Source organism: Aquarana catesbeiana, linkage group LG01 (assembly GCF_042186555.1).
Source record: "Aquarana catesbeiana isolate 2022-GZ linkage group LG01, ASM4218655v1, whole genome shotgun sequence".
In the NCBI taxonomy this organism is placed as follows: Eukaryota; Metazoa; Chordata; class Amphibia; order Anura; family Ranidae; genus Aquarana; species Aquarana catesbeiana.
Genome location: NC_133324.1, coordinates 718,372,553 through 718,494,682, shown reverse-complemented (window position 1 = coordinate 718,494,682; position 122,130 = coordinate 718,372,553). Strand labels below are relative to the sequence as shown.

Genomic DNA, 122,130 nt, shown 5'->3' with positions numbered 1-122,130 from the left:
CCAGGAACAGCCCACTGGAATCTAGGACGCTACTCCAAGGCCTAGCACTACATGCCTATTGAGGGGGAGCACCGCAAGTCACTGGATATCAACTGTATTCTTTCACGAAAGTCACTAACCTTAAGAACATTGCTGGAACATTATACAATAACTTTTTGCTGGAACTCTATATATATATATATATATATATATATTTTATATGTGTTTTTTCTGATTTTTCAGAATGTATTCATTCCTAATAATTATTCACATTTTTATATGTTTACAATATAAGGTGCACTAATTTGAGATTTACTACCCCCCTCTCTGGTGTTTGAGGGGAGAGGGGTTCACATATAAGGTTAGGGTTTATGAGGTATTATTTTGTATGTAATGATTTTTTACCACACCACTTGCGGAGGGGATTTCTATTGGCTAGATTCCTTTTTATGCAACAGGTGGGGGTGGGTGATATATACTTACTTCTAATACATACTGCACTAACTTGGAAGGTACACATACCTTAGTTATATATATGAGCATTTCCTTGGCTTATATACACTAGCACGGTTTATTTATTGGTTTTATGAGCACTATTACCTATTGTAGGATTCCACTGCTGAGTGTTTTTTCTTATCTTGCACAGATTAGCACAATATAATAAATATTTTAATAGGTACCCCAATATAGGTAGTGCCACTTACCCCTACCCTTAATTTTTTACCAATTTAACTCACCCCCTCGGGGTGTGTCTAAGGGGAGGCTGCACACCTGAGTCCGTGAGCGCGGAAACCCTTTCTCATTTACTAAATGCACATGTACTTGGGGCTGGTACAGGTAAAATGGTGATCGTGAGGCCAGCCCCATTAGCCCCTTTTGAGCTCTGCTGCTGCCATGTCACCAAGGCCAGGGAGGTCTGCCACATGCTCCACCAAAATCAGAGTCAGGAAACAGTCTATAGCTGCAAGGCCAGAAAGCAACCCTATCTTCACCAATTACAGCAGGTTCACCCTAGAGGCCCTCAGCAACTCAACTACGCTGCAGGGGATCACTGCCCTGGACCTGTATAGCAACCTGCAAATGAGGTCAGATATACAGTACCCTAGAGATTACCGCTTGCAGGATCCAGCAGCAACATTTCAGAATGTTTCTGCTCTTGTCTGCGGGGGCAGTGTACAGTCCCTCTTAACCACCAGGTTGTCGCAGCTGTTTCTAATAAAGCCCCTCTCTACCTGAGCAGGGGTGTTAGGATGGGTCGGGTAACTGGGTACCAAGTCGTTACTACAAAGGAAATCTTTGGAGAGACATCTCTAGGCATATCCATCACGTACGTACATTACAGTACTGTAGCTAAAAATGGAGACTTAGCTGAGCTGGGAGGGGTTATGCCTGGGCAGGGATTCCTGCCTATTTTTGGTCTTTGTCCATTCACTTGAATTTTGCAGTGTAATGAAGATGAATTCCTGTGTCCTGTGATGTAAAATTTAGAAATGCTAGTAAGTTTTATAGGGGAAAACTAAAAACACAATTAAAACTCACATATACCAAATTAAGAAATTCCGCATGTGTTTTGGCAGGAAACAGCTCAAGAAACCCAGGTGTTATGGACTTTCTTCATGGCTTAGAGAGTTTTCTGCCCAGAATAGCTATAAAGCTCATGTGAGATCTTGTCCCGTAAAGCATTGCAAGCATCCTTGGTTTGTGCGTTTGATGCAATACAGTAAAAATCCTCCACAACTTCTTGCAATTGCTACTAAAACCAACACTGGACATGCCAGTATTACATGACAACCTCCTCTAGTGTACTGCCATTTTAATTATCTTTTCACAGAAAAATAATACATGCTATAGCAGCCTTGTCTCTAAGTTTAAGGAATCACAATATCTAGCTATTCACTGTGTGATAAATAAAACTGGTCACATATAAACTATTTGTAAAATCCCTATGAAAAGTGAGTAAACCTTAGCACACACAGCTTCACACTAGATAGGCAGTTCTGCTTGTTCTAGTTAGACCCAGGTCTAGTGCCACTCTTGCATGGTTTAAATAGCAAAAACTGACTGCATTTATGAATCCTGGACCAATGGTTATATTATACACCTATCAGCCATAAACACCCATCTAATATTAAGTAGGTCCCCCTTTTGCCACCAAAACAGCCCTGAACCATCAAGGCCTCTGAAGTTATGCTGTGGTATCTGGTACCAAGTTGTCAGTAGCAGATCTTTTAAATCCTAAAAGTTGGGAGACGGGGCCCTCCATGGATCAAACTTGTTTTTCCAGCACATTCCACACACTCGATTGGATTGAGATCTGGAGAATTTGGAGGCCAAGCCAACCTCTCTTCTCAAACTTGTTGTGTTCCTAAAACCATTCTTGAACCATTTTTGCAGAGTTCATTATCCTACTGAAAGAAGCCAAAGCCACCAGGAAAACACATTTTCATGAAGGGGTGTACTTGGTCAGCAACAATATTTAGGTAGGTGGTACGTGTCAAGTAACATCCACATGAATGGCAGGACCCAAGGTTTCTCAGCAGAATATCACCCAAAGCATAACTGTCTCCATCAGCATGCCTTCTTTCCATACTGCAACCTGGTGCCATCTCATCTCCGGGTATGCAATGTACACACACTCAACCATCCACATGATGTACAAGAAAACAGGATTTATCAACTTAGCCCGCCTTCTTCCATTGTTCTGTGGTCCAGTTCTGATGCTCAAGTGCCCATGGTAGGTGCTTTTGGCTGGGGACATGGGTCAGCCCCATATACAAACTGTGATGCCCATTTTATTTCTGCTTTTAACACATCATCAACTTGAGGGACAACATATTTACTTGCTGCCTACCAACTTTCAGATGCAATTTTAACAAGATAATCAATGTTAATCACTGAACCTGTCAGTGGTCAAAAATATGGCTAATCGGTGTATACAGATGTGATTAGCTGCTGTGGGCACAATACACTGCTCAAATGTTTACACATGACATCCATTATTAGGAGTAAGGATAAAAGCGGGACAAGTTCTTTATTTAAATGGGGAAGGGAGGAAAACAAGTCATAATAACAAAGTTCATAATCTTCTCTCTCATAAAGCTTGCAATGCACTGAATCAAGCCAATCTCTCTTGATACCCCTTCATGCAGTCACTCGTCAATTAAATGGAGCGATATGTAAACTTTGTGGCCTGTCTGCATGGTTCAGTACTATTTAGTCAGAGGCACCTGAAAGATGTGGTAAATGACAGTGTGAAGCACTTGTCCTTTCTCTCTTACACTCTGCTCAGTTTTAGGTGGAGCTAAATCCACGCACAGGGTATGTAAAGCATTGTCGAATGTACAATATATATTAAAATATGTTTCAACTTTTAAATGACCAGACCAAACTGATACAAATTTTGGCCAGTATTTCAACTCATCCACAGGCTTCCTACTTTATGCAAGGCCGTTGGTGACTAGAAGTTTGAATGCAAATTGTCAGGTCCCTGTTATAGCATTAAAAGGGAATATCACATTCCCTACTGGATTTTTCATTTCAATTACATTTTGGACAACAGCAGAGAAGGAGTGAGATGGCATGATTATAGATTTCAGTTCTGAGAACACATGCTGCACCTCCCATCAGGAATAAGACACCAATAGGTGGTTACGTTTTTTAGCATCTACCAAAGTTGGCGTTTGAGTTCTCTCAGAATGTGTCTGACTCTTGAGTATATACAGTAGCTGTAACCAAGGAATCACATGATTCGGTCAAATTGGCTCAAGTGTATGCAGTAGCGTTAACCGAGGAATCACATGATTCGGTTAGATTGGCTCAACTAGTAACATTTTTCAAAATGTTTTATTGCATTATATTTGGTACCTCATGTTTGACAACAAAAAAAGAAACAACATAGGTAACTGCAGAGAGAAGAAGCTGGTCTGTTATTGGAAGAGGGGAAAACAGTATCTGCCCCCCCCCATGCAAAGTGTAGAGCCACTCCGGTAACTGAGCAAGTAGTAGAGCTTTTAGAAATCAAGTGTTTCAAGTATAACAAATTTGTGACACTGTGGAAATAATCCAGAGGTATCTAAATTGCAGTATCTTTTTAATCTGCATAATATAAGCAAGGCCTGCTGAGGTTGTACTTGTCCCGAAAGACCACCAGCCTACTGTGAAGCCACGTCTCCAAAATGTGGGTGGATTACACTGCATTTCAATCCACCAAGAAAAAAAGAAAAAAAAAAAAAGGCAGATTTTTCTAAACCACTTCTGTTGATGCCACAACACAGTGCATGAATTTTTTTGGTTCTTGCAATAAAGTTTCAATGTTTGGCAAAAACAATAGTAATTAAAAAAAACAAAAAAGTGTCGGGCCTAGTTTTTCTTCCAAATTATATTAATGAAAGTTACTCAAGTTTGTTTCAAATAGATTATTCTAAAATCGATCAAAAAAAATAATAAAAAAAAAAAAAAAAAGAAGTGTAAGCACAAACACCTTTAAGTATCTCGAGAACTTTTCTTAAGATAATATACTGTATGTTGCAGAATGTCCGCTATTCTCCAGATACCCATTTTGTTATATGCCACTGAATATCACACTTCCTCCCTAGGTCTCTGCAAACTGTGGAGTACTTCAAATGACCTGGAAATTCCAGAACATCTCTTGTGCTCAATAAAAAAGAAAAAAAATCCAGTGCTAAAACAGCATTCTGACCCTGTGCAATGTCCGAGCTGTCTGTACACAGGCCCCTCTGACATTATTGGGAGTGTGCTGTCCGGGAGCATTCATCTCTAAAAAGACAAGATTGGAAGTAATATTTGTGCCGCACACCTGCTCTGACCACTGTAACACCCTTTTGGCATTTTCCATAAATTAGTTGCTTTAAAAACAGGTCAGCTTACTCAGATTTTATTCCCTCTTTAAATGTTAGCAGCAAAGGTTATTTAAAGAAACCGATCCACCCATATCCTCTAATACATCATTAATCTCATTTTTTTTTTTTTTTTTTTTTTAATCTTTAGCAGGATATAAAAAAAGTAAAACAATCTTTAAAGGCAATGATTCTTTTACTCCTTTCATTCTCCACATAAGTTACAGAGCAATACAGCAGGTGCGTGACAAAAATATTAGATAGTTGATATGGTCCAATGTCTGTTCGATATCAGCCGTTCACATTTCGTTCGCCAGTTCTTCGGGTTCTGCTGAACTATCTCCATTAATTGTGATACTCATGTCCTCGTCATAGCCAGGTGGCATGAAAGATAAAGCATAAGGGTAGAGCTTGTGGCAGCTGGCTCTGTAGGACTCAGCAGTTTCTTTGTTGTCTCCTAAGCTGCCATCACGCAAGGCTTCCAGCACCTCAGTGCAGATCTGCAAATAATGGGAAAAATAAAAAGTGAAACAAAATCACTATGGATGAACTATATATAGACAGCAATCAAACGAGTGGAAACATGCAGGCAGCTTCTGTGAACCAATGTTCAGTTTGCAGGAAGAATAATACATTTGTTGAATGTAGCATTTTTTTTTTCATTAATATGTAATACACTTCAGGGTCTATTAACCACTTAAACACTGGGCCACTATCACCCCCTTTCTGCCCAGCCAATTTTCAGCTTTCAGCGCTGTCGCACTTTGAATGAGAATTGCGCAGCCATGCAAGACTGTACCCATATGAAATTGTTATAACATTTTTACGTAGAGCTTTCTTTTGTTGTATGTAATCACCACTGGCTTTTTAAATTTTTATTTTTTTCTTGCTAAACAAAAACGAAAAGACCGAAAAGTTTTGGGGGAAAAAAAAAAAAAAAAAAGTATTTTGTTTCGGTTATGAAATTTTTTTTATTTCTCTCCTTCACTGATGTGTGCCGATGAGGCCGCACTGGACACAGACAGTGCTGCACTGATAATCAGTGCCCCGATTATCTGTGTACATGTCCCCTGTCAAACTTGCCGGCTACCAGCTCACTTTTCCTCACGCTGTGATAGCGCATGGAGAAAGTACTGCCGATAACCGGCAAGTCTGTTCACATTGTAATTAGCTGTGATTGGACACAGCTGATCACATGGTAAAGGGCCACTGTGATTGGCCCTTTACAGTGATCTGTGATCAGCTGTGTCAGAAGGACACCACGATCACAGAGTGCGTGGGGGGTATGGTTCCGGGAGGACGTCCATAGACGCCCTCCCGAAACAAGAGCCGCACTGTAGCCGTCTTTCGGCTATAGCCCCAGTCTAAAGTGGTTAATACATTTTTTCACACAACATTCACCCAAAATTCACGCAGGGATTGGGAAATGTAGGACTCTTGAGTGAAAGCTCTGAAAACATTTATAAAATAAGACCACTACTGTTTTAACACTAATACAATTCCCATTCCTTTTTCAGCAGTATTTTGTCTTTTATATAGCAAAACGTAGCAAGAACCCTTAGCCTCTTTTGCCCTTGTTTGTTGACGAGACCTCTGATTTTTTTTTTGGGTTATTAGAGTGCAGTTGAGACTTATTACATGACACAGAATAGAAACAAATACAAAACTGCAGTTCTTTTCCTTCTGCAAACAGCTTGGATTTGCTTCAATACAGAAGTTTGCAAAAAAGGAATTGTATATTACCAAGGCAATGTCACACTAGAGATCCTGTTATCTGGTAGTAACACAACAGCAACAGGATTGCCAAGAGAACACTCACCTGTTCCTACTGTATAGCTTCCATGCTGTTCGGACCAGTGAGGTATTGTTTCACCACTGCTCCCATGAATGAGGCTTACAGCATTTCCACAAGTGTGGGAGATCTGCCATAAGCGCACGCGCGTATTCTGTTTAGCGATCCTATTGCTGGCAACAAGTTCACTAATGTGACATGACCCTAAGAGCCCTTAAACACTGGGGCGGTGCAGGCGTTAGCGGTAAAGCGTCACTAGCGGAGAGCTTTTAACCCCCCAGAAGGAGTTAAAAGCTGCTTTCAAATCGCTTTGAAAGAGGCGCCCATTCATTTCAATGGACAGGGGTGGTGGAGGAGCTGTGTATACACCGCTCCCGCACCTCCCCAAAGATGCTGCTTGCAGGACTTTTCCTGTCCTGCAAGCGCACTGCCCCAGTGTGAAAGGTCTTGGGCTTTCACACTGGGGCTGCAGAAGAGACAATTTACAGGCGCTATTTTTAGAGCAAACAAAAGCGCCTCAGTGTGAAAGGGGTTTAATTAGGATTTTCACAAAGGGATATTTGACAGCTAGCAGCTAAATTTCAGCTTGTTCAAATTGAGATGGCATGGGCCACTTTAATCTATATTATGCCCCATTTAAAATATTAGAATGCGGTTTCTAGTACAAAGCATGACAGTTTTTTTTACACCAATACCTTGTATTCCACTTACAGACTATCTTGCAAGTGTCATTTTATGCAGGAGCAGCTGCATTTTGAAAGCCAGTATTTGTGGTAGGAGATCAGTGACAGGAGGGCTGAATGTAGGAGATATGCCCCAGAAAAGAACAAAAAAAAAAAGTTTTCAGGGTGTATTTTCCTACATTTAAAACTAAACTTCAACCAAAGTTTTTGTTTGTGGAGGGAGCAGGTACCTGATTTTAACATTTACCCACTTCCCTACAAGTCCTTCCCCTGCAGCCTTCTTGAACACATCACAGGTCCCAGAAGACTGCTGAACCAATCAAAAAATGCAGAGCGTCTCACGCATGCAAAGTTGGAAGCCAGCTGTGAAGCTGCAAGGCTTCACTGCCAGTTTACCTTGGTAAAGATGTCAGCACCTGCAGCCAATTGAAGAATCGGCTCGGTAAAGGACATTGCTGGAACCTTGGACAGGTAAGTGTCCTTATATTAAAAGTTGGTAGCCACAGTATTTGTAGCTACTGACTTAATTTTTTTTTTTTAGGGGGGGGGGAGTGGAGCTCCTCTTTAAAGATGGATAAATGCACATTTATTCTGGCAGCGCTCGAGCCCAATTTGCTTCTAGCTGTTCTAATGCTTGTAATGTGCACCAAAGCAGCACAAGTACCTGTATGTACACAAATGTACCAATTGCAATGCATATTGATGGGACTTGGCTGCCTTTACTAATTAGCTTGAATGTGATGTACATAAGAACTGTGCTGCTTAACAGCTTTCAGTTATGACAGTACAATCCACTGGAAACCATCAAGAGTACAAACAAATCACTTACTTGGAGACTTCGGTTAGCGAGGGATTCGTCCAATGCGGTTGCTAACTCTACTGCTCGCTTTAGACTTGAAGGGTCCAGATAGTACATCATTTTGGCAGCTGTAACATTAAACATTCTTATAAAATAAATGATGGTAACCATTACCTTCAAACCGGCCATTCTGCGGATGATATCAAAGGATATGCATCGGTTTGTCAATTTTATAATAGACTAAAGACGACAGGGAAACTAATGCGCAAAACCAAAGTAAACTGGATAAATAAATAAAAGGATATGAGAAGTGTTCCCACACAGAAAAAGTAAAAATATACAAGAAGTATGTGGCACATTCATAAGGAGTAATAAACAGTAGTATAAAGAAGCAAAAAAATATTCTAGATAAATTCAATATCTCAAAGTGCATAAAGTAAAGAAATAACGTGCAACTTGATGTAAACATAGACCAATCTCATAAGGCGATCAACGAGAGGCCAAAAAAATTGGGCAATAATGCAGCATAAATGTGTAACCAAACTTCTAGAAATGATAAAATTGGTGCTAAGGAGACACACTAAAGTGCAATAATCTTGAAAGTGCAAATGTGACAGCTCAGTGGATTCAATCTGTAAATGTCCAATATTCAAATAAAGACAACACAATATGAGCCAGCTCCAATGAGGTGAGAAAAATCAAATCTTCATGAAGCAGTTCATAAATATAGAAAAGTGCATGTACAAAGAAACAATCGATGACCACTTAATCCAAACACCATCTGAGAGTGTGCCACTCGTTTCCCCCAGCCTCTCACCTTTAATTCAGACCCCTACGGGTCAAGTCGAGCTCAGGTAAACAGAAGATGAAGATGACTTCCTTCAAGTGATCGACCTCCAGCGATCCTCTCAGCAAAACCGGGATGGCTTCGGTCTCAGTAAATAAGGTGAGGGCATGTGATTAGGAAGAAGGGTGGCTCCATTGTGTAGTATTTAAAATATTTACTTTGAAACACACATGTAGCAACTTGAAACTCGAAAGTTTTTCTATGTAAGTTGCTACATGTGTGTTTCAAAATAAATCTTTTTTGGCCTCACGTTGATAGCCTAATGAGATTGGTCTATGTTTACATCAAGTTGCACTTTATTTTTTTTTTTTACTTCATGCATTTTATGAGATATTGAATTTATCTAAAATATTTTTTTGCTTCTTTATACTACTGTTTATTACTCTTATGAATGTTTTTATCTTATATTGAAGAATTGTCACGAGTTACACGGTTTCTATTACTGGCCGCAATTAGCTATATAGATGATCAATTTTATATATTCTTTTCAAGAACAAACAGCTTCATGTCACAATTCAAATATAAGCGCTTTAATAAGCTTTCTAAAAATCAGTTCTACTTTCATTTTAAAAATGTTACCTTGTCACAATAGGTGCTGATTGGTATGACTTACCCGAAAATCTGTCTCGCTTAAAAAAAAAAAAAAAAAATTGAGCTAAGGAAAGCCCCCCATCACTCCAATGTGGGGCTTCAACAACTGAAGGAACCATTTACACTGATCCTGGAAGGGCTGGGGGCTTTTCACAGTGGGACCAGAAAGTTTTCAGGGCCTCTCAGGGCACCACTCATTGACAGATGTTCAAGTAAAATACAGTATACTGATCGGCACCCTAGAGGATCCTATTTTGCATTTAAAAGCTTATTGCTACCCATCACCTGTGCAGACAGGGTTATTTTTATAGTCCTAACACAAAAATGGTAAAATTCAGAGATTTAGGTGCAATTCCAGGCTATACCTAACAAATCTTAAAAATGCCCCCTCCCAGCACCTATGCTAACCTGTGTAAGAAAGATGTAAATACTTGCCTATTTTTAGGCTGCTCTGGTCCAGTCACATGACCTGGCTCCCCTGTGTCAGCCAGCGGCAGCTACAGAGGAAAGGAGGGAGTGCCAACAATGGATGGGCCATAGGTGTCTATGGGTGTCGTCACTGCTCCCAGGCATTACCAGCCATTGTTGATCACATGACTGGACTGGAGGTGGTGTGGCCTGAAAATAGGCAAGTGTATACATTTTTTATTACACAGGTTAAGGGGGGGATGGAACATTTTTAAGATTAGTTAGATATAGCCTGGAATTCCACTTGAACACCTTCACAATAGCCAACCTGCCTTTTGAGACCAGACCAATTCTATTCAAGCAACAATATTTTTCCTATCCAAAGAACACTGGTACATACTTCTCAACAGTTCAGGGTAGATAGTGAATTTTAGAATAAAAACAGGGTAACATTCTTATCAGGTGATAGTTAAAATACCTTCAAATGCCAACTGAGGTTTACCTTATTTAGCTCCACAGTTTTGCGCTCTGACTGAATTACAGCCTTCTCTCAGGCCTTTCCCCCGTGACTTAAATATAGCCTTCCCTCCAAAAGAAAAAACTAAATGACCTGCATGAAAGTGATATTGGATTTCTAAAATGTTTCCTAATCTATACACTGCATCATAACAGAAGATGCATAGAACAAAAGCAGGTCACAGAACACTACTGTTGCTTCTGATACCTTCACATTACATCTAGGCAGAGCATGTACCAAGTGCTCTCCACTTGTTCTGATCGGTGTCAGTTTTGTTTTCTTTGATGGAACAGTGTGCCAATGTACAAATGAAAAAACACCACATATGAATGGTGTTTGTGTTTAGAAAATTACCTGCTAATCGGTGGGGTATTGAATCCTTGTGCTCTTTTAGGAAAGCATTGTTAAAATTTGCAGGACTTGTTTCACCAAAAAGTCTGTTCATTTCTTGTTTTAACACTGTTCTAAGGGATACATTTAGTTCTTTGCTCTCAGACACTGTATTAGGGGGGAAAAAAAAGAATTTACAGTTTACTTTAAATTGAGGCGCATGCATATACAGAACACACGTGTACAATATTAAAAATTGTTTTGTTACACAAAATTGCAATAACGCACTCAAGTATTAATTACACACACAAATTTTCAAATTCCAATGGACACGTTGGAAATCTGATATTGCTTGCAGCAACGTGACAGTTCTCAGAATGATACATACAGTATAGCTCTTATATCTTATCTTGATCAAATCAACATTTTCAGTGAAAAAAATTCAAAAAGGACCACCTGCTCATGCCTGTACTCACTGAGCCAAACCAAATATTTAAAGGAGAAGTACAGCCAAGCATTTTTGGCTGTACTTCTCCAATGGATCCCAGGAGTGCAGTTCAGATCTTCACCACATGAGGCACACTCCCCAGAGATTAGTATAACACAAGCCTTAAAGATAATCCTTATGTCACTTTAGAGGAGAGTCATCAGCAATGCAGGCCGGATTAGAGAATGTGAATCGCTCCAGTCATACACAATCATGGAAAGAAAAATTCCAACACAGCGTAAATCCTGTTTCACACATTTATTGTAACCAAACCTAACCCCCATACAGAATACATACAAGCTGTTAAAAACAACAGAGCATGTAACCATAAAGCGTAGTCACCAGTCCGCCGCACAGGAGAGCATCAGTGTGCATTACACAGCCACGCTGTTTCTTCCTGATAGTCTCCAGCTGGCTTTGACACGCAAACGTCACTTCCGGTCCCCGTGGAGGTCACGCTCTGACGCATTTCGTCATATTCAACTTCAGCTTAGGGCATGATCTCACAGCGTGACATCCAGGCTTTTATTGGTCCATCGCTCGGCCAGTTTACCTTTCATGTGCCGCACGCTTCGACTTAAAGGTGCAAGCAAGTGGCATACCAGCACATAAAGGAAACAATACAATTATATTGATGAATTAGGCATCTTAGTCGTATAACATTAAACAAATACTATTAAAATCATATGTGTCAACACACTTTTTAAAACATTACTGGCTTAAATGTCACAGACTATTGCACATTGTAATTATACAATTATCTTATGGTGACTGTAATCAATACCATTAAATTAAATCAATATGATTACCTATACACAATTCATAAATTCTGAAACATTTACCGTATATAGTCGAGTAGAAGTCGAATTTTTCAGCCCTTTTTTTGGGGCTGAAAGGGCCCCCTCGACTTATACTCGAGTCACCGCCGTCTGTCTGCATGATCAGCATGTGATAATACTGTTCAGTGACTATTCCAGCTTTCAAAAGCTGCGCCTCCTGCTCGTCTGTGATAGGCTGAACACTCCATTTCCCAGCAGTCAGTGTATAGCCAATCATCCTCGTCCGTGGTATGAGAATGAGAGAATGTCCGTGATAGGCTGACCACTGACTGCTGAGTGTTCTGCCTATCACAAACGAGGAGGAGGCGAAGCTTTTGAAAAGTGGAATGGCCGCCGAAGTGTATTATCACACACTGATCGGAGGATGGAGATCGCCACAGGGAGGATGGAGATCGCCACAGGGAGGATGGAGATCGCCACAGGGAGGATGGAGATCGCCACAGGGAGGATGGAGATCGCCACAGGGAGGATGGAGATCGCCACAGGGAGGATGGAGATCGCCACAGGGAGGATGGAGATCGCCACAGGGAGGATGGAGATCGCCACAGGGAGGATGGAGATCGCCACAGGGAGGATGGAGATCGCCACAGGGAGGATGGAGATCGCCACAGGGAGGATGGAGATCGCCACAGGGAGGATGGAGATCGCCACAGGGAGGATGGAGATCGCCACAGGGAGGATGGAGATCGCCACAGGGAGGATGGAGATCGCCACAGGGAGGATGGAGATCGCCACAGGGAGGATGGAGATCGCCACAGGGAGGATGGAGATCGCCACAGGGAGGATGGAGATCGCCACAGGGAGGATGGAGATCGCCACAGGGAGGATGGAGATCGCCACAGGGAGGATGGAGATCGCCACAGGGAGGATGGAGATCGCCACAGGGAGGATGGAGATCGCCACAGGGAGGATGGAGATCGCCACAGGGAGGATGGAGATCGCCACAGGGAGGATGGAGATCGCCACAGGGAGGATGGAGATCGCCACAGGGAGGATGGAGATCGCCACAGGGAGGATGGAGATCGCCACAGGGAGGATGGAGATCGCCACAGGGAGGATGGAGATCGCCACAGGGAGGATGGAGATCGCCACAGGGAGGATGGAGATCGCCACAGGGAGGATGGAGATCGCCACAGGGAGGATGGAGATCGCCACAGGGAGGCTGCACAGGGACACATACACATGTACAGGACACATACACATGTACAGGACACATACACATGTACAGGACACATACACATGTACAGGACACAGGACCACATGCACAGGACTACATACACATGCACAGGATACAGATAGGCTGCACAGGACACAGGGAGGCATGCAGCTGCAGATGGGCATTGTTGACCCTCTTTTTCCACTTACAGTAGCTGCTGCATTTCTCACCCTCGTCTTATAGTCGGGTGAATAATTTTTTCCCAGTTTTTTGTGGTAAATTAGGGGCCTCAACTTATACTCGGATCGACTTATACTCGAGTATATACGGTAGCTCTAAAATAGATAGATATCTATTTATCAAAATATACCTCAGGTTAATAATACATCAGTTAATTATGGTCTCACTTATGGTGCAAGTGTAGCGTCGCGACAGTTCCCTGACTATATTGGAACCTCTCCACACCGGTTTTAAATGATCCACACCCCAAAATCTTAGGCCTGATGGATCCTAGTTATGGAACATTTTGAAGTGTAGAGACACATTATGGTCTTTAAACCCCATTTTATAATTCTGGATATGTTCAGCTATCCTAATTTTTAAACATCTTTGTGTGGCTTATATACATAAGCCCAAAAGGGCATTCCAGGGAGTACACCACATGTGTAGTATTACACGTGATGAAATCTCTGATGGAAAATTCTTTATTATTTGAGGTAGATATAAAAGGTCCCAGGCACCTTATGGTTCTGGTTACTTCTCTGCATGCCCTACACTTCCTGAATGCAAAGAACCATCCCTATCCCAAAAGAACCATCACTATCTCCAAAACTAGGTGCCTTCCTACAAATACATTTGGGATTGGGCGGGAGCACAGATTTAAGCGCCGTATCTAGAAGTAAAACATGCCAGTGGGCTGCAAATATTGTTTCCACTTCTTTATATTGTAAGTGAAACCCTGTAATAAAACCCCACTCCTGACTATTAATGTCCCTAAGTGGAGCTTCCTCTCTCAAGCAACTCTCTCTAGGTAGCGTTAATACCTCTTCTACTATATTATCCAAATATCGTGCATTATACCCCTTATCTACAAATTTACTCTTCACGATTTGAGCCTGGAAAAAAATAATCAGTAACAGTGGAAGTTTCTTTTTACTCTCATAATCTGTCCTTTAGGAATATTCCTAAGCCAAAGAGGGTGATGACCACTCTGAACTGGAAGGTAACCAGTCAGTGGGCTTGAAATACACTTTTGTTTTTAATTCATCCTTCCGCCTATACACGTTTACATCCAAAAAAATTTATCTCATCTTTACTGCATTAGCTTGTTAATCTAATATCTCCATTGGTGTTTAATTCCCGTATAAACTGCTGAAGGGATATTGCTGATCCTGCCCAAATAAAAAAAAGGTCATCAATATACCTTCTATAAAAAATAAATTCCTCTCTTTTTGCAGCAAAAATAGATTTGTTCTCCCATTCTCCTATAAAGAGGTTCACAATGCTGGGTGCAAATTTTGTGCCCATAGCTACTCCACTCTTTTGGGAGAAAAAAATTATCATACCAAAAATAGTTGTGGGCTAAACAAAAATCTAAGGCCTTATGTAAAAACACTTTCTGATTGTATCTGATGCCATCTCTTTGACACAAGGCCCAGTAAGGTCCAGTAGAGCATCGTCATGCTGTATTACTGTGTAAAGAGATGACATCTGCTGTCACTAAGTATACCTCATCTCTTCCCACTATATCCACTTCCTGTAAATGTTGTAAGAAATTTTTCGTATCCTTAAGGTAAGCCTTAGTTTGGACAACACTTTTTTGGAGGAATTGATCCAAGTATTGCCCCATCCTAGATGTGACCGTTAACTATTGGTCATGACTTCATCATGTGTAATACTACACATGTGGTGTACAACCTGGAATGCCCTTGTGGGCTCATGTATATAGGTCGCACAAAGATGTTTAAAAATTAGGACAGCTGAACACATCCAGAATATTAAAATAGGGTTTAAAGACCATAATGTGTCTCTACACTTCAAAATGTTCCATAACCAGGATCCATCAGGCCTAGAATTTTGGGGTGTGGAGAGGTTCCAATATAGCCAGGGAACTGTCAAAACGCAAGACACACTGGATATTTCTTACCGATACACTTGCACCAAAAGGGGTTAAAATGTAGATTAAGACATCAACTGTTTTATTAGCGATTATTGAATGTATTTATATATTTTAATTTTTATTAAATTTAAAGGATCAAAAGTGAGATCACATGTATTATTAACCTGAGGTATATATGTGTGTATATATATACACACACACATATATATATATATATATATATATATATATATATATATATATATATATATATGCTAAATGTTTCAGAATTTATGAATTGTGTATAGGTAATATTGATTTTATTTATTTAATGGTATTGGTTACAGTCACCATAACATAATTGTATAATTACAATGTGTAATAGTCTGTGACACTTAAGCCAGTAAGGTTTTAAAAAGTGTGTTGACACATACGATTTTAATAGTAATCATGTTTAATATTGTATGATTAAGAGGTCTAATGCATCAATATAATGTACAATTAAGGTAATGTTTTGTCCATTGTGTAATGATTCAGCTGGAGACAGTGACGTTGCACCTGGATTTGTTTATTATATTGAGCAGCGAGTGGGTAAATGATCAGATTGCCTGGCCTCGATATTGTTGCTTTTATGTGCTGGTATGCAGATTGCATGCACCTTTAAGTCGAAGCATGTGGCACTTGAAGGGTAAGCTGGCCGAGCGATAGACCAATAAAAGCCTGGATGTCACGCCGTGAGATCACGCCCTAAGTTGAAGTCGGATATGACAAAACGTGTCAGAGCGTGACCTCCACGGCGACCGGAAGTGACGTTTGTGTCAAAGCCAACTGGAGACTACCAGGTAGAAACAGCGCGGCTGTGCAATGGACACTGACCCTCTCCTGTGCAGTGGACTTGTGACTACGCTTTATGGTTACATGCTCTATTGTTTTTAATAGCTTGTACGTATTCTGTATGGGGATCAGAAATGTGTAAAACCGGATTATGCCATGCTGGATTTTTCTTTCCATGATTGGAGCGATTCACATTCTCTAACTCGGCCTGCATTGCTGATGACTCCCCTCTAAAGTGACATAAGGATTATCTTTAAGACTTGTGATATACTAATCTCTGGTGAGTGTAACCCCTTAAGGGAGTGTGCCTCACGTGGTGAAGATCTGGGTGTTTAGTGCACACTTTACCCACTTCAGCCCTGGAAGGATTTACCCCCTTCCTGACCAGAGTATTTTTTGTGATATGGCACTGCGTCGCTTTAACCGACAATTGCACGGTCGTACGACACTGCACACAAACAAAATTGACGTCCTTTTTTTTCCCCACAAATAGAGCTTTCTTTTGGTGGTATTTGATCACCTCTGCAGTTTTTATTTTTTGCGCTATAAACAAAAAGAAGAATGACAATTTTGAAAAAAAGCAATATTTTTTACTTTTTTCTATATAAATATCCCCCAAAAATATATTCAAAAAACAAAATTTCTTTCTCAGTTTAGGCAGATGTATATTCTACTACATATTTTTGGTAAAAAAAACAATACAATAAAAATCACTAAGTATATATCAATTGAATTGTACAAAAGTCATAGCATCTACAAAACAGGGGATAGATTTATGGCATTTTTTTTAAACATTTTTTTTAATTAGTACTGGTGGCGATCTGCGATTTTTTATCGGGACTGCAACATTATCCGACACATTGGACACTTTTGACACTATTTTGGGACCACTGTCATTTATACAGCAATCAGTGCTAAAAAAAAAAATGCACCGATTACTGTGTAAATGACACTGCCTGGGAAGGTGTTAAACACTAGGGGGCAATCAAGGGGTTAAGGGTGTCCTAGGGAGTGATTCTAACTGTGGGAGGATGGCCTCACTACAACATGACAGAGATCACTGCTCCTGATGAGAGGAAGAAGTAGATCTCTGTCACGTTGCTAGGCAGAACAGGGAAATGCCTTGTTTACAAAGGCATCTCCCCATTATGCTGCTCCGTGACATGATCGCAGGCACCCGGGGAACATGGCAGGCACGCGCACCCCGGCAGCACGCTCACAATGCTGCGATTTAAAGGGGACGTAGCTGTACGCCCATTTGCCCAGCCGTGCCATTGTGCCGATGTATATCGTTGTGCGTTAGTCGGCACGTGGTTAAACAACCATTAGGATCACCTGGTATCTTAAGAGTTATATTCACTAAATGTCATCTCATCATCACGTATATTGAGATTATATTATATATATATATATATATATATATATATACCAGAAATTTGATGGACTGACAAGCGCTGTTATAGCATGGGACTTGCACAGTGATTTGACCGGACTTTATGTTATTGTATTTTATAACAGCAGCTTTTTATCCTTTTAATCATATGCAGTGGTTAATGGGATAAGCAGTTTGCGTGAATACTGTCTATCTGTTGGTATTATAACTTATAAGTAACAGTGCTGAGCAGTGTGGATAGGCCGTGTTTTACACTCAGTTTAATATATATACACATATATATATATATATATACATATATATATATATACATATATATATATATATATATATATATATATATATATATATATATATATACACACACACACACACACACAATTATATATATATATATATATATATATATATATATATATATATATATACACATACACACACACACACACACACATATACACAATCCTTGTATTGAGGCAATTATACCAGGATCATGGCTGCAGCTACAGCCATGATCCTGGTACTACTATATTTTTCAGCAGCTAATTCCCTATAAAATAATAATAATTCTAGCACCTCCTGTGTAACTCCAAACTGGTAACCTGTAAAGGCTTTTAACCACTTCAGCCCCGGAAGGTTTAACCCCTTAATGGCCAGGCATTTTTTGCGATACGGCACTGCGTTACTTTAACTGACAATTGCGTGGTCATGCAACACTGCACCCAAATAAAAGTGTCCCTTTTCCCACAAATAGAGGTTTCTTTTGGTGGTATTTGATCACCTCTGCGGTTTTAATTGTTGCACTATAAAAAAAAAAAAGAAGAGCGACAATATATATCTATATTTTTTACTTTCTGCTATAAAACATATCCAATAAAAAAAAAAAAAAAAAAAAAAAAAATCTAATTTCTTCTTCAATTTAGGCCAATATGTATTCTGCTACATATTTTTGGTAAAAAAAAAAAAACCCCAATAAGCGTATATTGATTGGTTATCGCGTCTACAAACTATGGAATTTTTTTTTTTTTCTGGTAATGGTGATCAGCTTTTTTTTTTTTTTTTTTTTTTGAGGGACTGCGACATTGTGGTGGACAAAATCAGACACCTTACACTATTTTGGGGACCAGTGACATTATTACAGTGATCAGTGCTAAAAAAAAATGCACTGTTACTGTACTGGCAGGGAAGGGGTTAACATCAGGGGCAATCAAAGGGTTAAATGTGTCCCTAGGGGGTGCTTGCTAACTGTGTGGGGGTTGCTCTGACTGGGTGAAGACCGATATCAGTGTTCCTGCTTAGCAGGAACACAAGATCTCTCTATCTTCTCCCCTGTCAGAACAGTGATCTGCCTTGTTTACACAGGCAGACCGCTGTACTGCCTCTCTCGGAAACGATAGTGGGTGGCCGGCAGACTAGAGCCGACCTGCCGCAGTACAAGTACGTTAGGCAGTCTGCAAGTGGTTACAGTGTCGCCTATGAATAATTTAATATACCATAGTTTGTCACCATTCCATGGAAGCACGCAACTTTAAAGCGTGACATGTTTGGTATTGATTTACTTGTAACATCTTTTATATTTTACCAAAGAAATTGGGTATTATATGGTGTTTGTGTCAACTAAAATTCATTACCCACTTTAGGACTACCCACAGTACATTTACTGTCAAGTGGCATGGGCAGGCCCAGCAAAGTATATATACATTGCTTTGCACATATGCACTGTCACGTCCCACGGGGCATGAAGCATGCTGCTCCCATAACTCGACACAGCAGATTGTGGTTCCGGACACCTGGCTGCTTTGAGTGGCAACATGATCACAATGTGTACACTGTAATGCAAGTTTCATTCATAACAGCTGTGCTTTCTATAGTGATGCTGTGATTGGCCCACAGCTATCACATGGTACCTGGGACAATCACAGCACTCTGTACCATGTGATTAGCTGTAGCCAATCATAGCAGGTCAACAGAAAGCAAGCGGTCATGAATGGAGAACCATTCATGCCAGTTCAAACAATTGTGGTTTCAGGTGTTCATCACTAACTGCACACAGTGTAAAAAAAATCCCTGATCCCCAGAGTAGTACAGTTTTACTATGGTGACAAAACCCCAAATCTTATTTCATGCCTCCTTTTTCCAAAAAAATTACAACTTCGAAAAACTTCCCACGCCTCTAACTAAATACCTCAAACCATGCTTTCCAAAAAGGGGTAATTTGGGGAGTATTTGTATTGTCGTGGCATTTTAATGGCCTCACAAAATGATAGGCCATTAGTACATCAGGATCGATCAATTTTCAAATACTTAATTCAAACCGATATTGTATACACTTATTGGGATTTTTTTTTTTTAATTAACCAAAGACATGTAGCAGAATACATTTTGGCCTAAATTTATGAGGACATTGGATTTTTTTTGGATGTCTTATAGCAGAAAGTGGAAAATTTTTATCTTTTCAAAATTAGTTTTTTGTTGTTTATATATATATATATATATATATATATATATATATATATATATATATATATATATATATATATATATATATATGAAAAAAAACCCAGTGGTGATCAAATACAGGCGGTCCCCCTAGTTACAAACATCAGACTTACAAATGACTCCCACTTACAAACGGAGGGAGACAACAGGAAGTGAGAGGAAATCTACCCCATGGAAGTTAAATTCACTCCTGTAAGATTTATTATGGGAAAAAAGTACCTCCACTGATGCTTTATCACCAAGGCTTTTTTCCACAACAACCCAAAATTTGGGACAGAAAGTAAGGTGAAATCTACTGAACAGGGGCACAGACAGCAAAACAAACGTTACAGGGGTGTTAACCCTCCCCTATGCTATCCAAAAAGCTTAAAAATAGTATTCTGGCTGGAGCTACACTTTAAAAAAAAAAATGTACCTGTTCCGACTTACAAACAGATTCAACTTAACAAAACTACAGACCCCATCTTGTTTGTAACCTGGGGACCGCCTGTACCATCAAAAGAAAGCTTTATTTGTGCGGAAAAAAAAAATATATGTTGTAAAATTTAATTTGCAAAATTATAAAAAAAATTATAAAATCACCTATATTTCTACCTATAACCTTACACGTGTAGAGTTATTTTGGCCTGTGAAAACTGCTTTGAGGGGCGAATGAATTCCCCTCTCCTTCAGAAACGGAAGATTGAAATAATATCTGGACTATAGATGTTAATATTAACCTGCTTATATATTCTTCAAGAAACTTGCTGTGTACCCTTACAACTAATTGCCAAACCAGCTATTTAGCCAGCCAAATAACTTTAGGTATCTTCATCTCCTATTTGTAGTTCTATTTGTATACTTACCACCATCTATTTGTACACTTACCTCCATCTGTATACCTACCGCTTTATCCTCACGCATAACATTTATCCTAATGCGAACATTTAAATATGAAGCTCTTAGCTTGCATACAGATTCCACACAAACCAGGATATATACTTGTATATTTATCTGCATTTTTATCTGCACTGCTTTATTCTACCTGGGAATTCAACTTAACTGAAGTATTCATATTTAAATGTTCGCATGAGCTTATTTGTCCATTCTATTGGTTTATCCTTCCAGTATAGTTATCAGCATATATCTTTGCATAGAGTGTTGGTATATTTGTATCACTATCTGTAGACTTACTGGTATATTTTCCTCTGTGTAAACATTTGCCTAAATAGGCAAAAACGAATATTCGGGACAGTAAATACACAGGAGCAAAAATAATTTGGTTGGGAGGAAAAATGGGGAGAAAAGGAGAAAAAACCAACCAAGTAGAAAGTGGGAACTGTAATTCTATAAAAACATACATGGCGCAGGATAAAGTGGACCAAAAAGGGGAACAAACAGTTGAGAATGTTGAGGACTTAACTTCCCCACTAGAGGGGCAAACAAAAAAAAATGGTCCAGGAAAAGAGGGGGTCCTGCAGAGAGATCAACAACAGAGAATGGAAAAAAAAAAAACAGATAACCTACAAGCACTTCCCACAAAGCAAGATATGGTAAAGATGATGTCACATTTGGAATGCACGATTAAAGAAGAATTGAATGCTATGAGAATGGACATACAGAATGTGCTACAAATGGTAGAAGAATCTGAAGTTCACCTAGAGGAATATAAAAAAGTGATTATGGACCTGTGGGAGAGGTCTGAGCTGGACTGGCTGGAAATCAGGAATATTCAATATAGGCTTGAAGATCAAGAAAATCGGAACGGATGGAACAACTTAAGAATTCGAGGCCTGCCGGAGCCTGTGAAAGATAGCGATTTAGAAAAAATGGTCCGCAAGGCGTTTAATAAAATACTGAAAAAGGAAATTTAATCCCCTATAAGATTTCAGAGACTACATAGAACACAAAAAATTACTACGCTATCAACGGAAACCGTGAGAGACATAATAGCGAGATTCATATGGCATGCGAAGTGCAGCACCGATTGAATTCAGGGGAGCTGAGATATTAATTTTTACAGACTTATCACAAGAGACTCTGGCCAGCAGGAGGGTGCGGAAACCCCTGATAAATCAGCTACAAAGGAAAAATTTATCTTATAGATGGGGTTTTCCTGCTTGTCTAAGAGCAAAAAATCAAGGGATTTCGGCTACTCTGTGATTTCCAGAGGACTTGAAAGAATTTTGCAGTAAATTAGATTTGCCACTGGTTAATTTGGAAAACTGGAACAAAAAACCCCAGAATGGGGGAAGTTAAAGGATCAGTCATGGAATAAAGTATAGAGCCCTAATAACAGAAATAAAATGGGAGATAGATAAGTAGTGCTGCATGTGATAAGGGGAAGATGGGCCGATAAGGGAGGGAGATTCGCTCTGGGATACACTGGGGTTTGGCGATGCCAGCCTGTGCCCCCAGAACCATTTCCGAATTGGGAATTGGGTTTGGGGGCCCACGCTGGCATACAAAAAGCCCCAAGGGAGGCCTCGCCTGGATGGGCGCCTACAATTTAGGTGACAGTCCGGTGGGCAATATCATTGATATTCAATGTAGGGGTGGGGAGGGGGGACTTGCATAGGGAACTTTGTATGGGGTGGAATAGATGGGGTTGGGATGTGTTGTTGTGGTTTACTTTTATGATGTTAGTTGAATGGATCATCCTAAGAAAATTGGAAAAATTATATTTTTCTCTTATGGTTAAATGCTTTTGGTTGCTCATGCTCCATACATTTGGGAGATGATGCCATTAAAAATTTTTACCTATAATGTTATAATGCAGGAACTGAAAAGTTAGTCATCAAATATTGTTTTTCTGCAAGAGACTCATCTTAAGTGGTCATCTACGGTTGGATTGAGCTCAAGGGGTTTTCCAGTCTGGTTCTATGGATTCTCCTCTAATAAGAGATCCAAAGGAATAGCAATAGGTTTTTACAGGAATACACCATTTATTTTAAAAGCGATGGAGTGTTACTCCGAAGGAAGGTACCTATTTATTAAGGGATCCCTGTTTAATAAAGAGTATACACTTGTTAATATTTATTGTCCCAGTATTCAGCCCTGTCGTTTTTTGAGAAAGATATTGAACAAGTTAGAAAATTTTAAGAAGGGGGAAGTTATTATGGCGGGAGACTTTAATTTTGTGCTGGATCTGGCCCTGGATACTCAACCTATTTCTTTGCGCTCAGAGGGGAAAAAATCAAAATGCTGTCAAAAAAAAAAAAAAAATTATACCAGCTACAATTAATGGAGGCGTGGAGAATTATGCACCCTAGGGGGAGGGATTTCACATATTCTCAAGTACATTCTTCATACTCAAATTGATTAGGTCTTCCTAGACCACCAGCTTTTAGAAGGCTAATTAAAGGTGGAGGTGAAATCAATCACCCACCCGGATCACGCCCCGGTACTGGTAAGCATGGATTTAAAGGATATACTGGATAGGTAGAGGTCCTGGAGGGTGGGGATGAGTCACTTCTACACGATCACGGTATTTTGGAAGATTTGGAAAAGGATTTGAACTTGTTCTTTAAAAGGAGAATAACAGAGAATATTGCGCCAACTATACTGTGGGAGACTCAAAGTATTTATGAGAGGGAGATTAATAGCAGAGGGGGCCAAGAGAAAAAAAAATTTGGACTGCACAAAAAAAGTCCCTTATACAAGAGATCCAGGAGTTGGAACAGAAGCATAAAAGAACAAGTGATAATAAAGTAATTATAGAATTAACAGGAAAACGGGAGGCATTGAGGGATTTATTGGAACAGGGTACTAAAAGAGTGTTTATTAGATCAGCTAAAAGGCAGTACAAATCTGGTAATAGAGCAGGGCAATTACTGGCAGAGGTGATAAAATCTAGAAGAAATCTGAATTTTATTCAGAAAATGAAAGATAAAAAGGGAGAGATGAAACACTCTACTAGGGATATTAGCAAAATCTTTAAGGAATACTACCAAGCTAAAGTAAACAATATTCAAAATCCTGATGAGGCCCAAAACAGGAAAAATAAAATAGAAGGAATATAAAGCTACCTGTTTTATTGGAGGAGGACTCAAATGGGTTAGATAGGGAAATTGCTAAGGAAGAAATAGAGCAGGCAATCAAAAATAGTAGGGTTGAGAAAAGCCCAGGCCCAGACGGGTATACGGCATTGCATTTTTAAAGAATTTATTGGAATCCTGACTTCATAATTTCACTTATACATGATTTCAATTGCGGCGGGCTTAAAGATACGTGAAGAAGCCTTGGGGGCCTATATAACACTCTTGGTAAAGGAAGGGAAGGACCCAACACTTTATTCCAGCTTTAGGCCAATATCCCTTATTAATAGATATGAAAATTTACGCTAGGATATTGGCTGAGAGACTGAAGTTATATATGCCAGAATGTATAGGAAAAGATCAAGCAGGGTTTGTCCCTGGGAGAGAAAAAAGGGATAATATTCTAAAAACAATTCTTTTAATGCAAGAAAGCAAAAAAAGTAAGAAACCCGTTCTTTTACCATCAATAGAAAAGGCTTTTGATAGGCTCGATTGGGACTTTATGCTTGGGACACTGCATAAATTTGGCATAGGACCACGCATGCTTAGGTGGATATAGGCCTTGTATTCTAATCCCACGGCCCAAATCCAGGTGAATGGAAACTTATCAGAACCCTTTAGGCTTTATAAAAGGTACACGTCACGGCTGCCCATTTTTTTTAGCTTCTATAAGAGCCAACTATGAAATTAAAAAGGTATAGAAACTGTGGGACAAGAATATAAGATATCCACCTTTGCGGATGATGTTATATTCTATATAACGTATCCCACACAAACACTCCCAAAAATCTTGGGAGAATTGAGTAGCTATGTGGTTGCCTCGAATTTAAGGATAAACATGGAGAAAACAGAGATATTAAACATTTCTGTTTCCCAAACTGAGGGTAGGCTCCTGAGAGCTTTTTTTCCCCTTTGTGTGGAAAACAGAAGTGATTGAGATATATCTGGGAATATACATGGCAGTATCAACAGATCTACCCCAAGATAACTATATTCCCTTATTGAATAAAATTAAACAAGATTTGAAAGGGTACCCTGAACATAGACTATCATGGTTTGGTAGGATAAATGTGATTAAAATGATGATCCTTCCGAAAGCTCTGTAGATCTTCCAAAGCCTTCTGATTAATATCCCTGGAGCATATTTTAAAATCCTTAGATTTTGTTGAAATTTGTGAGGAATAATAGAGGCAATCGGATTGCCTATAAAATAATGAGTAGACCAAGAGAGAAGGGGTATTCTTTCCAGATTTTGGAAAATATCATGAAGCAGCAGTATTACGGAGGATCTTGGACTGGATCCATGGGTCACCATATAAAAAAAGTGGGTGTCCTTAGAGGAGAATATGAGTAAAGTTGTTTTGGGCCAGATTATTTGGATTCCAAAGTAATACAGAGGTCTCTCAGGAGAAACGGCTCCAATTACCCTAGAAACATTTAGAATATGGGATAAATTACTTAAAAGTATATTAGCAACATAACAGCCCTCTGATCCCCCTGAAGGGTAACAATTTTTCCCCGCCAGGGAACGAGAACAATCAATACCTAAAATGGACCCCATCGGATCAGTTGAGGCTTAAAAATGTCCTAAAGGGGGAATGCTTTGTGTTCACTATTGGAGCTGCAGGAAAGGTATGGTACGACCCCATGGGATGTATGGAGATACAGACAACTCCAACATTTTGTGGAGCCTCTCCCAAAACCTCTTTGCGCGGCTTACATCTTAAATTCGTGGGAAAAAATTTGTTGATCAAGGGGGAAAAAATAGACAGGGGATTTTGAATATTTATAGGATGTTATCTCCTTCGGATGATGGGTCCGTATGCCCATTCGGAAGTTGGGAAATGGAGTTGAATCAGACATTGCCTGAAGCAATGAAAAAAAAAAGTTAGATTATGTCCACCCTACTTTAATGGACACACAGACAAAAGAAATGATTTACAAATTATTGGTTAAGTGGTAATATGTTCCATTAAAAATACATAAAATGAACCCTCACATTTCTCCTCTATGTTGGAGGGAATGTGGGGACCCATGCCCATATAAGGTGACAGTGCCACCTGATTCAATCATACTGGGTGGAAATACTAGATCTAATTAAAAAAAAAAAAATCAGTGGAAATTAAATTGGGTTAGATCCATGGCAATGCTTGTTTCACGCGACAGACTCCACAAGGAAGAAATATAGAGCAGCTATTACTCCTTTTTTGCTGAATGCAGCGAAGGCATTAATCCCCAAACAATGGGGGTCAAAGAAGGTACCGACAATTAAGGAATGGCTTAGGGAGGTAGATAGGACCAGGCTTATGGAAGAAGTAATACACGTTAGAGCGGCACAATTACTCATTAAAAAATAGTGATCTCGATTCAACCCCCCTGACGATCTCTATTGCAGAGTTTGCCGATTCTTTAATTTAACAAGTGGAGAGACTTAGGCCCCATGTACACGGGACACTGAGGCAAAGTCCTCTGAAAGAATTTGACACCTGGAAACGCCTGTTTAGCGCTTATTAAAATCACCTCATTTAAGACCCCAAGCTCAAAAAACATTTCAAGTTAACCATTTCTGCCATTTTGACCAGAGTGTGTAGCAGCAGCAGAGAGAGCAGTTGCCTACTTGTATTTGCCTCTATTTCTGTGCTTTATTTTTGTAATGGATCCCATAATAAGCATATGTGAGGAAATGCTCCTGACATTGCTCTTGATGAGGCTAGAACGACGTAGAAAATTGCGTGAAAGGTCCAGTCACAGTTCATTGCTATTGGACCCATCATTTGATTGCGCAGCTAATGTCGGCAGGATATTTTGTAAACATGTACGTACAGCTGCATACCTACCCCGACAAATTTTTTTTAATTTCACACGCATGTCCATTGCCACATTTGACCTTCTACTTGAAAAAGTACGACCCAGTCTGACAGGCATGGACGCCAATATGAGGAAGAGTGTCACCAGAGGAACGTCTGTTGGTGACGATCAGGTATGTGCATAATATATATATATATATATATATATATATATATATATACATATATACATACATACACACACAATTATATATATATATATATATATATATATATATATATATATATATATATATATATATATATATATATAAAAAATATATATATGCGCGCACACACACAAACATACATATACATACACACACACACGTATTTTTGTTTTTCCTTTTTTTTTTTGTATAAAAAAATATTTTGTCTATTTTATGCACATTGAAACGTTAATTCAATTTTTTAGAATTTATAAGATTTTTTTGGGCAAATTTATTTAAAATTTATAATAATTAAATATTAATTGATTAATATATTTATTGGATTTTTCAGCTGTATATGGTATTATTTTTGTTTTTTAATTACTTTTTATAACATATAACTTTTTTTGGCAATTTTTAAAAATATTTATAATAATTAAATAGTTAAAATGGAATTAACATAAATTTGACCAGGGCAAAATGGAATTTTTAAGATCAAAAATTTCAATTTCATGAAACTATGTTTGATCAAGTCGGGGGTCAAGCTCAATGGTGGGGTCATCTTGGTCAAATCTGAACATATGGGTCAAATTCCAATTAAAATTTGGATACAGCAATGCCAGTGGTGTATTGCATTGCATCAAGGGCTATATATGGTCTATGAATCATCTCAAGTAATTAAAACATTTTTAACTATATTTTTGTTATGTTTTTCATTGTTTTCCATAATATTTTTGTCTTTTCAGGTCTAAAATATAGGGTACCTTTAAAACGCTTATAAACGAACATGCATCTAAATGCGGGTACCCGCGTTTAGCCGCGTTTGGCGTCTGAAATGTAAAAATCTTCGGCGTCTGAACCCATGTTTTTGATCCAAAGAAACGCTGTTAAAACGCAACTGCATAAAAACGGCAATAAACGAGACTGTGTACAACTGTACATGGTCACATTGAATAACATTGAATGAGTTCAGGGGCAGTTGAAAAAAAGCATCCAACTGCCTCTGAACGTAGGTTTAAGAGTGTCCCGTGTACATGGGGCCTTATCTGCTCACTCAGCTGTCAAAAGAAAACATCCAGGCAGTTTGCCAAGTTTTTAACATGAAACACTGTAACTAACTCTTCCTTCTTAGATCAAAGGGATAAACTTCTGTGTGAAATAAAAATCCAGGCAGTCTGCCAAGTTTTTAAACAATGTAAATGCAGGAAGTTTAACCACTTAGTGCCGGTTCACACAGGGGCGACTTGTCAGGCGACCTAGCCGCCTGACAAGTCGCCTCCCGTTCTGTACAATGGAACCGTTCTAATAGGAGTGACGCAAGTCGCTCTGACTTAGAAAAGGGTTCCTGTACTACTTTGGGGGTGACTTGGAGCGACTTGCATAGACTTCTATACAGAAGTCGTTTTGCAAGTCGCCGTGGAAGTCGTGTGCAGGTCGCCTCGGTGAGGCGACCTGCAAGTCGTGCCGCCCCTGTGTGAACCGGGGCTTAAAGTCTAAATCGTTTTTCTGACACTTGTTTCTTAAGTTAAAATCAATATTTTTTTTCTAGAAAATTACTTGGAACCCCCAAACATTATATATATTTTAGCAGCGACCCTAGGGAATAAAGTGTCAATTGCTGCAATATTTTATGTCACACTGTATTTGCCCAGCGGTCTTTCAAACGCAATTTTTGGGGGAAAAGTACACTTCAATGAATAAAAAAAAAATTAAAAAAATGAAAGTTAGCCTATTTTTTTTTTGTTTTAATGTGAAAGATGATGTTACGCCGCGAGAATCATCATCTATCTTCTAAGCAAAAAAATGATTCTTATTCTAGCCAGAATCGTGCAGCTCTAATACACGTGCAAAATGACTCTGCATTAAGATTCGCTAGTATTTGGAAAGGATGGTTGGAATTTAAACAATCTCCGATATATGTGAGTTACATGGAAACGAAGGTAGCATTTAGAGATTCTGCACACCTGGCCCCTTCCCTTTCCTCGGAGGGGGGGAAGGGGTTTCCTTTTTCCTCCCCCTCCCCCTTTTTTTCTCTCCTTATGAAGAGTGCACCAGGGGTATATAGTGGTGGTTGAGACAGAAGATTCTCCCCACCTCATAAATAAAAAGGATATGGGAGGATCAAAGTTATAATATATATAAAAAAATGTATTTAAGAACACTCAAATTTTGGAAGAAGTTGGGGAATGTATTTATTAAATTAATAATTTGATTAGCGTAAAATAGAGTGAGGAATAGGGACACATACTTCACGGTAAGGAATAATGAGTATGGGGGGGTGGGGGATGTGGAGGGAATATAAAAATATTAAAAATTAAAGGGGGGGGGGGACGAAGGGAGAGGGCAAGGGAGAGAGGGAAGAGTGAAGGGAAAGTGTTTTTTTTTTGTGTTTATTGGAGGGGGGGGGGGGGGGGGGGGGTCGCTAAAGCTGCAGTATCTCTAATTCTTCGTCAGGGAAAAAAAAAAAAAGAAGGAAAGCAGATTATCAATTGTTAGAAATATGGCTATTCGAGAGGCAAAGTTAAAGGATAGATCCATTTCTCTTTGTTTATGTATTTTTCCTGAATGTTCTGCATTTATGTGTTTGGAACGATATGTAAGAATTTGTATGTCTATAATAATTCAATAAAAGCAACTGAAACACACTGTATGGGCAACAGAGCATATGTGAATGAGCACTTAATTATGTTTTTATTGTTTTGTTTTTTTCAATGCTGGGGAAATGGGACTTTGGTGTAATATTGGGACTAAACAGACCCCTGATGTTTGACATTTGAGATGATGCGATGACAGTCTTCAATCTCTTCTTCTGCAGCTGCACTGAATGAACAGGAAGCACTCTGCACAGAGCTTTCCTGTTCATCCACAATCTGAAGACATAGTAAACAATTTACTATGCTCCAGTTTCAAACTCTGAAGTGATCTGTACCAATCACCCACTGTGTTCATTCAGGAAATGAACGGGGTCAGTAAACATGTCATGTTTACCGGCTACAACCCAAATTCCTCCCCCGGTTTCCCTGCAGGGTGGCAAGATTGAAGAAAATTCAGGAAGAAGGGGGGAAAGAGGGACACACAGTAAAAGAGGGAACAGTACGGGTGGCGATGCTGTGGTACCAGCAGGAGAGGGGGTTAGGGTGTCACAATTTTAAGAAATAGTTGTGATGAAAGTGGTTCTGAGCAGCTTAGTGTTAGGTTGCTGGCAGCTAAGGCCCCATTTGCATCTGGGTGATCTGGAAACCTTCACATGAATGCGGTAAAAGCAAGTGTTGTGCTTGTGGCGTCAGTACTGTTAATGGCACCACAAAAAAGGGAAGCAAAACGTGTTTTGTCGTACTCCAAAATGTGCAGAGCACAGCGCCGGAAAAGGTCCTTTAACTTCTTTTGGCACGTTTGTCAAGCCAAAAGCAGCTCAAATGAACTGACCATCTTATTTTTTCACAAGAAAAAAAACTTTCAAAAAATGCAACGCGGTGGTGTGAACGGGGTCTGAAGGGTTGAATAGCTTATCATGCCTATAAAAGGAGACACAGAAAATAATTTAGAATAAGACCTGTAAGAGCCCTTGCACACTGGGGCGGTTTGCAGGCGCTATTGCGCTAATAACTGCGTCTGCAAACCGCCCCGAAAGTGCCGCTGCTTTCATTCCAGTGTGCAAGCCCCGAGGGCTTGCACACTGGAGCGATGCGCTGGCAGGACGGTAAAAAAAGTCCTGCCAGCAGAATCTTCGGAGCGGTGTTTATACCGCTCCTTTACCGCTCCTGCCCATTGAAATCAATGGGACGGCGCGGCTATACCGCCGGCAAAGCGCCTCTGCAGAGGCGCTTTGCGGTGGTATTTAACCCTTTCTCGGCCGCTAGCGGGGGGTAAAACCACCCCGCTAGCGGCCGCATACCGACGGTAAAACGCCGCTAATAATAGCGGCGTTTTACTGCCGACGCCGCCCCCCGCCCCAGTGTGCAAGGGCTCTAAAAGCTGGCCAATATGCAGCACAAAGCACTGTAGGTAGAATATGTGATAAACCTGATTCTCCCTGAATAGAGAAAGTTACAATGAATGATCAATCAATAAACAATGAAGCTTTGATATGCTTTGCAAAAATCCTTTGTTTGCACTAGTTTTCTATGAATAAGGTCTTAGGACTTACCTGCACAAAAAAAACGGACCAAACACTGGTGGAGCCAAGGATGGTTAGGATCAATGGAAAATGCCCTCTTCACAGATTGCAACATCAAAAGAAATTTTTCTATGAAAACAGGAGGAAATATTTTAGGACATACACTTTGGCATAATTAAAGTGGGTCAAAATAGAGAATCGTACATTCATTTTCATTCTATTTCAATTATGTCCTAGTAATTGGAACGATCTTAAAAATTTTAATCTTACTTTATGATGCTCACACACGATTTACCTCCTTGGATTCCTCGACACGACTCCAAAGCAAAGCATTTAAAAAACAAACATATTTAAGAGCAGCCCCAATCTTCCTCTTCAGGGGTGCACAGCCGGCGGTCCTGGTTCCTCCCCCCCGCTGAGTGCCCCCAATAGCAAGCCATTTGTTATGGGGGGGAACTCAAGCAGGCTTACATTCACACAGAGGACAGCTTGATCCAGCCCTCTCATTGGCAGTGATGGACATCACTGCTGCATGAGCTAATAAGGATGGAGAGACCCGGGAGAGCAGCTGCTCTCGTGCACATCGCTGGATTGAAATGTAGCCCAGATTAAATATAAACTCAGGTGGTTTTCTACCTTAATGCATAGAATGCATTAAGGCAACATACCTCGAGCCTTTAGAACCACTAATTGCATGCCGACCGCATTACTTAGTTATGCGGCAGCAGAGCGGCTCTCCTACGGTAGGTGATCTGGCACTTCCAGGTAGGGAGCACGCCAACGTCGCAGCTGTGCTGTGATTTGACACAGCACAGGCCGATCAGTGGGTGCCAGCCAATAGATGCAGACACACAGAACAAAGCTCTGCCTTGTTTACATAAGCAGAGATTCATTCTGACAGGAGGAAAGTGATGTATTTTTTGTCCCTGCAAATCAGGGAATAAAATCCTTCAATTCCCTTAGTAAAAAACACCACACAGTGTACACAAACACTGGCTAGGTACATATTTAACCCTTTGATCGCTATAGATGTGTAACCCCTTCCCAGGCAGTGTCATTAGTACAGGGAGTCCATATTTTTTAGCACTGATTACTGTATTAGTGTCACTGGTTCCCACACCACCAAAAGAAATCTCTTTGTAGGGAAAAAAAAAAAAAGACAATTTTCATTTTGGTACAGCTTTGCATAGCCGCACAATTGTCAGTAAAAGTAACGCAGTGCTGTACCAAAAAAATTTCCTGGTCATAAAAGGGGGGAAAATCTTCCGGGAGTCAAGTGGTTAAGTATGCCCTGTAAGCAGGTGCTATTGTGTCACTGCCTTCTGAACTACAGAGATTTAGTTACATAGTATGTGAAGTTGAAAAAAGACACAAGCCCATCAAGTTCAACCTGTGTGTGATTATAAGTCAGTATTACCTTGTATATCCCTGTAGGTTTTGGTTGTGCAGGTGCTTATCCAATAGTTTTTTGAAACTATCGATGCTCCCCGCTGAGACCACTGCCTGTGAAGGCAGCCAGTTTGTCAGCACCATGGCAACGCATTACTGATCCAAAGCCCCCAGCATTCAGTTAGAGATTGAAGTCTGCTTCCTCCAGACCTCCTCCACCTCCCGCCCTCTGCTGAAGCAAAAGGTAGGGCTTTGATATGAAGAGGGGAATGTGTGATTGGGAGACTCCAATGAGGGAGATCTATGACTGGGAAGACTGATGTGATGGATTGGCTTAGGCTTCCCACTAATAAGTAACATTTATATATTTTAGACTGAGGTGGCTGCAGATTTTAGATACTTTTTAAAATGTGCCACAACTGAAAAAATAGTTGAGAAACACTGTTAGAGCCCTTTCACACTAGGGCGGGCGGCGGCTATTGTAAGCGGCGCTTTACAGTCGGTATGCAGCCGTTAGCGGGGTGGTTTTACCCCCCGCTAGCGACCGAGAAATGGTTAAAAACCACCGCAAAGCGCCTCTGCAGAGGCGCTTTGCCGGCAGTATAGCCGCACCGTCCCATTGATTTCAATGGGCAGGAGCGGTATACACTCCGCTCCTTCACCGCTCCGAAGATGCTGCTAGCAGGACTTTTTTTACTGTCCTGCCAGCGCATCGCTCGAGTGTGAAAGCCCTCTGGGCTTTCACACTTGAATGAAAGCAGCGGCACTTTCGGGTCGGTCTGCAGGCGCTATTAGCGCAATAGCGCCTGCAAACCGCCCCAGTGTGAAAGGACCCTTATAGGCCTTGTTCACACCATGTGCAGCGACATCAGTTTTTCTGCACCTGTCTCTGCAAGGACAACAATTATTCTCTATGTGCCCTGTTCACACCACAACACTGGCATTACATGCAGATTTTTTTTCTGCAAGAAAATCTGCAACATGTATGCAATTTTCTGTGAAGACGTATACGACATCCACATTGTGGTGTACTACCAAGATCTTTATAACCTTAATCCCACAAGAACCTCAGGAGACCATGTAAGGCCCCTGACCCGGACAGCTTTTCACTGGCTTATTATAGTACTTTCTCTGATAGGAATTGAGGAATCAATCTAACAGCGTACAAATGACTGGTGGAAGCGGGCTCCATGACACCCGATTCCCTACGGGCATACCTTTCCCTGATTCACAAAGACGGCAAAGATCCTTCCCTGAATGTAGATCTGAAATAATTTTCTAAAATCTTAGCTAATAGACTCCTCCCCTATATCCCTCAGCTGATTCATGTAGATCTTGCCAATTGTAGTCCCCATGTCATTTTTCAAACAAGTGCGTTCCCTTTTCAGGGAGTTTATCTGGTTCCACAAACCACCGAGATTGAGTTTATCAATACTCTCCCTCTCTAAAAGGAGTGTGGGTATAGGCCTTCCTGACGTCTTTAGATACTACAGAGCAGTGCACCTCTTGAGGGTGGTGGATTGGAATTGCAATGAGGACTCTAAGTAGTGGGTCTCCATGGAGAAGGACGACGCCTCCATTCCTTTCCAAACTTCTCCTTGGCTGATAATTTCTTGAGGATATGCGGAATCACCCGTTCATTGGTGCCTCTCTACGGATAGCGAGATCAGTTTTCCGTACAATGGATCTTTCTCCGCTGCCCTCGCCTGACGTCAATCCTTGGTAACCCTGACTTCACTCCGGGGTTCACCAATAGACGCCTGCGTAATTTAGGCCATCGGGGGAAGATCTGTCTTCTCAACTTTTGGCCTCAGGGAGGATTTCCTTCCCAGGCCGATCTCATCAAGATTTCGGAACCTCCCCTGGACTACTGCCCAACATAGACACTTTTTACAGACCTTTCAGAGATCCCATTATTCACCCAGAGCCCTTACACCATTTGAGCTGAATTGCAGGAACAGGGAGCCGACCAGACACACACTTTCCTTGCTCTATAGATACATGGCATCGCCTTCAGATGGCACATTCCTGTCATTCATACATCAATGGGAAAAGGATTTGGGGATTAAGTTTACCCTTGCTCAGTCAGATGAGATTTTTATCTTGGCCAACAAATCTTCCCTTGCTAACCAGTATCAAGAAGTGGGATACAAAATTCTCTCAAGATGGTACTGTGTACCGTTCTTGCTACACAAAACGGATAGCAATGTCTCGGAAATATGCTGGCCTTGCAATTAAGCGGTAGGTACGATGGCTCATATATTCTGGCAGTGCCCCCACCTGGGGTTATTCTGGGTGGATTTGACAGGTACCGTTAAACATCTGACATCTGTGGATTTAAGTGGCAACCCAAAGGTGTGTCTCTTACATTTGATGGAGATACCCTTCCGGAAATACAAAAAAAATCTCTCACTATCCATTTGGTGAATGCAGCTAGAGCTTGCATTCCTGCACTCTGGAGGCAGTCACAGCCCCCCGACTAAGGTCCTGTGGTACCCCAAAGTTTATGATATCCTACATTTGGAGGAATTAACTGCCACCCTGAATAATAATGAAGAGGTCTTCAGGGAGCGTTGGAGGCCAAGGAGATATTTCACCTGTACTGACGAATACCTGAAAACTATGGCCCAACCTATACCAGCGGATAGTCAAGCTACCAGTTAGTTGCTTCTTGGCTTGGGGATGGCTGGAGGTGCCTGCTCACTGGAGGGCAATTCCCTCCCCCCTAACCCATTCCTTCTATTTTTGTTTGCTTCTCTCCTTACTCCTGATTTCCCTCTCCTGCTTTTTCTTCTGGACTGGATAAGCCTTTTACTGGGAATTTCTCTGAGCCACAAATCGTTTTTGAATTAATAAAGCGTTACAGTCCTGCCTGTGCTTTGAACTGGGACCAGAAGATAGTGAGTTTCCCATTACCATACTTTCCAAATCTTTTAAGTACACACTCTAATTACAAGTCTAGATTAACCTCTAATCTTGGCAAGATTAAGTTTGGGTATTCAACATCATCAGTCTTACATTGCAGAATCACAGGCTAATAAGCCATAGCCGAAATCTGGATGTGTAAATTTTGATGCCTTTATTTTATGCTGTTTTATTGTAACCTTTTATTTTTCAGTTGTTATATTTCTTAGTCTATTTACATAAGGTGACCGGCTGTAACATTGACATATTTGTTATGACTTGACTATGAGTAATGTTATTGCCTATGGTCAACTAGAATTTTGTTCATAATTTTGTATTGTACTTTAGCCAATAAAAATGGAATAAAAAAAAAAAACACAAAAAACAAAACAAAACACATTGTGGTGTAAACAGGGCAAATAAAGAACATTTTTTTTTTTTTGTGCACTTGCAGAGAATTTGTTTTTTTTTTCTGTGAAGAAATATGTAAAACATGTGACAGCAGTGTTATGGTGTGAACAGAGCATATAGAAAACAAGAGATTTGTGCCCTTGCAGATCTACGCAATAAACACACACATCTCTGCACATTGCATGACTAAGCCTAAGCTGCGTGTTTTTCCCATCAGTTTTTATACACATATGGTGTGAACAAGGTCTTAGACTGATGTGGTTTGGAAACAAAATCCCTGCTATTAACACCCTTAGTCTTTGTACAGATGCTATATTTTGCAATAAAACAGTGACTATAAAAATTAAACATTTCAACATGTTTTTCTTACCTTTCCTGAAATAGATTTCAAATGCATATAGATGTGTTTCTATTTTGTTCTTAACCAGATTCTTTAGTGGTGTTAAAAATTTAATAGCTTCTTCTAATGGATTGTCCACCTGCGTGAACAAAAAAGAAAAAAGAATGCACGGTTAAACAAAAACATTGGCGCCAAAGCTAAAAGCAATGGCTACTGTTCTAGACAAGACAAATGCATATGATGCAATGCAAAAAATTGTTTACCATTTTCCTAGAACATCAACACATATTGTAATTCTTTACAGCACAAATAAGAATAAATTCATTCTAATGCTAAAGCACTTCTTAACATCTACTGTCCTGACCAGTTAAACTCTACGGTCAACCTTAGGTACTGTAGGCCAGAATGTTTGAATTGTGGGAGGATACCATTTCTAAACACAGGTACCCAGCTGCTGATCCATATTAGTCTCTCTACTCAGAATCCCACCATTTATGCCAAGAGCAGCTCTCAGGCTACCACTACTTGGCATGCTCTGGCAGTCTCTCTAATCAGAATTTCCACCATTCATGCTGAAGAACTGCCATCAGGCCACCACTAATTGGCATCTCTAATAAAACACACCCCAGCCTTGGAAATCTATTGTTTTTTCAACAGACTTCTAAAAATACCTTTGCTAGCTTTTCAGGAATGAGTTCTTCCTTTGGGCCTCCAATCTCTTCGTCGTCATCCTCTTTTTTCTTCTTCTGGTTCCTTTGCTGTTTCTCCTTCTCTGCATTCTTTTTCTCTTCTTCCAGCTGAGCTTTTTTCTGAGCTCTCCTTTGCTTATTGCGCAGTTTCTTCAGCTCTTTGTCTGACATATTGGCTACCAGGGAATTCAATGCATACAAGATTAAAGATCTAGTCCACCCAAAGCGGTATTTCAGTTCGGCAGGACTGGTGGTATGTCTTTTGGGGAATCCATCAACAAGATCTCCCCACTATATTTCCTGCCTCTACTCCCACCCATGTACTAAAAAAGGTGTTCCCACCCCTTTTCTGCATTCTCTATATATTGAAAGTTCAACTTGAAGAGAAGCAGAAGGCAGTTGCTGCAGCAGATGTGGGGACCCGACAATTCAAGCATAGGATTTCATCATCAGAATTTGACAAACAAGAATTTACAAAAAAATGCAAATATTTTGGGGTACACTATACCTTTAACAGGGTCACCCAAACAGGGATTGCATAAATTGAAAAAAAAAAAAAAAAAAGGGGACTTCACATAAAAATCACAAGTACATAATTCCGTCCCCTGTGTAGAGCAGCATGAATACAGCCCTATTGCTTGCAGCCCCTATTCCCACTGTTTACATTGCTTGGTAGAGTAAACCCCCCCCCCCAGAGAAAAAAAAAAGGGTATACAAGCAATAATATGATTCTTGACCCTCTTTACAGAGTACAAAAACATGGTCCTTTTGTACCTTACATTATGAGGCAAGAGCAAGAACAGACGATGGAAAAGCTAGTTCAGCCTGTTAATTTAAAGTGGTTGTAAACCCCTTGTTCAGCAATTATCAGACATGCATCCTTTGACAGTTTGTGCAATAAACATAAAAACAGCATTACATGTATCCTCATTAATTCCTCAGTATATCCTCTTGGTACAAAGGCTACACTCCCTCACAAGTTCTGACCAATCACACATACAGGAAGGCACCACCTGACCTCAAGTTCCCAATACTGAGCTGCTGAACATCTACTGCTGAGGGAACCAGAGAAGGTAGGTAGAGGGGTTTTTTGTGCCGTATGTGATGTGTGTTAGTTGCCCCACCTGGCAGCACCTCCGGTTTTGGTGCCAATGCAGTATATTCACAGCAGATAACTCAGCTGTCTGTGGTAGACCTTCAATCCCTTAACAGCTTGATTGGGACCAGCTGTCAAGAATGTGCCCAGAACTTTGAGACTGCGGGTAACTATGCTGGTCATGGTGCAGAGGAGCTGAGTGGGCAGAAAGTGACAGTACAGACACTCCCAGCTCCGAGCTCTGTCAGATTGATGCTGCAGGAGCCACGCACCCTTCATTTATGCTCAAGCATGAGTCTCACCTGCATTTACTGTCAAAGAGCTTAGCGACACCTTTTTTTTCAAGGTATCGGATTTTGCCAGTAGCAAAGCAAGGAGGATTACAGATGACAGGCTGCTTGTTTCCTTGTCAGATGTACACAAATGGGTTGAGCTGCTTTGCTAACTAAGCTACAATGTTCAGTTTAATTTTTGTTATCTGGGTTTACAACCATCTTAATAAAGGAAATTACACTGAGCTATTTTAGGTTTTAAAGACAAGGAAATCATTTTTCCACATACCTGTGTCTGCCTCATGCTCCTTATTCTCATCCGTTAAAGGGTTGTCATGAAGTTTTAGGTAAATTTCTATAGCGAGTCGGGCAGCTTTGAAGTAAAATGGGTGTTGTCGGAGTACATCCTCTAACTTCAGCAAGTCCACATATGACCTGAGTGTAATTTTTCTCATACAATAAGTGTGGAAGTCAAACTGGTCATCAGTGATCTCTACAAAATGCTGAAATAAAATTACAAAGCATAATGTATGTATTGTATGTATTAGTTATATGCACACTAAGCACAATTTTATTTACAGACATTGTCCCATGATTATGGTGGCGATAACAGTCCCCAGCCCTCCAAAAAATAAAATATAAGTGACAAGGCTAAGAAGTTTATACTGAAGATTGTAAGAAGCAATCCTCAGTATATAGGAAAAAAGTATGGCCAAACAGATCCTCTATGTCAGGGGTCGGCAACCTACAGCCCGCAGCCTGCACCACGGCTAAATGTCCAGCCCGTCAGTGCACATGATGAATTCACGTGCACCCAGCCCACGGACATTATAACCCCTTCACACCAACCCTACACATATATGTGGCCTCGGCTTAAAGAGGTTTTTAGGGCGGTTGGCTTTCTTGGGATAACAATTGATGCGGCTAAGAAGCCGCTCGGCTGTTATTCCAAGCAGTGGGAGAGGATGTCTGCCCTCCCCCAGCTCGCTCAGGCCTCCCAGTGGGACAGCTGGCCAGAGACCCGAACGAAGCCGAAGTCGGCTTCAATCAGGTCTCGGGATCTAGTAATCCTGAAGCGATGTCATGACATCCCTTCCCATTTACAGGGGACTTAAAGGTGCCAAATTTAATAAAAAATTTACAGTATTCAAAAGAGCCAAACTCTGCATCTTGAATGATTTTAAGCGCAAAAGAGGGATTTGGGGTCTTTATAGACCCCAGATCCCGCCATAAAGAGTACCTGTCACAAGCGAAAAAAAACAAAAAAAACACAGCTGGGGGAGGGGGGCTGTGTAATATGCAAGGGGGGGGGGGGGGGGGGGGGCTTGGTAACGTTAAGGGGTCTAGAGGTGCAGGGGACTGTGTAATGTTAACTTCATTTATTACCATGTGAATGCGGCCCTCCATGCATTCACATATATGAATGTGAGTTTGGGACCTTGGATTATGGGCTCCTTGAGGGTAGGGACTGATGTGGGTGTACGATGTATGTGCGGAGTCCTGCGTGAATTGGGGGCGCTATGTGGGTACCTTAAATATAAATAGGGATAATTGTAGACACGCACCCACACTCACTCAGGTTGAACTGGATGGACTAGTGTCTTTATTCAACCTTACCAACTATGTAACATACATTGAATCTGGCCCTTAAGTGGAAAAAGGTTGCTGACCCCTGTTCTGTCTAGCTCCTACAGATACCAAGGTTGAACTCAGGAGTGCCCAAAGGAGGAGCATAACCAATTGGTTGGAGGGGGGTGGGGGGTGGACACAGGAACCTCTTTTTAGTCTTTATGTTGGAGCTGGGTTTATAAGTAGTGAAATTTAACTGAATATTTTACTTTTCTAGGTTCATAAAATGAAAATGTGGAAAATCAAAGACAATATGATCACATAAAAAAAAAGTAGGAAGTAAAAAAAAAATAAAAAGTATTATCTGTACACTTACTCGCTCAATTTCATGGCATTTTTTAAGTGCTTCACCATACTTGTTCATAGATCTATATGCTTGTGCACACTCGGTTTGGAACCACATGCACTGCATTTCATTCAGGTTCTCCACAGCTGAAGTGCCTTCCTGTAATGAGAAAGGAGGGATGTGATCTTGCACAACTGTATGCTTTGAAGGTACTTTAAGTTTGTTTAGACTATTAAAACAGAAAACCTGTAATAATCAGCTGCTACCATGGTTTTGTCTTAGAAAATACATGGGGGGGGTACAATTTTCCCCACTCTCTCAATATATTACTTCTCCGATGGATCGCAGGAGTGTAGTTAGTTCTGCACTCCTGTTATCCTTTTCAGCCGACAGTGGGCTAAAGTCACAGAGCTGGTCCAAGCTCGGAAATGACCCTGACGATATGGACGAGAGCCGCCCAGAAGCCTGTACTCCCCCCTCCGCAGCCCAGTTCTCCTTCTCAGTGCTGGAGAGCCGATGACTAACAGTCATGGCTCTCTGCTCAGAGATGAGAGGAGAACTGAGTAATCAGTGGTGTTTATCACTCACTTCTCAGTGCAGAGACAGCAAGGGACAAATGCAGCATTGGACTAATGCTTCAGCCACCTAGGAGAGTATGAGGTTTTGTTGTTTTCTTTGCAAACCCCATACTTCTCGTTAAAAGGAGAAGTATAGCCAAAGCTATTCTGGCTTTAATATATTGCTCAAAACCACTACGGTATATATCACTCAAAATTAGTATAAGTAGTTCTCTTTAGAGTACTTTTACAAGTAGAAGCAGATAACAAAAATGTACCAGAATGCCATTTACAACATTTTTGAAAAATCGTGATACAAACCCTTGTAAACTTAGAGCACATCTCCTCAGCATCCTTTATCATGTTAGCTTTCAACATGTACTTTGCACACTTTGAGTTGATAAATCTATCTGCTGTGTCCAGGGCTTGAGCTTCATCCATCCACCGAACAGCCTCTTTGATGTTACCAGCATGCTAAAAGATAGAGAGAATACCACTTTGAAACATAACACATTGTATTGCCTGAGACAATACATCAAGACGAGGACTGGACCAACTGTGCCTATAATTTCTGAATCTCTCCTGTCTATTGTCAATGTAGTATGTTTCTTGGATCCCCAAAACTTCCTGTTTGCTCCTACACTAGCAGGGCTCCTGAATTTGACAAGATTATGTCCAAAACCCTGCCAAGTTTTTTTTTGTTTTTTTAAACTTCACTGATGGGGCTACCTAAAATTCAATACTGTTCTGTGGCATAGACTATTTCCCACTATACGGATAAAGTTTTTCTTATTAACTGTACCCCTCACAGGACCGTGCTCAGGCACCGGAAATGAAGCACAGTGCACTGTATTATGGGAGGCCAAGAGAAGACTTCATGTGTAACTCCACACCAGGAAGTTTTAGGTATTTCTCAAGGCCTCATTAATGTAGGAGCATGGCAGACATGGGTGGGCAATTTGTTAGGAATCTAAAAGGTAACAGGCAACACGCAACCTACATAATACATCAATGAGGGCTTAAAATGTAACTTTTAAAGCACTCTTTCCTAAGATTGAAAAAAAAGCAAAAAAAAAAAAAAGGAGGTTTTCCTCTGTGTTTAATGTACATTTTAATTCATTTACATGCACATTAGCAAGATTATAAAAGCCTTTCTGTGCAAAAAAACCACATACAATGCACACTCAAAGAGGAACTCCACCCAAAAAGGGAAGTTCCCCTTTGAATCCCCCTCTCCTCCCACATACGGCCTTTTTTCTCCCCTCCCCGCAGTCTTCTTAGACAGGTCACAGAAGACTGAGGGGCCATTCGCAAAGCACAGCAAGGCTTGCGCATGCACAGTGGGCAGCCGGCTGTAAAGCAGACTGCACAGTCATGACTCTGGGAACCCAAAGGCCAGTGAAGAACTAGTCTGGGTAAGGGCAGTGCTGGATCCCTGGACAATTCATGTCCTTTTTTTAAAGTCAGCAGCTACAAATCCTGTAACTGCTGACTAATTTTTTTTCCCCCAGATTGAACATCCTCTTTAAAGAGCCAACACGTGTGAATGGACGCAAACAGTTTCATAGGCACTAGGAAAACCTTTTTCAACAAGGATCTACTGTATGTTAATAATCTGTTTTTCTGATTAGAAAAAGACATTCTGAGAAAAATAATTCAAGCACTTTCAAAAACTCATAATGTGTGAAGGTGTATTTTTTTACTATGGTCACATAAGTTATAAAGCAAATATAATAATCTACCTTGTATATTTTAGCTTTCACAAGGAACAGTTCGATCAATGTTGGTGTGCTTTCAATAGCTGCATTAATGTAATCAAGAGCGAACGATGGTTGACCAATCTTGTCATAGTGCTGTGCCAAGTAGTACTGAACCCACAGTAATGTAGTTGGTGGCTCTTCTTTTCCATCATCTGTATAAAAAACAAGAGATAGGATTCTAGGTCAAGAGTAACTGTACCAATCAAAAAAAAAAATATCTACTATCAAAGAAATCTGGTGATTAAGGCTTAAACTCTGCATTATGAAAGGAATAGTAACCACACAATCCTCCATACCCAGAAGAATCAGGTATTTCACTGGACTCTGGAGGGCAAGAAGGGTAGCACATTAACAGGACCTGTTACTTTGCACTTAACATTAAAATTACAGGCTCACCTTAACACCGAATACAGAGAACAGGCTATTTTTTAAATTAAAGCAGAACTCGGGGCAATGTTTTTTTTTTTTTTTTTTTTACCATGCAATGGGGCTGTGCCTATACTTCACGAGTTAACTGCTCATTTTGGTCTAGGGCAGTGATGGCGAACGCATGGCACGCGTGCCGGCACGTCGAGCTGTCTCTGTTGGCATGCAGCACCCTGCAAGGATAAGGGGGGAATTCCCCAGCCAGGCAGTCATTTGTGCGGCATTTAGGGGGGTGTAAATGTATTCCTCCGCCGTACCGAGGGTGTGTGCTGCAGCTTACTGCCTCCCCCTGACCCTTTCACCTCCGGTGAGGCATTCCTCTCTGCGGCACCCTATTCCAGCTCCCCCTGCCCCAGGAGTACTTTGGTACAGCCCATCCCTCTGCTAAATGTACTGCGACCTGACAGCAGAGGGGGAGGGGTGGTGCTCGGAGCACAGCATGGCCATGGGAGAGGTGCAGTGGCTGCTAGCTGACTTCTCTGCGTCTGGGACACCAAGGAGTGGCTGGATGGTGGGGACTCCTGCAATACTGCCCAGTGCTAGGGAGAGCCCTGATGTGATGGACGATGAGGCCATGGAGAGATAAGGAGGAGGATGGATCCTCTTAACTACACTGCACTGTTTGTGGGGGGGGATGTGAGCAGTGCAGGAAGTATGTAGGTCACTGTATGTTGCAGAGTGCATTCTGAGCAAAACACATTCCTGATCCCTGTATTCTGAGCAAAACACATTCCTGAACCCTGCATTCTGAGCAAAACGCATTCCTGATCCCTGTATTCTGAACAAAACGCATTTCTGATCCCTGTATTTTGAGCAAAACGCATTCCTGATCCCTGTATTCTGAGCAAAACGCATTCCTGATCCCTGTATTCTGAGCAAAACGCATTCCTGCTCCCTATATTCTGAACAAAACGCATTCCTGCACCCTGCATTCTGAGCACAACACATTCCTGCACCCTGCATTCTGAGCACAACGCATTCCTGCACCCTGCATTCTGAGCACAACGCATTCCTGCACCCTGAGCACAACGCATTCCTGCACCCTGAGCACAAAGCATTCCTGCACCCTGCATTCTGAGCACAACTCATTCCTGCATTCTGAGCACAGAACATTCCTGAAACCTGCATTCTGAGGAAAAAGCATTCCTGCACCCTGCATTCTGAGCACAACGCATTCCTGCACCCTGAGCACAAAGCATTCCTGAACCCTGCATTCTGAGCAAAACGCATTCCTGAACACTATTCTGAGCAAAACGCATTCCTGCACCCTGCATTCTGAGCACAACGCATTCCTGAAACCTGCACTCTTGCACCCTGCATTCTGAGCACAACACATTCCTGCACCCTGAGCACAAAGCATTCCTGAACCTCGCATTCTGTGCAAAACGCATTACTGAACCCTGCATTCTGAGCAAAACGCATTCCTGCACCCTGCATTCTGAGCAGAACGCATTCCTAAACCCTGTATTCCAGCAGAATCATATGTTTTTGGTCCCTTAGAGCTTATTCAGAGGGATGATCAGTCCCATCCTCTGTACAGAGCCGCTGATAGGTTTAATTTTGTGTTGGCACTTTGAAAGAAATAAGTTGGTTTTGTGTCGCTGTTTGGGCACTTGGACTCAAAAAGGTTCGCCATCATTGGTCTAGGGGTTCTGAGAGCCGAGATATACTCACCTAATCCTCCGATTCTCCCTAGCGCAAGACTAGTCCCTTTGGCTGTTGCTCACCTGCGGTCCAGGTGTCCTGTGTGGTAGACTGTTCCTGACGTCATCACACCTATAGACCGGCTCTGCACGTGGAGACATCAGGAACAGTCTACCACTGGATGTGGGGGAGCAGAGTTTTCCCAAGAATCGAAGGAGGTGGTGAGTATAAGTGCTGTGTTCACCCCCTAGACAAAAAGAGCAGTTAACCCTTTGCATGCAGGCACAGCCCCACTGCAAGGGGAAAAAACAATTTTGCCAGGAGTTGGTCTTTAAGAAAAACACTGTTTAGCAATGACAATAAAAAATAAAACTTGGCTATAGAAGTTAAACTTACCATTAATGTTAAACAGTCGGCAACTTTTTAGTGATGTTTCATAACCTACGACAAGATCTTCAATAATCTCCACCTGGAAAATATCAAAAAAATTACTTTTAGAAAGACTACAGAACCAGTGAGCATTTCCAATCAATCAGAGACAATGCAAGCACATGGAATGAGCAATTGTATAAATAGACTAAAATTGAAGAACATAACTTGAAATATACACTGTCTCGTTCGTTTCTTTTTCATACATGCATTAACCTCCCTGGCGGTATTCCCGAGTGTGGCTCGGGGTTAAAATTCAGTACCATTAGCGGTAACCCTGAGCCACACTCGGGATCGCATTGCAGGATCCTGGGGCGGCTTTACTTACCTTGTCCCCGGGATCCTGCGATGTCCCCCGCAGTGTCCGAGGACTCAGTCCTCCTCCGAAGCCTCTCCGTGCCAGGCTCCGTTCCCTGCGAGCGGCGCGACGCACGGGGGCGGAGCCTGGCGGCAAATTAAAAAAAAAGTAAAAATCATAACACATACAGTACTGTAATCTTACAGATTACAGTACTGTATGAAATGATTTCACATCTCTTTTGTCCCCAGTGCTTGGGCCCATGCCCTGCATGCAGTTTTACATGATATACACTGTTCTTTCTGCCTGGAAACTGGAGATTGTCCATAGCAACCAAAAAGTGTCCCTTTACGTCAAAAGTGGCTTTAGACCAGCTAGAAAACAGCGATAGTAAATTAGAACACTTGCAGAATTGAGCGATAGTGAATTGTGGGGAAATTTATTTTACTACTATTTTTTTTTTTTTTTTAATTATTTATTTTTATTTATTATATTATAATTTATGTTTTTGTGTTTCAAACTTTATCATACCCGGGATATCTACTAGACTCTGGTTTGGACAGATTTAAGTGTGTTATTGTTAAGATTTACAGACCTACAATATAAAACGCCAAATTTCCATGCAAAATAATTGTACCGCTTTCAGCACCTAAAATCCGAAATAATCATACCGCCAGGTAGGTTAAGGAGAAGTTTCCTTTACTCTCTTTTTGAAAACTACATTATGGTGAACTATGTGCCATTGTTTGGCTAGAGAACATTGCATATGTTTTCAACTCACCTTGGAAAGCCCCTTCTTTTGACTGACCCATACGATGGGGCCACCCGAGACCCAGATCCCGATTTAAGCAGAATCTGAAGTGTATTTCGGCCTACTAATGATGGTTACTCTAAGTATTATCAGATTCAAACTTGCTTGCCCCCTATATGCCCCATGCTGTTCCCTAGATTGTTGCTTATATATTCTTTGTTATTTTTATACCATGTATAAATACATATATGACTTATTTGACAATCCTTTTCTGCCGTTGTGTTATTAGAGAATACAGCTTGCTTCAAACCAGCCACTGAAGAAGGAATCTAACTATTCAAACATTCCGAAACATGTTGGGATTTCTGAATTTATGTATACTGATCGGCTTCCCACTACGAGACCAACTTCATGATTCAGAATTTAGCTGTATATTGTTGTAGCATATCCATCGGCTTTTGGTTTTAATATTTTCACATGTAATTTGTACTTTTGTAAACTAATAGATTTTGTACTACTTTTTTACATATGTTTCACACTCTTATCTGGTATCATCCCTTGCCCATAAAATCCCTGGGGTACCTCTTTCTGTTTTTTTTTTTTAAAGAAGTACAGTCAAAGCTGCAAATGAACTGCACTCCCATGACCCGTTTTCAGCAGAGTGTCAGTCCAGGCTCGACGTCATCACGACCACAGAGTTGGGATCCGCCTAGATCCCTGGACAAACACCTGGCTGAGCCTCTCAGCAAGTTGCCAAGAGGCTATAACCGGCCACTTGCACCCCCTCCACAGCCATGCACTACCGTGAGCGAGGAGGGGGTAGAGAAGCGAGCTGTGACTGAGTCTCCAGCTCTCTGCTTGGGGAGCTGTGAAAACCGAGCGATCGGCGGTGTTCGATCGCTCAGTTCTCAGTGTAGAGGCACCAGGGATTGTAATGATGCTGCATCCACCTATGCAAGTATAAATGTGCAATAATCCTGAACCCCATACTTCTCTTGTAACAAAACAGAACATGGTGCACAGTACAGACTCCCAAATTTCCTATACTGGTAATTTGCATGAAGGGGTGTTGGCTAGGTTGAGTGTTAGGGTAGAATTATGCCACGAATCTCTGATATTTTGGAACTCAGGGGCTCGTTTCCATTTTTGCAAATAACCTTTTCATAAGTGAAAATTTTGGTTGACTAGATAACCAAGGAGCTATTGTATGCACTGAAGGCTGCATCCAATTCATAGCTATTGTTTTGCATACCATAAATCATGATTCGCCCTAAAAATTCTAGTGTAGTGCTAAAGAGTTCTATTTAACTGCAAGTAGCCACCATTACCCAAAAAACATTACTTTACCTTCTCCTTGTCACTGTACAACAACCGCAAAGTGTTGAAAACTGGAGGACATCCTTTGCTGAAGTTCATTCTTAAGTATTTATCCAAACACACTCTAAATTTTTCACCTAAAAACAAAGAGCTATGGGTGAACAAACGATGAATCAATTGTACATTCGTAGGAAAACTGATCTTTTTACACACCTGTCAAGAAGTTTAAAGGCAGTCTCCTTGGCACTAAACCTTTTGGAAACTTAGTCCAGCTGTCCTCATAAATCTTCAGTCTCTCTTCTACAGTGGCTGCAAATACAAAGTTTTTTTAACATAGGTCTGCTTAATAAATATGGCACAAAGAAAAAATAACTACTGTAATCTGTAGGATTCATGCCCAGAAATCATATATATTCAAAATGTGAGCAATTACATGTAATGATAAACTCAGTAGATTTCCTTTAAATTGCACATGCGATGACATTTCGACAAGTACACGCAGACCAATTAAAAGCGCAAATATTACAGTGACAAATTAAAAAGGAAAACATTTTTTAAATTTTCTTTCAAACTCATCTATTCACCCTCCATGCTTCTTAGGTATCTCATTGCTGGAATCCCTATCTAAAATCCAGGCTAAAGCCACCCATTACAATGTTCACAAGGGGGTTCTGGTCTCTGAATTTTTTAAGGCTCAATCTACTTGCAACTGGTATCTAAGTTTCTGGTGGACAATAGGGAATTCAACCACCTAATACTTTATGTCTCTTGAAAACTCCAGTGGCAAGTTCTCGGTTTTTCAGGGTCACGCATGCAGCAGCCATTATAATCAGGTCAACTGATTTTCATTTTTTTTTTCTTTCGCTTATATATTTGGAGGCAACATGAGGAAAAGGCCCAAAAGTGGGCAGAACAGAGCTAATGGAGAGCTTACCATCAGAGTCAGTCAAGAAGCCAGCAGGCAAGTCCATCACACTCACCATTTATGAGCAAACTAAGGCTGGCTATACATTATACAACTTTCTTGTACAATTTTCTTTTAGATTTACCAAAAACATATGAGGTCAAACCTAACACTTAATTTGTATGCAATCAAGCAGGCCCTTGCACTCCATAGTTGAAGGTAAATCTAAAGGAAATTGAATAGGAATATTGTAAAATGTATGACCAGCCTTAGAGTCCATGTAAGCAGGCTTTCATCCTTTTAAGGCAGGCTTTGCGTTCACAGTCTATAGAATGCAAAACCTATTTCATCCAGTTCAAATGCAGTTTAGAAGGAGGTCAAATGCAGGGCTTAATGAAATCTGGGCGATTTGAAAAGCACCTTAAACTGGAGCCCATTAACATACAAGGCTTGATTTACTAAAACCAGAGAGTGGAAAATCTGCTGAAACTGTGCATGGTAGCCAGAGTCTAACTTCAGCTTGTTCAAGTAAGCTTTGACAAAAATACCTGGAAGCTGATTGGTATCAATGCACAGCTGCACCCGATTTTGCACTCTCTGGTTTAGTAAATCAACTTCCACAATGTCAAATTAAAGCCTTAATGAGAGAATTACACAGTCTGCCACTTTTAATTTAATCTAAAAATGCTTTTTATCTAGCTGGCATAAAAAAGGCACGGCTTCCTTATTTTCTTCTATCTGACCTTAGCACCAATGAGCAGGACAAGGACCATGTTGAAAAAAAAAATCAGCAATCTCAAACACACCTGTTCTTTCTACTTGAAAATGTAAAGTATCTATAGCTAAAACACTTTCTTAGTTTTGGATGGAGTGGGAAAGGGTAAGAACATCTGGCAGGTTTTACTTCTATTCAGGGCTTCATTGGGGAGATTTCACCTTACTTCCTGTTTTGGGGACAGCATTTTTCAAGACAGGAAATGAGGGAAAATCTGCAACAGGGTAACTGACAAAAAGTTGATTGCAATTCTAACCTTTACAAAAAAAAAAAAAAAAAAAAAAAACCAAAAAAACCAAACCAAACAAAAACACATTTTTACATCTGTCTGTAATGTTGCTGGAGAGTTTCCCTCACTTCTGTCAGGTGAAAAGGTTGTGGACAGGAAGTGAGGGGTAAACCTTTCAATCTGAAGCTGGGATAAGCAGAAAAAAACAAACTAAAAAACAGGAGTTATAATCCACTTTAAAGCGGGAGTCCGGCGACCAATCTTTTTTTGTTTTTAGGCCATTGAGACACTTTGCTAATCCCAAAATAATACTCACAGTTTGGGTGTAATATTTCCGCCTCTGTCTGTTTTCGTACTGAAAAATAACTTAAAAAATGTGATGCTGGCTGTTTCCATCTTGCTTGTGGGCATGCAAAGCCGACAAGCATTGATTTCCTGGATGCGGTGAATGCTGTTCATTCACAGCTTGTTCACGCGCATGATCATTGTTTCCGCACTGAATCTTGGGAAGCCTGACACTAAGCTCCCAGGAGACAGTGCGGTGCCGGGGAAAGGTAATAAACATGCCTACTCCCATGGGAGGAGAGACAGGAAGTGCCACAATAAAGTACAATATAAAGGTAATTACAGCGATAAAAAGTTTTTTCGTGCGGCATTTCAACATCTATGCAATTAACTGAAGGGGGTAAGATTAAGTTAAAAATTTTAGTGGAACCCCGCTTTAATATATAGCAGTGTTGTAATTCCTTCTAAATTAAGGCAGAATTAAACGTCCGTAACAAAAAAAAAAAAAGAAAAGAAAAAGTGATTAAATTGGGCCCCAGGAAGTTTTAACCATAATGTACTTGTATAACCAGCATATATGGGCAAACGCTCCCTAGCTAGTGATCTCCTCCAGCGTGGCACTGTCAGTGCTCCAATCAGTCATGAACGTTGACATCTTCTCCAGGTCTTCTTTCCAGGTTCAGGCTCTTTCAGACATGATTATGTAATTCCCGTGCTTTGGAGTCCCATTGTCATGACATAGATCTGTGGCGCAAACGTACGATGAGTTGAGCAGCTCAGCGTACACCAATGCTTTCTGGTTAGAGGGATTTATGACAGAAGAGACCAATAGGGTCCCTTTGGTCCTAAGAAGCCTACCTGTCAGTATTTTTATTTTACATTTCATTCATTTCATTTCATTCCCCTTTAACACTGTTTATATATAAATATATATTATAATGATTATTTACCTGGCTTCATGGCCTTTTCTAAACCCTTATAATATGACCAGTTCTCAGGACTCCTCTCCTGCAAAGCCTGATACACGTCTGTTGCCTCCTCAAGTCGACCCAAATGCAGTAATAAATCTCCTAAAAAGCAAAAAAGAAAAGAGAATTAGATACTATATAAAAAGCACCATAATACTAATTAGAATTTAAAATATTGCCCTCACATTCATGACCTACATATTCTGGAGATATGACAGTTTAATAAACGTTTACTTTTTTCTTAGGCTACTTCCACACTGGGGCGTTGGTGGTAAAGCGCCGCTATTTTTAGCAGCGTTTTACCGTCGTTTTAGCAGCGCACTTTATAACTCCCCGCTACTGGCCGAAAAAGGGTTAAAACCGCTTGCAAAGCGCTTGGGGCAATCTAGAAATGGGCAGGGGCGATTTAGGAGCGGTGTATGCACAACTCCTACAGCGCTGCAAAGACGCTGCTTGCAGGACTTTTTAACGTCCTGCAAGCGCACGGCTCCAGTGTCAAAGCACTTGGGCTTTGACACTGGAGAGGCTCTTTACAGGCGCTAAAGCGCCTCAGTGTGAAAGCACTGAGGTGATATATATATATATATATATATATATATATATAGTACCTATATAGCAAATGATAGATATATATATATATATATATATATATATATATATATATATATATATATATATATATATATATATATATACACACACACACACACACACCTAGAGAGAGAGATCTATCTAAAAGGGTAAAAAAAAGGTTTCCCCGACTCACCGATGGAAGTGGTGAGTCGGTAGAGGCACCGGAGGGCGGCACCCGTAAGAACAATCAAGGGGCAGAACAGCCGCTATGATCGTGCTTATGGTGTAGGGAATTGACGGCTAAAAAATGCCAATATCTGAATGATGCCTGTAGCTGCAGGCATCATTCAGATATACCTGCTCAAAGTCAAGGACGTCCTGGGACATACCTTGGCAAGCAGTGGTTAAGTTTCTTTTGCACATCAAAATGAGAGACAGGCATGTATCCACAATTAAATTGTAAACTGCTACTCATGTTATCTTGGGATTCAACTAAAAGATATCATTCAGAAGCACTGGCGTCAGTAAATTCAAATTCGATACATTATTAAAGTCAATAACATACAACCTATTCTGGATACATATTAGCCACACAGTTTAAATAACAAATGCACATGAAACTTGTAAAATTTACCTTTTGTTTCTTCCACTGCTAGCTTATCACAAATCTGCTTTTCATACGTACAAAGATGATCCAATGCCTCCTTAAACAGCTCAGCTTCACGAAGAACCTGGTTCTGATAAAGCAGCAACTCACTATACTCATAATCCACTTTATCGGGAGAAGTCTGAGGGGAACAAAGTAAACAACTTTAACAATCGAGAACCCTTGTACAGAACACATTCAGAAATACAGAAATCTAAGAAATAAGCTTGGTTATTTTTAACAAATTGTTAGTTAACATTTCACTTGCTGACTGACTCAAAAAAGACCTCAACAGGGTGGCCACAGCAATAACTTCCCAACTTTCTCTCCATGCATGTGGCCAAGAACACCCTAGCCACCTTGCAAAGACAGCTGGTAGCAAAGGAAGGGGAGAGTTGCTACACCATATTTGGAGTTTTAAAGATCTTTAAAAACCTACTATTTGATTGGTTCACAGCTCTGCGTGTGCGGAAATCACAGTGATTCCCACACCTACAACCACCCGCAGCGAAAACACGCTGTTCTATGAAAACGTGCGGGGCTGCCACGCATTCTGAATGGCATCCCCATGTATGTAAAGTTACAGTGCGTGTGCAGGAATCGTGGGGAAAATCGCATGGTCAAAAAGACCATTTGATTTTCCTGCGGCCATGTTCTTAAAAAGGTGCATGCACCTTTTTTGCAGAAACTAGGGTTGTCCCGATACAGATACTAGTATCGGTACCGATACCGAGCATTTGCCCAAGTACTTGTACTCGGACAAATGCTCCCGATGCTTCCCCCGATACCTAGAGGACAGCTGTGATTGGCGCGTGGGGGAGTTACAAGATTCTCCCCCAGCGGCTTTCAGCAGCTTTAGTGACATACAGCGGTGATCGGTCACCGCTGTATGTCACTGCATCCTCCTCCATGCCCCCTCTGTTCCTCTGTGCCTCTCCGCTGTCCCCTGCATTCCTCTCTCCTTATCTGTCCCCCCTCCTTTCCTCTCTCCTTATCTGTCCCCTCCGTTCTCCCCCTCAGTTCCTCGTCCCCCTCCTCCTTCCTTTGTGTATGGATAGAGTCAGCTGACTCTGTCCATTCACATAACTGAAACATTGTAATCTCCTGTGATTACAATGTGTCAGTTTATGAATGGAGAGATGCTGTCTTCTCTCCATTCATTCTCAGTGCAGCTGACGCTGCAGAGAAAGGGACTGGGGAATCTCTATCCTCTGTCTCTGTCTCAAGGGGGGAGATATCAGAGGTCTGTTAAGACCCCTGATATCTCACCAAAGCCCCCCAACAGGGCTGATAAAAAAAAAAAAAAACAAAAAAAAACAAACAACAATAAGAATAAAAAAATATTATTGTAAAAAATAAAAATTGTAAAAAAAAAACAAAAAAAAAAACACACACACACACACATACAACGTTCACCCCCCCCCCCCCCCCAAATAAATAGCAAAAAAAAAAACTGTCACGTGACATTAAAAAAAAAAGTATCGGTATCGGCGAGTACTTGAAAAAAAGTATCGGTACTTGTACTCGGTCCTAAAAAAGTGGTATCGGGACAACCCTAGCAGAAACCCCCAAAAATTGGCTGCCATGCAAACGCGGCCCACGCGAGGCGCAAAAGTGTGAACCTAGGGTTATAGACGGCAGATGAAATATTTTATAAGTATTGATACATTTTTAAGCCAAACTTGAGCCCAAACTTTATATTTTGTTGGGATAGACTGGTACAGGCTACAAACCCTTTTCAGATTTCTGTCTATGTCACGTCTGAAACAGGTAAGCAGTAAGTCACACAACAATGTCAGAACAGATCCTGCATCACTAAACCTGAACAAAGCACACTGCAGCCCATTCCCTGTTATTTCACCCAATAGTGTGATCAAGCCTGTATTGGCTGAAACGTTAGGGGGTTCTAGATAGGGCTGCAGTGTGTTTTGTCTGGCTCTGATCAAGTTGGATTTGATCTGACATCAGTGTGCAACTTGCTGCTTTTCTGCTGAGTTTGTGAAGCATAGTTGAGCTCCTTTCAGTCAGCATCCAGAGGTGAAGGATTTATATGCAGGCTTGGAGCAGTGACATCTCTCTGTATGTCTACAACAGGGAACAGACAAAAACATTTTATTAGAATGGGGAAAGCATTAGAACTTTTGAAAATGTTTTTAGGCTATCTGTGCTTTCCTGTATCTGTCAACCCAGTTCTTTTAGGAGTGTCACACAGACTATAGTAAAAATTAAAGGAAAAATCTCCAATTGTGTAACAAAGATAAAAATCTGAAAGGAATCAACTCCTTGCCGCTGTACCCAAAGCTAGAAGAAATAGGATTTTACCTTTTATGGAGAGGGGTAGAATTTACTAAAAAAAAAAAAAAAGGTGCTCACAGAATCTGTGCAGCTGTGCATAAGTAACCAATCATCTTCTAATTTCAGCTTGTTCAATTAAGCTTTGACAATAAAACATAGAAGCTGGTTGGTTACTATGCAAAGCTGCACCAGATTCTGTGTGCATCAATTTTAGAAAAGCTCCCCTAGGAAGTATAACCTTCCCTGCCACCTACAGTAGGACTGGAGACTGACCAAATAAACAAGTTAATGTATGCCAGCCCAGTATAAACCCTCCTATTAGCAAGCATGCCTCAGAAAATGGACTACAAGAGAAGGATTTAACAGGGAGTACAATTTTTTTTTTTCTTGTCCATTGAGAGACATAGGAAGTGTCTCAATAAAAAGGTACGGTGGCAGCATTGCAAACTGTTGCGCGATGACAAAAAGCCCAAGACGCACTATTAGAAGGTGCCATGACAGGAAAGGGTGGAAACCGATCCCTAATACCATAGGTCTGAATGATGTTCCACCATCTGTAGGTTACTCAGACAGACCAAGAAGCTGGGGCACCCTTCTGAGGTCTTTCCAGGATGACATACAGGGAATCAGTCTTTATAAAAGAAGCAGTTGCTTTTTACAATCATACATATGATTGCGGGAAACTTCCTTTTGATGAGCCCGGGCAGCACAGAGGGACAGGAGAAGAATATTCTGGTTAAAGTGGAACTTTAGTCAGAAAATGAAGTCCTGCTAGAGCACTTCAGGCTAGCCACTTTTGCAGGTATAGCTATGTAAACATTAAGGCCTCATGCACGCTAGACGTTGAAATAACGTTATAAAAACACCAGTAGCTTTGCAGTGAGTTTTTCAACGTTTTTTGCAATGGCGTTTTTTAGCTCTTTTTTTTTTTTTTTTTTGTACTTCAATGGATCAAAAATGTTAAAAAAACGCTGGTGAGCCACGTTTGAGCATTTATCAGCGATTTTTGACGTTAGAGCGTTTTTACAGCTAAAGAACTCCTCTCAGAACCTACTAATTTTGTTTTTTTTTTAAAGCCAAAAAACTGCTGATAACAGCCTGTGTGCGCATGGACACTAACATAATGGGGAGTTTATTGACTGTAGAAAAAAAATGTCTAAAGCCGAAAACAGCTGCTGTAAAAACATCCAAAAACATCCAGTGTGCATGAGGCCTTAAAATAAGTGCCTTAAGTGCTAGTTCACACCCGATGCAGGTCCGTACGCTTTTTTCTGCGCTAAAAATGCATGCAGTGTTTTCCATGTATTCCAATGGCTCTAGTTCACACCAGTGAAGTCAGTTTCCGGTGCAAAAAAAAAAAAAAAAAAGTAGTGCGTGCTGCATTTTTTCAGCACACAACTGTACTGGAATCTAGCAAACTGTAGCAAAAGCGCATTGGAACTGCAAGCAAAAACTGATCCGAAACATATGAGTGCATTTTTGTGGTGTGAACTGGCCCTAAAAATGCATGCATGGTGTTTTCTATGTATTCCAGTGGCTCTAGTTCACACCAGTGCAGTCAGTTCCAGTCAGTTCCTGCATTGGTGTGAACTAGAGCCATTGGAATACATGGAAAACACAGTGCATGCATTTTTAGTGCAGCAAAATAGCGCACGGAACTGCATCTGGTGTGAACTGGCCCTTACTGTTTATAATCTAGTAATACACTGTCTCACCCTGCTCTGCACATGCTCAGTTGCTCTCCATTTTTAGGCACCATGCTGAATTTGTGGAGACTGATCTGCTGAGAGCTTTAAGTGGTAATGTATACACCATCAGCACTGCCTCCCATTGTAGTAATCCCCCCAATGTGATTTATAAAAATAAATGCTGTAAATACCCAATTTCAGAGCAGAGATCGTGATCACATGACCGGCCAAATCTCTCCTTTCCTCCTCTGACAGATGCAGCGGGCGGGGGCGAGATTCGCCTGCTGACCTCAGTCGGGAGGGTGGGAGGAGAGGGTCATGTGATTGCGATCTCGGCTTTGAAATTAGGTATTTGCAGCATTTACATTTATAAATTACTCACAGAGGGGGATACTATACATATTAGAGCATAGTTTGAATTTATACTCCACTTGAGATAATTTGTCCTCCCTGCCTGCCCATGACCTGCTGTGGTGCATGTAACAAGCTCTACTAGCAGGGGAAAAAAAAAAAAATAAATAAAAAAAATAAAAGGAAGGTATGCATGATAGGAGGGGTTTTGCCAAGCATAACCTACAGTTTTTCCCCCCATTTGCCAGTGTCCAATCCTCCCGATGACTGTATAACCTGAAAGCTAAAAGAGCCTCCTCTTTGGGATATATGTGCCTTGACTACTTTGATTACCATGCTGTCTTTATGGTGACTTACTCACATTGGGTCTGGATGGTTCTCCAATGGGAAGCTGGTCCTTTTATTTTAAGATTATGTGTACAAGACCATTGGCCGTTTACTGAATGTACCTGAATTTTCCACCTAAGAGGCAGTGGCTTTACCTTGGCTTAATCATTTGCACCTCTACGGGCAACATACACATACTATGAATTCCAGTGAACCCTACTGGCTAATACTACTCTATTAAAAATATTATGAGTGGCTTCCAGTATACCAATTGTCACATGTGCTCATAAAGGAGGATTCAGAAACATGTTGCGTCCACATGTGAACTGTAAGCAGAACCTTTGCATGTTATGAACCCCTATGTGGAGAGTAATTTTAATGATGTGTAATAGATTTTGCATGTTACATAATAAAGTTGTTCTTATGGTACTCAGTTTCTCTTCTATATGTCAGGACTACATATTCTGTTCATAGTACAAGCTATAAACCCTGTCATTAGAGAAATAAGCAGGCTGCCACAGCCAATTACTGAGACTGCTAGTTGCCCAACTGTTACTGTCCCACTGTCTTTAGTATTCGACCCCAAGCAAATATAGCAAGTTCAGGAAACTCAGTCAAAGTTGCAAGCCCTTGTTTTTTATACTTGTAATTAGTCACATCTGACAACTAGTCAACCAGTATTTTCAGGGGGGCTCAGCAACAAGCCTCCATATTTCTCAAACATTAAGTAAATATGAATTTTAAAAAATGGAACTGTGCCCTCCAATTTTAGTTCTACACAAAACAGTCATAAGTAATAATCATTTTCAAGGGCAAGTGTCTGACAAAACAGAGGTAAGAAGTCACATTTGTTGTTTACTTAGGAAACCACCAAAGCCTTGCACCATAATAATCAGTGGCAGATAATTGTGTAAATGCCAGTTACACAGCATAATCTCTCAGAGAAACTAATTTTTGCAGAAAAGCAATTATGCCTTTTGACACCATACAGTACATTAAAGCGGTTGTATACCTTTTTTTTTATTTTTACCTACAGGTAAGCCTATAATAATAAGTAAGCCTATACAGTTTAGGAGATATTCACTTTGCATGCAGCTGCTGATGTCAGCGGCGCATGCGCTGTGAAGGCCCGGCTGAAGGTCCAGCAGACGCTGCCTGACCTTGACAGGAAGACGACTCCCACGCGCATGCGCGAGAGTGACGTAATCACGGCTCCGGCCACTCTCAGCGCCGGAGCCGCGAACCTGGAAGAAACGCCAAGGACAAAATGTCAGCTCCCATGGCGTGGACCGGGATCAGATGCCGGCGCTTCGTTCTAAGGTGAGTATTTCGCGCTGCATACTAGCTCGTTATGCCTTTGCCTTACAGTTTTTTTTTTGTTTGTTTTTAATTTTTTTTTTATTTCTGTGCGGGTATACAACTGCTTTAAGACACAAAGCTTTTACACATCTGCAGATCCACACAGACGCATCATTCATTTACAGTTTCCTGTGAATGACTTGAACTACAAGTACTGTCAACCTTTTCGGCTGAGGACTTTTAGTTTGGAATGGACTGTGAGGTCGCTGATGAGTGGCCTTGTAGGTCATTCCCAAGCCCTGTAGCTTGTAAATGACCTGCACGTATGCAGGTAGGGGCGGAAAGCTGCAGGGCTTGTTTGCAGGAGATCCACTGATCATGGGTGCAATGCTTTCCAGGCTCCTTAGGGAACAAATAAATGCACATTTTTTTCCTGCAAAAATATGTGCATTTATTATTTTTTTCCCAAAAGGGGAACTTGTCCTTTAAAAAACCACAACTGCCAATTCTTACAACTTAACTTCGATAGTATAGTGCCACCCATATAGAATACACATTATTGCCAATATTGCTTGAATAATACACAGTATAACCTAATCACAAAAAGTTTCTTTGCACTCTACAGGGGGTCCCCGGGTTACAAACAAGATAGGGACTGTAGGTTTGTTCTTAAGTTGTATCTGTTTGTAAGTTGGAACAGGTACATTTTTTAAGTGTAGCTCCAGCCAAAAAACTATTTTTAAGCTTTTTGGATAGCATAAGGAAGGGTTAACACCCCTGTAACATTTGTTTTTCTGTGAGTGCCCCTGTTCAGAAGATTTCACCTCACTTTCTGTCCCAATGACAATTGGATTTTGAAAATTTTGGGTTGTTGTGGAAACAAGCCTTGGTGATAAAGCATCAGTGGAGGTACCTTTTCCCCATAATAGCTCTTACAGGAGTGAATTTCCCTTCCTAGGGGTAGATTTCCTCTCACTTCCTGTTGTCTCCCTCCGTTTGTAAGTAGGAGTCGTTTGTAAGTCAGATGTTTGTAACTAGGGGACCCCCTGTACTGCACAGCAATATAGCATGCAAACAACAAATCTTGTGTTTTTACAACATAATAAATTAAAAACAGAAGCCATAAGACTGCAGCCTTCATAGATCTAACAGCCACGTGACTTTGTCTCTGTACAGCATAACAAATAGCTGAGCTATAGCATGTGCAAACTCTGGAATTTGATGATAAAATAAATGGCTCATGGAGGGAAAAAAAAAAAAAAGAAGGGATGATTGCAAAGGGTATTTTATGCTCCACAGATCAGTAGCTTCTTTTTTATATATTCTATATATAAATGGAATGGAAGAAAAACAAATCAGTATCTATTAAGGCATCTTGAGAGAGTGTACTTATAAACTGGTTTGAAGAGGCGCTCCAGTCACTAATGTGTTTATTAAAAGTCAGCAGCTACAAAAAGCATATCTGCTGAGTTTAAGGGCCCTTTCACACTGGGGCGGTTTGCAGGCGCTATTTCGCTAATAATAGCGCCTGCAAACCGACCCAAAACAGCCGCTGCTGTCTCTCCAGTGTGAAAGCCCTGAAGGCTTTCACACTGGAGCGGTGCGCTAGCAGGACGTGAAAATAAGTCCTGCTAGCAGCATCTTTGGAGCGGTGAAGGAGCGGAGTGTATAGCACTCCTTCACCGCTCCTGCCCATTGAAATCAATGGACAGCGTGGCTATACCGCCGGCAAAGCGCCTCTGCAGAGGCGCTTTGTAACCCTTTCGCGGCCGCTAGCGGGGGGGTAAAACTGCCCCGCTAGCAGCCGAATACCGACGGCAAAGCGCCGCTTACAATAGCGGCGTTTTACCGCAGACGCCGCCCCCGCCCCAGTGTGAAAGGGCCCTTAGAGACAAATACTTTTATTGTACATAAATATAAAAGAACGATTGAGGTGGAGGTGTATCCTCAAAGCCATCAATACAAGTGGTATAGTACAAATTATGTATCCAAAGTCAGATAGAATACAATCAGAAATAGCATATGTATCTGAGTTTTAATAAACACACACTCACCTGTTCCAGGATCCAGAAAGTGCACACTCGAGAAAAACGCTTCTCTCCCTCTCCTCGACATTTCAACTGTGGGCACACGGCTATGATAACTTGCGGCTTCACAGGCAGGTGTGCCCTGGGCATGGGTGAGTCACGCTGCACCTCCTGAATGGTCTGACAGTCTTCTGGGACCTGACACGTCCCAAAAGACTGCAGGGAGGGGGAGAGGAGACCTCCCGCTCAGATTATCTAGGGCAGTTGTTCTTAACCTGGGGGTCGATTGCCAATTTGCCAGGGGGTCATGAATGCTGTTCCAATCTGGAAAGCTAGCCAAGACGGACCCGAAGTTACTGTGTGTACGCTGGAGTCTGGCGAGACGCCACTTCCGGGAGAGGAGAGACCGCGCAGAAGTGACATTCCGTCGCCATCTTGGTACTCTTGCCCGCAGTAAGGCTACAGTTAGAAGTGGCCAAGCGGATATCTTTTTACACCCATCGCGTTTTACACATATTTTTACCAGTAAACTGAGCTTATATACTATATAAGGCTTATATAATATAGAAGCTCAGATTACTGTTAAAAATACATGTAAAATGCAAGACTTCGAGGGGTGTAGAAAGATATCCGCTTGCCGACTTCTAACTGTAGCCTTACTGCGGACGAGAGTACCAAGATGGCGGCGATGAAACCTCACTTCCGGTTAACACATTAGCTGATTCTGACGGAACACCTGAGTGACTTTGGTAAGTCAGACACTAATAAAAGCATTTTTGTACATCAATTGCCCCCACCACTGTGCCCATCAATTGCCCCCACCACTGTGCCCATCAATTGCCCCCACCACTGTGCCCATCAATTGCCCCCACCACTGTGCCCATCAATTGCCCCCACCACTGTGCCCATCAATTGCCCCCACCACTGTGCCCATCAATTGCCCCCACCACTGTGCCCATCAATTGCCCCCACCACTGTGCCCATCAATTGCCCCCACCACTGTGCCCATCAATTGCCCCCACCACTGTGCCCATCAATTGCCCCCACCACTGTGCCCATCAATTGCCCCCACCACTGTGCCCATCAATTGCCCCCACCACTGTGCCCATCAATTGCCCCCACCACTGTGCCCATCAATTGCCCCCACCACTGTGCCCATCAACTGCCCCCACCACTGTGCCCATCAACTGCCCCCACCACTGTGCCCATCAACTGCCCCCACCACTGTGCCCATCAACTGCCCCCACCACTGTGCCCATCAACTGCCCCCACCACTGTGCCCATCAACTGCCCCCACCACTGTGCCCATCAATTGCTCCCACCACTGTGCCCATCAATTGCCCCCACCACTGTGCCCTCCCCGCCATCTGCCCGGCACTTACCCTGTCTCTCGGTGGAGCATTTTATTCATTTGTAACTTATATGTTAATTTTAAATAAATATTTTGCACTATATATTACAGATTGTTTTTGTGATTAATCGCTATGCTTTAAGATGTTAAAAATTTGTAAGAACGAAAATACATCCTGCATATCAGATATTTATATTTCGATTCATAATAGTCGCAAAATTACAGCAATGAAATGACCAACGAAAATAATTTTACTGTTGTTAGGGGTCCCCACAACTTGGGAAATTTTATCAAGGGGTCATGGCACTAGTAGGTTGAGAACCACTGATCTAGGGCAAGGCGATGCGAGCGGAAGTGGGAGCAGGTACCTAGTTTTGACAAAAAATTACATGCAAATGTGGCGGGGGGTGTAGGAGTGCTTAAAGTGAAAATTCCCCTTTTGGGTGGAGCTCTGCTTTAATTGCAATATGTTAAAAAGGACAACATTTTCAAAAATAGTTTTAAAATTCTACATTCAACATACTACACAGTGACTGTAAAATGAAGGTAGTGCTGCGCTGTAAAATAAATAATGTATAAAAAAAAAAAAAAAAAGACTCCCGCGCTGTCTGAAATTAAAACTAAGGGGGCACTGCTGCAAATACCTGTGACTCTGATCCAAAACAGAAACAAGGAAAATGAAATAGTAATGGTGTTTGCACTGTGAGGGAAGGTGAGAGAAGTGTTTGCCAACAAAGTGTGCTGGTAAAATATATATAATAAATAATAAGGTTATAATAGCAACTGGATGATGTGGTAATAGCAATTAAATATACGTCAAATCAAAATACATAAAATGATAACTAGTGCAGTGTACATAAAATAAACATATGAAATGAATGCCAGTCCAGTGTTAGCTGATATAAAGGCAAAAAATAGACAAAAAAGTCCATGTGGTAACGAAGAAAAATAAGAGAGTCCGTAACGGGCAAAAAAAAAAGAAGGACAATCCCACCACCAAAAAGTACACCTGTGCCAAGTGCAATCTTCAGTGATGACACCTCTGTGTCTGCAAGCAGATCACCTCACTGCTGTAAGGTGTACAGCATATACTGGTTACAGATCACAGGTGAAGATGGTTGATGAGAAGATTTCCTGTGTGTTGCTTGAATAATCTCAATAATGGATGTATGGGATCGTGCAGAGAAACAAAGAATATATAGCGTGATACCGCAACCAACGCAGTGGGACAGGGGCGGAACAGTGTTGCACTCACTTTAGAAAGAGGAGCATAGGCGTCAATCCAAAGAACGCTGAGTTCGTATTTCCTCAGTGTGGCAACTTTGGTCGACTCCAGTTCCCAGCGCTTGTCAGGTGGACTCAATGAATGTTGGTATAAAACATTAAGAGATGTGCATATAGCGTAATCCCGTATTGCAAAAAACAGTTTTATTAAAAAATTACAAAACACAAACTCACATTTGAAAGGTAATATGGGGTAAAATCATCCACGAGCGCCAAGCTCGTCTTCTGCCGTCAGGCTGTGTACCCAGTGCTCCAATCCCGACACGTATTGTCACATCACGTGACTTCATCTGATGTGACGATACGCGTCAGGATTGGAGCACTGGGTACACACACAGCCTGACGGCAGGAGATGAGCTCGGCGCTAGTGGATGATTTTACCCCATATTACCTTTCAAATGTGAGTTTGTTTTTTGTAATTTAATAAAACTGGTTTTTGCAATACGGGATTACGCTATATGCACATCTCTATGTTTTATACCAACATTCATTGAGTCCACCTGACAAGCGCTGGGAACTGGAGCCGACCAAAGTTGCCACACTGAGGACATACGGACTTGGCGTTCGTTGGATTGACGCCTATGCTCCTCTTTCTAAAGCGAGTGCATCACTGTTTGATCCGCCCCTGTCCCACTGCGTTGGTTGCGGTATCACGCTATATATTCTTTATGTTTCTCCGCATGATCCCATACATCCATTATTGAGATTATTCAAGCAACACACAGGAAATCTTCTCATCAACCATCTTCACCTGTGATCTGTGACCAGTATATGCTGTACACCTTACAGCAGTGAGGTGAGCTGCTTGCAGACACAAGAGGTGTCATCACTGAAGATTGCATTTGGAACAGGTATGCTTTTTGGTGGTGGGATTATCCTTTTTTGCCCGTTACGGACTCTTATTTTTCTTCATTACCACATGGACTTTTTTGTGTCTTTATATCAGCTAACACTGGACTGGCATTCATTTCAAATGTGCAAATAAAGTGCAAAAGTGCTCGGTAAAAGATGCACTTAAAAAAGGCAATATCCTATGGTCAATATATATCGAATCCTTAACATACAGAAGGCGTATCACATGCGCAATACTTTGTTAGTTAAAACGGTGATAAAATAAATCCATATGATGTGCAAATAAGGCGGAAAAAGTGCTCAGTTGAAGGTGCACTAAAAATGCAATTCCTATGACAAATGCATAAAAAGTCCTAAAAACTTATAAAAAACATATCACATGCTCACTTTTTGGAAATATGTTCATATAAATATATGCGACAAGACTTTTCATAGGTGAAAAAGTCAAGTAAAATAGATAGTGTCCCTTGTAAGATGGAGACTACTGATTGGATTGATTCCATGCGAAAAGAACAGATATTCAAAAATCAGCATGAGCCGTGAGGCCTGGGGAATAGAATCTTTCATAACGTCTACTGTAAAACACAACGCTTCTGATATCCCGGCCAACTCCTGGGATTGCTGATCAGGAATAACTTTGAGTACCATTATAAACTGGTCCTTTAAGGACGGAGATACTCCAATCGCTACCATTGCATGTTGAATGACTGAACCTGCCAGCGCAATAGTTTTTAAAAAGGAATTCCAACTTCTTATCCATTGGATCCTTTAGCATATGAGCACTGTCTACTGGACAAGTCAGATTTTTATTTACAGATGATATAGCAGCGTCAATTGCTGGAATTCCCCATTTCTTATAAAACTCTTCCTCCATAGGATAAAGTATAGAAACTTTTTCAGGGGAAAAAAATGTTTATCTGGCTGGGTGCTCCCACTCAGAATACATTAGCTTCCTTAGCCATGAATGGATAGGAAAAGAATGAACAGATTGGGGAGGCTTTACAGAACCCAAACCAGAAGTGGGCTCAACGACTGACTGCGTTATTGGCAGTAAAACCAACAATCTTTCCTGCGAGCCTGACATTTCCATATCAGGTTCTTCAGAAGAGGAGACTTCAGCCTCTTCCTGGTCTTTAGAAAGGAATTCATCATCTCTTGCTCCTTGTTCCTCAGCAAGAGGGTCCTGAGCAATGGACGGGGACCTGCTGTGCTTAGTCCCATTCTGGGATGCAATTAAAGCATCAAAGCATCAATTTTTTGATCCAAGCTTAAAATGGTTGAAGAAAAAAACCTCCTTAGTGATATACACAGGGGCTGCAGTGTTAAGAGCAGCTGTAACACTTGCCCCTCCTGATGGCTCATTCTGACCAGCCATATTACGCTCAGGAGAGGATGCCATCTTTTTTGCGATGGTTCTAGGCTTCCGTGTGACTGTAGCAGTCCTTTTAGAGTCCTTTTTTGAGGTGTTTTTCACCCCCCATCCGACCATAGCCCGATGCACAAAGCAGAAGTACTACCATAAGGAATTCATCTACTGCTTGAGCAATAGTCCAGCCCTGTCGCCGCTATTAATGCTCAGCCTGATGCAGTAGTAAATGTGTCAAAAGAAATGCCTGTGACACCAAACCTCTTATATGCCACCTTTGCTCTTGTGTCCTTCCTGCAGCATGTAACAGCACAAATGGTGCCTTTTAAAAACATACCTTCCCGCACTGGACGTTGGAGGATGCAAACGCTGCGCTAAGCCCCCCCTCTTTTTTTTTTTTTTTTTAAAAAAAAAAAAGAGCTTTTTTCCCGAGCGCGGGCTCCTGATCCTATGGGATCCACAGGGAGGAAGGAGAGATGGCGAGGGAGGGTCTGAAAGCCGCCAAGCAGCGTGCCGTTCGCAACGGTTTTTTGTTTTTAATTCCCGTGGCGCTCTTTCCCCGAGAAGAGGGGAAGAAAAGAAACAGAATAGGGGGGTGTCTGGTGGGGAGAGGGAACCCCCCCCCCCAGACTTACCGGAGGTCTGCTGCTTGGCTGGGGCAGGAAGAACTGCTGCTTCCTAGACACAACGTGAGCTTTCTAAAAAGCATGAGACAGGTAAGTGCTCAATACAGCCCTCAGTGGTGACACATAGGCATGACAACACTTACTAAATTTAAAGGAGACATTTCATAAGAAAAATTTAAAAATCTCTTAGAAAAAAAAAACTGATATACTCCCAGTAGTGGGAGGGGTTATATAGGAAGCGCACTTTTTTTGTCTTAGGGCGTCCCAGTGTCCATCACCTGAAGGTGGCCTATAACTCACATAGTAACTACTATGGCTCTGTGTCCCGTGATGTACGATAAGAAATATAAAAGATGTTACGCCAAGTAACTAAATATCCAACATGTCACACTTTAAAACTGCGCACACTCATGGATTGGCGACAACATAGGATACTAAAAATTCTCCATAGGCTACCAGTTCAGAGTTACAAAGGAAGTCCAGCGCTAGAATTATTGCTCTCACTATAACATTTACGGCAATATCTCACATATGTAGTGTGAACACAGTTTACATATGCGTGTGCAACCTACATATGCAATTGCCTCTGCGTGAGAGCACAGGGATGCTTTAAAAAAAAAAAAAAATTATGCAAATATCCCTTGTGACAGCAGTAGGCAGTGTTAATTTCGTTGACTAAAACATTTTCATCAACTAACTTTGTTGTATTTTAGTCGACTAAAATATAACAATTGAGATGACTAAAAAGGCATTTTAGTCAAAAGACTAATAATGCATTACAATTTAACTACGTTAGATTTTAGTTGACTAAAATGTATTGGAGATTTAGTCAACTAAATCTAAAACAAATGCAGAAGACCAAAAAGGGACCAAAACTAAAATGACATTTTAGTCAAAAGACTAAAATGAAATTTGCTGCCAAAATTAACACTGATGACAGGTACTCCTTATGGAGAGATATGGGGTTTATTAGATCACACAAAGATCAGTGTGTGATCAGTAGCTTTGATCTTGTTTTTTAAATAGCGCTGTGTACATCCGGGGAAACCAAAAGTAACAAAAATGATTGATGCTTCTGGGTCTCCTAGACCATAGAGGTGATCAGAAGTGTGCAAAAGCAGCTACAGCCAAACAGAAATCACATATGGACTCTGGGGGAGAGGGAATGGATGCAGTCTTGTGGCTCCTGCAATCTGAGTTAACAGGGCTGATATTTTTCAATAAAAACTTGGGCATTCCTCCCTGGATAAGGAGGCGGAAGCCACCCCTGAATGTAGGGTTTAAACAAGAATTTCATATAGCCTAACCCCCCCCCCCCCCAAAAAAAAAAAAACACACACAACATACTAGTTACTGTACATACCACATGGACTCCAACGTTGTCTTGCTTGATAAAAAAAAAGAAAAAAAAAAGAAAAAAAAAGAGAACCTTTGTAACGTCCCCACATTTTATGGAGATCCGGCACATGCGCAGATACACCACGAGACTCCCCTGGGTTGTATGCGCATGTATGACATCTTGTAAACAGCTCCTGGAATGGCTATGCCATACAACTCAAGAGGCAGTTTGCGAACTGTTGCATATGCGTACCCATGCTGTGGGGTCTTATCTGAGAACTGGTAGATAAGCTAGCTAGGCCCACACGACTGCTGCTCTTGCGCTTATTATCTGCCATAATAAATATGAGGGATTCCCATAAAAAGTACTCAAAATTACACTGAAGGAGCAGGAAAGGGTAATGCTGTTTTTTACCGAGTCACGGTAGGGTAGCAGGACGGAGGTATCCTGGACGTATAGTGGGGAGTCATCTGAAACCCAAGCAGAGGAAATACACGTTTCCTGGCATTGTGGAGGGCAGGGTTACAGACCAACAATGCGACACAGCCCTTGCAAGGCGCCAGCAACACTATCTGAAAAGCGTCATGGTGCCAAAGTGTTGTAATCTACGCAAGGCATGTGTGAAAAATTTTCAAAAAAGTGTCACAGCCCTCAAGAAGTGCAGTCGATCAATGGAGGGTCAGCAACAAAGCGTCACTTCACACAGCATAACCACCCAAACGGAAAGGAAATCTACTCATAAGAGTGCCAGCTCTGACAAAGGCAGGGACAAGCTCTGTAACTCAACAATGGTGGTCTGGATGGATTGCAAAGCCAGTGCAGGGCATCAGTTACCGGACTGACTTCACCTCTCTGGCATGCATATCCTCCAAAGGAGTCTTCAGGGAAAGGCTTCCACCAGTGGGTGCAGCATGGTCCTGGACCTATAGAGCACTTTGCGGCTAACTAGTGTTATGCCAAGGATATTTAGAAAAGTGCCTGACACAGGGTTCAGTGCACAACGACACATTAAAGGCTGACCTTGCGTCTTCCTCTCAGGAGGGTCAATGTATGGCCTTCCAAGGCGATGGAGACTACCGACTGATCTGGAAAAATGCAAACTAAGCTTGGCGGCTCTGCAACAACTGAAGAAACTAGCTATTAGAAAACATTATAAAAAAAATGAAAAGTGCTGCAGGGCTGCCACACTTAATTTTTTTTTACTGTGGGAGCACATTAGTGACAACTGCAGCAATTGTAGGTTTATTATTATTAGTTTATTATCCAATTATTCTGCATATTACCGTGCCACTACTTTATTGTAGGTTTATTATTATTAGTTTATTATCCAATTATTCTGCATAATACAGTGCCACTACTTTATTTCATATTAGAAAACATTATCTTAATAAAAAGTAGAAAAAGTAAGTAGCAGCTTGCTCCACTCAGGAGAGAAGATATCTTTTCTACAACATTAGCAAAAAACGGAGGCATGCTGGAATTGGAAGGGGTTATAGGCTATCCTTACAGCTTTGTTTTAGCAGTGTTAAATCTCCTGAAGGCAACAGCATACCAAATGTTCCTGAATCATTTCAACCTGTGCCAGGCGATTAAGAAATTAATAAAAAACTCAACCACATGGAATACCTGCTGGGTCTTCCGAAATTCCTCAAGGATCTTTGCAGCCATCTCATAGTCTTCAAGCAAATGGTATGCAATAGCATAACCAATCCAAGATGCCCTCTGTGCTGGCCTCAACTGCAGCAACTGGTACCTGGTTTCCTGCAAATCAAGAAAAATGTGCACTTAAAGCTGAAGATTAATCTACTCTGGTTCCTCCCCTCCCCACTTCATCAACACTATAATGACATTTTTAAATAAAATCTTTTTGTAGTCATTACATAGCTTATTTAGGCCCCAATTATGTCATCACTGGGGGGCAGTCAGGCTGGGGAGAAAAGAATCAGATCATGATAGACATCCTCCAGCCAGGAAATGAGGTGGGCTCTACCTGACTTGCTGCAGCTTCTATTGCACATTTGAAAAGCTCCCAGCGTGCAGTGAAATCAGTAATTTCTGTGGTGGAGCCTGTACAACAGTGCAAGATTGAATAGAAGGCTGGTGATGGCATTTAAAATATTATAAATATTATTATATAATAAATATAAATAAAATGTTTAAAAAAAAATTAAAGGATTCCAAAAGGGTTTTGTTTCTTAGCCTAATAACCCAAAGGCACTTTTTCACTGAGGTAGAGACTGTCAGATACATAATGCTGGTATTGGTGCACTAGAAAATTGTAAAAATTGTACATACCCGGTAACCCTCAAGGTCTCGCATTTGGATTTGAAGCAGAGAGAGATCCCTAAGGATCTGGAGATTGTCTTTGTCCCATTTCAATGCATTTCTATAACACTTGATGGCTTCATCATACTTTTTATCGGATCTTTGTAATAATCCATATACATGCCAGCCTTAACAGACTAGTTAAGAAAGATTCCAACTCAATATACACAAATAGTTATACACACACACAAACTTTTTATCACAGCTATGCCCGATACTAAAAATAGGAAAAGCACCTATGAAAATGGTGGACGGTTTAATTAAGGCAATTAGTGCATACCAAAAGCGGAAACTGAAGGCCACTTTGAAGAATTGTGTAAGCTTTGTTACCTAGAATACAACTTGGACAGGATTATATGGTGTACAAAGGATACAGACATGACTCTTTAGATCGTTTCTTAGTCCTCTTCGTACAAGATCATAAGCATCCTCTTTCTTCCCAAGACAGTTTAAAGTCAGTCCTTTCATTGCCAGAGTTTCTGTAGAGACAAACTGTAGATTTAGTGATCCCGCTGGTTGCATTTATTGCAATTAGATAATGAAATTGTGTTCTTATGCCGTGTACACACTGGCGGACTTTGACGGACTTTCCGAATGAACGGACTTGCCTACACACAATCAACTAAAGTCCGACGGATTCGTACGTGATGACGTACGACCGGACTAAAACAAGGAAGTTCATAGCCAGTAGCCAATAGCTGCCCTAGCGTCGGTTTTTGTCCGTCGGACTAGCATAGACGAGCAGACTTTTCGACCGGACTCAAGTCCGTCAGAAAGATTTGAAACATGTTTCATTTCTAGGTCCATCAAACTTTTGGGAAAAAACAGTCCGCTGGAGGCCACACACGATCGAATTATTCGATGGTCCGCCGGACCAAGTCTGCCGTAAAGTCCGGCCGTGTGTACGCGGCATTAGACCAGTAAAAACACAAATACACATACAGAAAACACTTCATCAATACTTACCCCCATGTTCAGCAAATTTGGGATTGGAAAGTATCTGCTTACAAAACTTCAACCCATTTCGATATTGCTTGTGTTCATAACATCGCTGAATAAAAGAGAATTGAAAACATTCAGCTACAGAATAAAGTTTCAAACAATCAATCTGTAATGGTCACACAACACAAACTAAGAACACACAAAACCCAAAACAGCATTGATGTTGCAGTGTATTTAAACCTCAACACTAAACTGATCTTATTTGTTCTCTTATGGTCTATTAAACTGCATGGCAAGGAAAAGCTGAGTTAGACTTACCGGTAACTCCTTTTCTGAGAGTCTTCCAGGACAGCCCATGAGACCTTGGGCTCCTCCTACCAGGACAGGAAACACGTCACCCCCACCAGATAAAAGGGCGGTCCTCCAGGCCCATGTCAGTCTTCTCAAGAACCGTAGGACCCTGCAAAACATATGCATAATACACAACTTCAGACAGAACCGGGTGGGAATCCGGCTGTCCTGGAAGACTCTCAGAAAAGGAGTTACCGGTAAGTCTAACTCAGCTTTTCTCCAAGCGTCTTCCAGGACAGCCCATGAGACGAAGATCCAGAACTTACCAGTCTAGGGAGGGACAACTGCCTGAAGGACCTTATGACCAAACGCCTGCTCCTGAGTTGATAGGAGATCCCGGCGATAATGTTTAATGAAGGTCAAGTAACTGGACCATGTGGCAGCCCTGCAAATTTGTTCCGGTGAGGCACCAGCCCTCTCAGCCCAAGACGTAGACAAGGCTCTTGTTGAGTGCGCAGTAACAAAAGGTGTAGGAACCTCCCTAATTTTGTAAGCTTCAGAGATGGCTTACTTTATCCATCTAGCCAATGTGGCTGTAGATGCACTATTCCCCTTGTGAACTACAGAAAAGGACAAATAAGGCATCGGTTTTCCTAAAGGTCTTGGTGACCTCAAGATAGACTAAGAGAATCCTTCTTACATCTAGAAAACTAAATTTCCTTTCTAGGTCGCCCTGTGGCGAACTACAAAAGGTTGGCAGTACAATGTCCTGAGATCGGTGGAATGTACTTGCCACCTTGGGCAAAAAACCTGGATCGGTTCCTAAAACAACTCGATCTTCAAAAATCGTGAGGAAGGGCTCCCTTACTGATAGGGCCTGCAACTCACTTACCCTACGAGCTGAGGTAACAGCTATAAGGAACACAGTCTTTAATGTAAGTAACTTAACTGAAATACTTCCCAGAGGCTCAAACGGAAATTCTATCAGAGTTTGAAGTACTAGGGACAGGTCCCAAGTTGGACAACTTCTCACCACTATTGGTCTGGCCCTAGAGATAGATTTGAAAAATAGTGGGATTTTCCAGGAGAGAAAACTGGAGGAACACACTAATAGCTGCCGCCTGTACCTTTAAAGGTACTAACTGAAAGACCTTTGTCGACACCCTCTTGGAAAAATTCCAAAATAGACGGAATATCATGGGTTAATCTTTCATTTTCAGATAACCATGAGTTAAACCTTTTCCAAACTTTGGAATATATGGCTCTAGTAACTGGCTTCCTGCAATTAACAAGAGTCTTGACTACCTTTTTAGAGAACCCCTGGGCGCTCAGTATCTTTTCTTCAGATACCAGGCCGTCAAGTTTAAGGAAACCACCTGAGGGTGTGATACTGGACCCTGCAATAATAAGTCTTCCCTTTTCGGAAGACTCCACAGAGGCTCTGAAACCAGAGACTGTAGCAGGGAAAACCATGGCCTCTTGGGCCAAAATGGGGCAATTAAAATGAGATCCGTCTCCTCTAGCAGAAACTTCCGGAAGACTTCTGGAATCATTCTGATTGGCGGGAAGGCATAGCATAGGCCTGAAGGCCACGTGTTTGCCAGAGCATCGATCCCCAAGGCTTGGTCTGCCGGGTTCATGGAAAAGAATATCTCCGTCTTGCGGTTGTTTCGGTTTGTGAACAAATCCGCTATGGGATAACCCCATCCCCTGGTGAGGTCTGCAAAGACTTCGGGATGAAGGGAACAGTTGTCTCGGTCTATCCTGTGACGGCTGAGATAATCTGCCAGGCAATTGTTTGTTCCCTTCAGGTGTACAGTTGAAATTGAAGCTAGATTCCCCTCTGCCCATGAAAGGATCTTGTGGGCAATGGACTGAAGCATCCGGCTTCTCGTGCCTCCCTGCTTGTTGATATACGCGACTGTCACGATATTGTCTGAGAATTTGGAGGTTGTGACCTTTGATCTCCATCTGAAAAGACTGCAGGGCTCTCTGGACTGCTAGCAGCTCTCTTTGATTGGATGAGGCCCTTGCCTCCCTCGAGGACCACTCTCCCTGTGCTACTGAATTGCTGAGGTGGGCCCCCCATCCCCAGGAACTCGCATCCGTGGTAATTCTTCGGGATATGGGAAAGGACCATGGGAGACCTCCTGCTAGGTGCTGGCCAGTTCTCCACCACCACAGGCTTCTTTTTATCCTGGCAGGAAGCCGGATCCTTGACACCAGGGACCTTAAGGCCCCATCCCAATTCCTTAACAGAAACATTTGTAACGGACGCTGACGGAGTCTCGCCCATGGTACCGCGGGAAAACATGAGGTCATAAGACCTACTGCCCTCGACACCCATCTCAGAGAGACCGACTGGTTGGTCTGCAATGCTGACAGTCTGGAAGACTTTGGTAATCTTCTCCTGAGGAAGAAAAACTCTTTGGTTCACTGAGAAAAAATCGTAACCCAGATAAGTTACTTTCTGGGCCGGGATCAAAGATGATTTTTGTTTATCAGCCAGCCTAGGGACTGTAAGAAGTCCTGTACAGCCTGGAGATCCTCCAACAGCCTCTGGTATGATTTTAATAATGAGTATAAAAACCAAGCGCTGATGTGGATAAATATTGATAAATGTGCTTAAAAAATTAATATAATAGTAAGAACCGTGGTATGATTAAATCAATAAATTAAAGCTGCTATCAATACAAGGTGATCAGACAACCAAAAGCAAATAATAATAAGTGTAAAAATTTATGCGCTTTAAATTGTGATATTAGTGCAAAAAAATCTCTGCTAGGAAATAACTTAAATAAATGAATAGATAATGCTTATATAAAAAATAAATAATTATGGTGCTGATACATGTATTATTATTCCCCAGAATTAATCCGCAAACTAGTGAAGTGACGGTGAATAAAAAGTTATAATAGCACTCTGAATATAAAAATGTCCAAGCGGAGATAAATATGTAGGAGAAATAAAAGTAATTAAACAATTCCTTCCCTTAATCCAATTGATTGATTCACTGGGTTAAACCGTTTGTTTCAGGATATTTCGTTTTTCTTGCATCCCACTTCAGCCTTAATACTGCTGGTAATTCGGTTCTCAGGGTAAAGATTTATGCAAGACAAGCAAAAAGATAGATCATTGTGCAGTAAACTTCTAAGATAGTACACAAGCAAAACAGGGACAAGAGATACACTCACATACTCCCGATATATAAAATTCAGATGTGCAGATTGCAGTCAGCCGCTGTGGACGAGGCTTCCCATAGAGAAACCGCCGCTGTTAAACTCAAGGTGTATTGCAGCACTGAACGTCCTAAGCTCCTCCCACGCGTTGCGTCACTGGCACGTGACTTTCTCAAGTCACTTTCTCTGGTATGATTTTGCCACTATCAGAAGGTCGTCCAAGTAAGGGATCACAGTTATCGCCTTTAACCTTAGTGGAGCCAGCGCTTCCCCCAACACCTTCGTAAAGATGCGTGGGGCTGAGGAAAGACCGAAAGGGAGGGCTTGAAATTGAAAATGTCGGGTTCCCATACTCGTCTTCACTGCCAATCTCAAAAACTTTTGGAAGGCTGGATGGATAGGGATATGAAGATAGGCATCCCTTAAGTCCAACGTGGCCATAAAGCAGTTTGGGTATAGTAGGTTTTTGATTGTAAAAACCGTCTCCATACGGAAATGCTTGTATCTGATGGACTTGTTTAAGGTCCGGAGATTCAGGATAAGTCGAAACTTTCCCAACGGCTTTTTGACCACAAATACATGGGAATAGAATCCCTTGTCCTGCTCTGACTGTGGAACAGGAATCAAGACTTTTTGATCCAATAAGTCTCCGATCTGGAGACCCAGAGCCCTCGCTTTCTCTCGATCTTGTGGAGGAAAGGTGACCAACAATTGTTCTGATGGTTGGTGAACAAACTCCAGGATGAAGGGGCTCGAAGTGACTATTGCCCACTGTGGGATGAAGGCCCTCAATCTTCCTCCCACCGGGGAACACAAGTCACTGTGGCTTGGCGGGCTGTTGAGGAGGGTTAAACAGCACTCCCCCTTTGCTTCTGCCTTTGTGCCCAGTCCAATGTTTTTTCGGCCTGCTGTCCTTCTCTCTAGGACTCTGTTGCCTGCCTTGGCCACGAAAAAATTTTCTGGCTGTCGGGATTCTCTTTTTCTCTGGAAACGCCTTTTTCTTATCAGCCGTGCGTTCCAGAGCCTCCTGCAGTCTGGGCCAAATAAATGATCGCCTGTTAAGGGAAGCCCACAAAGGCGTAATTTGGAGGCTGGGTCCCCTGACCAGGTTTTAAGCCAGATGCTTCTCCTGGCCGAGTTCACTAAAGCCGAAGTCCTGGCCGACATTCTTACAGACTCTGCGGAAGAATCTGCCAAAAAACCTACAGCCTGAAAGAGGAGCGGAAAGGACTTAAAAATCTGCTCTCTCGAGGTACCCGCTGACAGGTGTGACTGAATCTGAGTCAACCAAACCTCCAGATTCCTGGCCACACAAGTGGAGGCTAGAGCTGGTTTCAGGTTCCCAACCGCTGAGTCCCAGGCTCTGTGGAGAAGGATATCCCCCCTCTTGTCCATCGGATCCTTAAGCGTGCCCATATCATCAAACGCTAGGTCCGAATTTTTTTAAACCTTTGAAAGAGGTGCGTCCAGCTTCGTTTTTTTATTCCATGGCTGCGCAGTGTCCTCATCAAAAGGGAACCTTCCTTTTAGGTTACTAGAGAAGAATGGTTTTCTCTCCGGGTTATCCCATTCCAGTTTAACAATATCAACCAATGAACTATGGACTGGAAAAACTCTAGGTTTTTTCTTATGCAATCCCTTATACAAAAGATCGTGTTTGGATAACTGAACCTCCTCCTCTTTCAATTCAAGGGTGGTATAGATAGCCTTTAACAAGTCATCCACATCCTCTACAGATAACTTAAATCTCGAGCCTCGAGTGGATTCTCTGTCCCTGGGCTCTATATCTGACCCTGATTCTTCAGGGGAAGAACGGGTAGATCTGACCTCAGCCTCAGAGTCTTCACTCTCTGCCTGCTGCGGAGTGCTGACTGAAGCTCTCTGTGTGGACGGACCCTCTACTGGGGTCTGGAGCTTGTCAATAAGTATTCTAAAAGAACTAAAGGTGGACGCAAGCTTGTCCCTAACAGAGGTTAGCATTTTCTGCGGTTATCCTTTACAAGGCCATCTATATAGCTGCGACAAACGGCTTTGCTCCACGAGGAGCTCAATTTGTTTGCGCACACCGCACATTTCTTTTTAGGTGGCTGCGCTTGAGTCTTGTCTTGGTCTTTAAGACAAAAAGATAAGTGACCCCTAATGAGACTCTCAGCCACCCCACCACTCCAAACCACCATGTGCAGGAGGGAGGAAATGTAACCCCTTAACCCACTACTACAGAGAGGGGAGGGGGAGGGAACACTCACAGGGAGAGCAAGATAGTGACATAACACTTCAGGCTTACCTGTGAGGTGCTGGTGTTGGGTGCATCGACTGCCTGTGTAGGAACTGCAGATTGATCCATCTTGCCCCTTTCTGGCTTTCCACAGCCTGGCTGCTTTCACCAGAAGACACCAGCGGCCAGTGTCTCCTGTTCGCGCCGTTTAAGGAGACTGGAACTGGCATCTCCGGCGCCCGGCAATGATGTCATATGCCCCGGAAGTGACCTGCTCTCAGTACTTCCTGTGGGCCAGCTTGGAGCACAGAAGCCCTGCCCCCTACTTGAGCGCCGCAGCTTCCTGCTTCTCCTCACACAACTAGCCACGCTGCCTGTGAGGAGAGGATACCGCTGTTTTCCTAAGAACAGCGCTATGGGAGCTGACACCATGCCGGTCCTGGCCCTCTCCAGGCACTGAGACACAGGAGATCGCAGCACAGCCAACCTCTCCAGCGGAGTGCTGCTACTGGCAGAGGAGAGGTTAGTGAAATGCCCCAAATAGCCCTATAGAGCTCCTGCTCATGAGACCTAGGGACCAGGTTCCAGGAACATGTTACCCCCCCGTCCGGAGGAAACACAAATAACTGACATGGGCCTTGAGGACCGCCCTTTTATCTAGTGGGGGGTGACGCGTTTCCTGTCCTGGTAGGAGGAGCCCAAGGTCTCATGGGCTGTCCTGGAAGACGCTTGGAGAAAAATTCATAACATTTAGTATATTCCTGTAATACACACACACACTTCCTGTTTTATTTCCCCGTTTAACCCTTTCACTGCTAGAGTATTAATTCCCCACAAAAGTTGAAATATATCACACAATATTTGTGTAACGGTCTATCAAAGCTACATTTTCAATACACCACACAATTTTTCTTGCACAATTTTCCTTTAGATTTACCAAAACGAAGCGCCCTTTCAGGACATGTGTCCATTTACATCTAACTCTGAGATATGAAAACAAAAATGGAAAGGGTTTGCATCCTTTTCAATTTTTTTACACCTAAATGTGATGGATTGGAGGTAAAACTATGTAAACGGACTCACGCCCCTTTACATGTGCCTGCCCAAAGACCTAACATGGGTCTGCTCAGCCGAGGGAGGAAAAAGCTAAACAGACAAGCATATCACAAAAGCGATATTAGTTTTGTTTTGCTATGATACAGCTGGAGATCCATTTATCCATTCCCTGTTGATGGAACTGGGTGCCGTTTGTCTGAAAGTACCCTAAAGCGGAGCTCCACCCAAAAATGGGAAGTTGTGCTTGTTTGCAACCTTTCCCCCTCCACTGTCACATTTAGCACTTTGGGGGGGGGGGGTCAGGTTTTGACAGGTTCCTGCTCAGACTTGTGGCTCAGATCGCCGTAACTTGACCCCCCCCCTCCCCCCACCTTGCCTGCAGTCTTCTTGGACACATCACAGGTCCTAAAAGACTACGGGACCATTCACAAGATGCAGTGTAACTCATGCAGAATCGCCTCGGGTGAGGACATTGTTGGACAGGTTAGTGCCCTTATACTAAAAAAGTCAGCAGCTACAGTATTAGATAGATAGATAAAATACACACACACACACACAGGGCTTGGGACTGGAGCTCCTCTTTAAAAGTTTATTTGTGCACACAAACATCATTTTTTTTTTTCTAATATATACAACATAAAAAGGATTTTGTGTTGAGTAAATAGTTATGATATATGTCATACCTCAAAATGTTGTGCACCTGCAAAACCGATAAATACAGTGCCCAAAATTATGTCCTTACAACTTATCAGTGTAGAGTTGCCTGTAAATGAGGGACCTAGAATTACTGCTCTCACATGTGCAGCGGTGTTATGTAATTGTCGTTTACATGCACCCCCATGTGTGCGCACAGGGTGGTAGGGGTGCTTTAAATTTGTTATATTTTTATATTATTTTTTATCCACTTACATTTATTGCTATCACAAAGAACTAACAAACCCCCTCTGTAGTAACATTGGGCCGATGACTGGTACAGATTAAGAAGACACCAGGGGTCCCTCAGCTCCAGCCAATGGAGAACAGATTGTGCTTGATCTGCTGTTTACCCACTTTTCTATCCGGGATACACAAAAATGTGTATTTCAAAGGACAGAACAATTCTCACCGTTAAAATCAAAATAAATATTAATATCATGAAAATATACAATGTATTGCACTTAGATCAAAAGCGATAAGGCAATGTGAAAGCAATAAAAATAGAACTGGTCTTTCCACCCCAAGTAGTTGTATCCATTTAGAAACTTCAAGCTCTCTAGAAATAAAACTGGCTCAGCAAGTATAAATCGCTTCTGCAACTGACAATGCTAAACAAAACTCCTAAAAGAGCAACAATATTCAAACAGGTTTTGAAATCTATGGCTTAAACATAATTTCATTTTACTGGAACTTAAGGTCCAAGCTAAAATCGCCTGAAATTAATTGCTGATAAACAGAAACTGAGTGCTAGCAACTGCTCCCTATGGCACATGCCAGAAAGCAACAAGAAGCTGTAATTTATTGAACTCAATTGCACTATTGCATTATATGGTATTATTTGCGTCTACATGCTTTCACCATAGGAAGCAACAGAAGTCTCTATTTATACTCATCTTTCCCACCATCTGTTCCCAGAAGCTTCCCTGTCTGGAAGAGCTCCAGGCACCAGAAGAATTTCTTACATCCGACACTCTTCCAGGTGTGCCTGATGCCATTGGCTCCTGCTGCTGTCAGTCAAATCCTGTGAGGAGAGAGGAGGCGTGGGTGAGCTGCATTATGGATGCACACAGCCCAGCTTGGGAGTGTGCCCGCATATGTGCCCTCATAGCACACAGTTTGCTATGGGGGCACATGCAAGAAAGGAAGAACAGACACCGACAGGGGACTCCAGAAGAGGAGGCAAGAAACGACTCGGTGTAATAACCTTGCACAGAGCAGGTATATATAAGCCCTTTTTATTTTTGGAGAAACAAAAATCGAAGGACTCTAGTATCACTTTAAAGCCAAACCCCAGGAATTTAGCCACTTTTATAATAGGGCTGTTGAAATTAATCGTAACATCGATGCATCGCAATTCGACCATACACAATGTGGCATCGATGTTATGACTGGCGTAATCGATGTTTTCGTGACGTCATCCTCACGCCGCGTTAAGCCTCGCCTCGGCGACCGGACGGAGCCGAAAGCCGCCGAAGAGCCGCAGGAGTAAGCCGCGCCGGCTCTTCCCGCTTGCTGCCCCTAACTGACGTCATCCCCCTGCTGCCCTGCATCAAGGAGCGACGCTGTGTGCACGTTGGCGAGGAGATGGAGCTGCTGCTGTGGCCGGCTTGTGGAGCACGGAGCTCCGAGGAGGAGAGTGGACCTGCGTTACATCAAGCCAGGTATGACGGAGGCATAGCCAGGTGAGGGGGCCACGGGGAGGACACCGAGGGGGGTGGACGTGGTAAGGGAGGTGCCAGACCGTCCTATCCAAGATGATCAATACCCCACCGCCCTCACCACTAACCTGTCCCCATATAATACTATTAGCATAGCGCTCCCCTGCCCAGTGTCACCACGGACCAATTCCCATCCTTCTCGCACCCACACAGTCCTCTGTTCTTCCCCCCACCTCTACACTGAGCATGCAGATAGGGCAATCAAACAAAAAATGGTGTGCAGTGCTTTGTGGTGACAAATGCACGAAAGAGTCTTATTAAGTAGTGAATAAATAAAGTCCTGAAATATATAAATCTGTTATCTGATTAAAAGAAATCTTTTGTGTATTCAAAGTAATTCCAGTGCTGAGTGTGCTCTGCTGTGTTCAAATCATTCTCCAGAAATCAGGAATGAACACAGCAGAGCACACTATGCGCACCCCTATTTTATAACTGTGCAGACACACTGAGTTAAGTCCAAAGAGGTGCAAGCCACCTGTGGACTTTATTTTAGATCTTACATTTTATGGTTTATGGCTTCTGTTGGATACACTCCAAGGCTGAGGGGAGAGATGCAGTGTCTTCACACACAGCTTCTCTGCCCACCCACTCCTTTGCGGCCCATTCACAGAAGCAGCTATCCTAACATTTATAAAAGGTGTTTTTTGTGCCATCTTTGCTAGCAATAAAAACATCTTCTCTGTGCCCCTTGGAGAAGCTAGGACATAATGCACAGTTATGCCCTGTGGCCGAGCCACTGCCATACAAGCTCACACTCAAGCAATGCACTCTGCCAGGACCCAGCAAAGGGGACCTTTGCCAGCAGTCATGGCCTTCCCTGGGCACTGAAAACAACAATGGAGGGACCACACCGGGCCAGGAAAAGGCACAGCAGGTTAACGCATTTCCTGTCCCAAAGGAAGGAGCTCTGTCTCAGGGGCTGTCCTGGAAGACGATTTGAGAAAAAAATAATACACCACAGAGTGAGTAGGGTGAATAGGGGAAATGGACCAGAAGATTTGTTGCCCTGTCATATAGATAAGAGTAAACAACAAGTTGAAGATGAATAAAATTAGCTCTCCTTCAGACCCGCCTTGCCTTTGACAGCAATAGGCCAGTTTTTATAGCTGCTTTAAGTCTGAATAGCGGCTATGGAATCCACCCACTGCCATCCACTGTCGATCACAAGCAAGGCAGCCTTAATTGGAAACTAGTCTCAGACTTCCCCATCAGACTATCGATCCGAAAAAAACAAACTCCTCAGCTATGCATTTATCTGGGCAACAGGCACAGTGGCTGGGTAGGGGCCTCAGCATTACTAAGTTGCACTTATGAGGTAGTGTTTAGAAAGGACATGTTTACAACAATTGTAGTGTGAAGAAGTGACAGAATTCTTCAGTGTATTTACTAAAAAGAGTGACAGATTCCAGCCACTGTGTTGGATATTCTTCTGACCATAACCTTAAAAAAAAAAAAAAAAAAAAAAGAAAAAAAGGTGTTTAGTTGCCCATTACAGAATATCAGTGTAACTTCACTTTTCTGAAGGCTTTTCCTGTTCTGGGCCAGCTTCTATAACCCCTTAAGCCCCGGAGGATTTTACCCCCTTCCTGACCAGAGCACTTTGCGATTCTGCACAGCGTCACTTTAACTGACAATTGCGCGGTCGTGCGACGTGGCTCCCAAACAAAATTGACGTCCTTTTTTCCCCACAAATAGAGCTTTCTTTTGGTGGTATTTGATCACCTCTGTGGTTATTTTTTGCGCTATAAACAAAAAAATAGTGACAATTTTGAAAGAAACGCATTATTTTTTACTTATTGCTATAATAAATATCCCCCAAAAATATATAAAAAAACATTTTTTTCCTCAGTTTAGGCCGATACGTATTCTTCTACATATTTTTGGTAAAAAAAAAAAAAAAAAAAAAAAAAAAAAGCTTTTATTAATTGGTTTGCGCAAAAGTTATAGCATCTACAAAATAGGGGGTAGTTTTATGGCATTTTTATTGATAATTTTTTTTTTTTTTTATTAGTAATGGTGGCGATCAGCGATTTTTATCGTGACTGCGACATTATGGAGGACACATCGGACAATTTTGACACATTTTTGGGACCATTGGTATTAATACAGCGATCAATGCTAAAAAATTGCATTGATTACTGTAAAAATGTCACTGGCAGGTAAGGGGTTAACCACTAGGTCGCGCTGTAGGGGTAAAGTGTGTCCTAGGGAGTGATTCTAACTGTGGGGGGAGGGGCTGTATGTGACACGACACTGATCACCGCTCCCGATTACAGGTTCATTAGGCAGAGGTGGAGATGCTTGTTTACATTAGCATCTCCCCGTGAGACGATAGCGGGTATCCCCACGGACAGAGTCTGCGGGACCCGCGATCACGGAGCTCCCGGCGAGCGCAAGCCGCCTCTTAAGGGGCAACGTACAGGTACGTTAATCTGCCTGTACGTGCCCTTCTGCCGCAGTATATCTGCGTAAGGTGGTCAGGAAGCAGATAAATTGGTCCCTTCAAATTTTAATAACGCAATTATTACCAAAGACCATCACAGAAAATGAATGTAAGCTTCCAGTGTTTGTAGTTTTGGGCAGATACCAGCTTCCAAAACCTTTAGAGCAGTGGTCATCAACCCTATCCTCAGGGCCCACTAACAGGCCAGGTTTTATGTATTACCTTGGGGAGATGCAAACTAGAATACTGCAATCATTGAGCAGCAAATGATGCCACCTGTGATGTATTTTAGTTATCTTGCAAACCTGGCCCTGAGGACAGGGTTATTGACCACTGCTTTAGAGGATTTCAATAACAAGGTTTCTGCACTTACAGAAGTTTCCTTCTGCCACAGTCATAAGGGTGCAACATGCACTTTTATGTACTTTCAGTAACTTTACATTATGTAAAATACTGCAGGAAGAGAAAGAATCACTGTGACAGGTGTTAGAACACAATTCACTATATTCCCCAGGTAACCTGGCAATATTGGCTATGTTTAAAGGCATTAAAAGCACATATCACAATTTTACACACCTTTTAAGCTTCTTGCGCCCGTGCTATAGCCGAATGGTAGGTAGAGCGCGGACCTTAATTACCGGGAGGGCGTCAATAGATGTCCTCCTGTGCATGAGCTGCCTGTCTCAGTGAGACTTGACTGACCGCAGATCGGAGTAAGGGGCCGATCCCAGCCCCTTAATGTGATCAGCTGTCAGCCAATGACAGCTGATCAGGTGATGTAAACAAAAGTTCGGTAATCTGCTTTTTTTTTTTCTGCTCGCATTGACAGCATAAGCAGAGAAAAAAAGCCAATCACTGGCTTGTGTCAGAGGGACAGCAGTCTCAAAGAGGCTGAGACCCCACCCAAGTGACTGTGCCTACCAGTGCCACCTGCCAGTGCCTACCTGTGCCACCTATCAATGCCCAGTGCTGCCAGTGTCACCTAGCAGTGGCCACCAGTGCCGCCTCATCGGTGCCACCTCATCAGTGCCCATCAATGAAGGAGAAAAATTACCTGTTTGCAAAATTTTAAAAAACAAAACTATAATACTGTGTTTTTTCAAAATTTTCATATTTCTTTGCAAAAAATAAAAAAAAAACCCAGCAGTGATTAAATACCTACAAAAAAAAGCTCCGATTGTGGGGAAAAAATTTCATTAGGGTACAGTGTTGCATGATCGTGCAATTGTCAAAGTGTGACAGCGCCGAAAGCTGAAAATGGGTCTGGGCAGGAAGGAGGTTTAAGTGCCCAGTAAGCAAGTGGTTAAATAAACACATCCTAATGTAAGAGTGAGCGGATATAAAAGGATCCTGTTGAATCTTGAATAAAAATTACTGAAAGCGGTAGACAACACTGCTGGAACACCTGTACCTACAAGCTCTTAAAGTGATTGTAATGGCTCGTTTAAAAAAAATACTTACCTCCTCTGTGCAGTTGGTTTTGCACAGGGCATCCTGGATCCTCCTCTTCTTGGGTCCCTCTTCGCTGTTCTTGGCCCCTGCCTCCTGTTCAGTACTCCGACAGCAAGCAACTTGCTATGGGGGCACCCGAGCCGAGTCATAGGTCCGTGTGTCCATTCAGACACAGAACCCCAACCCTCTCCTCTTCTGATTGGCTAACTGACTTTGACAGCCGCGGGAGCCAATGGCGCCGCTGCTGTGTCTCAGCCAATCAGGAGGAGAGTCCCAGAGGGCTAAGACACTTGTGGACATTGCTGGATTAAGATGGGGGCTCAGGAGGCTGCTACACACAGAAGGTTTTTTTTTATCTTAAAAGTGTTACTAAACCCACAACAGTAAAATTTGTCTGTATATGTAGCATAGCATGCTTGTTATATACTCACTGTGGAACTTAAGGGGATTAATCCTCTGCATTGTGTAAAAAGGCTGTTTTAACCTGTATGCATAGATCCTTCCCTTCCTGCACTGTCTATCTTGGGAAGGCCAGCTAACACACAGGCCGTAGCCAACCTGCACATGCTCAGTTGTGTCTTTTATGTTGGAGAACACATTTACTTGTTCTCAGAGATAGCCAGGTCACATGAAATTGGCATCACACATGTGGGCGTGTATACAGGCTGTAGTTTATCACTAACCATGGTATACAGATCAGCCAAAAAGCTACATAGTGGTAATATTTTAATGTAAAAAGAAGATTTATAAGCTGTGGGGGGCAGATGAACCATTTTCATATTACTGGGTTTAGTAACACTTTAATGCATAGAATGCATTAAGCTAAAAAATCCTTCTGCCTTTAGAACTCCTTTAACCACATGCCGACCAGCAGCCGGCCGCAGTTGTACTGTGGCAGAATGGCACGGCTGGGCAAAACGACTTGGGCGAACGGGGCGCACACCCCCGAGCCGATGCAAGTGCCTGGCGGTCTCGATCACTGCTGAGATACAAAGAAATCTGTGTATGTAAGACAGAGTATGAACAGACGATCTGTTATCTTCCCTGCACAGTGCCATCCCCCTTCAGTTAGAACACAAACTAGGATGCACTTAACCCCTCCAATGCCCCCTAGTGTTAACCCCTTCACTGCCAGTGACATTTTTAATCGCACTAATTGCTGTATTAATGCCAATGGTCCCAAAAATGTGTCAAAATTGTCCGACGTGTCCGCCATAATGTCGCAGTCACAAAAAAAAAAAAAAACGCAGATCGCCACCATTACTAGTAAAATAAATAAATAAATAAATAAATAATAAAAATGGTGGTGAGGTGATCAAATACCACCAAAAGAAAGCTCTATTTGTGGGAAAAAAGGACGTCAATTTTGTTTGGGTGCAACGTCGCACGACCTCGCAATTGTCAGTGAAAGCGACAGTGCCGAATTGCAAAAAGTGCTCTGGTCAGGAAGGGGGTAAAATCTTCCGAGGCTGAAGTGGTTAACCTCTTCAGCCCCGGAAAATTTTACCCCCTTCCTGACCAGAGCACTTTTTACAATTTGGCACTCCATCACTTAAAACTGACAATTGCGCGGTCGTTCAACGTTCTACTCAAAGGAAATTTGTGTCCTTTTGTTCTCACAAATAGAGCTTTCTTTTGGTGGTATTTGATCACCTCTGCGGTTTTTATTGTTTGCGCTATAAACAAAAAAAGCGACAATTTTGGAGAAAAAAAAAAACAATATTTTTTACTTTTTGCTATAATAAATATCCCCAAAAAATGTTTTAAAAAACCAATAGGCCAATATATATATATATATATATATATTCATTCTTCTACGTATTTTTGGTAAAAATTGCAATAAGAGTATATTGATTGGTTTGTGCAAAAGTTATATCGTCTGCAAACTATGGGAAAGATTTATGGCATTTTTATATTTTTTTTTACTAGTAATTGCGGTGATCTGCGATTTTTAGCGGTACTGCGACATACAGATCGGAGACTTTTGACACTTTAAGACCATTGGCATTTATACAGCGATCAGTGCTATAAAAATGCACTGATTACTGTGTAAATGTCACTGGCAGGGAAGGGGTTAACACTAGGGGGCGAACAAGGGGTTGTGTTCTCCCTCAGTGTGTTCTAACTATATGGGGATAGGATTGACTAGGAGGGGAGACATATCGTTTTTCCTACTTAGTAGGAACAAATGATATGGCTCCTCTCCTCTGACAGCACGGGGATTTGTGTGTTTACACACACACAAATCCCCGTGCTGGTGCTCGTGCACGCTGGCCACGTGCATTGAGTCCCCCAACATGCAGTGAGAACATGCCCTCTGGTGGCCGAAAAAGGGTAGGACGTACCCATACAGGATTTCACCCAGGAGAGCCACTGTGCCACAGTATATCTGTGTGACATGTTCGGGAACCAGTTAATAAAGCTTACCTGTAGGTACAAGCAATATCTCCTAAACGTGCACGGTTTAAGAGATATTCAGTGTTTCTGTAGCCCGATGCATGCGCTCTGAATTGACGGCATACGCACGCTGTTCTTTCAAAACACTCCTGTGCATGCACAGGTGTGATGTCATCGCGGCTCGGCCATTCGAATGGCAGAGCCTGGAAACCTGGAAGGAAGACTGTGTGAAGATAGAAGCCCTGTCAGTGGTGCCAGAGTGCCACTGGAGGGGTTATGCCCTTATCTGGCAGGGGGAATGTTTTTTTTGTTTTTTTTTTTTGTTTTGTTTTTAAATGTCTGTATACACTGTATTTTTAAATAGCAATAGGATTATATTTTGGGAGAAGATAATGCAGTAAAATAAGACTCTCACAATTTAATGAATTGCATAGTTCTCTAAAGCTGGCCATAGGTCAGTTGTTTCATGTAACCAGCAGGTTGAAAAAAAAAAAAAAAAAAAAAAAAAAAAAAAAAAAGAGTGAACCGATTCCCCTATTCACACTTTCGAGGTGGATGAGGGAATCCTCCCCACTGTGTCATTGTATTCTGACAGTGGGGAAACTTCCCTGCCATCAGAACACACTGATCAGCGCTGATCAATACTTTCCGACAGACTGGTTGAACAAAAGTTCATTGATAGATCGACCTACATTCAACCACAGTGGCCAGCCTAATAAATGGAGCTTGTCGACTAAAGGACAGAGCCAAGAAAATGAGCTCAGTAGTGAACTGCTGTACCTTTACTAACCAGTGTCTTGACCAAGCTGTAGTGCTTGTTTGTAACAAAGAAACGTAAATGTTTAAGACCTTGTATAGTATCTGGTAGGGTTGTCTGGATTAGAAAATAATCTTAAAGTGGTAGTAAACTCATCCTGATGATTTTCCCCAATATAAAGCATTAATAAGCACCTAACTGATCGCTGTGGTAAATAATTTCAACCTTGTCATTATGCTTACGTCACCAGCGCATGCGTATATTTGCCTCTGTTTACAGCATGCTTATCGCATCGGTGCTTTGTCTACGGCACAGCTCTGAGATACCGCAAGACTTAATTTCCATTCATAAGCACACTTGCTCCGATTCGCATGACATGGTTGCCATAGTAATCCCCGCAATGAACACGAGGCATGGCTAAACAATTACTGCACTTGCGCGAGATTACATATTTGCAGAAGATGAAAGGGTGGAAGTACAGCGCACCTCAGACATCGAAGACAGTTATGATGGTGGCAGCTGCTCCCAAAAAGAACGACTTTAAAAACACTTAAAGTAAGAAACATGCGCAGGGGCTTAATATTAATGCTAAATGTTTTCAAAAGCTTTACTGTACTTACTTAAAAAGGAGCGTTGGAGTTTACTATCGCTTTAAGAGAATCACCTTTATTGTCAAATAAGATGATTTACAAATGTCAACGTTGACTATGTATTTAGCACTTTGCTAAAGTGATTCAAACAAATTATGAGGGTGGTGGAGAAAAAAGTGCTGAAACTGCATTCCTAAAAACACAGAAAAGCTTGTTTCTGCCTCCCATGGGAGGTGCATGAACAGAAGCATAATGTTCTTATACCAGCTTGCAGGAAGACACCATTTTGGAATTGATGCAGGTCATAGCCTGCAAGAATTCACAGCTAAAATGCTGAGCTAACACCACAACTGTACCAACCAGCTGAGGAACAAGCAGCTCTGGTTACCAATTTAGAAAACACACAACTTGTCAAAACATAGGAAAAAGGATTTCCTTTCACCATATTTGACTAGTTAAAACATAATCCTAGAGTGCTTTCACAACGGCCATGTCCGTTTTGCCTAGCAGGGGATCAGTGAATCGGAGCTAAATGGCAGGCAGATGTAAACAAATGTGCGTCAGTTTACATCAAACTACCTCGGGTCCATCACATTTATGTCAGGAAAAACGGGAAAGGAAGCAGACCTTTTGAATCTGATTGGAGACCACCTGTGTTGAATAAGCCATATGAACCATTATAAAGGTATCAACAAAAATCAATCTGAACAGCATACAATAAGGCTAGGCATGCACATATAAATTTCTTCAGCCAAGCTAAACAACGTGGATAAAAAATAAATCTCCCCTGCCAGCACCCACAGCCATCATAATACCAGAACAGCAACTTCATCTGACCTCTACTCTCAACTAGGGCTGGGAGATTTTCTTAAAAAAAAAAAAATCTTCGATTCTCTTTAAAAAAAACTCGATTCACGATTCGAGTTTTTTTTTTCTTTGGAAACCACGCCGGTCCTGAGGCGCTGCGGGCATGAGTTTTTAGGCGAGGCCCCGGCTTCGGCCTAGTCCGCTGCGTTCGGCCGTAGCCACGGACTAGGCCGAGGCCTCGCCTAAAACCTCATGCCCGCAGCGCCTCGGGACCGGCGCTGTGAAAAAAAAAAAAAAAAATCTAAAAAAATCGATTTGCTTACATTTTAAATCGATTTGACCTCTCAACTCCATTCAAGATTTAAATCGATTTTTTTCCCCAGCCCTACTCTCAACCCATTGAATCTTTTCCTGCAGCTTCCTTTTACAACAAAACATTAGATAAAAAATAAAGGAAAAAAGCCTAAAAAAAGGAAACTTAGAGGCACCACAGTTTACCTAGCTTAGCTCTTTGGACTTACATACAGCATCCAAAAGGTTAAGCACAAGCTGTCAGTTGCAGTAGCAGCCATCAGCTTTTACCCAGTTTCCTCAGCTGGAAAGTGAAAGTGGTCCAGTGGATTGTCAATTCCAGTTTCAGAGCCGTCTTCCCTGGATGATACAGCAAGAGAGGAATCTAAGACCTCTTTCACACTGGGGCGCTTTGCAGGCGCTACATCGCTAAAAATAGCGCTTGCAAAGCACCCTGAAAGAGCAGCTCCTGTCTCTTCAGTGTGAATGCCCGTGGGGTTTCACACTGGAGCAGTGCGCAGGCAGGACGGTAAAAAAAAAAAAAAAAAAGTCTTGCTAGCAGCATCTTTGGAGCAGTGAAGGAGCAGAGTGTATACCTCTCCTGCCCATTGAAATCAATGGGCAGCGCGGCTATACTGCTGGCAAAGCGCTGCTGAAGCAGTGATTTGCGGGTGGTTTTAACCCTTTTTCGGGCGTTAGCAGGGGTTAAACACACCCCGCTAGCGGCCGAATACCTCCACAAATACGACAGTAAAGCGCCGCTAAAAATAGTGGTGCTTTGTCGCTAACGCTGCCCCAGTGTGAAAGGGGCCTAACAGAGCAGATCTGTATTCGTTTGGATGCTTTGAAGGGCAGGGGAGAAATTTGGGTCTCCATAAAGAGTAACTGTCACCTGCCCAGTGGTATCATATAGGGGGTTGTTAACCCATTTTTATTGCAATAAAGTTAAACATATAATAACTTTTTTTTTTTTTTTAAAGCATAACCCCACCCACCATGACGAGCAAACACCCACAAATGCAAGTACACGCCCAGGGTGCTCACATGTACTGCACATTTCAGCATTCCTATCCAGTACAGTTATAAGGGTATGACATGTATATAGTAATGTTTATTCCAGCACCCCCTTATTGTACCTGGTTTTAGTAGAATGTCCTGTACACAGCAATACTTATATCCCAGAACTCGTTCAATTCTTAGTAAAAATGGCATGACATGTATATAGTAAATGTACCACCCCCCGGACCTGGTTAAAGTGATATGACATGTACACCAACCACCCACTTAATATTGAGTAGGTCCCTCTTTTGCTGCCAAAGCAGCCCTGACCCATTGAGGCGTGGATGCCACTAGACCTCTGAAGGTGGTATCTGGCATGAAATTGTCTGTAGCAGATCCTTTCAAGTGATTTAAAAGTTTTTTTTTTTAAATAAGCAGGTTTATATTTATACTTATGTGCTCTGGGCATTAGAATTGCATAGGGCGGCCCCGAACCTCCTTTTCTTGGGTCCCCCTGCCAGAGCTCCTGGCTCCTTCTCTCCGGTGAGTGCCACAGAAAGCCGCTTTCTATCGGGGCACTCAGGCGAGCTTGTTTCTGAGTCTCGTCTGCATCTATAAACACAGACAGCGGGACTCTGCCCATGCTACTAGCTTTCATAGACAGCAGCGGGCTCCCCCTGCCTCAGCAAAGCCTGTAGGACCAGGAAGTGAGGGGACAGAAGAGCCACACACAGGCACAACGATTAATCGAATGAGGACTCGGGTAAGTAAATGGAATGCATTTAGGTAAAAATGGGTTCACACTATTGCCACATGTGGCTCACAACAGGGGGTCTGGTGCGTCCCTGTTCACGGTTTCAGGTCTGATTTCAACTCAAATTTTTGGGCTGAATTCAGACCTGAAACGGACCAAAAGACGCACAGGACCCCTCCATAGAGAGACGGTCACACTCTCCTAATGTGTGAATTGGATGTGGAGAAACCCGTATCCAATTTGCATAGGTGTGAACCCAGCCTTCAGTCTTGTAAGTTGTGATGTGGGCCACCACAGATCAAGCTTGTTTTACCAGCACATCCAACAGATGTTTGAATGGATTCAGTGCTGGAGAATTTGTAGGCCAATTCAACACCGCAAACTCTTTGTGTTTGGCCCCTTTCATACTGATCTGTTGCACTATTCTCGCAGTGTGGGTTCAGCTCTGTATACCCACCAATTCCATGCAGGTTAGCAGCGTTTTGCCTTAGACTTCTATTATGTGCAGCTAACCCACATGAAAACTGGGGTACACTGAGCTGCACCCATGCGGTGGGGGAAGTGCACTGAATCAGTGTGAAGGGACCATCCTCAAACCATTTTTTGCAGAGTGGCAGACCACATTATCCTGCTAAAAGAGGCCACTGCCATCAGAAATAACTGTTTCTATGAAGGGGTGTACTTGGTCAGCAATAACGTTTAGGTAGGTGGTACATATCAAGTAACATCCAAATGAATGGCGGGACCCAAGGTTATCCAGCGAAACAATGCGCAAAGCATCACACTGCTTCCGCTGGCTTGTCTTCTTCCCATAGTGCATCATGGCGCCAGGTAAGTGACATACACAAGCCCAGCCATTCAAATGATATAAAAGAAACATGATTCATCAGATCAGGCCACCTTCTAACATTGCTCTGTGGTGTAGTTCTCACATGCCCATTGTAGGCACTTTTGGCTGCGGACATGAGTCGCAGCCCCATACACAACAAACTGTGATGCCCATTTTCTCTGCTTTCAGCAAATCAACTTCAAGAGCAACATGATTACTTGCTGCCTATTATATCCCACCAACTTTCAGATACCATTGTGAGGAGATAATCAATGTTATTCCCTTTACTTGTCATGGTTTATAAAGTTACAGCTGATCGGTGTATACATTAATGTATATCCCAGACTCACCCCCATACTCTGTTATATGATACATATATAGTAATGTGCACCTCAAAACCCCCTCCCTGTAATCAATGATGGGGTAGGCCATGTATACATTACTGTATATCATAGCACCCCCTCCCTGTACTCAGTGATAGGTATATGCCAGATATACATTAATGTATATATCCCAGCCCCCTCACTGTATTGATGTATACAGTATTATTGAAAGGCCCCCCTTCTATTCATAGTGGTATGCCAAGTATATATCCCAGCCTCCCTGTATACAGTATTATTGGAAGCCCCCCTCCATGTATTAATGTATACAGCATTATTGGAATCCCCCCCCCCCTCCATGTACAGATGTATACAGCATTATTGAAATCCCCCCTCCATGTACAGATGTATACAGTATTATTGGAATCCCTCCCATGTATTAATCTATACAGTACTATTGGAAGCCCCCCTCCATGTACAGATGTATACAGTATTATTGGAATCCCCCCTCCATGTACAGATGTATACAGTATTATTGGAATCCCCCCTCCATGTACAGATGTATACAGTATTATTGGAAGCCCCCCTCCATGTACAGATGTATACAGTACTATTGGAATCCCCCCTCCATGTACAGATGTATACAGTACTATTGGAATCCCCCCTCCATGTACAGATGTATACAGTACTATTGGAAGCCCCCCTCCATGTACAGATGTATACAGTATTAATGGAAGCCCCCCTCCATGTACAGATGTATACAGTATTAATGGAAGCCCCCCTCCATGTACAGATGTATACAGTACTATTGGAAGCCCCCCTCCATGTACAGATGTATACAGTACTATTGGAAGCCCCCCTCCATGTACAGATGTATACAGTACTATTGGAAGCCCCCCTCCATGTACAGATGTATACAGTACTATTGGAAGCCCCCCTCCATGTACAGATTTATACAGTACTATTGGAAGCCCCCCTCCATGTACAGATGTATACAGTACTATTGGAAGCCCCCCTCCATGTACAGATGTATACAGTACTATTGGAAGCCCCCCTCCATGTACAGATGTATACAGTATTAATGGAAGCCCCCCTCCATGTACAGATGTATACAGTATTAATGGAAGCCCCCCTCCATGTACAGATGTATACAGTACTATTGGAAGCCCCCCTCCATGTACAGATGTATACAGTACTATTGGAAGCCCCCCTCCATGTACAGATGTATACAGTACTATTGGAAGCCCCCCTCCATGTACAGATGTATACAGTACTATTGGAAGCCCCCCTCCATGTACAGATTTATACAGTACTATTGGAAGCCCCCCTCCATGTACAGATGTATACAGTACTATTGGAAGCCCCCCTCCATGTACAGATGTATACAGCATTATTGAAATCCCCCCTCCATGTACAGATGTATACAGTATTATTGGAATCCCTCCCATGTATTAATCTATACAGTACTATTGGAAGCCCCCCTCCATGTACAGATGTATACAGTATTATTGGAATCCCCCCTCCATGTACAGATGTATACAGTATTATTGGAATCCCCCCTCCATGTACAGATGTATACAGTATTATTGGAAGCCCCCCTCCATGTACAGATGTATACAGTACTATTGGAATCCCCCCTCCATGTACAGATGTATACAGTACTATTGGAATCCCCCCTCCATGTACAGATGTATACAGTATTATTGGAAGCCCCCCTCCATGTACAGATGTATACAGTACTATTGGAAGCCCCCCTCCATGTACAGATGTATACAGTACTATTGGAAGCCCCCCTCCATGTACAGATGTATACAGTATTAATGGAAGCCCCCCTCCATGTACAGATGTATACAGTATTAATGGAAGCCCCCCTCCATGTACAGATGTATACAGTACTATTGGAAGCCCCCCTCCATGTACAGATGTATACAGTACTATTGGAAGCCCCCCTCCATGTACAGATGTATACAGTACTATTGGAAGCCCCCCTCCATGTACAGATGTATACAGTACTATTGGAAGCCCCCCTCCATGTACAGATTTATACAGTACTATTGGAAGCCCCCCTCCATGTACAGATGTATACAGTACTATTGGAAGCCCCCCTCCATGTACAGATGTATACAGTACTATTGGAAGCCCCCCTCCATGTACAGATGTATACAGTATTAATGGAAGCCCCCCTCCATGTACAGATGTATACAGTATTAATGGAAGCCCCCCTCCATGTACAGATGTATACAGTACTATTGGAAGCCCCCCTCCATGTACAGATGTATACAGTACTATTGGAAGCCCCCCTCCATGTACAGATGTATACAGTACTATTGGAAGCCCCCCTCCATGTACAGATGTATACAGTACTATTGGAAGCCCCCCTCCATGTACAGATTTATACAGTACTATTGGAAGCCCCCCTCCATGTACAGATGTATACAGTACTATTGGAAGCCCCCCTCCATGTACAGATGTATACAGTACTATTGGAAGCCCCCCTCCATGTACAGATGTATACAGTACTATTGGAAGCCCCCCTCCATGTACAGATGTATACAGTATTATTGGAAGCCCCCCTCCATGTACAGATGTATACAGTATTATTGGAATCCCCCCCCCCCATTTATTAATGTATACAGTACTATTGGAAGCCCCCCTCCATGTACAGATGTATACAGTACTATTGGAAGCCCCCCTCCATGTACAGATGTATACAGTATTATTGGAAGCCCCCCTCCATGTACAGATGTATACAGTATTATTGGAATCCCCCCCCCCCCCCATTTATTAATGTATACAGTATTATTGGAATCCCTCCCATGTACAGATGTATACAGTATTATTGGAAGCCCCCCTCCATGTACAGATGTATACAGTATTATTGGAAGCCCCCTCCATGTACAGATGTATACAGTATTATTGGAAGCCCCCCTCCATGTACAGATGTATACAGTATTATTGGAAGCCCCCCTCCATGTACAGATGTATACAGTATTATTGGAAGCCCCCCTCCATGTACAGATGTATACAGTATTATTGGAAGCCCCCTCCATGTACAGATGTATACAGTATTATTGGAAGCCCCATATATTAATGTATACAGTATTATTGGAATCCCCCTCCATGTACAGATGTATACAGTACTATTGGAAGCCCCCCTCCATGTACAGATGTATACAGTATTATTGGAAGCCCCCTCCATGTACAGATGTATACAGTATTATTGGAAGCCCCATATATTAATGTATACAGTATTATTGGAATCCCCCTCCATGTACAGATGTATACAGTACTATTGGAAGCCCCCCTCCATGTACAGATGTATACAGTATTATTGGAAGCCCCCTCCATGTACAGATGTATACAGTATTATTGGAAGCCCCCCTCCATGTACAGATGTATACAGTATTATTGGAAGCCCCCTCCATGTACAGATGTATACAGTATTATTGGAAGCCCCATATATTAATGTATACAGTATTATTGGAATCCCCCTCCATGTACAGATGTATACAGTACTATTGGAAGCCCCCCTCCATGTACAGATGTATACAGTACTATTGGAATCCCCCCTCCATGTACAGATGTATACAGTATTATTGGAAGCCCCATATATTAATGTATACAGTATTATTGGAAGCCCCCCCCCCCATGTAGTTATGTATACAGTATTAAATAAATCCATTATTATTGGAAGGCCCCGTTGCTCCCCTCCGCCGCTCACCAGGATCCGTTTGAAGAGCGCGTTCTCCTTGGGCGGGAGGCTGACACTCGGCATGTCGCGGCCGTTGCTCGCCCCTCCAGTTGGACTCGCCGTTCTGCTCCTCCCGTTTCCCTCGCCCGGTTCCCCTCGTGCTGTGGCCTGGTTCGTCGCCGCCGCCTCCTCCTCCTCCCCGGTAGTCGGTGTGACTAGTCCTGTGTGCCAGCGATGTGCCTCTCCTCCTCCCTGGCCTGTCAGGGCCCCGGCCGGGCGCTTCACGTGGTAACTGAACAGACCCGACAAGAGGCAGAGGCCAAAATGGCGGAAGGAGGAGGGACGGCTTCCCGGGTCACAAGGAGAGCGGCGCCTGCGCCATGACCCGGTGTCCGGCTCTTTCCGCTGACAGCAGTGTACGCCCACAGAGCACTCAGGGGCCCCAGTGCTGGGAGTGGGGTCCCTTCACCTCTCTGTGTGCCATGAGGACTTGGTGACTAGGGTTGTCTGTACATGGCGTGTCTCATGTGTATGGCTTGTACTTTATTCATGTCTGGTAACTCTTCATGTCAGACTCTACCATTCCTGTGGGAGAAACCTCCATTTACCTCAGTGGAGAGTCTCTCTCGTTAGGCCCAAACATTGACCAATCTTGCTGAAGGAATCTTCCACAGCAGGTAATGTGTTCTGACATTTGGCATTGAATGCTGTCCGAATAACCGAGCAGCAACTATATCTGATTGGGTGCAGGAAATGTTCTGTCAACTATTTTTTCCTGGGTCCTTCTACTTATCAGTTAGGTCCCTGGCACATGGGTGTCATCATTTAAAGCCGTGTACACACGGACAGACTTTTCAACTGGACTGGTCCAACGGATTCAATCCGTTGGACAATCTGACCGTGTGTGGGCTTCAGCGGACTTTTTCTGTTGAAAATCAGACAGACTGTAGATTTGGAACATGTTTCAAATCTTTCCGACGGACTCGAGTCTGGTCGAAAAATCCGTTTGTCTGTATGCTAGTCCGACGGACAAAAAAGGACGCTAGGGCAGCTATTGGCTACTAGCTATGAACTTCCTTATTCTAGTCCCTTCGTACGTCATCATGTTCAGTCCAACGGACTTTATTCCGTTCGTATGTGGGCAAGTCCGGTTGTTCGAAAGACCGTCGGATCTTTGATGCTGAAAAGTCTGCTCGTGTGTACGCGGCATCACTGAGGTTTGCTCAGGGCCTTTGTGAAGCTCGTGGGCAAGGGCCAAAAACTGAACGTAAAGACCTGAGTAATGTTGGTCTAATGTTGGATTTTTTTTTACTTTTTACTTTCAACGATAATGGTAAACAGGACTAATAGAGAGGGTGAAACAGGGGCACAGACCGCAATAAAAACTGACAAACGTTGTAATCTCTCTCCACTTTATCCAAAAAGTGCCTTTACTACACGCTTCCCACCCAGGCCATTTCTGATATTTCTCTCCTACTTGTAAAAAGCTGTATTCATTGTTTTTCTAGAAAATTACTTAGAATCCCCAAAACATGATATAGCTATATATATATATATATATATATATATATATATATACACAAATACAGTGGATATAAAAAGTCTACACACCCCTGTTAAAATGTCAGGTTTCTGTGATGTAAAAAAATGACACAAAGATAAATCATTTCAGAACTTTTTCCACCTTTAGCCTAGGTTCACACTTCAGCTAATCTCTTCAAACCCGCGTGTCTGACTTCGGGAGTGATTTCAGAGACATTTGTGTGTGTTCCTGCACAGATGTCTATGGAACTCGCCCCCCAAAGTTGCCAAAAAGAGTGCAGGAACTACTTTTGGGAATCGGTGTGGCACCGCAAAGTCAGCCTTGCACTGATTGGGACGGTGCTGTTGCCGGTAATAGGCAGTGATTTGACATGTCAAATCGCATGTCAAAACAGACTGATGTGAATGTGATAAACTGTACAACTCAATTGAAAAACAAACTGAAATCTTTTTTGGGGGGGAGTAAAAAATGAAAAACTAATATAATGTCGTTGCATAAGTGTGCACACCCTCTTATAACTGGGGATGTAGCTGTGTTCAGAATTAAGCAATCACATTCAAACTCATGGTAAATAGGAGTCAGTATACACCTGCCATCATTTAAAGTGTCTCTGATTAACCCCAAATAAAGTTCAGCTGTTCTAGGTGGTCTTTCCTGACATTTATGCCTCGTACACACGAGCGGACTTTACGGTAGACTTTGCCCGGCGGACTGGATTTCGTCAGACAATTCGATCGTGTGTGGGCTCCAGCGGACTTTGTTTTCTCAAAAGTTGGACGGACTTAGATTTGAAACATGTTTTAAATCAATCCGTCGAAATCAAGTCCGGTCGAAAAGTCAGCTCGTCTGTATGCTAGTTCGACGGACAAAAAGCCACGCTAGGGCAGCTATTGGCTACTGGCTATGAACTTCCTTGTTTTAGTCCGGTCGTACGTCATCACGTACAAATTCGACGGACTTTGGTGGATTGTGTGTAGGCAAGTCCGTTCATTCAGAAAGTCCGTCGTAAAGTCTGTCGAAAAGTCCACCGAGCAAAGTCTGCCGTAAAGTCCACTCGTGTGTACGCGGCATTAGTCACATCCTATAGCAAAAGTCATGGTCCGCAGAGAGCTTCCAATGCATCAGAGGGATCTCATTGTTAAAAGTATCAATTAGGGGAAGGGTACAAAAGAATTTCCAAGGCATTAGATATTCCATGGAACACAGTGAAGACAGTCATCATCAAGTGAAGAAAATATGGCTCAACAGTGACTGGACACCCCTTTAAAATTGATGAAAAGACGAGAAGAAAACTGGTCAGGGGGGCTGCCAAGAGGCCTACAGCAATATTAAAGGAGCTGCAGGAATATCTGGCAAGTACTGGTTGTGTGGTACATGTGATAATCACCCATAATTCTTCATATGTCTGGGCTATGGGGTAGAGCAGGGATCTTCAAACTACGGCCCTCCAGTTGTTGTGGACACATCCCATGAGGCATTGTAAAACTCTAACATTCACAGACATGACTAGGCATGATGGGAATTGTAGTTCCTGAACAACTGGAGGGCCATGGTTTGAAGACCCCTGGGGTAGAGTGACAAGACGGAAGCCTTTTCTTACAAAGAAAAACATCCAAGCCCGGCTAAATTTTGCAAAAACACATCTGAAGTCTCCCAAAAGCATGTGTGTTATGGTCTGATGAAACCAAGGTTTAACTTTTTGGCCATAATTCCAAAAGATATATTTGGTGCAAAAACAACACTACACATCACCAAAAGAACACCATACCTACAGTGAAGCATGGTGGTGGCAGCATCATGCTTTGGGGCTGTTTTTCTTCAGCTGGAACAGGAGCCTTAGTCAAGGTAGAGGGAATTATGAACAGTTCCAAATACCAGTCAATATTGGCACAACACCTTCAGGCTTGTGCTAGAAAGCTGAACATGAAGAGGACCTTCAGCATGACAACATCCCAAAGCATACATCCAAATCAACAAAGGAAAGGCTTCACCAGAAGAAGATTCAAGTTTTGGAATGGTCCAGCCAGTGCCCAGACCTGAATCAGATTGAAAATCTGTGGGGTTATCTGAAGAGGGCTGTGCACAGGAAATGCCCTTGCAATCTGACAGATTTGGAGTGTTTTTGCAAAGAAGAGTAGGCAAATATTGCCAAGTCAAGATGTGCCATGCCGATAGACTCATACCCAAAAAGACAAAAGTGCTGTAATAAAATCAAATGGTGCTTCAACAAAGTATTAGTTTAAGGGTGTACACACTTATGCAACCATATTATTTTTGTTTTTTATTTGTACTTCCCTCCACCTAAAATATTTCAGTTTGTTGTTCAACTGCGTTGTACTGTTTATAGGTCACATTAATGGAAAAAGTTCTGAAATGATTTATCTTCCTCTCATTTTTCCCTATTTCGTCTTTCAGGACAGCACACTTGAGACATCGGCTCCTCCCCTCTTAGGAAACACCGCCTCCACCAGACCTTTAAGTCGCCCCTTCCCTCCAGCCCGTCAGTTTTTTTTGTTTCCTCCAGCAAGGAGACATCGCTAGGAACCTGGTCTAATTCAGCCGGGGAGGCTGAGGCCAGTGCATTCCTGGAAGGAGAGACTGAGGTCTCAAACACAGCAGGACTGATGGGGAATCTAGTTACCTGCAGTGCCATTGCACTCCCAGTCCTCCCTTGGGGAATGTGGAGGCCTGGGCGTTCGTTTCTCGCTGTCTGGGGAGGGCGATGCAGAGATGTCCAGATCCCCCTCGCCCTGGGGAGTCAGCGTGGAGCTCAGCGCTGAGCCGGATGACGGGCGACGTCATTTCCGGCGGGGAGGGCACTTCCGTTTGACCCGCGGCTTCCTGTTCCGGCCTGCGGGACGGAAAACGAACGGCGCGAAGGCTGGTGCGGGCTCCATTAAGGCTGTAGTGACAGTCAAAGGAGCATCCTGAGGCGAACCACTCCTCTGGCCAGAGGGATCTCGGAGACTGATGGTTCCCGTTCTGTGCCAGGTGACGCCAGCACCAGCCACACTAAGGTAAGTGGAACCCTGGGGTGGTGTTCCCTTACCTTGCTCCCACTTAGCTCCACGGGTGAACCCCCTCCTAGTGGTCAGAGGGGAAGAGAGGCACGTTTGGGACCCTGGTGGTGGTCGGTCCTGGGGGGTGCACTCCGGGTGTTGGTCACTTGATTTTTATTTTTAAAAAGAAAAAAAAAAGACCGCTAAGGAGACGATTCTCTCCTCCTTCCCAATGCTTTTGAAGGGGATCGCACACATTGCAGACATCCCAGGGGAGTCGGTCCGCATGTCTGCTAGATCCTCCGCTTTGGCCAACTCAGCCAGGAGAGCTCTTTGGTTAAAGACCAGGCAGGGGGACAATGCTTAGAAAATAAAGCTTTGCAGAGTCCCTTTCACGGGGGACTTGCTGTTCGGTCCAGATCTAGAGGCGGTTCTTGATCAAACGGCCGATAAAAAGAAGGCCTTCCCCTTAAAGAAAAGGTTGGGGGAACAGCCTAAAAAGAAAACTCGCTCACAAAGGAAGTTTAATTTTATGAGAGCAGAGTCTCAGAAAAAAGTTTGGGCCAACAAGGGCAGAGGGCGCGGAGGAGCAATTTTTCGCCCTCCAGAACAGCCCCGAAAAACCCAATGACAAGTTAACCCCAGTAGGAGGAGGACTGGGGGCCTTCCTCCCACAGTGGGAGTCAGTTACCTCCAATCCGTTCATAATAGGGATTGTAAGGAGGGGGTACAGATTAGAATTCTCAAGCCCCCCCACACAGGCTGCTAGTCACGGACTTGCCAAAGTGTGCGGAAAAGGCAGCGGCATTACTAGCCTCGCTGGAAGAGCTAGAACAGCAGGATGTAATATCGCGTGTCCCATCCGGAGAAATAGGCAGGGGTTTCTATTACCACATTTTTGTGCTTCGGAAGCCTTCAGGGAAGTTCAGGCTCATCCTGAACCTGAAACCCCTGAACCTATCAATCTCCTACGAGAGGTTTCGGATGGATTCCATTTTTTCTGTAAAAACACTACTTCCTCCGAATTGCTACATGGCGTCCATAGATCTAAGGGACGCCTATCTGCACATTCCGATCGCAGAGGACAGTCAGAAATTCCTCAGACTGGCAGTAAGGTCAGGGGAGGAAGTAGCGCATCTTCAGTTCAAAGCCCTCCCCTTTGGGCTATCCTCTTCACCCCGGATATTCACCAAGGTTATGGTGGAGGCTCTGGCTTTTCTGCGGGTAATTTCGGTAATCGCATACCTGGACGACCTGCTCCTTTTTGCTCCCTCACCGGAGCAGCTGGTCCAGGATTTGCAGGAAGCAAGGGGAATTTTGGAACATCTGGGATGGCTCCTAAATTTGGAGAAATCCAACCTGGTTTCATCCCAGAAGATCACGTTCCTAGGTTACATCCTGGACTCAACCCAACGGAGAGTTTTTCTTCCCGAAGAAAAAATTGGCAAAATAGACAGAGCCTTGGCAGTTCTGCAGGGCAATCAGCAGGTCTCCATAAGAAAGGCCATGTCAGCCTTGGGATTGCTGACAGCTGCCCTCCCAGCAGTAAACTGGGCAGGATTGCACTTCCGCCCTTTACAGTTGTTCATTCTGGAAGTTTGGGACCGCACTCAGAAGTCCCTGGACTCGGCGGTTTACATTCCTATATGGGTAAAGAGATCCCTATGGTGGTGGAGAAATGCAGCAAACCTATCGCAGGGTCTGGAATGGGTGCTGCCTGTGAACAAGATTGTGACAACAGACCCAAGCGGCACAGGTTGGGGTGCACACCTGGGGGCGAGTCTGGCGCCGGGTTCCTGGGGAATCGAGGATGCAAGACACTCCTCGAACTGGAGAGAACTGAGGGCCATTTGTCTGGCTCTCAGAGCTTTCCAACAGGAGCTCCGGGAACATCATGTACAGATCCGCTCAGACAATTCCTCAGCAGCCGCTTACGTCAACCAGCAGGGGGGCACCAGAAGCGGTTCCCTTTGGGCTCTGACGAAAATGATTATCAGTTGGGCCGAGGTCACGGTGCTCTCACTATCAGCTGTTCACCTAAAGGGGGCATTAAACCAAAGAGCAGAGTGAGTACACCCCTAAGTTAAAATGTCTAAATTGGGCCCAAAGTGTCAATATTTTGTGTGGCCACCATTATTTTCAAGCACTTCCTTAACCCTCTTGGGCATGGAGTTCACCAGAGCTTCACAGGTTGCAACTGGAGTCCTCTTCCACTCCTCCATGATGACATCACAGAGCTGGTGGATGTTAGAGACCTTGCGCTCCTCCACCTTCCGTTTGAGGATGCCCCACAGATGCTGAATAGGGTTTAGGTCTGGAGACATGCTTGGCCACTTGCTTCTTTTGCAAGGCAGTGGTTATCTTGGAGGGGTGTTTGGGGTCGTTTTAATGCCCTGTGGCCCAGTCTCCGAAGGGAGGGGATCATGCTCTGCTTCAGTATGCCACAGTACATGTTGGCATTCATGGTTTCCTCAATGAATTGTAGCTCCCCAGTGCCGACAGCACTGATGCAGCTCCAACCCACGACACTCCCACCACCATACTTAACTGTAGGCAAGACACACTTGTCTTTGTACTCCTCACCTGGTTGCCGCCACACATGCTTGACACCATCTGAACCAAATAAGTTTATCCTGGTCTCATCAGACCACAGGACATGGTTCCAGTAAGCCATGTCCTTAGTCTGCTTGAAGTCGGCAAACTGTTTGCAGGCTTTCTTGTGCATCATCTTTAGAAGAGGCTTCCTTCTGGGATTACAGCCATGCAGACCAATTTGATGCAGTGTGCGGCGTATGGTCTGAGCACTGACAGGCTGACCCCCCCACCCCTTCAACCTCTGCAGCAATGCTGGCAGCACTCAAACATCTATCTCCCAAAGGCAACCTCTGGATATGATGCTGAGCACGTGCACTCAACTTCTGTTGACCATCGCGAGGCCTGTTCTGAGTGGAATCTGTCCTGTTAAACCACTGTATGGTCTTGGACACTGTGCTGCAGCTCAGTTTCAGGGTCTTGGCAATCTCCTTATAGCCTACGCCATCTTTATGTAGAGCAACAATTCTTTTTTTTCAGATCTCCAGAGAGTTCTTTGCCATGAGGTGCCATGTGGAACTTCCAGTGACTTGTATGAGAGAGTGAGAGCGATAACACCAAATTTAACACACCTGCTCCCCATTCACACCTGAGACCTTTTAAGCTAACGAGTCACATGACACCGGGGAGGGAAAATGGCTAATTGGGCCTAATTTGGACATTTTCACTTAGGAGTGTGTTTGTTGCCAGCAATTTAGACATTAATGGCTTGCTTTGTGTTTAGTTATTTTGAGGGGACAGCAAATTTACACTGTTATACAAGCTGTACACTCACTACTTTACATTATAGCAAAGTGTCATTTCTTCAGTGTTGTCACATGAAAAGATATAATGAAATATTTACAAAAATGTGAGGGGTGTACTCACTTTTGTGAGATACTGTACACCAGTGGGATAGAACTTCCACGCCTCTTACTCCTGGCTAGAAAGGGAGATGATCCCTCCATCCCTTGAATGGCTCAGTGTAGTTATAACTGGTCAGGACTGGGTGGGACGTGGTCAGGAGATGAACGAGGAGTGAAAACACGTGCTCCTGATGTCCTCTAGCAAACTAGCCGGTAAAATAACAGCCCTCTCGGTATGTGTACCGCAATAAGGGGAAAGGAAAAAGAGAGGCGCACAGCAGCAGCGACTCTTCAGCCAGAGATACAGAGCTACTTTTCAGGGACAAGATCCACCAGCCTACGGAACCGTGGGGGCTCAGTCTGCCTCCTATTCAGAAGCTGTAATGGCTGCTTTACCAGCGTCAACTCCTGTAGTGGCTACAGAAACTATCTGTGCTTCTATCGTACAGCAGTCTACACAGGAGCAGAGACAGCAAGTTGGTGTACTGTTGCCTACCATGGAGGGAGAAATCAAGGCCCTTAAGGCCCTCCTCCAGGCATTACCTACCCGTACTGCTATGGAGACACTGATCCTTTGCATGGAGGAGACGCATCGTAAAGACTTTCAAGCTATCCAGGTAGAGGTACAATCATTGGCGGAAAGGGTCTCTACTAGAGAAACAGTATCAGCCCTGCTGGAGAGGAGAGTGGCTCAGCTGGAGCAGACAGAGGATCAGCATGCTGTACAAGCTCTCACACTACAGCTGCACCTGGAACAGCTTGAGGACTGGAGCCGTCGTAACAATCTACGGGTGAGGGGGGTCCCGGAAGATACAGGTGAGGAGACATTACAATAGTATTGAAAATATGCCAACAAATGGCGCTTTCAGTGGCCCCCCAGGACCTCAAGTTTGCGAGGGTTCATAGAGCCCTGGGTCCCCGCTCCACAGATTTTTAAAAGACCTAGAGACATTGTTTGCTTCATTATACGCACAGAGAGATTATTCTTCGCAAGGCGTGGGAGCTGGGAGAGATTATTTTCAATAGATCTCCTATAAAAATATTAGCAGATATATCGAGGAATACTTTGCAAAGGAGAGCGTTGCTACGACCATTACTAGACAAGATTAGGCAACTGGGGGGCACATATCGGTGGGGGTACTCTATCTCGTTAACCATAAGGAAAGGACCCTCATCTTATTTCTTGTCTGCTGGGCTGTTTTTCTTTTTGGAGGCAGAGGCAATTTGTCATGAAAGACGTCCTGTTAGTTCAGCCGTCGGCGGAAGATCGGTTAACAGAACTATTGTCAGTAGAACCAGAGGACGCGTTCGGAGACGCGTTGACACGAATGGACGCATGCGGGTGCGCGCTAATACGAGCGGGTGTACGCGGGTACACGATGAGACGAACGGGCACGTACGATCGGTACTCGGGCGTGCACGTGTGCACGCGGCGGCGCGCAGACGTGCGGTGTGACAGCTTTTGGCGCCATTAGGCCTATTTAAAGGTGCCTGTCAGCATGCTTCCTTGCTGTCCGGTCTACAGCGTTCCCTGTGACCCTAAGCTTCCAGTATACCTGTTTACCTGATTCCTGTTACCCGGCTCGTTCCTGACTTCTCCTGTTTGCTGCCAGTCCCTGACCTCGGCTTGTCTGACGATTCTCCTGCCTCATCCTTCAGTTATTACCTGCCTGTCTGTTGCCGACCCGGTCCGTGCCCCGACTACTCTCCTGGTTCCGTTTTGTACCTGCTCTGCTTACCTGTGTTTTGACCCGGCCTGTCTGACTTCGTTAAGTGCTTCCAGTGGTACTACAGAACACCTCCCAGTTGCCTGTTGTTCCTGAGTTCCTGTCGGTGGATCCAGTGTTCCTGATAGTTCTTCTGCTGCTGCACCAGAGGTCCGGATCAACCCTACACCTGCCACTTACCAAGCACCTGTGGCCCCCTGTGCTCTTGAGTCCCTGTCTTCTCTATCAGGGGCTCTCGAACCAGAGGCACACGAGAGGCTACTCCTTGCATCCTGGGCTCCACCACCAGGTACGTGACAGTACCGGACAGCCATGTCTGAGCCCACGCAGGGAGCCTCTCCTATGGATGAGCTCTGCCGCCATCTTGCTGGACTTACTCAGGCGGTAAAGAGCCTACAAGAAGGCTACACCCAGCTGGAAGGCCAAGTCCAGGCCCTAGCAGCTTCTACACCTCCAGTATCCGGGACTTCTGCTTCACCATCAGTGGTCATGTTGCCGCCTGAACCCAGGGTCCCCACGCCTGAAAGATTTTCGGGTAACCGGAGCAAATTCAGGTCCTTCCGCAACTCATGTGAGCTCTTTTTTGCCCTTCAACCAAGGACTTTCTCCCTGGAAGCCACCAAGGTGGGGTTCGTGATCTCGCTGCTGACCGGCGAGCCCCAGTCCTGGGCCCATCGCTTGTTAGAAAAGAAAGACACCTCACTTGATACTCTGGATACCTTCTTTCGGGCTATGTCATCCCTATATGAAGACCCTCAGCTGACTGCCACGGCAGAGACAGCCTTGCACACCCTACAGCAAGGCCGCAGACCTGTCGAGGACTATGCATCAGAATTCAGACGCTGGAGTTCTGATACAAATTGGAACAACGCCGCCCTACGGTATCAGTTCCGTATGGGCCTTTCAGAATCCTTGAAGGATGAACTAGCCCGAGTGGGCCTTCCTGAGACTCTAGAGGACCTCATAGACCTTTCCATCCAAATAGACAGACGCCTAAGAGAACGACGTACAGAGCGATCTTCTGGCCCTGCTCGTCCTGTCTGGATGCTGCCCCGGGTGCCTAGTTCTCCCCACTCCGCTCCTCCAGCTTCTACTACCATGACTTCAGATACACCAGAACCAATGCAGCTGGGACTCTTACGGCCATCCCTCACTCCTGAAGAGCGTCAACGCCGTCGGGCTGGTAACCTGTGCCTATATTGCGGGGAACCCGGACACTTTGTACGGACATGCCCGGCCAAGCTTCGTAAGTGCCTCTCTGTTTCTCCTGCTCTTACCCCAGCTTCACTGAATAATATGTCTCACCTGGCTGTCCCGCTTCTTTTACAGCTCCCAGGAGGGAATATACCAACCAGCGCTATCATTGATTCCGGGGCCTGCAGCGGCTTTATAGACTTGTCCTTCGCTTCCAGACATCATATTCCCATCCGGCCCAGGGCGAAAGGACTTTCAGTATATCTGGCCGATGGTTCTACCCTCAGATCAGGACCAGTAACCCAGGAAACAGTACCCATGCTCACCACCATTGCTGGCACTCATCAAGAGCTACTTTGCCTGGACGTCATTGAATCTCCTCTATTCCCCATCATATTGGGCATGCCTTGGCTCAAGGCCCATAATCCACAAGTTGATTGGGCCTCAGGGAAAATTGAATTTCCTTCCTCTTATTGCCACCAACACTGTCTACCAGAAGTTACTCAAGCTCCCTCTGCCTTGTTGTGCATGGAAACTGATGCCGAGACCCGTCAAGTTGTACCGGAAGTCTACCATAGCTTTCTGGACGTTTTCAGTCAAAAAGGGGCCGAGACCCTTCCTCCCCACCGGCCATATGACTGTCCGATTGAGCTTCTCCCAGGGGCAGAGATTCCTTTTGGGAGAATATTTCCTTTATCAGAGTTAGAACTAGGAGTATTAAAGACTTACATTGACGATAATCTTAAGAAAGGCTTCATCCAACCTTCCACATCTCCGGCAGGAGCAGGAATCTTTTTTGTGGAAAAGAAAGACCATTCTTTGCGCCCTTGTGTAGATTATCGGGCACTCAATAAAATTACAATCAAGAACCGCTATCCCTTACCATTAGTGCCAGAACTTTTTCAGAGGCTGGGGTCCGCAGTAGTGTTTTCAAAATTGGATCTTCGTGGTGCCTACAACCTTGTCCGCATTCGCAAGGGAGACGAATGGAAGACTGCTTTCCGTACCCGGTTTGGGCACTTCGAATATTTAGTTATGCCTTTCGGACTCTGTAATGCTCCTGCCACATTTCAGCATTTTGTAAATGACATTTTCAGAGACTACCTTGACCTGTTTGTTGTTATTTATCTAGATGACATTCTAATCTTCTCTTCTTCCCTAGTTGAACACCGCGAACATGTCAGAAATGTTTTGACCCGACTTCGCCTGCACGGCCTTTACGCCAAGCCTGAGAAATGTGTCTTCGAGCAGGAGAGTATTCAGTTCCTTGGTCTTATTATCTCTGTGGAAGGCATCAAAATGGACCCTCAGAAGGTCTCCGCCATTCTGGACTGGCCCGCTCCCACTGACAAGAAAGGGATTCAACGTTTCGTGGGATTTGCGAATTTTTATAGAAAATTCATCAAGGGATTCTCCACCATCATTGCTCCCATTACAAGATTGACCCAACAGGGCCTCAAGTTCCACTGGTCTACGGAAGCTCAGATGGCCTTTACTACACTGAAGGATCTGTTTGTCTCAGCTTCAGTTTTAAAACATCCTGATTCCACGTTACCCTACATCCTGGAGGTGGACGCTTCGGAGATAGCGGTCGGTGCAGTACTCTCCCAAAGACAGGGCCCTAGGGCTCTTCTGCACCCAGTCGCTTTTTTTCCCGTAAATTATCAGAAGCAGAAAGGAACTATGACGTGGGTGATCGAGAATTGTTAGCAATCAAAGCTGCGTTGGAGGAATGGCGATACCTGTTAGAGGGAGCAGCCCACCCGATTCTTGTTTATACAGATCACAAGAATCTAGAATATTTAAAGACTGCCAAGAGGTTGAAACCACGACAGGCCAGATGGGCACTGTTTTTTACTAGATTTTCTTTCCATATTACCTACCGCCCCGGGTCAAAAAATATCAAGCCTGACGCTCTGTCACGGATGTACAGCGATTCGGAAGCACCTTCCCCACCAGATACCATCTTGTCCGCAGGGAACTTTCTGTTACTCCAAGGGGATCTACTTCACAGATTAAGCAAGCCTCCAGGAGCGTTTCCGCTCTACCTGATACAACTCTACAGGCCAGAGATGATCTTCTGTGGTTTAAGGATAGGATCTTCGTACCTCAGGAGGTGCGAACGGCAGCTCTTAGTTCTTGCCATGACCATATGTTAGCTGGCCACTTTGGAGTACATAAAACATCTGAACTTCTTCAGCGCACGTTCTGGTGGCCATCATTAAGAAAGGACTGCAAGGACTACGTGGAAGCATGTGTCACCTGTATCCAAAATAAAGGTAGCAAGTCTAAGGCCTGGGGCCTGTTAAAACCACTATCTGTCCCGGAGAAACCATGGAGGATGATCTCCATGGATTTTATTGTCGAGTTGCCACCTTCTGAAAGTTACACTACGATCTTCGTAATTGTGGATAGATTATCCAAGATGGCACATTTCTTACCAATGAAAGGTACTCCTACTGCTGTTGAAACTGCCAGGACATTTATTAAGGAGGTGGTGAGGCTTCATGGCATCCCTGCCAATATTACTTCCGATCGGGGGGTACAATTCACCTCGAGGTTTTGGAGAGCTCTCTGTGAATCCCTGAAAATTGATCTTGCCTTCTCTTCTGCCTATCACCCCCAAACAAATGGCCAGACGGAGAGAACGAATCAGACGCTGGAGCAGTATCTGCGCTGCTTTTCCTCGTTCTCCCAGGATGATTGGGCTCCGCTTCTTCCCCTTGCCAAATTTGCATACAACAACTCTGTTCATTCCGCTACAAAACAAACACCATTTTTTGCAAATTATGGGTTCCATCCTCTGTTCTTGTCCACTAACATTCCGGAGTGTCCAGTACCAGCTGTTCAAGAAAACCTAAACTTCTTTGAATCGAATAATAAGCTTCTGCAAGAGACTATGGCAAGGACCCAGAACTACAACAAAGAGGTGTTTGATAAGAAGAGAAGGGGGGAGCTTGATCTTAAACCTGGAGATTTGGTTTGGCTATCTACTTTGAATCTAAGATTGGCCTGTCCTTCCAAAAAATTGGGTCCCAAGTTCGTGGGTCCTTTTCCAGTGACAAGAAAAATTAATAATGTGGCCTACGAACTAAAGCTACCAGAATCATTCCGGATTCATCCGGTCTTTCATGTTGCCCTACTCAAACCCGCAGTTCCTGATCCTTTTGTCAACCGGAGGGTCAATCCCCCTGAACCCGTGATCATTGACGGAGAAACTGAATATGAGGTCGAGTCCATTCTGGATTGTAGGAAGAGACGTAACCAAGTCCAGTTCTTGGTAAAGTGGAAGGGGTATGGGCCTGAGGAAAACTCCTGGGAGCCGGAGTCCAACATCCATGCTAGGAGATTGATACTTGCCTTTAAAAGATCTCATCCAAGTAAGATGGCACAGTTGGGCATCCGGAGGCTGCCCCTTGGGAGGGGGCAATGTCATGAAAGACGTCCTGTTAGTTCAGCCGTCGGCGGAAGATCGGTTAACAGAACTATTGTCAGTAGAACCAGAGGACGCGTTCGGAGACGCGTTGACACGAACGGACGCATGCGGGTGCGCGCTAATACGAGCGGGTGTACGCGGGTACACGATGAGACGAACGGGCACGTACGATCGGTACTCGGGCGTGCACGTGTGCACGCGGCGGCGCGCAGACGTGCGGTGTGACAGCTTTTGGCGCCATTAGGCCTATTTAAAGGTGCCTGTCAGCATGCTTCCTTGCTGTCCGGTCTACAGCGTTCCCTGTGACCCTAAGCTTCCAGTATACCTGTTTACCTGATTCCTGTTACCCGGCTCGTTCCTGACTTCTCCTGTTTGCTGCCAGTCCCTGACCTCGGCTTGTCTGACGATTCTCCTGCCTCATCCTTCAGTTATTACCTGCCTGTCTGTTGCCGACCCGGTCCGTGCCCTGACTACTCTCCTGGTTCCGTTTTGTACCTGCTCTGCTTACCTGTGTTTTGACCCGGCCTGTCTGACTTCGTTAAGTGCTTCCAGTGGTACTACAGAACACCTCCCAGTTGCCTGTTGTTCCTGAGTTCCTGTCGGTGGATCCAGTGTTCCTGATAGTTCTTCTGCTGCTGCACCAGAGGTCCGGATCAACCCTACACCTGCCACTTACCAAGCACCTGTGGCCCCCTGTGCTCTTGAGTCCCTGTCTTCTCTATCAGGGGCTCTCGAACCAGAGGCACACGAGAGGCTACTCCTTGCATCCTGGGCTCCACCACCAGGTACGTGACACAATTCCTATTCCCAATTGGCTAAAAGCAATCCTGGCAAAGACAAATACAGCGAAGGCCTGCTGAACTAAGAAGGCCAGACCCGGAATTTCAAGGATTAAAAGAGCAAAGAAATCAACAAGAGACCCTGGTAGAAAGCTAAAAATGGAAGAGAAATATGGAAGGACTGTGAGGAAACCATAGAATAGGAGGTAGAGGGAGGGGAAGGGAAGGGAAAAGGAAAACACTTTTTTTTTTGGACAAAATTTTACCCCCCTCCTTTTTTTTTTTTTTGGAGTAGATTATTAGGAAATATAGATCCATATGGATAAAAGGGGCTCCTATTTTCATTTTTTTTTCCTCTCTGTCTTCTTTGTTCCTTCCACCCCCCCCCCCCCCTTTTTTTATCTACAGGGGAACAAGATACCAGATCTGGTTAGGATTGGTTTAACTACTTTTGTGCAGTGCGCTCCGCAGCCGCCCAGGAGATATGTGAACCGGCTCCATAGGGAGCCAGTCACATTCTCCTACTATACGAATTAGATGTGGGGAAACGCACATCTAATTCGCATAGGTGTGAACCCGGGCTCAAGGTTTCCCTCTAAGTAGGATATGGTGGTGAGAATATCACGTAGACAAAAAGTCACTCTATAGTTATAGCAGGAAATAAGATACAATACAATAATACTCTATTATAAAAGCCCCCCCCCCCAGGATAATCTCACATGTGTGTGGAAGTAGATACATAGGGCAGAGAGGTTGGGTCTTTAAGTAGAGATAAAGATATGAGGAAACCCCCATTGATAGACCAAAAAAGAAGAAATGGAGGAAGTGGAAGAAGTCTTTACTTAGAGGTATTTTTACCCTCATATGTTAAATTATATATTTTATTGAATTCAGTTTGCTCTTTCTTCCTCTCCTCCTATCTCCATAACTTCCATTTTTTTTTACTTCTAATTTTTCCTCCCCTATGTAAATAAAATAGATATAAATGAAATAAGGGTAACAATGATGATGTTGATATTGAAATATTGAAATTTTGTGTTAAACTGGTAAAAGACATTCTTTTTTTTTATTTTAAATTTTTGCTTGAGGGCAAAAGTAGAGAGCCCCACAGCTCGGACATCTCAGACCACTCCCCCAGTTAGGCCTGTGCCTACATGGTCCAGTAGGACCAGAAGAAGGTGCTTTCCTGAGGGTTATTAGTGGAGAAGAGGGGTGATATCTTCCCTTCCCCCCTGCCTTTTTTTTTTCTCCTTCTCCCTCCCCCCCCTTTTTTTTTTCTCCCTTCCCTTATTCCTAAAATGGTGCTGGATAGTATAGTAGTGATGTCCCTGAATGCTGAGGGTCTTAACATACCCAAGAAAGGACGTATGCTACTACATGATCTGAAACATTTTCCGTGTTGACATAGCTTTTATTCAAGAGACAGATTTCAAGACAGACAGACTTCAATAGCTCCAAAACAGATTTTACCCGTTGACATACCATGCTACTAATTCGATGGCTAAATCAAAAGGGGTCTCGATATAAATATCAAGCAAAATACCCAGACGCCATCAAATATCATTGATAGACCCTACAGGACGATATATTTATATAAAGGGCCTCCTGGGAAACAAGCAGATGACACTGGCAACAATCTATACTCCCAATGAAAATCAGGCCTATTTTCTAGATGAGGCATTAGAGAAGCTTTTAGATTTTGCAGAGGGGCAGTTGATACTAGGAGGAGATTTAACCCTTTCATGACTAAGCCTATTTTTGAAATTACTTAGAACCCCCAAACATTATATATATTTTTTTAGCAGAGAATCTAGAGAATAAAATGACGATTATTGCAATATTTTTTATCACACGGTATTTGTGCAGCAGTGTTTTAAACGCAAATTTTTGGAAAAGTGACACTTTCATGAATTTTAAAAAATCCAAACAGTAAAGTTACCCCAATTTTTTTGTATAATGTGAAAGATGATGTTACGCCGAGTAAATAGATACCAAACATGTCACCCTTTATAATTGCACGCACTCGTGGAATGGCGACGAACTGCGGTACCTTTGAATTTCCATAGGCGACGCTTTAAAAATTTTTTACGGTTACCAGGTTTGAGCTACAGAGGAGGTCTAGGGCTAGAATTATTGCTCTCGCTCTGACGATCGTGGCGATACCTCACATGTGTGGTTTGAACACCGTTTACATATGCGGGCGCGACTTCCGTATGCGTTTTCTTCGCTGCGCGAGCTCGCGGGGACAGGGGCACTTTAAAAAAAATTTTTTTTTTTTTTTATTTATTTTATTTATTTTCTTACTTTATAAATTGTGTTTAAATTTTTTTTTTTTTTTTTTTACTTTTATTGCTGTCACAAGCAATGTAAACATCCCTTGTGACAGTAATATGTGGTGACAGGTACTCTTTATGGAGGGATGGGGGGTCTAAAAGACCCCCCATCCCTCCTTTACACTTCAAAGTATTCAGATCGCCGAAAACGGCGATTCTGAATACTGTGTACTTTTTTAAATTCGGCGCCATTGGCAGCCGAGTAAACGGGAAGTGACGTCATGACGTCACTTCCGCGTTTACAGCAAGAAGGCTGGAACGAAGCCGCTCGCAGCTTCGTTCCAGTCCGCCCCCAGCCGCCGAAGGCAGCGGAACGGACACCGGGCCTCCCGATCGCACGGGAGGCCCGGTAACAGCGGCGGGAGGCGGCGGGAGGGGGGGGATGTCCCCTCCCGCTCCTCCGGGATAACAACCGAGCGGCTTTTAGCCGCATCGGTTGTTATACTCGGGTAGCCGATCGCCCGCTGAAAACAACGGTACCGGGATGATGCCTGCAGCTGCGGGCATCATCCCGGTATAACCCCGGAAAGCCGAGTACGCATATATGCGTTCGGTCGGCGGGAAGGGGTTAAATATACCCTTGATACCATCAACAGATACCTCCACGGGGATATCATCCATCCCTCCTAACCAACTAAAATGTACTGCAAAATTATTCCATAAAGCTCAATTGATTGACGTATTGAGATAGCAACATTCTGGGGAACGAGATTACTCGTTTTGTTCACCTCCACATAAAATCTATACCAGGATAAATTATTTTTTGATTCCCCATACCTGTTTACATGCAGTCCGGAATACATCAATAGGAAATATTACATGGTCAGACCATGACCCTGTATTCCTGACTTATGATCTGACAGGAGCTCAGACATCTAGACATCGTTACTGGCGACTTAATGAAAGTCTTTTACAGATACCAGAAGTCTTAGAGGACGTGACTAAAGAGCTGACATTGTACTTTCAGATGAATGACCTACCAAATTGTGACCCAGGAATTTTATGGAAAGCACATAAGTCAGTTCTTAGAGGTGTTTTTATTAAGCATGGGGCTCGTGTTAAACGAGAATGAACGAAACAGCTTACCGAATTACTTGATAAATTAGCGATTGTGGAATCTAGTCATAAACATGCTCCTAATAAGACTCTGGAAACAGACTTGGCGGTACTGAGGAAGCAAATTACCGATTTGTTTCACTACAAGGCGAAAGCAGCGCTACAGTTTTGCCCTAAGGTGAACTACGAATCGGTTGATAAATGTGGGAAAGTATTGGCAAGAAAAGTGAGAGAACATAAACTGTCAACATATATCCCCCAAGTTGTCAATGGGAACGGCCAAAAAGTAACTTTACCAACGCATATTTCCCAGGAATTTAAAGAATTTTATTCACACCTATAGGATCTAGCATTACCTATATCGCCTCGATCTGCTATAGATGAATATATTCAAACATCTCAAATGCCGTCCTTAGCCCATGAGATATGTATGGAACTAGATGCCCCGATAACATTGTTGGAACTTCAACAAGCGTTAGGCTCTATGAAATCAGGGAAGGCCCGGGTCCAGATGGGTTTACTGTACAATACTATAAAAGGTTATTTGAAATATTAGGCCCACGCTTGATTAATCTATTTAGTTCGATCAACTCTGGATCTTCATTCGCTAAGGATACTCTGGGAGCCCACATCGCTGTAATATATAAAGAAGGTAAGGACCCTAACTTGTGCGGTAGCTATAGGCCTATCTCACTTTTGAATGTAGACCTTAAGCTCTATACTAAAATCTTGGCTACCCGACTGTTAAACCATTTACAAAAATGTATCCACTTAGATCAGATTGGATTTATCCCGACACGTGAAGCGAGGGACAGCACTTCTAAAGTGCTGAACCTACTTCACGTGACCAAGTCCACGAAAACTCCATGTTTCTTTTTAAATACAGATGCGGAGAAAGCATTTGACCGAGTAAGTTGGCCATTTATGCTCTCCGTACTCAGACATATTGGACTTGGGGAGGTGATGATGAACCGGATAGCCAAGATATATTTAAATCCGACCGCACAGGTTAAGGTGAATGGGGTGCTCTCAGAATCTTTTATAATTAGGAATGGTACCAGGCAGGGATGCCCACTGTCCCCTCTTTTATATGCCCTTAACTTGGAGCCTTTTCTTTCCACGATCAGGCTAAAGCAGGGTATACAAGGAGTGACAGTGGGTAATACACAACGTAAAGTCTCGGCTTATGCCGATGACCTATTATTTTCTTTAACGAATCCAGCAGTATCTATATGGTGCCTTATCAAACTTGAAAATCATTTTTTTTAAATCAGAGGTGATGGGGGTTGCACTGCTAGCACGAACTCTTATACAAATCCGAGGGGGCTTCCACTTTAAGTGGGCTACACTTGCCCTGAATTATTTAGGCACAAAAATGCCAGCAGATTTAACCCGTACTTATGAGCTTAATTTTCCACCATTACTTACAGAGTCTAGACGGCTATTAGATAAGTGGCATACTAATTTACATTCTTGAATCGGTAGGTGTAATTTAATAAAGATGTGTATTTTGCCAAAATTTTTATACCTATTTCAGGCCTTACTGATACAGATACCGTTTTCTTATTTTAAGCAGGTGCAGGCATTGTTTATAAGGTTTGTCTGGGTGCATAAGAAACCACGTCTTTCACGCACCTTATTAACCCTACCAAAACAATATGATGGCTTGGCATTGCCAGATATCAGGAGATATTATCAAGCAGTTCAACTTGGTAGAGTAATTGATTGGCAACGCCATAGTGACCTGAAGTTGTGGGTGCAAGTAGAACAGTGCCAATCCCCAATACCTTTGAGGAGGGCGCTGTGGTGCTGGGATTTTGTGCCGTCAGATCTAAAATCTCATCCCTTGATAGGGAATACTTTGAAAAAATGCCTACATGCTATTACATATGCGGAACAAATGACAAAGACATCTCCATTGTCCCCGATAATTGGGAACCCCAAATTTATACCAGGCCTTTCAACCACGCAATTTTTGACTTTAAGGGAGACTGAGTGAACTGTTGCATCACAGTTTGTGACAGGAGATAGATAGCCTACTATGGAGGAGCTGACTAACCCCGGGGCCCCTACCAACTTGCGTTCTGGAATGCAGCTCAATTATATTATTTTCTTCAGACTATACCAGACCCGCAGCCATATACTAGACAACTGACTAAATTTGAGGAGCATTGCTCGGGAACAGAACCATTGTCTCATGTCCTCTCAGAGATGTATAAGTTACTTAACTCCCCTAGGGAGCAACCAGAACTGGCCTGTGTGTTAAAATGGAGTACAGATTTGCATCGCACATTTATTAATTTACAAATTCAAAATATGATTGAGCTTTCCTATAAATCTACAATCTGTACCAAAATACAGGAAACTAATTATAAGATATTTACAAGATGGCATATGACACCTAGTCGACTTCATGCTATCTTTCCAGATGCATCAGAGTATAAGGGAGGATTCTGCATATATTTTGGACGTGCCCCAAGTTGACTTACTTACTGGGCAATAGTTCAAACGATTGCCCAGAAATGTACTAATTTTCAAATCCCGAATGACCCGGCGTTTTTTTTATTACATATTACCACTATCCCAATGAAAACATATAAAAAATCTGTCCTAGGTCGTTTACTAAATGCAGCTAAATCCTGTATACCTCTGATGTGGAAACAGCAGAATCCACCAACCATAGCATTATGGCTGAAGAGGGTGGAAGATATTAGAAAGATGGAGGACCTGATACTGACAGCAACTGATAGACAGGAGATATACAAAAAGACATGGACTTCCTGGAATTTGTTTATTAATTCAGAAGATGGTAGCTCCCTCTTAGGGCTGTAAAAAGCGGATATGAGTCTGAGTTAAGAGATATGATGGATGTGCGATCAAAGAGACAAAAGATGCGATACCAAGCGCCATTTTTGGAATCCTTTCCCTATTGATTTTTCTTTCCCCTTTCCTTCCCTTTAAAACTCCCCTTTCCTCTTCCCTCCCCCCACCCCCTTTTCCTTTCCGCTCCCTTCCTTTTTTTTTTCTTTTTTTTATGTTATATCTCCTCTTGTCCTCTATTTAGATTTGTTTTTTAAGTTAAAGTATACAGAATGAAGCAGAGGTGCTTTGTCACATAAGGTGATGAGAAGCAGGAACTTAGATTACTGTAGCAGTGAGATAGGGGGATACTTAGATTTTTGAGTTCTTGTATGTATAAATTTAATATATGTTAAGTTTCTTTTGTAATACATGCTTATTATTTTAGGAGACTATGTTCTCCCATTCTGTAAACACTGTTATAGTATGTATATGCAATTCATTCCTGAAAAGAAAAAAATGTAGTAAAAATCATATTTGGAAAAAAAAATAACTGTTCAGGTCTGGCAGCCGGAACGTATGGACTCAGTAAGGCATATGCCCAATGAGTTGCCAAGGCTTGTAGTGTATATACACCAATGGGATGGAACTTCCACGCCTCTTACTCCTGGCCACAATGGGAGATGATCCCTCCGTCCTTTGAATGGCTCAATGTAGTGATAACAGGTCAGGACTGGCAGCCCCAAACAAAGGATGGATCAAGTCTTCCTTATTCACTCATACGGTATAACCAAAAACTAAACAAATTCTCCACATAGTGGAAAACCGTTGGTGTAAAAAAGGATTTATTTAAAAAGCAGGAACACTCACATTTGGATGAATAAAAAGCGAATGTAGGAACATTCAATAGCAGTAAGTTAACACAATGGCGTCAGCAAGGCTCGTCCTGACGTGTTTCATCTAAAGAGACATCACCACAGATTGAGTGATTATCACTGGCCTGATTATCAGTGCAGTCCCATAAGTGTCACTTATCTGTGCCCACCAGTGCTGCCTCATCAGTGCCCATCAGTAGTTCAGCCTGTCAGTGCCCATCAGTGCAGCCTCATCAGCGCACATCAGTGAAGGAGAAAAATTACCTGTTTGGAAAGCTTTATAAGAATTATTTTTTTTAATTTTCAGTCTTTTTTGTTTACCAAAAAATGGAAAACTCAGTGGTGAACAAATACCACCAAAAGAAAAAAAGCTCTATGTGTGCAAAAACCCCCGTTAGACTTACCTGTAACGGTATTTCCATGAATTTTCCAGGACAGCTACTTGAGAGATGATTGGCTCCGCCCTCTACAGGAAACACAAATCAGACACAATTTAAAAGGCCCCTCCCTTTCCTCTGACCCTCAGTTGTTTGAAATTCAAGTAAACCTCCACTAATGTGTACCAGGCAGAGGAATAACAAAATCTCACTAAAACACCACTACCAGGTTAAATAAGGAGACCAGTGAATAAAGAATAGGGTAGGAATATAGACGCTGTCCTGGAAGATTCATGGAAATACCATAACCGATAAGTCTAATGGGGTTTTCCCCCTTCATCTTCCAGGACAGCTACTTAAAAGGATAAGCAAGATTCTTTACCTTAGGGAGAGATGACAGCCTGAAGTACTTTCCTTCTAAAGGAGAGGTCCTGGCTGGAGGACTAGACAGCAGCTTTGGATATTTCTTACCATGATGCTCCTGCTCTTTCTGCTCATGATGCGGCCAAAGATCTAGTAGAATGATCTCTAACTCTGTTAGGAGGGGTCTGACCTGACGACTTGTAAGCTTCACAAATAGCTTCCCTAATCCATCTGGAAATGGAACCCCTGGAGGCTTTGATCCCCTTTTTGGGGGCACTAAATGAAACTAGGAGCTGAGAGGATCTCCTAAACTCACTAGACACTTTCAAATAATGTAGAAGACACCTTTTCACATCCAAAAAAACTAAAACTTTCCTCCTCCGAATTCCTGGGGGAGGTACAAAAACTAGGAAGCACTACTTCCTGGGATCTGTGAAAACTGGAAGAGACTTTGGGTAAGTACAAAGGATCCGGTCTAATCACTACCATGTCATCTAAAAATTTCAAGAAAGGGTCTTTACAAGAGAGGGACTCCAAATCAGAAATCCTTCTCCCCGAAGTGATGGCTAAAAGAAAGGTAATCTTTAAAGTAATCAGTCTTAAAGAGACCTCATTTAATGGTTCAACGGGAGCTCTGGCAAGAGCATTCAATACTAACGACAGATCCCAGGGGGAATCTGTTTAATTACTTTGGGTGTACGTCCAGCTCTTGCTGAGAGAAATCTTTTAATCAAAGGCTTCTCAGCTAGTCTATTTTCCAGGAACAGAAACAGGGCAGCAACCTGAACCCCAAGGGTGCTGACAGAAAGCGCTTTTTCCACTCCCTCCTGTAAAAAATCCAGTATACAGGGGATAGAAAAGGAGTCAACTCCTGCTTTCTTTTGTCAGGAAACAAATGTCTTCCAAACCCTACCATAAAACTTTCTTGTGACTAACATACAGCAGTCTAGAATAGTATCAATAACTTTAACTGAACACCCTCTTAGTTGCAGGATGCACCACTCAGCTTCCGTCAAATGGTAAGTCTGAGGGTTTGGATGGAGTACTGGCCCTTGGTGGAGAAGGCCCTTCGCTCCTGCAGGGGCCAGGGGGATCTGATGAAAGTGCTCTCAGTGCAGAGAACCAACTCCTCCTGGGCCACCAAGGGGCGATCAGGATAACCTCTGCTTGTTCTTGAGCAACCTTTCGGACTACCATAGGGAACAGTGAGAAGGCATAGGCCAAAGCGAAATTTCACAGGAAAGAGAGCACCTCTTTCCCTAAAGACTCCGTCTTTCTTTCCAGGGAGAAGAAAGCTGGAAGCTTCCTGTTGAAACTTGATGCAAAAAGATCTACTTTGGGAACACCCCACATTAACATGATCTCCAGGAAAGTTTCTTGGTTCAGTTCCCAATTGCTGTAGCTCAGGGCCGGTGCTAGGCAATTTGGCACCCTAGGCAAGACCAGCTACATGCCCCCCCCCCCCCCCCACAAAAAAAAAAGAGAATGTCCCTCCTGCATACTTGGTGTCACAGGAAAACCTTTATGATAGTTCTGGAAATATTCCGTGACAGACAATCTTTACCACGCTTTGTGGCTGTGACACAGCGGAGCCCTGCAGGGGATTTTCATCGTTGATGACTCCATATGAAAACAAAAACAGATGAATACTGGAAATGTGTGAATAGTGGGGGATCCCCTATATTTCCAGAACTATCATAAAGGTTTTCTAAATATACTGAATGGTTTCTTTTCTTTTCCATGCTGGCTAAGCAAGTAACTCTCAATCACCATAAGTTTACTGTGTGATCGTTATTTCACAGACTAGCTGGGAATTCATCTGATGAGATATCCCTGCACCTTTGGCTGCGCTGTGGACTTTGGTCCCTTGTCCACTTTTTTGACTACAATAATAATATTCCCTAAGCTCCTGAAGAAGCGTTTTTGAATATGCGTAACATGTAGAGCTGAGCCGAACCACGACACACCGCCTCTTCTAAAATTACGTTACTACATCAAATTCTTGGAGTGACCTTTGGGTTTCTCATTACTAAGTATTCCAATTTTCTATGATACATAGGTGGTGTGTTGTATGCTTCAAAGCACAATTGTGGATAGTTAATGTTTTTAAAAGTGTTTCATATGTTTCTGTAAATAAATACATTTATATACTTTTTTTATAAAATTATGTATTAAATGTTATGCCTATAAAGTCCAACATCCAAAAACTTATTTTCCAAATACAATATATCGGGATGTGGCATATGTCTACTTATTTCTCGTATCCACAGTACCACTCTGTGATGATACGATTCCAATTTATCATCTGTCCGTGTTGTCAAGAAAAAAATTGTCCCTGCATCCATCATATGTGATGTGCATCAGTAAATTTAAGAGGGTGGGGTGGTAGGAAGCTGGCAGTGGGGGATGAAAATGACAGGGGGTATGTTGGTAGGAAGCTGACAGTATGGTACAGGGGGGATGAAGATTACAGGGGGTGGTAGGGAGCTGACAGGGGGATGGAGATGACAGGGGTGGGGTTGGTAGGAAGCTGACGGGGGGGTGAAGATGACAGAGGGTGGTAGGAAGCTGACAGGGAGGATGAAGATGATAGGGGATGGTAGGAAGTTGATGGGGGGGTTTAAGATGACAAGCGTGGGATAGTAGGAAGCTGACAGGGGGGTGAAGATAACAGGGGTGGGTGGTAGAAAGCTGACAGGGAGGATGGAGATGACAGGGAGTGATAGGAAGATGACAGGGGTGGGTGATAGGAAGCTGACAGGGGGGATGAAGATGATACGGGGTGGTAGGAAGCTGACAGGTAGGATGAAGATGACAAGCGTGGGGTGGTAGGAAGCTGATGGGGGATGAAGATGACAGGGGTGGGAGGAAGCTGATAGGGAGGATGGAGATGACGGGGTGGTAGGAAGCTGACAGGAGGATGAAGATGACAGGAGTGGGTGGTAGGAAGCTGACAGGGAGGATGAAGATGACAGGGGGTGGTAGGAAACTGACAGGGGGGAGTGAAGATGACAGGGGTGGGTGGTAAGAAGCTGACAGGGAGGATGGGGATGACGGGGTGGTAGGAAGCTGATGGGGGGTGAAGATGACAAGGGTGGGTGGTAGGAAGCTGACAGGGAGGACGGAGATGACAGGCGGTGGTAGGAAGCTGACAGGTGGATGAATATGACAGGGGGCGGTAGGAAGCTGACAGGGGGGTGTGAAGATAACAGTGGGTGGTAGGGAGCTGCCAGGGAGGATGAAGATGACAGGGGGTGGTAGGAAGCTGACAGTGGGGATGAAAATGACAGGGGGTGGGAGCAACCTGAAATTCCGCACAGAGGGAAGGATCTTTGAATCTTTTGGGCGACTGTGTCTATTAAGTAACCCAAAAGGGAAGGTTCTGGGAGGGAACCAGGCAAGACTTCTGCAGATTTACCTTCCAGCCCAACTTCCGAAAGGTCTGCAAAATCAACTGCCTGTAAAAGGTTCTCTTTCTCTTAGGCGAAGATTAAAAAATCATCCAGGTACACGATTGAGATCTTTTGTATTCGAAATTGCCATGACCTCGGCCATGATTTTCATGAACAACTCTGGGCTGCCAAGAGACCAAAAGGAAGGGCTCTGAGCTGCCAATGTCATGGACCGTTCTCCACGAGGACCGCAAATCTCAAGAATCTCTGATGACTCCAGCAGATTGGTTCATGAAGGTAAGCGTCCTGAAGATCCAGGGTTACCATGAACACTTATGTCTCGCCATGGTCATGGGGCTTTTGGCTTGGCCTGGCACTCACACTATACAGGTAACTACACACACACACACACACACATACTTAGATCTATGGACACGAGCACTGGTCTTTAAACTGTACACACACTCTATTTCACCTATACCTCCAACACTCCCTATCCTTTCTTTTGGCTTCTTTCGACACACACACACTTAGTCACTTTCTGGTGCTCAGTTTGTGGTAGTACCTTTCCCATTCACACACCCCGATTCACACCCCGGCTCAATATCACATATCATTTTTCACCTCTCTCCACAGCCTTTTCAGTGCCATTTAGCCTCGCTGTTTGCCCCCGCCTGGCGGTCTTTTGGGGAACTTTGGTCAACCTGGTGGCTGTGGCCAACAGGATTCCGGGGCCAGCTCTCTGCCTCAACCCCAGGGGAGACTTTGTAGACCCGGACCAATGCTGCATTCTAGTTTATTGGTCGCTATCGATCGCATCTTCATCTGTGAGTATCATGGAAACTTAGATTCCTTTAGTACCTCTTCTCTACATATCTGCCCGTATACTAATAGATGTTTTATTGTTTTAATGCAGCCTAAATTGCATCGGACTCCTGATGATTGGTTATAAGCCAAGAAACGCGTTGAGTTAATAACTATGGATGCACATATCAACCTACTGTATAACGTATTCCCTTTTGCAACTGTACAATTTGTGTTTGGAATTATGTCTGTTAATACACTGTTTATATATGCTCAATTGTGCCTTACGATGTTTCCATTCATGATTGTACTAGTTTTACGATCTACGCTATTAAACTGTTTTACCATCATTATCTTGCAAATCCTGTGTAGATACAACTATGTATATGACGTACCTTAGATATTACATCCTAGCACAAACCATCGAGCTTACACACTCACCAACATGCCTCATGCAAAAAGTCCCGCTTCTATCCTATTATTCTGTACTAATTGGGATGGAGGCATGTTGGTGCATCCTTTTAAAATTGTGGGGACAGGTCACAACCCCATTTTTAGTTATACCATGAACACTTATGTTAGCAACAGATTTCTGACTGAGTAAATGCTTTCCATCCGAAATCGTCTGTAAACTAAGAATCTGTT

At 42.9% G+C, this 122,130-nt stretch overlaps 1 protein-coding gene and 1 long non-coding RNA gene across 2 annotated transcripts; one reads left to right on the top strand and one right to left on the bottom strand.

Moving 5' to 3' along the window:
* Positions 1-3,795: 3,795 nt before the first annotated feature.
* Positions 3,796-94,741, bottom strand: NAA15 (N-alpha-acetyltransferase 15, NatA auxiliary subunit). The gene is made up of 20 exons (XM_073603934.1): positions 94,402-94,741; positions 69,911-69,995; positions 69,319-69,423; positions 68,915-69,072; positions 68,246-68,380; positions 51,803-51,956; positions 50,578-50,697; positions 47,648-47,743; positions 47,465-47,571; positions 45,036-45,108; positions 42,552-42,721; positions 41,131-41,283; positions 40,283-40,411; positions 38,627-38,840; positions 36,952-37,145; positions 36,311-36,419; positions 31,267-31,365; positions 10,827-10,970; positions 8,140-8,237; positions 3,796-5,335 (listed from the first exon to the last, which is right to left on the bottom strand). Exons 1-20 carry the CDS (start codon positions 94,453-94,455, stop codon positions 5,135-5,137), a joined length of 2,598 nt encoding a protein of 865 aa, XP_073460035.1. The 5' UTR covers positions 94,456-94,741; the 3' UTR covers positions 3,796-5,134.
* A 25,668-nt stretch (positions 94,742-120,409) lies between these two features.
* On the top strand, positions 120,410-121,847 carry LOC141120242 (uncharacterized). Its single transcript, XR_012239619.1, has 3 exons — positions 120,410-120,978; positions 121,318-121,508; positions 121,598-121,847. It is a non-coding gene; the product is annotated as an uncharacterized lncRNA (long non-coding RNA).
* The last annotated feature ends 283 nt before the right edge of the window (positions 121,848-122,130 follow it).

What these genes read in the sequence shown, in the direction of transcription:
- NAA15 (XM_073603934.1), bottom strand. Translation starts at nt 94,455, where the DNA reads ATGCCGAGTGTCAGCCTCCCGCCCAAGGAGAACGCGCTCTTCAAACGG. An exon ending in GCCTTTAAACTTCTTGACAG is followed by an intron (nt 47,572 to 47,647) that starts GTGTGTAAAAAG and finishes CTTTGTTTTTAG; the next exon opens with GTGAAAAATTTAGAGTGTGT. An exon ending in AATGCCATGAAATTGAGCGA is followed by an intron (nt 38,841 to 40,282) that starts GTAAGTGTACAG and finishes ATTTTATTTCAG; the next exon opens with CATTTTGTAGAGATCACTGA.